This window comes from Acanthochromis polyacanthus, chromosome 4 (assembly GCF_021347895.1).
Source record: "Acanthochromis polyacanthus isolate Apoly-LR-REF ecotype Palm Island chromosome 4, KAUST_Apoly_ChrSc, whole genome shotgun sequence".
Classification (NCBI taxonomy): Eukaryota; Metazoa; Chordata; class Actinopteri; family Pomacentridae; genus Acanthochromis; species Acanthochromis polyacanthus.
The window spans coordinates 10,454,393-10,556,759 of NC_067116.1; the positions used below are offsets into that span (position 1 = coordinate 10,454,393).

The 102,367-nt window shown below is 40.2% G+C and overlaps 3 protein-coding genes and 1 long non-coding RNA gene across 4 annotated transcripts; 3 read left to right on the forward strand and 1 right to left on the reverse strand.

The window, feature by feature from the left end:
• The first annotated feature begins 16,714 nt into the window (after positions 1-16,714).
• On the forward strand, positions 16,715-19,904 carry rpl36 (ribosomal protein L36). The gene is given in 4 exon segments (XM_022220471.2): positions 16,715-16,768; positions 16,771-16,808; positions 17,396-17,530; positions 19,781-19,904. Coding segments are annotated over 4 exon segments (315 nt in total). The 5' UTR covers positions 16,715-16,716; the 3' UTR covers positions 19,871-19,904.
• Positions 19,905-33,262: 13,358 nt separating this feature from the next.
• On the forward strand, positions 33,263-59,212 carry pde6d (phosphodiesterase 6D, cGMP-specific, rod, delta). Its single transcript, XM_022220470.2, has 5 exons — positions 33,263-33,592; positions 53,711-53,799; positions 55,466-55,591; positions 56,788-56,893; positions 57,480-59,212. The coding sequence occupies exons 1-5, from the start codon at positions 33,543-33,545 to the stop codon at positions 57,559-57,561; spliced, it is 453 nt and encodes a 150-aa protein (XP_022076162.1). The 5' UTR covers positions 33,263-33,542; the 3' UTR covers positions 57,562-59,212.
• A 6,185-nt stretch (positions 59,213-65,397) lies between these two features.
• On the reverse strand, positions 65,398-72,203 carry LOC127533675 (uncharacterized). Its single transcript, XR_007941433.1, has 2 exons — positions 72,008-72,203; positions 65,398-65,915 (listed from the first exon to the last, which is right to left on the reverse strand). It is a non-coding gene; the product is annotated as an uncharacterized LOC127533675 (long non-coding RNA).
• A 2-nt stretch (positions 72,204-72,205) lies between these two features.
• LOC110972047 (prohibitin-2-like) lies at positions 72,206-99,015 on the forward strand. Its single transcript, XM_051947340.1, is given in 11 exon segments — positions 72,206-72,241; positions 79,325-79,433; positions 79,436-79,456; positions 79,718-79,802; positions 84,378-84,457; positions 90,215-90,399; positions 90,657-90,786; positions 91,355-91,458; positions 92,152-92,229; positions 92,424-92,503; positions 96,799-99,015. Coding segments are annotated over 11 exon segments (918 nt in total). The 5' UTR covers positions 72,206-72,220; the 3' UTR covers positions 96,824-99,015.
• The last annotated feature ends 3,352 nt before the right edge of the window (positions 99,016-102,367 follow it).

Here is a 102,367-nt window from a genome sequence, read left to right on the forward strand (position 1 = left end):
CCCATTTTACCTGAACTTTGCTTGTGTAAAAAAATTGGCAAAAATGGAGCACTGAGACCTCCCGTTTAGAGCCAGAAATACGTAGAGACACTCACCCACCGGCAGTTGGAGATCCGGGCTCGGTTCTGTGTGTGTTCGGAGGAGCTGCAGAACAGCGGCAGCAATATCAAAGGGGCTCCAGCCGACTGTGCCCACGTGGGGGGTGAGTTCTTGCTGTCGCAGACAGCCAATCATAGGGAGATTGTGGCGAGCACTGGTATCCGCCCACAAAGGGTCAAAAGTCTTCTCCCCGCGCGCGTAATTTAGAGCTCCACGGATAATTATGGCACCATACACGAATAGCAGAGGCTCCTCGCGCGCGGAGACATTGCCACGCGCATGTAGAGTGTTTTATGGGCCCGTGGAGACTTTTTTTCCGCTCACGCAGGGTACGTGTTTCGCACGCACGAAAGACGCGTGACTTTTGACCCAAATTTGACACCATAGACCACCGCCTCTCCCCCTGCTGAGCGGCCCACCTCGGCGCTTTGGTGGAGGGACACTCATCCAGCTTCAGCTCCGGCTCCGGCTCCTCTCCCTGCCCGTCGCCCGAAGATGCCAGTGAAGTTTCCCCAGCTCCAGATAGAGGCGTTGGTGCTTGCCCCACCTGTCACCTCGTCCTCTGTTCAGCCCCACAACCAGTGGCGGCTGGTGAATTTTTCTCTTGGGAGGGCGCACTTAATTTAACAAACCAAATAGAGTCCGCAACACCGGAATACAAGAATTGATGTTCAATTCAATTCAATTTTATTTATATAGTGTCAATTACAGTCAAATCGTCTCAAGACGCTTGATGTAAATTATGTTCACAGCCATTTGATGTGCTATTACTATGCACCACTAGGAGGGTACACCTAAGCACTACTGGTGAGTCAAATAGACAATTAAATGCACGTAAATGTTACCAGCTATTGAATTGGAATTTTGTCTCCCTCTGATCGCTCTCATCGCTCAGCGGGGCGCTGTCAGCCTGCGCCCCACAGTCTTCTATCTCTTGTATTGAAGAGGAACGAACTGCACATGTCAAAGTTATAACGAGAGTCAATGGGGAAAGATCAGTGCGCCCCAGGCCGGATATGACGCTTCTAATCTGACTTTTTATTACAAATTATACATCTTAGTAACTCTCTACAGGCTCTATTATCCATTTTGCTTGTTAAAAACATAGGATATACATGTAAATGTAATTTTTAAAACGTTTTATTAAAGGAAGGGCTGTGACTCTCTACATGATGTGAGACACAGGGGGCGGCCCCCTAGCGCCCTCTATTGACCAGCCGCCCCTGCCCACGACATTCATCATCAGCGACAGCATTGTCAGAAACGTCCGTTTCTTCAGCGCCACCACACGGTGTTTCCCCGGTGCCGTCATACTCAACAAACTCCCTAAGCTGCTACAGTCCATCCCAGCCTCCATGTGCCGTGTGATTATTCACGTTGGAACAAATGATACGACCCGACGGCATTCTGAGCTGACGAAAAGAGATTTTATGGACCTCTTCAGCCTTCTGAAAAGCTGTGGTAAGTCAGTGTTTATCAGCAGGCCTATACCAACTGTCTCGCGGTGCCGAGCACTTTTCTAGACTCCTCAGTTTGAGCGTCTGGCTCCAGCACACCTGCACAGCCCACAACCTGAATTTTATTGACAATTTTAATCTCTTCTGGAACCACCTTGCATTTTATCGTCCCAACGGACTGCATCCGAGCACAATGGGCAGCTCCGTTTTAACAGATAACATACACCATGTGGTCCAATCAACTCCAGCTGACTGACTGCCAATAAACAACGCCCACTTACCACACACCTCACTCACTCACCCTCTGCCCACAGAAACACCGGACTACATCACCCATAACATCCAAACTGTTGTTTTTAACAGATCCAACAGAACCCGGACTGTTTTTAGACCACGAACCCTGCTTCCAGTAAAACGCCAGGAGGAGCGCACGTTCAGTACGAGCATCAACATGGCCATGCTGAACGTGCGCTCTCTTTTAAACAAAATTTTTATCACAAGTGATTTGATTGTAGATAATAAATTGGACAGTCTTCTTCTGACAGAGACATGGCTTGGCACTGACACACCTGTCGTTTTCCCACCAAATTTAAATGTTTTATTCTCCATCAGACAGGGTAGAAGAGGAGGAACAGCCTGAATTACTAAAAATGCTCTCACCCCAACTGAAGTATTTTTTAACCGTTATGCATCATTCGAGCATCACGCTTTTGTTTTTAGCAGCACCCAGATCCTCTAACAGTCTACAGACCACCCCATCACTCCAGCCTTTTTATCAGTCAATTCTCAGAACTCTTGTCAATCATTCACACCAAATACAACAGAATTTTAATAACTGGTGATTTTAATCTACACATTGACAACATCTTGGACTCAATGTCCAGAGACTTTTTAAATCTTTTAAACTGTCTTGATTTTACACAGCATGTCACACAGCCAACTCACAACAGAGGACGCACCCTGGACCTGGTTATAACCCATGGCCTGTCCATTGTTGTGTCCTCTGTTGTTGACCTGGCTGTGTCCGACCATTACTGTGTGTTTTTTAATATCACCAGTTTTAACCAGCAGGAGGCCCCGGTGAGAACAGTGAGGAAACGCTACCTAACTTCTGAAGTGGCTTCAAATTTTATTGAGATTTTACAGAACACTCCTGCCGAAATTTTGCCTGCCCCATGTGATTTTATTGTTGATAATTTTAACAACAGACTGAAGTCAACCCTGGACTCAGTGGCTCCACTTTTAACAAAAACAATCAGAAAGAAACCTATACCGCTATGGAGAAAAAACGATAAAATCAATCAATTAAAAAGAGACTGCAGGAGTGCTGAAAGGAGATGAAGGAATCAAAACTAACAGTTCATTACGAAATCTTACGTCAACAACTCAAAACCTACAATAATGCAGTCAAACAGGAAAGAACTTCTCATTTCTCACAACTCATTACAGAGCATAAAAACAACCCCCGGTTCCTCTTCTCCACTTTTAATGTTTTAGCAGGCACTAATTTTAATAAAGTTTTTAAGACACCATCTGACACTCTTTGTGAGAACTTTGCAGACCACTTCAGAACCAAAATCAGATACATCAGATCCAGCCTTTTATCCCACCAAGTTTTACCTGTTAACACATCTGATCTGCTGTCCTTGCCTGAGGAAACCCTGGAGAGTTTTGCCCTGGTTGATGCAGGGACACTTGGTCGAGTTTTCTCCCAAGTAAACCCAACAACCTGCCTTTTAGATCCTATTCCCACACCACTCTTAAAATCATTTTATGGATTCTTTGAGGAACAGTTTTTAAGCATCATGAATTGCTCTCTTCAGACGGGTGTCTTTCCCACTGCCTTTAAAACGGCGGTGGTGAAGCCCCTTCTGAAGAAGAGCAATTTAGACCCCAATGTTTTTAATAACTACCGTCCTGTATCCAACTCACCGTTTTTAAGTAAAATTTTAGAAAAACTAGTTTTTAACCAAGTCATTGACTTTTTTGAACAGAATTAACATTTTAGAAAAACATCAGTCTGGTTTCAGGATGAACCACAGTACAGAGACAGCACTTTTAAAGATTTTAAATGATATCAGGTGGAATTTAGATAATAAAAAACGAACAGTGTTGGTTCTACTGGATCTAAGCGCCGCTTTTCATACAGTAGACCATCATATTTTATTAAACGGACTCAGACACCTGGTCGGCCTCTGGTACTGGCTTAACTAGTTCGACTCTTATCTTACAGACCGATGTTTTTATGCAAGTATGGATACGTGTTCCTCAGGAACCCATGAAATTAGGTGTGGGGTTCCCCAAGGGTCAATTTTAGGTCCCATTCTTTTTAATTTTTGTATGCTTCCTCTTGGGGGCTTCATCAGGAGACACGGCATCAGTTTCCATAGCTACGCTGATGATACACAGCTGTACATTGCCGCATCTCCTGATGACACAGGGCCAATAGCTACCCTTTTAAAGTGTATTTTAGACATCAAGTCATGGATGGCAGTGAGTTTCCTACAGCTCAACCAGGACAAAACTGAGGTTTTAGTTATAGGTCCTGAAGATCAGAGAGAGAAACTTTTATCTAAATTACAAGATTTTAAACTAGCACAATCTGTAAAAAATCTGGGTGTTATTTTTTGACTCTGAGCTGAATTTTATCCCACATATTAAAAACATAAAGATAGGTTTTTGTAATCTTATGAACATAGCCAGAGTCTGCCCGTTTCTCTCTCAGGCTAGCATGGAGGTGCTAATGCATGCTTTTATCTCCTCTCGTTTAGACTATTGTAATGCCCTACTCTCTGGTCTTCCCAAAAGAGTATTTTTAAATCTACAGTTACTGCTTACAAGGACCAGTGGGTGGGAACACATTACACCAGTTTTAAAGTTGCTGCATTGGCTCCCTGTCCGCTTCAGGATCGATTTTAAGGTTCTTTTATTAGTTTTTAAATGACTTAACGGGCTTGAGCCTTCCTATTTGTCTGATCTCCTTTTAACATACCAACCCTCCCGGACCCTGAGGTCCTCTGGCAGCGGCCTTTTAATTGTACCACAAGCCAGAACTAAAACGCACAGCGAGGCGGCATTTAGCCGCTATGGCCCCTGCCTCTGAAACAGCCCGGACCCTGAGGTCCTCTGGCAGCGGCCTTTTAATTGTACCACAAGCCAACTGTCATACAATCAGAGAAGAACCCAAGCGTCAGGCAAAGACAGGTGGGTGAAATTAATAATGTTTAATGAAACCAAGAATAAATCAACAGAAAACTCTTAATAGTAGTGACAGGAGGGACACAGGGGCAGGACAACATAAGCGAAACTAAACCAAGGGCGGACCAGGAGGCCGAAATAAACTAATAATCTAAACTGAACTAAAATACAGGGAGAGAAAACTCACAGGAGGTGCAGAGAATTGTCCATAGACTGAAGGGCAGCAAGATGGGCAGAACAGGCTGAGACGAGGGAGAGATGTGACGAGGGCAGGAAAACAGGTAACAGTCCAAGGGAAAAAGGAGTCCAGTAAACGGTATGCAGGAAACGGAGAAGGCTGTACATGGTTTGGCGGAGTGTGTCGAGGTCTGGCAGATGAGCATAGAGCAATAAGCCAGCAGTAAACACTGTAGAAAGGCTGGCTTATATACTGCAGTGATTGCTGATTATTGCCAGCTGTGCTCTCTGCACAGCCATTCCTCATTTGGCTGATTGAGCCAGGGCACCGGAGCAGGAGGATCATGATAAGAACTAAAACCCACAGTGAGGCGGCATTTAGCCGCTATGGTCCCTGCCACTGGAACAGCCTACCGGAGAACCTCAGGACTGCAGAGACTGTCGATGTTTTTAAAAGAAGGTTAAAAACTCACCCTTTTAATCAGGCTTTTAACTGACCTTTTAAGCCTTCTTGTGTTCCTTATTTATTATCTTATGTATTTTACTGTTTTCACTTTCCATGCTTTACTTATTTATATATTTACTTATTTATTTATTTGTTTATTTTATTTTATTTCTTTTAACTCCAGTGTTTTCTCAGGGGGGTCCTCCACACTGGGGGCTGTGTCTAGTCTGCTGCTGGGGGTGTTGTTCACGGGTCCCCTCGGCTCGGCTGGTTGGGGGGTTCCCCACCTTGGTGTGGGGTCCCCGTGTCTGTCGGGGTTGGGGGGGTCTGGGTGCCGGTGCCTCCGGCGGGCATGGCCTGGGGCTCCTCCTAGTGTGGACAGCCCAGTGGAGGCGTTTTCCACGGTGTGTGTGTGTGTGTGTGTGTGTGTGTGTGTGTGTGTGTGTGTGTGTGTGTGTGTGTGTGTGTGTGTGTGTGTGTGTGTGTGTGTGTGTGTGTGTGTGTGTGTGTGTGTGTGTGTGTGTGTGTGTGTGTAGCTGTGCGCCTATATGGAGGGAGTGTGGGATGGGTGTTTTTGTTTTTAAATGTTGTAAAGCACTTTGCATTACATTCTTTGTATGAAAGGTGCTCTATAAATAAAGTTTGATTGATTGATTGAAATGACTGAAGGACATCATTTGGCACGACTCCGACAGCATTTACTGTTTTATAAGAAATTTAGAATATATCGACGTTTAATCGGCAAAACTCCGACTGATGATGATTATTTTGAAAAAAGTTATAATTGACCGGCACATAAATCAGTTGGTCCCTAATTTACACTTCACTGTAAGCTGGGCAACACATTTATTTGATCCATTTAATACCTTTACACATCTTTTACATCTTTCACAGTACATTAAAAAATACTGTAGTTTTTAATGTGCATAAATTAATAAAGTTCTTGCTCTGAATATGTTGATGTTTTATGCTGTATACACTTCCCTCCAAAAGTATTGGAACAGTAAGGCCAGTACCTTTATTTTTGCTGTAGACTGAAAACATTTGGGCATGACATCAAATGATGAATATGAGACAAGAGATCAACATTTCAGCATTTATTTCCAGGTATACTTTACATCTGGATCTGATACACAACTTTAAAGATAATATTATTTTTAACAGAACATAAAATTTTAGGTGAGCAAAAGTATTGGAACAGATAGACTTAAAATAAATGAAAGTGAATAAGACTTAATATTTAGTTGCAAAATAGGAAGACATTTTCCTTCTTCTCCAGTGTGTACCATACATATGTATGTATAGATTAAAATGTTATTAGGAATACTCACCTCATGCACCTAAAACAGTATAATTGTGTCCGACCACGTGGCCATCTCCATTAAACTGCAACTGCCAAACTACCCTTGGCCCAACCAAAACTGAAGGCTCAATCCCCTTCTGTTGGCTGATGAGGAATTCACCAGGTTCATCTCCACAGAAATTATTTTTTTTCTTGAGACTAACACATCTCCAGATATTACCCACCCTCCAAGTCTATGTACGTCAGCAAATAATCGGCTGTTAACAGATTAAGAAATTCTAAGTTACACCACATCTCCTCCAACTTACTCACTGATGTAGACTCAAAACACTCAGTCTCACCATCACTGTCTCTCTTGAAAGAGAGGCTCTGACTTCAACCAGAATATGATCTTCTCTCGTCTGATAGAGCCTCATATGATTTTGAAATCCCTACAATCTACAATTGCTATGAATTTGGTGAAAAGGCTGGTGTACTACTAGACCAACAAACCCGCCAGGCCTCAGCCTCCCACTTGAAAACACAGATATATAACCAATTGTACCAATTGTTGACAGATCATAAAGGAATTAATGACACATCTAAGGAATTCTACACCAGACTCTACAAATCTGAATGTAACAACACCCCATCGGACATTAACTGCTTTTTCGAGGCCCTGATGCTCCTGTCCGTCCCAGTGAACAGCATCTCTGTTTTTGATGCAAGCATCTCCATTGCGGAAATTCAGGGTGCAATTAAATCACTGAGGGCAAGTAAGGCCACTGGGCCAGATGGCTACAGCTCTCAATTCTACAGAAAATATTCTTCCTAGCTATGCCCACTTCTCCAGGCAATGTATAACGAATCACTAGCAACAGGCTGCCTCCCCACTTCCTTATGTCAAGCAACAATAACTGTCTTGCCAATAAAAGGCAAAGATCCACTCCATATCCACTCATATCGACCAATATCCCTCTGAAATATAGACTGTAAAATTCTTGCCAAAAATTTTGCCACTAGATTAGAAAGGTTTTGCCACAATTTTTTTTCGCCAGATCAAACTGGTTTCATCAAATAGAGACACTCTAGTTCGAATATAAGACACTTATGTCGGAAAAACGGATTCTTTTGTTACTGCTACTGAGGAAAAACACGACGCAAGGAAGACTCAGAGTCAAAATATTCAGTTAAGAATATTTAGTAAAAAATGCAAAGGATGGACAGATATACGTGCACGCAGATTCTATTCTTGCTCAGACGCTGACAGGCAGAATTGCCAAGCTAAAACAATGGTTTTTCTGCATGCAGCTGTGATCACAAGAAAGAATGAATCTCTAAGCTAATACATGAGTTTTTAAACTAAGAATTTGCAGTCTTCTGATTGGCCCCACGCCGAGACAGCCTCTCCGGATGTCTTGGGTCTTGTCCAATCACCTCCGTCTTCCTCCTGCAAGAGGTGTCTCTGAATGTGTGTGTATGTGGCTCTCCTTTTGCCACTGCCAGTATTGCACAATTAAGGAAAGAGGCGATGTTTAAGCGAATCTTTACTCCCTAATAATTTTAATTAAAAACTCGTGGCTTGCCGGCACCTCCCCTGTGGGAGACAGCCTCCCCCAAGTTTTCTCCCGTGAACACCTGCACCCTTATCTCCAAACAATACTTTTGTTGATATTGGCAGTTATTCCAGAGGAAACAAACCACAGGCTATCTGTAAACCATTTCAGTCAGAGGGCAAAAAAGGCCTGCTGTCAGATACACACACAGACACAGATTCATTACAGCAGTGGATTAATTTTTCCACATCAGCATCTAGCTGCTGTTTGAACTTTTCACCCTTTCTCTGCCTTTCTGTGCGTATGTGACAACCTGCACATCCAGAACTAGAATTCAAACATGCACCCATAAGCACTTTAATACATTTGAGTATAGAGTTAATACAAGTTGCAAGCACATTAATATATGATTAACACATAATATGATCAAACGAAGGTTAATAATGATTATCAGTAATAGTAAAAGAGTAATTAAATGATAATTGCAAGTAATGAATAAAAGTAATAACATGATTACTAAGCAAAAGTAATTAAAATGATGATTATAAGTAAAAGTAATAAAATGATAATCATAAGTAATAAGTAAAAAGTAATTAAAATGATGATTATAATTGATAAGCAAAGAGTAATTAAAATGATTATAAGTAATATGCAAAAGCAATAAAAACATGATAGTTTAATACACATGCAAAAATGAATATTCCCCACACTTACTCAATATTATACACATTCCACCCAGTCCAATAGTTGAAGTAATACAATTACTTGACTCTGAAAAGTCCTTCAGCCGGGTGGACGGGGAATATCTTTTTGTAACACTTAGAAAATTCGGCTTTAGCAATGACTTTATCTCCTGAGTAAAGCTGCTTTGTTCCAATCCCATGGCAGCAGTCATAACAAACTCACACCAATCCCAATACTTTGACCTCAATAGAGTAATGCGGCAGGGATGCCCAACATCGCCTCTTATTTAAATATCGCCATTGAACCTTTAGCCATTGCCCTAAGGCACTGCAGGGACTTTGGGATATCGATCGCAGAGGGCGGTCCCACAATTCAATTCAATTAAATCTTTTTATATAGCGCCAATTACATTTCAAATTGTTTCAAGACGCTTTAGAGAATCCATATGCCTGAACCCCCAGAGCAAGCCCTAAAGCAGCAGTGGCAAGAAAGAACTTTAAACGGGAAGAAATCTTGAGCAGAACCCAGCTCTTTTATATGGAGGGAACCATCTGCCACTGACCGACGGGTTAACAGGGACTGAAGAGGTAGAGGGGGAGAGAGAGAGGGAGACAGAGAAAGAGGGTGGTGGGGAACAAGGAACATTTAACACACAATTGGATATGTGCATAATAAGATAAATGATTCATACAAAGTACAAGCTAACACTGAAATTGACTCATACGTTTATTGCTATGGTGTAAGGATCTGGATAAGGATTTAATATACTATTCCATGCCATACATCACCAAAGCGTCAGATGCAGTGGTGTAAAGCACGCCGCCACTGGACTCTAGAGCAGTGGAGACGCGTTCTCTGGAGTGACCAATCGCACTTCTCCATCTGGCAATCTGATGGACCAGTCTGGGTTTGGTGGTTGCCAGGAGAACGATTCTTGTCGGACTGCATTGTGCCAAGTGTAAAGTTTGGTGGAGGGGGGATTATGGTATGGACTTGTTTTTCAGTAGCTGGGCTTGGCCCCTTAGTTCCAGTGGAAGGAACTCTGAAGGCTTCAGCAAACCAAGACATTTTGGAAAATTTCATCCTCCCAACTTTGTGGGAACAGTTTGGAGCTGGCCCCTTCCTCTTCCAACATGACTGTGCACCAGTGCAGAAAGCAAGGTCCATAAAGACATGGATGACATAGTCTGGTGTGGATGAACTTGACTGGCCTGCACAGAGTCCTGACCTCAACACCTTTTGGATGAATTAGAGCACAGACTGAGAGCCAGGCCTTCTTGTCCAACATCAGTGTGTGACCTCACAAATCAAAAATTCCCATAAACACACTCCTAAACCTTGTGGATTGCTTTCCCAGAAGAGTTGAAGCTGTTATAGCTGCAAAGGGTGGACCGTCGTCATATTGAACCCTATGGATTAGAAATGGGATGTCACTTACAGTGGGTACGGAAAGTATTCAGACCACTTGAAATTTTTCACTCTCTGTGTCATTGCAGCCATAGGCGTGGGGGGGGGGGGGGGGGGGGGGGGGGGCGGTGGGGATGTGTCCCCCCCACTTTTTGTCAGGGGTCATTTTGTCTCCAACACATTCAAATTCTTCACATGTAAGCCATTGTGAACCCAGTTATTTTCAGCAGTATAGAAAATTCCGACGCTCCTGAACGCACCATCCGCACTCAGCCGAGAGTTGCACAGACATGTAGCACACCTTCGTGAGGTTAAAAAAAACGTGCAGATGCTAAATTTGCACCCGTGCCAAGTGGAAGCTCCGACAAAAGGCGTGCAAGGGGCAAAATTTTGGCCCGGGAGAATTAGCATTATAGCGGCCCACAGACCTCTCTACCTGCATGTACCGATAGCTCAACAGGTTGAGCCTCTGTCTTTGGTGTGGTGGTTGTGAGTTCGAGCCCACCTTGTGGCATTTTGCCACCATTTTTCAACATTTTCTCAAAGTGCTGTGGTCTCCATCCCCCCCACTTTTAAAAACAAACTGACGCCCTTGATTGCAGCCATTTGCCAAAATCAAAAAAGTTCATTTTATTTCTCATTAATGTACACTCAGCACCCCATCTTGACAGAAAAAAAAAACAAATGTAGAAATTTTTGCAAATTTATTAAAAAAGAAAAACTGAAATATCACATGGTCATAGGTATTCAGACCCTGTGCTCAGTATTGAGTAGAAGCACCCTTTTCAGCTAGTACAGCAATGAGTCTTCTTGGGAATGACACAAGAAGTTTTTCACACCTGGGTTTGGGGATCCTCTGCCATGCTTCCTTGCAGATCCTCTCCAGTTCTGTCAGGTTGGATGGTGAATGGTGGTGGACAGCCATTTTGAGGTCTCTCCAGAGATGCTCAATTGGGTTTAGGTCAGGGCTCTGGCGCTGGGCCAGTCAAGAACGGTCACAGAGTTGTTCTGAAGCCACTCCTTTGTTATTTTAGCTGTGTGCTTAGGGTCATTGTCCTGTTGAAAGGTGAACCTTCAGCCCAGTCTGAGGTCCTGAGCACTCTGGAAGAGGTTTTCCTCCAGGATATCTCTGTACTTGGCCGCATTCATCCTTCCTTCAATTGCAACCAGTCGTCCTGTCCCTGCAGCTGAAAAACACCCCCACAACATGATGCTCCCACCACCATGTTTCACTGTAGGGATTGTATTGGGCAGGTGATGAGCAGTGACTGGTTTTCTCCACACATACCGCTTAGAATTAACACCAAAAAGTTCAATCTTGGTCTCATCAGACCAGAGAATCTTATTTATCATAGTCTGGGAGTCCTTCATGTGTTTTTTGGCAAACTCTATGCGGGCTTTCATGTGTCTTGCTCTCAGGAGAGGCTTCCGTCGGGCCACTCTACCAGAAAGCCCCGACTGGTGGAGGGCTGCAGTGATAGTTGACTTTGTGGAACTTTCTCCTATCTCCCGACTGCATCTCTGGAGCTCAGTCACAGTGATCTTTGGGTTCTTCTTTACCTCTCTCACCAAGGCTCTTCTCCCACCATTGCCAAGTTTGGCTGGACGGCCAGGTCTAGGAAGAGTTGTGGTCGTCCCAAACTTCTTCCATTTGAGGATTATGGAGGCCACTGTGCTCTTAGGAACCTTGAGTGCTGCAGAAATTCTTTTGTAACCTTGGCCAGATCTGTGCCTTGCCACAATTCTGTCTCTGAGCTCCTTGAGCAGTTCCTCCGATCTCATGATTCTCATTTGCTCTGACATGCACTGTGAGCTTTAAGGTCTTATATAGACAGGTGTGTGCCTTTCCTAATCAAGTGCAATCAGTTTAATTAAACACAGCTGGGCTCCAATAAAGAAGCAGAACCATCTCGAGGAGGATCAGAAGAAATGGACAGCATGTGAGTTAAATATGAATGTCGCTGCAAAGGGTCTGAATACTTATGACCATGTGATATTTCAGTTTTTCTTTTTTAATAAATTTGCAAAAAATTCTACATTTCTGTTTTTTTCTGTCAAGATGTGGTGTTGAGTGTACATTAATGAGAAATAAAATGAACTTTTTTGATTTTGGCAAATGGCTGAAATGACACAGAGAGTGAAAAATTTCAAGGGGTCTGAATACTTTCCGTACCCACTGTACGTTCATATGCGAGTCAAGGCAGGTGAGTGAATACTTTTGGCAATGTAGTGTATATGGAGTACATCTCTTAGAGTAATTCAGAAATCCTCCCCATTTGCACATCATAGTTTATTTCAGCTCAAGATAATGCTGCATGCCCATCTAACCAGTGTGAGATTGGTGAACACATATCCCAACACAGACCCCACTTGTCCTTGCTGTACAGGGCAACCTGCAGACCATATTGACATGTTCTGGTCTTGCCTGCGACTCCACACATTTTGGTTCAACATTTTTGATGTATATACAAAGATTTATAGAATGGTAATTTCACCCAACCTAGGGCTGGGCGCTAAATCGAATTAATTCGATTAATTCGCATTTTTAAAACCTGACGATTTGAAAATTTGCCAAATTGTAAAATCGAGACGAGCTTAAATATATAACAATACATAACAATGCCTTTCACGACTTGTGCACTGGCGTTTGCTTCTGCCTCTCATCTCCTTCCGCCAAAACACTCACATCCCCGTCATGGCGGACACAACAGCAGACGAAGAGTTGGTCGTGAGAAAAGGGCCTCATGTTACATCAATTATATGGAAGTGGTTCGGCTTTGACAAGACTGACACAGAGCAAACTACAGTCACGTGCAAGGTTTGCAAAAGTACTGTGAAAACAAAGAGTAGCAGCACAACTAACCTCTTTCAGCACCTCCGACAGAGGCATCCTAAAGAATGGGAAAAGTGCTCGCAGCTATGGGAGTGCGGCATGGCTAGCACTAGCCATAGCAAACAGACCGCAAAGAAACAACAAAAATCGATTAAAATTGTAATCGTCCAAGATGACTAAAAAAAAATCGAGATTTTATTTTTTGGCCATATCGCCCAGCCCTAACCCTATCTGGGCCATATCTGGTGTGCTGCCACAAAACTGCTGTATTACCAGCGAGGCCCGTGAAGTCATTTCATATATTGATTGCAAGAAGGATTATTTTACTCTCCTGGAAAAAGTAAACTCCTCCCAGCTCTACAAGGTGAATAAGAGACACTATGTACTTTCTGAAACTAGAAATAATTAAATATACACCCAGGAAAACCAAACAACACAGATTCACAAAGACCTGGGCACATTTCTTGCGGTACTATGAAGACTTAAATATACCCCGTATGGACCAGAATGAAGAGGAAAATTATGATTTGAGAGTAGCACCCTAATCCCCCACCCCCACACAGAATTTACAATGTTTCTAAAATCATAAATAAACGATGCTATTAGCTCTTGTTAGTTCATATTTAGTCTTTGGTTTATTAATGCATTGAATTATATGTCACTTGGTGTTGTGTATGACAAATACACTTCATCACTGTGGTGGGTATTTCTGAATGAAGCAGTCAGTGAAAGTGACCGATATCAGAACACTGTCGTATACAGTAACGAGAGAGCAATGTCGTGTATTCTGTAGTTTTAATACATAATACTCCAGTCCGACAGGTGGCGCTGCCATGTCGACATCACAGATGCGTCTTCCGGGTCAAGTCTGTCATTACCCAGCTTCGCTCAACCAACTGTCCTTCCGGCTTGACCGCCATCGCAGACACCAGGTAGGATTTTGGCGTCAATAATTATCAGCTGAAACCCGCTTGTAATCTTCGCCATCCGCAGTTTTCTGTTCGATATACTGACATTACTGCCGTCCATTTCCTCCATTGTATTTGTCTGTCAAGTATTGTGACATATCACCGAATGTAAGTCGTAAAAATGAAGACAATACAGTGATTCATCAGCACGCCTGAGTATGTTCGTTCAACACACTCAACCAGACAGTTAGCTCCTAAAATGTGGATGAGCTGTTACTTGCAATCACTTTTTTATTACAAAGGGATAAAAGCAAATACAGTAATGTTTAATTTTTAGAGTATGGAAGTAGGGACAACAGAGAGAACCGAAGTTGCGACATTTGGTACCGAAACGTTTTTGCACGAACCTCGTCTGGAGCAGAACATACACTTACCTTCTACGTCTCTGGTTTTTAAATCCTTTTCAGCAGTCACTGTGCCACAATTATAAAGTATTATTTATCTTTTATTTATTCATTGGCAATAGCTTAATGCAACGTGCTAATCCGTGCACGTCGTGCGGTATTATAGTATACGGTATCAGACGTTCAGCTGTAACTATACTTACAACCCCTGTCAAAAGTTTTAGGACACTTTCTCATTCAAATAAATTAGAACCTGTCTCAAAACGTTTGACAGGGGGTGTACGTGGTGCTCGTAACCATCAGTTTTGTGTTGGAAAAATAACAATGTTGTCAGGAATATGTTGAACAGAGCCAGTCATCTTTTTAAAATGGAATGGTTGAGCAAAAATCACTGTTTTTACAAGGTAGATCTTTTACACAACAAACTTTTGAATTAGCAGGAAATACGGTGTAACATTATTATTGTTCCTTCAGTTACAGGTACATGACCCAGTAATGAACCTCAGATAGTGTTTCCAACATTGCAGTCCCATTTAGGTTCAGGCTAATGAACTTATAATCGAAGCAATTTATATCTAATGCCAAATGAGGAAGTAACAGGAGAGAAACCCTGAGAAGGAAGATTTAGTTGCAAATAGAAATGGCCCTTAAATAAAAATGTTTCAGGTTCAGAAAGGATGACGTTGACTAAAACTAGGTACTCTGTCAGCTGTGTTCTCCATTAGTTGCTACTACATGAGGCAACCTAGCTGATTTGATTGACTACAAATTAGCATCTCAAAGCCCTATGATTAGCCAAAGTCAAATCTGAATTAGGCCTCGGTATCAGTCTGCGCGAATGGGCACAATTTATTACTGGACCGTGGACCAGTAAACAGTAGTTTTTACTGGACCGAATATTTTATGCACAAATGTACCAAAAGTTGATGTATAATTTAATTTTAATAATTGTTATACAAATTTACTACTTTATTATGTCCCAGATACAACACGACGCCATGGGCGAAGAGAAATTACCGTTTTTATATAGAATAAACCATACAAAATTAACTATTGGATAAAGAAAAGCACTCATTTGAGATCAAAACATAAATCATGTACTCAACCATGCTAGAAGTACTATAAATCACAGAGCAATGTGGCTGGGTCAAGCAGAGCGACCTTGTAGAAGCAAAATGAGGTGTGATTTATTTATTTTCTGTTTATATCATGCGTTTTTATCGCGTGATATCGCTGTTCACACGAGAGCCTCTTTGAGGAGCAGCCCTCCCCATCCGGACGGCGTGCCGCTGCGCTGCGCTTGCTGTGTGCTTTGACTTTCGGAGCAAGACAGCGGCGCTTTGTTCTGTTGCGCGGCGCGGCGCGATCGCATTATGTGGAACTTCGGGGTTACAGGAAAAAAATTACACCGGACATGAGACCGGTAATGTAGTAAGTTTTTCCGGACTTTTGATACACAAATCGGATTTGACTGATGGTCCGACGTCATTGGCGCACACTGAGGAATGAAAGCGATATTGATATGTATGTATCGATAGACATTTACTGAGTGATATTCTGAAATGATCAATAGAATGTTTGCTCGTTTTCGCTTGCATACAATTTCAGATGCAAGTTCGGGTGCGTAGATGAACACCAAGTGTGCCTTGTCCCTGCCTCCTAAATAGCCAGTCATATCCCTGATAACAGAGCCCAGTATGACTGACACCCCATCCCATAAATGCATTACCTTGACTACTTTCACTGTTTGGAGTGACGCAACATGTCACCAGATATGACCCACATTTGAAGAACCCACTCAAACATCCATGGAGAGCGACTCGGCAACAATACTATTTGATGAAACACCCAAACAATGCAAAGACATAACCCAGACAGTAGAGTACTGCATCACTAAGGATATGCTACTACTACTACAATGAAACCCTGTTCTGATATAATTTTGTCATCCAGTCCTAACGTGTGTACCCTGAAAAATGGGCTAAAGAGGTTAAAAAAACAAACTTCTAGCCATAATCAAGAGTTGTTTATTTAAAAATTGTCTATATTTCTTAATTATATGGACCAATATTAAATGTTTTTTATTATGATGCCGTTTTTTTTTAGCTATATCACCCTAATCTGAATGCCATCCAAAAAAACAAAACTATTTGACATGGTTTTGTTAGTGTTTTACCATACAATCTTTTGATAAACTAGAAATTCCTGTTTTTTGATATCATTTAAAAACAAAAAGTAATGTAATTGTGTGTGTTCCTCCCCAGACATGGCTATTCGCTATCCCATGGCTGTTGGCCTTAACAAAGGTCATCCAGTCACCAAAATGTAACTGCTCCCAAACACAGCCGCCGGCGCGGGGTGAGTATCTGTTGAGTACTTTTAAAAAATTGGAGTTCAGGTCTGTTCATCTTGTGCCACAGATTTATTTTTCTGACCTATACATCGACTTGGTTTAGAGAAGTTATTGTCAAGTTTATTGCACACATGGCACAAAGTACTTTCACCAGTAACTTGCATTATTTAATTAAGTGAGTGAGTGTGTGTGAAAGATGAAAGCATAGATGTTGTAATTTTTTTCCTTTATGACCACTGACCTAATTTATCATTGCCTGCAGTGTTACACAGCTTACTTGAGGTCAGCACAGATTAGTGTGTTTTTACCTAATTTTACATCCACATTTAAGACTGCAGTTGGTGTTTTGAGACTGTAGTGATAGATTTTGCTTGAATTAACCATTTTTAAGTCCAAAATTTTGTGTGCATTAGAAGCATTTTGTCATTGTCAGCGTAAAATATGAAAGTATGTATATCACACTGTTAATAGGTCTGCTTTTCCTTCGGTGATGCTTCAAATGTTCTAGAATTTTTGCAGTGAACAGTTTTTATACATAAGGTGAATTGTATTTCAACAGTTTGTTTTACTGTGCCCTGTTTTTGTCATGCAGCGTCTGACCAAACATAGCAAATTTGTTCGGGACATGATTCGTGAAGTATGTGGTTTTGCTCCATATGAGAGGCGTGCAATGGAGCTGCTGAAGGTGTCCAAGGACAAGAGAGCCCTCAAGTTTATAAAGAAGAGGGTAAGTTTTTATTTACAGTCAAAAGCACTTAAAGGTGCACGCTACTGTAAACTTCACATGTGCAATTTCACAATGTCTGTGATTGGACTTGATATTGGGCCATATGTGTACAACTTTTCAAATTTAATGCAGTGTGTGCATATATTTCCATTTTTTTTGAATGTACAAAATTGTAGCTGTCAAATCTATGTATCACTTAGACCACTTAAACCAAAGTTTGAATTTGTCTTCTTGTTAACCCATGTTTAACATATTGCACTATGAATACTCCACCCAAACAGAAAAGCTTAGCATTTACACACTGCTCAAGTGAGTCAGTCTAATATTCAGGCATGTTATTTGGTCGCGGATCCGCGAAAATTCGCGTATCGAGGTATCAATTTTGAGACCCAACGTGAATCGCCCAAATTCGATGAGAAAAAAATATAGGGTGTAAGGGTATAGGGTTGGATCGCACGTAGTTGTCAACAGTGCGCTGGCAAAAGCACGAGTTGGAAACAACGATTGGAGAGCATTATCGAAAGTTAGATGTAGCTGGGAAAGCGAGGTGCATGGTGTGCGACGATGAGACAAAATACAGCGACAGAGGATGCCAAGCGCTGATAGACCACATGAAAACGAAAAATCATGCCAGGAAATTGTACAAAAAGCGCTCTAACCACCAAATGCCCAGCAATTTTTTCACCCGGCGGAGGGAAGAGACGCGTCAACAGGACCAAACATACGGGATCAGTAGTGTGTACTTGCAACCATAGACATAATAAAGAGTAGACGCCCACTCGGGCTGCTGCGCAGCGAGAAATACGGCCGCCCTCTTGGTCCGGTCACCCGCTCCATTCAGCGCCGTTTGACAGCGCATTTAATCCATCTTAACTCTGAATATTAAACTGATTTTCACGCGTTTTTATTTTTTGCTGCAAATGTCATACATGTAGCTATGATACAGGACAAATGGTTCTGCGTATTTTAATATTTATAGCGGGATTAACAGTAATAGAATATTAAGCTCGACTGTAGACAGATATTTTGCAAACACTGTAAACACACACACACACACACAAATATATGTTAGAGAAGCAGATAATGGCAGTGAAGTCAATTAGCCTATTTTAATAATTTGAAGAGACAATATATGATTACGCTATATATACATATATAAACAAAATACTGACTAATGAACACATATTTCTATATAAACAATAGATAGAAGTTATATATCAGAGAAAATGAATATATATAAATCATAGATGGAGTATTAATATAATCAATATATCAGAGAAAATTATTATATAAATCATATATAGACTATCAATATAATTCATACATATATATTAAAAAGATGTATCAGAAAATGATAATATAGATATATATATAGTTTTATATAGAAATGTGTTCATTAGTATTTTGTTTATATATGTATATATGGCGTAATCATATATTGTCTCTTCAAATTATTAAAATAATTGACTTTACTGCCATTATCTGCTTCTCTAACATATATTAGTGTGTGTGTGTTTACAGTGTTTGCAAAATACCTGTCTACAGTTGAGCTTAATATCAGAATATTCTATTACCTATTATTATTATCTATTTTTCCCACTATGAATATTAAAATACGCCGAACCATTTGTCCTGTATCATAGCTACGTGTATGATGTTTGCAGCAAAAAAATAAAAATAAAAACGCGTGAAAATCAGTTTAATATTCAGAGTTAAGATGGATTAAATGCGCTGTCAAACAGCGCTGAGTGGAGCGGCTGACCGGACCAAGATGGCGGCCCCACCGCTCGTCAGCCCCAATGGACAGTAGCGGTTGATGTGGTGTCTACTCTTTATTATGTCTATGCTTGCAACAACCCAGTGGCATTGCCCCACAAGTTCCTCAACAGAAGAGGCTCACTCCCATGGTCGATCGGAAAGCACACATAGTGATGACTTCATGTGGCTCATTCAAATTTGAATCCAGTATAAATATTTGGTTTCATCACATTAACATGACTTTGTGCTGTTTTTGGGGGGTGCCTAGAAGGTCCCATACAGACATTTTTCAAGCCTTCATGTTTAAAGAATTCTAGGTGTCAGAGTTCACCAGAATGCACCATTTCAGCCTTTAAATTTCAAAGGTTTCTTGCAAACCCTCCCCCCAGCTCGGTCGCTCCGCTCCCTCGCTTCCAAGGATTCACTTATTTAGTAATTTCCCAATGACATGCCTGAATATTGCTGTTCATGCTTTTTTATTTTTTCACCCAGATTGGCACTCACATTCGGGCCAAGAGAAAGAGAGAGGAGCTCAGCAACGTACTGGCTGCTATGAGAAAGGCTGCCGCCAAGAAGGACTAAACAGTCACTTAATAAACATTTGTTAAACTACAAATTTCTGATTTGTCTGCATATTTTCACCTTTGTATTTACATATTCTCAATAGTTAACAGAGGGCTGAGCACTGTACTATGAAGCAAGATTAGTGAGTTAGCAAGGAATGTTGAGTCAGAGTTTTCTGTATCACGAAGATGACTATTTTAAGTTGGCTAGACCACTATAGTAATTTACATGGCTTAAAGTATTCCGGCACCGTGCCGGAATTCCGGCATGCATCGCTGGTGTTTTGGCTCGAGGAAATAGAAAGATAGAACTTCATTAATTAGTCTACCAATGGAATAAGGGGAATGCAGCTTTTGCTAGTCACGAAGCTAATAACACTAGCCAATGGGAAGTAGAGTTGGGGCAGGTTTTAGAAAGAAGTTGAGATCCAGCTGCAGGTGAGTCCATTGTTGTCATGGTTACAGTGCATTCATGGTGCGATCTCGCAATGATACGGAAATCCAGGGTTGTGCAGAGACTTTTGGAGGGGCAGGTGTTCAAAGTTTAAAGGGGGCATCTGCAGTAAGATGCTGCAGATGTTTTATCAGTCTGTGGTAGCAGTGTCCTGTTTTATGCTGCAGTCTGCTGGGAGGCAGTATAAAGAACAAGGATGCAAGGCGTCTGAACAGACTGATTTAAAAAAAGCTGGCTCTGTGGTTGGAATCACATTGAACACATTGGAGGATGAGGTGGAGAGATGGGCACTTAGAAAGATGGAGGCCATTCTGACAAACATTAATCATCCAACATCTGCCTCAGTGAACAACAAACATTGGTGGACGGCTCCTATCCCTGCGCTGCAGGACTGAAAGATTCAGGAAGTCTTTCTTGCCATCAGCAATCCGACTGTTTTTCTTCAAAAGCAAAAGATGAGACAGACAATTGAATTTCCCTTTGGGGATCAATAAAGTCATTCTATTCTAAAAGAGAGCCACCTTTATGATATTAAATCAGCTGTGAGAAAGGTCTCCTTTTAACTAAATCATTTCCCCATGATTCTTTGAGTGATATACAGATTCTCAGCTGAGGAAAAATGTTAGATCTGAAAACAAGTTCACCTCCACGTCACTAAGTTACTCAATAAAACTGTCTAGTTACAGCATCACACACTATGCAGCATATTGTCATGAGGACATGCATAAATGTTCTTAGTTTTTAAATTTGATCCTGATTTACTGTGAAGTCAGTTTGCTCCACTGGTACTGCAACTGGTAGAACACAGAAACCAATAATTCTACTAGTGTTTATTATCAATCAGTCAGCGCGATTGATTGACTGGTTAAGTGTGTTTTTTTTTACAGAGAATATTCAGTCAGCAAGATTAATTTCATGTTGATTGGCCAAAAATTTAAGTGATAGCCTGCATGATGGAACTAAATGCAGTTCCATACAATATTGTGCTTAACTGTGTGATATTTAATGTTTAACAGCTCCATGTGCAGCTGTCTGTCAAAAATAAGCGCATGTTTTGATCGATAAAATAAATATATTGACAAACAAGTACCAGTTTTTGATCAACATTCCTGTCTTGCATCATTTCCACGATAGCGTTTTAAATGTCATAATCTCTCGTATTCCTCATTGTTCTCCATTAAAACAGCTGACTGAAGTAGGTGACATCACTTACAGGGTGACCCAAAAATTTGGAAACAAATGAAAAGTCTATAATCCAAATAATATAATGTTATTTCAAGATATATTCAGAAGAGTATCAGATTAGTGTAAACAAACATATTTCGACATGTTCATGTTTGTTTCTTATACAAAGACGTGAACGTTTCCACCAACTGGTTACACTGGTTACACTGGTATCTTCTGGAATGTACCTTCATTCATGGTTATGAAGGTTCCTCAAACTGGCCAGTAAATATTGCTTCATAGTACTTTTTGATGTTTAAAAAAAATAAAACTGTCAGATACTTTGCCATCAAGAGTTTTGAAATCTGACACTGATGGCCTGCATTTTGAAGTTATGCTCCAGCATACCTGGACCTTATAGTTCTATTAATTTTCTTCCGAGTTATTGCACTCGGCAAATACTGTGCTTTTAAGTTATTTTATTATGCTATAACAAAAATGGGTAAAATAAGAGTGAATTCATGCACCCCCAACTGAAATAGAAACTGCAGTTAAACTTTGTTTCCAAACTTTTGGGTCACCCTGTAGTTTTGTGCAGAAGAAGAGTCATATGACGCATTAAATATGAAACTTTCATGTGAATGTTCGCAGAGTTTGAAGCAGAAAATCTGAGCAAACAAAGAAATCTGATAACCATCTTTGTGATACCTGTTACCTCCGGCTGGGGCTTTAGCTTTTGTCGTGCCAATATAGACAGAGGGCAGGTAGGTAGTACTTTCGCCTCCCTGATTCTCTAACAAGTGTTGTGCCATAAAGTGATTGCCGCCTGTGGGAATAGAAACAATCATCCAGGCTTGAAATTACAAATGCATAAAGTAGTTGACAATTATCATTTTGAGCAACAATGTTACAAATGCGTATCTTGATGAAATATTCTAGTGCAATTGATTGCAAATGATAATTTTCATGAATACGTTACAATGGCCAACAACTCCCCACAGCCAAAAACTCATTACAGATTTCCTCAATGTATTACAGATAGACAGGCATGAAAGTATTGCTTTTCTTATTTTTTGCTCATACAGTGATGTCAAAGTGTTACTGTTTTTCTCCTATATGATAAAACAAAGATCAAAACTCTTGTTAATGGCAACTGACGCAAAGGCAGAGTGGGTCCATATACACTATCAGTCAAAAGTTCGGACTCACCTTCTTATTTAATGTTTTTCTTTATTTTCATGACTATTTACATTGTAGATTGTCACTGAAGGCATCAAAACTATGAATGAACACATAAAAAAAAAAGTGAGCCAGTTTCGTTGTAACACTTGATGCTTTTTGTGACTACACTTTGGGATACATTCAAAGTTTTTGCAGTCGCTTCCCTTACTTAGCTGACTGGTTCTTGCCATAGTATGGATTCTAAGAGTTATCAATAGGGCGGTCAACTGTGTACCAATCTGACTTCTGCACAACACAACTGATGATCCCAACCCCATGAACAAGGCAAGAAATTCCACAGATTAACCTTGACAAGGCACACCTCTGAAGTGAAACCATTTCAGGTGACTACCTCATGAAGCTCATGAAGAGAATGCCAAGGGTTCGAAAAGCTGTTATCAAAGCAAAGGTGGCCGTTATGAAGAATCTAAAATATAAAACATTTTTGACTTATTTCATATTTTTTTTGTTTACTACATAATTCCATATGTGTTCATTCATAGTTGTGATGCCTTCAGTCAAAATCTACAAAGTAAAAGTCATGAAAATAAAGAAAAAATGTTAAATGAGAAGGTACACCCCTGTCAAAAGTTTTGAGACACTTTCTCATTCAAATAAATTAGAACCCCGTCTCAAACTTTTGACAGGGGGTGTATGTCCAAACTTTTGGCTGGCAGTGTATGCCATAATGCACTTGATGAAGACACTGAACCAAAAGTTGATTTCCATGGTAGGCAGTTTTTTGGGAGGCAAATTTACACTCCATTGTTGTGTAAATGTGTAAGTAAATAGGTGAATGAGAAACATTAAATGCTTTTGAGTACTGCTAAGACAGAAAAATTGGTGCAAACCATTTGCAATGTCTAATTCCCTGTCTACATGACAATGTACAATATTTACTTTGTTGGGTTTACATGACAACGGAATGGATACAAATCTCCATTTACATTGGAACGCTGGAGGAACTGAAAACACTGTAGAATGCATGCTTGGCCGGTATCAGTGATGTAACTTTGCAGAAGCACACCCCATGTGACCACTACCTCCACAGACAAGAAAATGTACAGCTGTCGATGTGGATGTAGAGGTGGGCTGATTATCTGCCGTATACATTGAAACATGCTCTAGATTTTTATGGGCAGTCCAGACAATGAAGGGTTGTTCTGCACCTTCTAGCCAATGTCTCCATTCTTCCAGGGCCAGCTTCACTGCCAGCAGCTTGCAGTTCCCAACATCAGAATTTTTCTTGGCAGGAGAAAGACAACAAGAAAGGAGACATGTGGGTGCAGTTTCTGATATGCAGGGGAACGTTGAGACAAGACAGTTCCCACACCAATGTCCAAAGCATCCACTTCCACAAACTACTGTCTGGGGTCAGATTGGGTCAGGACGGGGGCTGAAATAACCAACAGTCTGTTTTTCAGGAGGCGCTCAGGACTGGGTGAACATGGAGAATGTGCTCTTCATGGTTTCTTGAGTAAATCAAGATGTAGTCTTGATAGATGAAAACAAACTGGTTGATCATGTCCCAGAAAATTGTTGATAAGGTTCTGGAAGACAGCGGGATCATTAGACCAAAGGGCACGACCAGATACTCAAAATGTCCCAAAGGTGTGTTGATGTCCATTTTCCACTCATCCCCTCCTGAATTCGGATGAGATGTAAGTGATGCAGAGGTCCAGTTTAGTGGAAATGGTGACTCTATACATCTGGGTGAACGCAGAGTTGATGAAGGGCAAGAGATATATATTCTTCACTGTGATGTCATTGAGTCCTCGAAAGTTGATGCAGAGACACAGTGACCATCCTTCTTGTCCCCAAAAAAGACGCCAGTGCCCCAGTGAGGAACACTAACGAATAATACTGGCAGCCAGGGAATCCCAGATGTTGATCTCCATGGCTGTTTATTCTGGTTTGGAGAGATCGTACAGCCGGCCAGTGGGAGAGTGGCTCCAGGAGTGAGATCAATTGCACAGCTGTATGGATGGTGTGTGGACAATGAGAGGCCTTTTCCTTGCTGAAAACCAAGTTGAGGTCATGATAATCCTGAGGAACTGAATCCAACTTTACTGGCTTGTGGGGTGTCGGTGTAATAGTGCAGTAGTAGTCAAGGTTGAGCAAAGACAGTTCTCATGACAGCAGGGGCTCCATGTGACCACCTCATCCCTTTGCCAATCGATGTGTGGGTTATGTTCTCGTAACCATGGATACCTCAGAACTAGAGAAGGGCTGGAGTGGTTGATTAGGCAGAAGGTGATCTCCTCCTGGTGGTTACCAGCTATGATCACGGATACAGGAACAGTCTTTTGGGATACTTGAGCCAGACACAGTCCATTCAAAGCTCACCACATACTCAGCTACACCGTGAGATCTCTGCTGCATCGACAGGAGCCAATGGGTGTGTCTTTAACCTTGACTGGATAATCAAAAATCTTCATTTTACAGATGAAAGCCACATATGAGTTGTAGATAGTGATGTTACGCTCGAGCCAGTTTGCTCGACACAGTACCGAGCTTTTGAAGCAGAAGTGTTTCGATCCCTGCTTCAACATGCCCACAATCACGTGACTATCGAGAACGAGGCCTCGTTACGTCACATCGCATGTCGCGGTGCTTCGCGCGAACTTTGAAGGGGTTGGACATTTCAATCTGTCCAGGTCTTAAAAGGCATAGGGGTCTGATTCACTCCTCAAATTGTGGGTTTTTGAGAGGAGATCATGCTAGTGCATTTGCCATTTGTCATTTTGAGAGAAGTTAGGGAGAGTATACATTTAGTTAGAATTTAGTTTAGATATATCTAGTTGCATTTCATACATTAAAACCACACAGATACATATGCATAGATTCACTCATACACAACACACATTCATTCATAGAAACACACTACACATATATGCACACAAACATACATATATAACGTTTTAAAACATTTATTGCAAGTACAAAGCAGTGTGAGACAAGCAGTCCTGAGGCTTTTTCATTTTTTTCCACTTGGATGCAGTTCTGACACAGGACCAGCAGATGTCACTCTTCTGGTTGTGTCAAATGCTTCGAAGCAATGTGTCAAAGTGGTTCATTGCTTCATGAAGCTTCGATTTCACCATCACTAGTTGTAGATACTTTATTGGTATTCCCAGACAGCCGCCTGCGACTCTTTTGCCGAGTTAGACAATAAATTAATCAGATGTGCTATCTTAGATCTATCAGTCGCATAAGAGAGGGGCCGCAAATCAAAAACCAGGGAAACCTGAGTCAGAAAGGTCTGACATGAAAGAAAATCTCCACTACAATGTTCATTGTCCAGAACATGCGATTCCCGAACCAGCAGAGATAAAACAGGACTAATGTCTGCAAAAATACTTGACCCAGAGGTTGGAGGTTGAGCTGAGCTTGTGGGCTGAGCCCCATGTGTGGCTAACTGAACCACCTTACCGGTGAGCTGCGACACCAGATTTAATAGAGTATGATTACTCTCAACAAGGCTACGTAATAACTCCTTGTGCTGGGTTAACAAAGTTCCTTGGCTAGCTATAGCCTGTTGTACAGAAACTCCGGTTGCCATAGACTCGGCGCTGGCCTCTTTGCCAACTGAGTTCATCATGGCCAGACTATACTGTTACAAGACTGATTCAGAGACTCAAGCGCAAGACAACAGAGGCACAGCAGACAGGCATTTGGAGTAAACAGCATTTATTTACAAACTTCCAGACAAGTTACAACAGGAAGTATTACAAGATAACTGTGCAACTGAAAGCAGTTGCCGCAACTGAAACAGAGACCCTTGTGTTGCAGTTGCCGCAACTGAAACAGAGACCCTGTGGAACAGACAGAGATAAATTGAACACCAGACTCCAGTCAGAAAATAAGCAAACAAAGAACTAACCAAGACTAGGTACTACTGAGCCAGGAAAGTTACAAAAAAAACACTAATGACTGGTATATCACTAAGCCGTCAAAATGGCAGAGAGAGGGAGGAGAAGGGAGGGGGAAGTGAGACATTATAGCATTATTAGGTAACATATGCAGTTTGCATCATGCTGCTAAAAAAACAAACAAAAAAACACAGAGCAACTGGTGCAGCATGGTATTAATTTAACTATAACTTTACAGTTCCTCCAGGATTTCGCGGGCATTTTTTGTGATTGTTGCGGCCGAAAATGCCTGAATTCGCGGTAGCTTTTCTCAAAAATTGCGATAAAAGTTGCAATGTTTTAAGCTTATTTTTTTTAGATAAAATTGCGGGAGATAAGTGACAATTGCTAAAAAGCTACATTTTTCCAGCTTGTAGAACATGTTTCAACACTGTAATTGGCAATATTTATTCCGAAATTAATTATTTAACGTTCCAACCCATTTCCACAAAAGCTGGCAAACCACGGTGGGACATGAGCTGCAGCCTGATACTGGTTTAATATGACGTGACCTAATTATGCAGGGGGAGACAGGAATGGGACTCAGAAACACCCCCACAATTTAATCAGTTGTTCTTTGTGTCACTTCCGATACGTCAACAGTGGTAGATTTGTTGGAGGATCACAATCGTGATGGTCAGCAGGCCGCTAAGGTAGCATTCACTTGTTGCCATGGTTACCGTTCTGCTATCAGACGGCGTGCCGCTACCTCAATGGGAAATCCTTAACAAATCCGTGGATCCAAACTTTAAGCCATATCACTGCCGAAGTCTAATCATTTGGTCCTTGTGGCATTTCTGACCGACCCTGAAAACTTCATTTAAATCCTCGAGTCTGTTTTTGAGTGATGTTGGTAACAGAGAAAGGATTCACACACGCTGATCGTCACATGACTCCGCCGTGTTCTTTGGTGGAATAATTAATCTAATTTACCTTCATTCTTTCAGTGCTCTAACAGATCAGGATGCAACAGTTTCCATCATGGGGATTTGTCTGGTCTGTTGTCCGCTCATTTCAGCCGTTCAAATATGTTTCGTGTTTAAAAAAAAGTGGGTATCAAGCGATGATTTTTTCTTTTTTGTATTCCACCACAATATTGCACGGTTGTAAAACAGTTTAGCTCCGCTTTGGTGAAGAACATCAGTGAATTAATTGTTTATCACGGTCTTCAGCAGTAATTTTTGTTGGTAAATGAGAGACATTACTATCGCACATGTCTGCGTCTTCAAACCATAAACAAGGAAGTAAATTCGGTGATGTACGTGCATTACGTATGCGCTGGGAGCTGCTATGATTGGTTGAACTCACAGGAGGCGGGCCAAAATTGCGGGAAGTTGCGGTGATTTGATAAAATTGCAAGGCCACAAAAATTTGCGGAGATTGGTTGATTTCGCATGAATTTGCGCGATCGCAACATCACAAATTCCTGGAGGGACTGACTTTAAAATGCATGTGATTGTATCAGGAGAGTAGAGAAGAATGTTTGGACTCACTGGGGGAAAGGAAAGTAAGTGCAGGACATTGCAGAAACATTTCAAGGTTATAAAGTATTTATTGCCATATTTATAACATTTTTGTCTCTGTACAAAAGGAAAACTATGGATAAGTCAATAACATCTGTGTTTTGAAGGAAGAGAAAATTTAGTAACACAGTATATCTGCAAATACTTATGTTCAGATAAAAGGATGTTAATCATATTGACGTATTGCAGAACCTATTAAATTAGAGTTTTCACAGTTGCAAATCTTTTCCAAAATACAAAAGAGACATGCTAAAATATTTTCTCTGAGAAAAGCCTGAGATGTAGAAATTGGATGCTCAAAGAAAGAGATTCACATTTTTCAGAATGGCTTGTTAGCAGCTTTATCTACACCCCCTGTCAAAAGTTTTGAGACGGGTTCTAATTTATTTGAATGAGAAAGTGTCTCAAAACCTTTGACAGGGGGTGTACATTTGATTTACCTAACTTTACATAACTTCCATCCATCCATCCATTCTCTATACACCGCTTTATCCTCACTAGGGTCGCAGGGGGGCTGGAGCCTATCTCAGCTGACTCGGGCGAAGGCAGGGGACACCCTGGACAGGTCGCCAGTCTGTCGCAGGGCTTCACATAACTTTAATCATGAAAATCTTACAGAGAATACTACACCCTCAGAATTCATAAGGACCCCATCACCTGCCCCTGCACCAGCAATTTAGCTAAGAAGTGCTTTCCCCAGTGATACTGTAGCCAACATTTGTATTCATATTGCAGTAATAAACTAGCCTAGCCATGCTAGGCTAGTATTCATATTGTATACTAGCCATTTGTATTCATATTGCAGTAATAAACTAGCCTAGCCACGCTAGACAACCCATGGCAACGAAATTAATTCTCTGCCAGGTCGGTCTAGTTACCCTCGATAAGCCTCGAGGTTGGATGCTCCTAAAACTGGCCGACGAATCACCATGAAGTGTAGAGTCAGAAGGCGGGTATAACTAAGTGACGACAGAGGCCCGACGATTCTGACAGAAACAACCGGAAACAACCATACAAACAAGGATAGACAAGAAGATGGCTGCGCACAATAAACAGTTATCTTTGACTCGGCTTTGGCCACAGCCCTTAAAGATTTGAAGCTAAAATTCAACTTGAAAGATAAACAAAGGACAGCACTGAAGTGTTTAATAAGGCTTCACCGAACTCCCGCATCCTCTGATTTCCGGCGCTCTAGGAACTACGTCAGCCTATTCGTTGTGCTGATTGGTTGTATACCTACCCAATTGCTGCAGAGTGATTTGAAAGACATCCTTTTAGCCCGCCTCCCTCCCTGTCGAGAGTTCCTAGACCCTTGCGTCTGCAGACCTGGGTCTAGCGCGGCTAGGCTAGTAATAAACATCAACTAGTTTCACTTCTATTGTTTCCCCACCACTGTAGCCTCAATGTATTCAGTATTTATTGTGAAGTATAAGGTACACCCTCTTTCTACTAAAGCCCGGTTGTCGTCTCATTTTTCATATTTTTTCATCTATTCAGTGTTCCACTGTTGTATGTACCAGTTGAAGCTTTTGCCTATTTTTATTTTAATTTAGAAGTCAAAATATCTAAGTATTTTGTGTGTACTATATCTATGGTACAAATTCAGGTATTCTCTCTGTACATATCTGTAAGGGAGCTGGGAAGCATCCCCTCACTAAGATGGAAAAACAGCACATATGCATATTGACAGCTGGATAACAGACTGATACAGCAAGTTTATTTTTTGTTTTGTTGTGAAAAGACCCTTGCTAACCGCTCTCTCTTTTGAGATCCACTTCAGGGGTCTGTTTTCATGGAGTACACACGTGAGGATGAGGTCACAGGATGCCAGCAGTTGTCACCTGATTAAGCTGAGTTGAGGGATCAGAGAGGGGATTTTTGCTGAGTTTGGTCTTTGTTTCATATTTCTTTACTTTATTTTGTGTTTTCTTTCATTTATATGAGATTGAAATTATTTGCATTGTGCATTTTAAGTATTGATGATGTTAAATTATTTAAAATGTGTGTTTTAAATAGAAGTGTGGGCAGGTCACAGCAGTGTCACCTTGGTGGGAGGAGATTGTATAAAGTCCAGGTGAGAGATCAGTGCAGTGTATGAGAAGGAGGCAGGCAGGATGAAGCTCTCGCTCTGCTCTGCTGTTAAAATCTGCCACCATCCATTGCACCTGGGTGACTCCTTTGTTCTGCTGTTTGTTTGGTGAGCTGTGTATGTTTGTATGTGAAAACCAGTCAAATCTGGAGCTCTGGAACAAATCTCCTTCCTGGTTGGCTGCTCTTTATTGTTTCAATGTGCTTTGCCCTTTGTTGTTGCTTGGTTCATCCAGTGTGTAGAGGTTTACCACCATCAAAACCATACAATATTTTTCAGACTGAAGGTAGGAGACGCATTCACTTTTTGGGAGGTGGAAACCTGACCTATATGAATTGTTATGGTCTTTTATAGCTATTTTACCAGGTAAAGATGAGTGAGTGGCCTAACATCTTTGCAATACTCCAGTGAATGAAGTCAAGTCATTTGGATTCTAATAAAATCTTTCAGACTGAAGGTAGGAGGCATAATAATTTTTTGGCAGGTGGAAAATTGGACTGTATGAGTTGTATTTGCAGTTAATCGTTTTTCAACAAGCATAAATGCCTGAGTGGGCTAATATCTTCAAAATAGGACACTCAATAATGAAATCAAGTCATTCCAATACATAAATAACTGCTGACAAATACTAAAAAAAAAGTCTAGGGCATAGAGACTTTTATAATGCAGAGGTAAGCATAAATGAAAAATAATTTCTTTATTTTACTTGTAATCCATCCATAAATCATGTTAATTAGAGAGTGGTTTTCAAATACAAACAAGGGAAATAGACACGAACACAAGCATTGTAAGCAATACTAACATTGCCACATAAAGGTCATGCGTGAAGTGCAGATCCATTTGAGTCACAACTGTCATTTTTTTGCATACACGAAACATAGTAGTGAGAGACAAACCTTTGCTATTACTGTGCACATACAGTTTTGTGTATTTGTACATTTTGGTTGTTAGACCTGATAAAAGCTGCTGGAACAGAATAGACATCTCCAGCTACTATTGGGCGGTACAGCTTTAAGAGGCAGTGCACGCTCCCAGAGATGACAATTACGTTTTGACAGAAGATCATTTTTTGGCACAAGACCGGTGTTCCAGTTTAACTGGCGATCGGGTCAACTAGTGATAATTGCCGTCTCCAGATGTTTTGTCCGCAGATTCGTCAAGACCAGACCTGGCTGTGCGTGAAATAAAGATACTAGAAAAAGAAGGCCTCATCGAAAAACGTCGGGTATCACTACTTGATATCCCAAGACCGAATATTCAGATATTCAGGTCCAGCCTGAGATGTATTGTTATTTTCTATCTACTGAGCCTGTGCTATTTGGAGGTAGGTGAAATACAGTATATCTTGTCACTGGAAGTAGTTTTCACTGTTCAAACATAAAAATGATACCTTACTACAGGTATTTGTTTAAAAGCCTTATGTTGTGAAACACAGATTTGGAAATTTGTGTTTCTTGTGCCTTAACTTGTGATTTTGTAAAGATGTGGGTCAGCCGCAGGTCTGTCTGTCAGAGCTGTACGCACAGCAGCTACAGCGGAAAGCGAGCTCCATTCTTCAGGACTGTACTCACCCTTTGCATGGAGAGTTTCTACTTCATCGTTCAGGTCGACGCTATGTGGTTCCAAAGGGGAGAACCAAGCGGTACAGAGACAGTTTTGTGCCTGCAGCTGTTGCACACTTGAACAAAAGGGGGATGGGGTCTTAATAGTAACCTCATCACCTTTTGAGGCCTTTGTAGGCCTCCATGGATCATGACTTTTTATAAAGACTGTAGATATAGTGCACCAGGTAGACGACGTTTGTGCTTTTAATGTTTATTCTTGTGGTTGTTGTGTTTTTATTGTTTTATTCTTGTGGTTGTTTGGGATTGCTGCTTTCCCTTTTGTAAACAAATTTACCCACGGGTACGAATAAAGAAACCTTGAACCTTGAACCTTTTTGGCTACTCAACCCGCCTCTGGTCTGAAGTGAAAGAAATGGTGTCCAAAGCAGATTAATTTCTAAAGTTCAGATGCAGCACAGATTTTTCATCGAAATACATGGTATAAATGCGAATAATATGCAGTTGTTAATGGTATTTGATTCATTATATTTGTAGCATCTTTACTTTGACCTTTCATAGCACTTGGGAATAGATGCAATTGAGGTAAGGCTAAATCTGCTGTGAAAACTTATCTTTCTTACCAGAGATGTTGGTGTAAAGAGAGGAGTATGGTACTGTGTGAAACTAGTTACCAATTGAATATAGAGTTCAGAGGCTGTATTTATAAAACCGGGTGGGGACAATACGACCTCCCAACTGATTGTATGCCAGGGTAACAATGAATTTTGAAAATCGTTCTTAAGAATCGCGTCTGCTCATTAGATAAAACAAAGCATTAACAGAGGTTTGTGTTAGCTAGACCATGGCAAAATGCCAGTTTGGGGATGGACTTAGAATAATGCATTCATGTATCAGATATACTCACCAAACCAAAAGTGTTCGTCTCAGACTACAAGTCTTTCTTTCTTTCTTTTTTTAAATTAACTTCAAAAGATAAGTAATTCAAATTTTATGTTCAGTAAAAATTCAAATCTACACTAAAAACGATTTGCTTGCTTACCTTCAATTCCTTATGGTTCTGCTATGAATGAATATGTCCATTACCATTTATTTGTCAGCAGGATAAGTTCAAAAACTACCAAACTCAGTTTCATGAGACCGGATGGACAGGCGGACACGGCCCACAGCCTAAATTCTGGTGTCAAAGCATATCACGGTAGACAACAGACCTTTGCAGAGGTTTGCGTTTCTCTGTATTGTACAGTGATGAACTTCTTCTTTTCAGATTGTGATCACAATGTCCCACCAGTTGTTTGTTTGTTTGTTTGTTTGTTTTTTAGATTTCACAGATTACGGAGATCTGTGCTTTTTGACAAATTAAATAAGTGGTAGACCCACTGACCGCAGCTTCTAAACGTTTTTTTTTTTAAATTGCGTTAGTGATATATCCATAGTGTGCCGGTTGCTACTGGTGACGCGTCTCTATCCGCTGTAATCCCGCCCCTGACTCGTATTATCCCCGTGGTTGGCTCGTGGAAGTTCTCGTTTCCTTTACTGGCTACAGTCGCTGTCTGTTCGTTAGCTGGGTATATTTAGCTGATTGCATTATCGGATCAGAATTAACCTGCAGTCTTAAAGTACAGAGGGAAGTACACATAGTGAACGCTGTTCCGGACGATTACTAACTGGCAGTGTAGTTAGCTTACTAGTTGGGCTACCGTGAACATCACCTTTGTTATTTCTGAAAATTCTGAGTTGTGCAGAACAAAGCAAACGGTTTTTGACATGTCTTCAGACGAAGACAGAGCCAAGGAAATTTTGAAGGGCTTCAAACTGTATCCTTTTTGCTGTGTGTTGGCGATGTTGTACAAAGATTAGACACATCATAGCAGGCTAGCTGTCGGTCCTGTCAGTTGCTAGCTTGTTAGATAACGTCATCTGGCATTAGCAAGGATGGTTGTAGCATCTTGTCTGCTACTAAAGGTTGGCTGCTGTGGCAAACCTGTTAGTCACCACCCTCAGCTACAGAGCTGTGTTTGTCGTTATTGGTCGAGACAAAATGAAAAAAATACTCCTGTGTGTACGAGCTGGGCAGTTTATATTTCTGTGAGGCCTACTAGCTTAAATGACTGTCCTTTCCTTATGACTTACTTGCTTGACTAAGTATTGAATGCGCTTGGTGGACGCTACTGTTAAAAATGCAATAAAACACAATATACAGTAATAGTGCGGACGAACGGGTTAACGTTATTGACTCAGGAGGTTGATAGACGACAGTGTTTCTGTCACACTAACTTACCATTAGTAATTGAAAGGTAAACGCATTTTTTGTGAGTTGTGAGCATAGTTTTAACGCTGTTCTATGGTTTCGAGTGTATTGGAAGTCGTCAAACTAAAGTGTGCTGTGACGAACGTTATTTCAAGAAGTGCATTTTGAATGCGTTGTCCAACACAATTTCCAATATTGTGATTTTGAAAGTGATGTGCACACGCACAGTTAGACGTAGTTTTTTTTCTTCATATTTAGTTTTGGCATTTGTGATATGAAATAGTTTACGCCAGATATAATCTAAAAATCTACGGGAACAGAGTGTCTTAGTTCCTGGCCGGGATCCGCCTTGCAGAGTTGCATTTCTTGTATTTGTTGTAAATCACCAGGTCAGCAGAATGCCATGGCACTATTAATTGTATGCTTAATTGATGATATACTATTCCTTACTCTCTATTACGCTTGTAGTACTTTTTTAAAACCTTGACACTGACTCTAATGTATACATTACTCAAGGCAAGCTCATTTAAAAGTCTCTTCATTTGTATATCCATTAGGCCTTGATGAACACATTCTTTCTCTGCTCAGACAAAATGTCAAAATAAAACACACAAAGGAATATGATGTTGTTTTATTTATAATAAATTGATACATTTGTATTTTAAACTGCTAAGTGTACTTAGATTTAGAGAACAAATTGACAGAACAGACTTTAAGTCAAAGGATTTTCAATGACCAGCTGCCTGCTTAACAGCAACTTTTGCACATACTTTTACTTTTTTAAAACTAAGATTTATAGTTCATGGAAAAATTGCCTACATTGACAATTGTAGGTTGAATGAGCAAGGGACAAACCTAATGGTGGGGTTTTAAATTTTGTTTGTATTCTTTCAGTATTTTAGCCTAGCCGCGCTAGACCCAGCTCTTAAGACACAAGGGTCTAGGAACACTCGACAGGGAGGGAGGCGGGCTAAAAGGTTGTCTTTCAAATCACTCTGCAGCAATTGTGTAGGTATACAACCAATCAGCGCAACGAATAGGCTGAAGTATTCCTAGAGCGCCGGATTGTGGCTAAGTCCCATTAGCTTCCCAACCAGCGGAGCCAACTGGTATATTAAGGATTTCCCATATCCCGTCGGCATAAGTCCAAATTCATCTTTCTTCTCAATGAAGCACTTCAGTGCCGTCCTTTGTTTATCTTTCAAGTTGAATTTTAGCTTCAAATCTTTAAGGGCTGTGGCCAAAGCCGAGTCGAAAGATAACTGTTTATTGTGCGCCGGTTGTTTCTGTCAGAATCATAGCGCCTCTGTCGTCACTTAGTTACGCCCGCCTTCTGACTCTACACTTCATGGTGATTCGTCCGGCCAGTTTTAGGAGCATCCAACCTCGAGCCTTATGGAGGGTAACTAGACCCACCCTGGCAGAGAATTAAATTCGTTGCCATGGGTTGTCTAGCACGGCTAGGCTATCAGTATTTTACATTTGCAACACTTATGTACAAGCTGTATGTGTTGGAGTAAATGGTAACCATGTAGACATCTTGATGATACAGACTTCTCTTAGCCTTTTACTTTTCCTGTCAAGCTGCCTGCTCAGTTTTTTTTTTAGTTTGTACAAACAAAGTTTCATTGCAGAAATGCAGTGAAAATAAATATCCTTGAATCCTTATATTTGCTGAAGGCAGGTCTTGAGTATTAAATGTGGTTGTTACCTGTGTGCGCAGTCAAATGGCACTCTCTTGATTTTGAAATACTTATCTTCTAATTATTGATCTGCATTTATCAGGTCAAATTTAAGCTAAGTTGATTATAATCCCATTGTAAGGCAATGCTTTAGTATCACCTTGGCTTTAATGTGCTTTTGGAAAGCTTAAAGCCTGTTTCAAAAGCTGAAACAGGCTTTCAGCTGCAAAAAAGAATTCTGTTCATGTCATGTAGACATCAAATAGTCAAGTGATGACAGTGCAGAATGGCTTTATGCTCATGGTACACCAGTACCTGGGTGTGTTGTTCCAAGGCAACTCCAATCTAGCCATGCACCACAGACAATACAGTTTTACAACTACTAAAAGTAGTTTTAGTTCCAAGAACTTAAAGTTGCCATAACAGCATTTTTTGTGTCACAGTGGTCTTTTAAGTTTATGAGATCATATTTGGACTGAATTAACCCCAGTATTATCTTCAAAAATAGGATTCATATCACTGCTGACTTAACCGAACCTATAGAGTCTCACCGTGTCTACACAGAAGAAACAGAATGATAGCAAGCAGCAGCAGGAGCTCTGGTGCTCTGTTTCTACAAAGGAGCTAGTCAGGCACACTATTGAATTGTATTTCATCCACATTTTGTAGGACTCAGGGCCCAGCTCAGATGTGTGAGTTAAAGCTGTTTTTTTAGCCTGTGTGTACTGCTGGAATAATTACAATAGAAGCATATCTGTTCTGTCAGACAATGTGAAACTGATACCTTACAAGGTTAGGGTTAGGTCAGGGTTATTTAACTATGTCTATATGTAACTTCTTCATCCCTGTCTAAACTAATGCTTAGGGGGTGAATGTTGCTGTGTGTGTGTGTGTTCTTGGGGAGGTCAGGCCTGTTGCTGGAGTGTGGTAGTGCCTAAATCCATGATTTAGTGTAACCAGGGTTTTCTGCCTTCTGTCCATACAGCCTTATTAAAGACAGCATAGAGGCTGTAATATTCTTATTTTGTTTCTTTTCTTTCTCTTCCATTAGGTAACATAGCTTCCAGCTGTTATCAAAAATCTTTAAGAAGAATATGAACAATAATATCAGACTACCTCTTTTTACTTTACAGCAGTACAGCAAAAATAAGAGATCATCTAGTGTTGTTTGTGAAGGTTTCACGCATTATTGATTAGTGTTTCTTAAGAAGACAGCACGGAGAGTTGCCCACACAAACAGTAGCACCTGCTGAAGGGTAATTTCATATATCCAAATCCAGAGTATGGCACAGTAACTGGAAGCAGTAAAATCGTCTGTTTTCATTCAGCCTGGCAGCTGAATTCATGTAATCTCTCTTGGTTTCTGCTCTAGGAATAATTTTTTTTAATTGATTTTTTAAATTTATTTTATTCATGCATTGTCGGTACACTGCTTAATCCTCTGCAGGGCCACAGGGGGCGACTGGCAGTCTGTTGCAGCTGCTCAGCACGTACAGACAGACAACCAAGCACAAACACACAGGCGCAGGGAGAACATGCAAACTCCAGGCAGAAAGATCCTAGCGATTGCGAATCAGATCTTCTAGCCATGAGGCGACAGTGCTAACCACCTATCCATCCATCCATTATCTATATTTATATTTACCTTATTAGGATCACCAATTAATGTCATCATGTTTTTGGACTATGTGAGGAAACCAGAGTACCGCAGTATCGAATGAAAAACCGAAAAGATTCTAGGCCCAGGCCTGGACGTGAGCCAGCTTATAGCCGTGAGGTGACAGTGCTATTTTATATTTTTTGAAAATGTGTCTTTGTGAACCATCAGAATAGACACAAAGAAACAGAGGGTTATGGTGTGACTTACTCAAGAAATAAAAGCCTAAATCTGAATCCCATTAAAATGTTGCAAGTGGATTTCAAATAAGTAATGTATATGCATGAAAACTCTTAAACTTCTTGCACCAAAAGGAATTTTGCAGGAAAAATGGTAAAAAATTTCTGTTAATAGTTGTGAGAGATTGACAAATAATTCTGTAAAAAGACTGCAAGATTTTTTTCTGCTAAATGAGGCCATACTGGCATCTGGGGCCCAGGGTGTAGTTTCTTTTCCTCCCAAAGAATATTACATTTGTTGATACTGTTCTTCAATTAATGATTGGGGGGGGGGGGATTCCTGGTGGAGTTGGTCCAGTATACCGGCTGTATCTGTAGGGACTATCAAATGCTTGCTTGTCTAAGTATATCACATAAGCCAACAACTTTTTTGAAATTACTGTGCATACAATATTTCATTTGTTATTGTATTTTAAAAAAGAGCACAAATATTGATCTTCTTTTCTATCATTTTCATTCTGATGGTTTATTAGCTGTAGATTCAGTGGAAAATATAAATTGACAAATGTTCATTATTCTGTAATGTTTTGTTTCTCTGTTCTCCATCTGCTATCCTGCTACCCCCACCCTAGCCCTTCATGCTATCCCCCACCCCTGTCACCCCAACCTGTTGAGGCAGATGACCGCCTTCCCTGTGCGTAGTTTTGTCAGGCTTTGGTTTTGGTCTATCCCGGTAAACGTTTTTGTTTTTGGTTCCTTTCTACTCTTGCCAAGTGCTTTTTCAGTGGCAATCCAAAATGAACTACAGATTTTGCATTCTTTGTTTTGAATTTGTAAGACCTTTACTTTAGAATTTAAAGTGCTATTAAATGACAGTGTTGTGAATTGGCAGTATATAAATAAAACTGAAAATTTACTTAATTGTAACTGATGTTAAAAAGATTAAGGGATACGGAATTAGTCTGACTACGCTGTAAAACCTGTCTAATATGACTTGATGTTAATGCAGACACATGTTGTCAAGAAATTGGTTAACAACAGACAGAAATAATAAATGGTAGTTATTTATGAATCCATCCATCCTCTATACACCGCTTAATCCTCACTAGGGTTGCAGGGGGTGCTGGAGCCTATCTCAGCTGACTCGGGCGAAGGCAGGGGACACCCTGCACAGGTCGCCAGTTTGTTGCAGGGCTACAGACAAACAATCACACTCGCATTCACACCTACGGGCAATTTAGAATAATCAAGTAAGCTCAGCATATTTTTGGACTGTGGGGGGAAGCCGGAGTACCCGGAGAAAACCCACGCATGCACAGGGAGAACATGCAAACTCCATGCAGAAAGATCCCAGGCCCAGGCAGGGATTTGAACCGGGGATCTTCGCTGCAAGGCGAACATGCTAACCAATATTCCACTGTGCAGCCCTGTTCTTTATGAATAATTTATAAAATGAAAATGCTAAACATGTCTAAGCATTGTTGAAACAATGAGTGTTGCTGAGCAGACAACATAATGATAATTTGCACTTGTTATAGTTTCTCATTTAAATGACTGCATAATTGAAAAACAGTCAACAAACTATTTCATCACTGATAATTTGTTTTTTTTTCAAATGAGATTTTAGAAACTCTGTTTTTAATTTATTGCCATTGCAGACCAACATGAAGTACAGTAATAATCTATCAAAGCCATCTAACGCTAGGTTCCGTTTTGTAGAAGTGATGCTGAGATGAGATGTGCTAACAGAAAGGGGGGATACTGTATGTGTTGGTCTTTACAATGTTTTGTGTTCTTGTTCCCCTTCTGCCTGTGATGTTGTAGTAGGGTTTGGCTTAGTTTGCTCTGCAGATGACATGCCACATCTTTACCTAATGCAAAATGTATTACAAAATTGTATATGATAGTAAATATAGCTATACATTACAAATTTGATTACATTATGATCATAGTTAAGCTTGAACACCACAATCTCTGTCTTAAATAAATCGATAGCCGGAATAAAAAAATCCCAACCTTTACATCTAAAGATTAGGATTTTTTATTCCTGCTGTCAATTTCTTTAATTAGTTATGAAGTCTTGCTTAGTTGAATATAAAATTGTTCAGTAGTGAGTGGGGCTGTTTGCGTATTATGGTTAGCGTCAGTAAGTTGCTTGTGCTTTAATCCATTAACATGTCTTTAAAAATGAATGCATACTAAATGATGACGGGAACTTTTCACTGGGGGCTCATTAGCTTATGTGTATGTTCTGACAAATGTGTGTGGACACCCTGGTGGTTTATACACATGCACACAACATGCAGTGCAGGCCCTGGGGAGCTGATGGTACAACCTTGTATGATGTTACTGAAGCTTAAGCCAATTGCTGTAGAGCATTTTTTATTTTTTATTTTTTTGGTTATAGGAAAGTAGTTTAATATGGGGGACTAAAGAAGAGGGACACACTTTATTATGTATAAGTAGTACAAGTAAGTGATGTTTTGTTTTTCTTTCTTAAGCCAAAGTAGTGAAAGAACATTGATAGAGACAGTGCAGTATCACCTAGCTTATTGTGGAAAGTAGGGGTGTAACGGTACACAGAAATCACGGTTCGGTACATATTTCGGTATGGAAGTCACGGTTCGGTTCAGTTCTCAGTTAAGGGAAACAATGAAAAAAAACTGCTGATATAAGAGCTGGTATGACTTTCTGGCCGAAGTGTGCTCGAGAAGGAACTTTATAACGGGGCTCTATCACCTAAAATAGGAAATATATTTTAATGTAATTGCTTTTTTTTTTAAAAAACACCATTTAGTTAGGCTCTTGTTTACCAGCATAAATATACTAGTGGGCTTAAATTTTTAAAATGCTTTAATTAAAAAAAAAAAATTAATAGTCATTTATCTATAGCAAAGAGCACAGCAATAATGTAAAATTAACGTAAGCTGACCTTCATCATAAGTTTAAAACCTCAGTTCTCAACAACGGAGTATGGTTGTAGATCTGTTGTTATGAAAACACCAATGGACTTGGTTATTGCTTTAGCCCGTTCTGAATTGCTAGGCAGGGGTAATGAAATGATTTTGGGGAGCATCGTTTGCACAGTTTGCTGTTTTTTCCTAGCAGCAGGGATAGTTACGCTTGGATGGTGCTTTTTCTAATGTGTGTTTAAGTTTGACGTGCTGCTGGATGCATAGTTGAGGACCGCTTCATAGTGTCGGCATATGGCTTTTGCCTTGTCCACTTGCTTTTCTCCTTTTTCGTACTTCACTGGGAAACCAAAGTGACCCCAAACAGGTGATTTTAATGACGCTGGAGCATCTTCCAGCTCTAGCTTCTTCTCCTTGTTGCTAGCATTAGCCATGAAGCGCTGGCAGGAGAATAACAATCCGTCACATTCTGTGGTTCCCTGGAAACTCCTATTTATTTTTTGTTCCGCAATACTGTGCAACTGTGTGAGCCGGAGAAGGTCCACCGCAACTGTGGGCACTACTAAGTTTTAAGTTTCGCAATTAAAACAGTTCTGTATATTCTTAATAGTCTTAAAATTTTGGTACCGCAGTACACCTCTGTACCGAACCAAATGGGCCTGTACCGAACGGTTCAGTACGAATACGTGTACCGTTACACCCCTAGTGGAAAGTGATTTTAGGAAAAATTCAACTGGGCACAGTTCAATTCAATTCAATTTTATTTATATAGTGTCAATTACAGTCAAATTGTCTCAAGACGCTTTACAGAACCCATATGCCTGACCCCCAGAGCAAGCCCAAAGGCGACAGTGGCAAGGAAAACACCCTTTTAACAGGGAAGAAACCTCGAGCAGAACCCGGCTCTATATAGGGGGGACCCATCTGCCTGCTGTCCGGGCGGGTTGAGAGGGACAGAGGAGGGCAAGGGGGAGGGATGGGAGAAGAGGGAGGGGTGGGAAAGCAAGGAAAACACAACCCACATTTGGATACATGTATAAAAGGATATGTGACACATACAAAGTATAAGCTAACATTGAAAACTGACTCATAGTTTACTCTTATGATGTATGGCTCTGACATTAAACATACTCCATATATAGCTAGCAGTAAAATTCAAACAGTATGTAAGTTAGCATAACAAGTATAGTGAAGGCGATGCAGAGTTGACTGGTGGAAAAGGGGAGTTGGAAGCGGAGGGCTGGAGGAAGGTCAGCAGCAGCATCCCACAGTGGACATGGTGGAGACTAGACCAGTTGGTGGAACATCGACCGCAGATCTGAAGCATCCAGCTCTGGGACCAGGGACACTCGGAGAAATAGCACAGGGGGAAACAGAGTGAATGTACTGCAATAACGGTATACATACACACGTGGACAAAATTGTTGGTACCCCTCAGTTAAAGAAGGAAAAACCCACAATTCTCACTGAAATCACTTGAAACTCACAAAAGTAACAATAAATAAAAATTTATTGAAAATTAAATAATCAAAATCAGCCATCACTTTTGAATTGTTGATTAACGTAATTATTTAAAAAAACAATCTAATGAAATAGGGCTGGACAAAAATGATGGTACCCATAACTTAATATTTTGTTGCACAACCTTTTGAGGCAATCACTGCAATTAAACGATTTCTGTATTTGTCAATGAGCGTTCTGCAGCTGTCAACAGGTATTTTGGCCCACTCCTCATGAGCAAACAGCTCCAGTTGTCTCAGGTTTGATGGGTGTCTTCTCCAAATGGCATGTTTCAGCTCCTTCCACATATGTTCAATGGGATTCAGATCTGGGCTCATAGAAGGCCACTTTAGAATAGTCCAACGCTTTTCTCTCAGCCATTCTTGGGTGTTTTTGGCTGTGTGTTTTGGATCGTTGTCCTGTTGGAAGACCCATGACCTGCGACTGAGACCAAGCTTTCTGACACTAGGCAGCACATTTCTCTCCAGAATGCCTTGATAGTCTTCAGATTTCATCGTACCTTGCACACTTTCAAGACACCCTGTGCCAGATGCAGCAAAGCAGCCCCAAAACATTACTGAGCCTCCTCCATGTTTCACCGTAGGGACAGTGTTCTTTTCTTCGTATGCTTGGTTTTTGAGTCTATGAACATAGAGTTGATGTGCCTTACCAAAAAGCTCCAGTTTGGTCTCATCTGTCCAAAGGACATTCTCCCAGAAGCTTTGTGGCTTGTCAACATGCATTTTTGCAAATTCCAGTCTGGCTTTTTTATGAGTTTTTTTCAGCAGTGGTGTCCTCCTTGGTCGTCTCCCATGAAGTCCACTTTGGCTCAAACAACGACGAATGGTGCGATCTGACACTGATGTACCTTGGCCTTGGAGTTCACCTTTAATTTCTTTGGAGGTTGCTCTGGGCTCTTTGGATACAATTCGAACGATCCGTCTCTTCAATTTGTCATCAATTTTCCTCTTGCGGCCACGTCCAGGGAGGTTGGCTACTGTCCCGTGGGTCTTGAACTTCTGAATAATATGAGCCACTGTTGTCACAGGAACTTCAAGCTGTTTAGAGATGGTCTTATAGCCTTTACCTTTAAGATGTTTGTCTATAATTTTTTTTCGGATGTCCTGGGACAATTCTCTCCTTCGCTTTCTGTTGTCCATGTTCAGTGTGGTACACACCTTTTCACCAAACAGCAGGGTGACTACTTGTCTCCCTTTAAATAGGCAGACTGACTGATTATGAGTTTGGAAACACCTGTGATGTCAATTAAATGACACACCTGAGTTAATCATGTCACTCTGGTCAAATAGTTTTCAATCTTTTATAGAGGTACCATCATTTTTGTCCAGGCCTGTTTCATTAGTTTGTTTTTTTAAATAATTATGTTAATCAACAATTCAAAAGTAATGGCTGTTTTTGATTATTTAATTTTCAATAAATTTTTATTTATTGTTACTTTTGTGAGTTTCAAGTGATTTCAGTGAGAATTGTGGGTTTTTCCTTCTTTAACTGAGGGGTACCAACAATTTTGTCCACGTGTGTATTAAATGTAAAGGTAGATAGAGAAGGGCTCAGTGCGTCAAGAGAAGTCCCCCAGCAGCCTCGGCCTATAGCAGCATGACTAGTGGCAGAATGAAGGGACGCCCAAGAGGGAGTCAGCTGTGCAAATGAAGACACAAGCCGAACCCCTGTGGGTCACCCAGTCAGCCCTAACTATAAGATTTGTCAAAAAGGAACGTTTTAAGCCTGGTCTTAAAAATAGAGAGGGTATCTGCCTCCCGAACCCAAACTGGGAGCAGGTTCCACAGGAGAGGCGCCTGATAACTGAAGGCTCTGCCTCCCATTCTACTTTTAGAAATTCTAGGAACAACAAGTAAGCCTGCAGTTTTTTGTTTTTTTTTTTTTCAATGTTTTTATTAATTTTAGAACAAAGATAAAACAGAATGGGCCCCACTTACATCTGCACATTCATACTACTTTCAAACCCGACCGCACACACCAGAGGAGCGAAATATACTTTACACATATAGCACAATTTGGACACTATTTTTTCCTTTCTTCATTGAGGTTTGACACAATCAAGATTTCAGAAGAAGTTTTGTATGTGTACCCTAAAGATTGCAATTGTGTACACATGGCTATTTTTATTTATCATGATCTAATTCTTTCTCTCTTAAATTTGTCATGATAACTGTCAACTTCTTTTTTAACAGGCGAGGGTAGGGAGCCTGTCAAACAGCGAAGAAACTTTGTGTCAAACCCCATTACATTTTTATCTATATACCCACAACAGTACACTGAATCTAGCTGTCTAACATTCACATTTACTCATTGAAATATTTCAATAACGGAGACCATATTTCTTCCCACTTCTTCAAATTTCCAGTTTTTATATAACGTACTTTTTCCAATGATATAACATCGACTAATTCAGACAACCACGTTCTAAAACCCGGTGCACAAGATGATTTCCACTCTTTAAGAAGTAGTCTTTTGGCCAAAACTGTCCCAAGAACTATAGCAACCCTTATATGTTGTGGTAGGTTTTGTGTTTCCTTTGAATATCCAAACAACGCCATATCTCTATCCGGAGCACAGTTCCTTTGGTATACTCCGGAAAAGAAAAAAAAAATACTAGACCAGAACGGTTGAATAATTGGACATTCCCAAAAAGAATGTAGCAGTGAGTCTTCAGTTGTTTTACATTTGTCACAGAATGGAGACACCTCAGGATAGAACCTATGAAGTGATGCTTTACAGTAATAAAAACGATGAATCACTTTAAACTGCGTTAGTCTGTGTCTACTGTTAATTGAACAGTTATGGATTTGGGAAAGGGAATGTTTCCATTGTTGTTCGGATATTGTAGTTTTTAATTCCCCTTCCCATGCCATTTTAACGTCATTTGTTGATTCCAGTGTCGAACTACAGCATTTTAGAAATTTACCAATAATTTTTTTACTAGACAGGCCCTGATTAAGTATTACCAAAACCGGGTGCTTTTCATAATTATTTAGATTACTTTTAATGAAGTGTCTTAACTGTAAATATCTGTATGAACCCGATTGAGGAAGTCTGTACTTTGTTTTTAATTCTTCGAATGTAAAAAGTCTGCCTTCCTGACAGACGTCTTTTATACTTTTGATACCTTTAGAGTACCAATCAAAGAATGTTTTATCCATAATAGCAGGCGTGAAAGCATGATTATAACATATAGGTGTATATAAAGAGACACCGGGAACATCAAAATTTTTTCTAATTTGACTTAACATTTTGATTGAATTCCTAACAATAACACTATGACTTATTGACTTTACGGAGGAAATTGTTCTAGTAAAAAGTAAAGCTGACAAAGAGGTGTAAGGTCTAATAAGTGACTGGAGTTCAATTTTCACCCATAATGGAGCAGAAGGAAGTGATTCATCGTTAGGAGCACCAATTTTCCAGTAGGTCAATGCTTGTATGTTAGCTGCCCAGTAGTAGTTTTGAGTACCGGAAGACCGAGACCGCCCTCCTTTGTGGATCTTAATATGTGTTTTTTAGATATTCTATGTTTTTTATATCCCCATACAAAGTCCAAAATCATTGATTCAACTTTTCTAAAGTAATCCGCGGGTATAATAATTGGCAAGTTTTGAAAGAGGTATATAAACTTGGGCAGAGATACCATTTTTATGGCATTCACTCTGCCCACCATGGAGAGAGGCAAGGTCTTCCAGTAGTCAATAGATCGTTTCAGTTTTTCAAGTCCTTCCTCAAAATTGAGTTTTAACAAGGATTCATAATTTTTAGATATTTTTATCCCAAGATATGTTATATGATCTTCCACCACTTTAATTGGGCAGCTATCTATGGTCCTATTAGCGCCAATGAACATAAGTTCGCTCTTTAACCAATTTATGTTGTAACCGGATATTTTACCAAAAGCATCCACATATTTTAGCAGGTTTGGGATTCCAGTTTCTGGTTTAGCAAAAGTCAAAAGAAGATCATCTGCGTAGAGTGACACCAAACTCTCTGATTGACCAACTGTAAAACCCTCTATATCAGGATGCATTCTTAAGCCAATAGCTAATGGCTCTAAGGCTATATTAAAAAGTAAAGGAGAAAGGCAGTCGCCTTGTCTTACGCCGCGATATAATTGGAAGCTCTTTGATAATGTATTATTACATATGATACTTGATTTTGGCATTAAATAAATCATTTTGACCCATTTTATGAAGGTTTCTCCAAAACCAAAGTGTTTAAGAGCAATGAATAAATATTCCCACTCAATTGAATCAAAGGCTTTATGGGCGTCTAAAGTCAAGATGGCTGCCTTATTATTTCCGTTGCAATCTGAATACAACAGATTCAGTAGTCTTCGCACATTACCGAAAGCAGGCCTGCCTGGTATAAATCCGGTCTGATCCGGATGAATAATATCTGTTATAAACTTGTTTAGTCGTATTGAAAGAATTTTTGTAAGAATTTTATGGTCCAAATTCAAAAGTGAGACAGGCCTGTAACTAGCTGGATCTAAAGGATCTTTTCCCTTTTTGGGTATAACACATATGTTGGCTTCATATAGTGATTCAGGGAGCCTATTTTTATGAAAAGAATGATTAAGCATTCTAAGTAAAAAAGGGGTCAATTTTTCCGAAAAAGCTTGATAAAACTCTGCTCCGAATCCATCCGGGCCCGGACTCTTATTTGGTGGAAATGAGAATAATGCTTTTGTCAATTCTTCCGTAGAGATAACATTGTCTAGTAAGTGTTGCTGTTCTTTTTTCAATTGAGGTAAAGATAATTTGGCAAAAAAATCATTCAAGTGGAAAAGTGAAGAATCTGATTTTGACTTATATAATTCTGCATAAAAATCCTTAAAAACATTATTAATATCTTCAGGATCTGTGTAAATCTCTCCTGTCTTTGATCGAATTTTATGAATTGCTGCTGTAGATTGTTCTCCTTTAAGTTGTCTTGAAAGAAGTTTTAACGGTTTATCACTTATTTCAAAATGTTTTTGTTTATTTTTTAGAAGAAAATTACATATCTCCTCCTGAATAATAATGTTATACTCATTTTTTAATCTTAGAATTTTATTATAGTCAGACTGCGCAAGTGAATTTACATGGATCCCTTCCATCCTTTTAATCTCTCTTTCTAGATCTATCTTCTTTTTTGTTTGTTCCCTTCTTTTTGAGCTTTCATATGATATAATATATCCTCTCATAGTAGCCTTAAAGGCCTCCCAAAGAGTAGAGTCGGAGACCACTCCGTTGTCATTCAAATCAAAAAAAACTTCTATAGTTTGATTCATATAGTTTTTAAAATCTAAAGATAACAATAATTGTGTATTAAATCTCCATTGGTATTTTATTTTAGATAAATTTGTTTTTAATTGCAAACTAATAGGACTATGATCAGATATAACGCGAGGGTGGTATTCAGATTTCTGAACAGTGGAAAGGTCTCCTGCCTCTAATAAAAAATAATCAATTCTTGTATATGAATTATGTACCGGAGAATAAAATGAAAACTCTTTTTTATCTGGATTCTTTAATCTCCAAATATCTATAATATTTCTTGATTTCATTAAATTTTTAAGTGTTTTTGATGAATTTTTAATCACTGGTGGCTTAACTGAAGTTCTATCTAGGAAAGGATCCAAATAACAGTTGAAGTCACCACCAATATAAATGTGAGAGGATTTATCATCTGGAAGTAAATCAAAAATCCTATAAAAAAAATTAGAATCATCTATATTAGGCCCATATATATTTAATAAAGTAATTGGAAACGAAGCTATGTGCCCAGATACTAGAACAAATCTTCCATTGGGATCAATTGTTTTAGATTTGAGAATAAAGGGAACATTTTTATGAATTAAAATCGCTACACCCCTGGCCTGTGAAGTAAAGGACGCATGATAAAGTTGAGAAATCCAGTTAGTCTTCAGGATATGTTCTTTATCTTTACAGAGATGGGTTTCCTGCAAAAATATGATGTTTGCTTTTAAGGAATTCAAGTGTGAAAAGACCTTTTCCTTTTTAATATTGTTCCCCAGTCCCCTAATATTCCATGACACTAAATTAAGTGTCTTCTTATGAGTAGCCATTGAAGTATTTCCGAAGTAAGTGGATGGGTAACCATTCTGCAGTCATGTACCATTAGATCGCAATAAACATCTCGCTCCTCCACATCCAACCACTCAAAACGACATTCAGACACACACATACGACCATTCACCCACACCCCGGCCCATTGTAACACCCTCCCACCTGGACAGAAAAATAGACATTGTTTGCCAGAAAATCTCAGTTCTAAATGTGTCCAATTATCATTATGGGAAAGTTCTCTGACAGACAGGTCCATATCCCTGAACCGTCTCCTGCCCCTAGCGTTCAACAAAGGCGCAGGGCACATGGAAGTAGGCTGTAGTTGCTGGAATACACCCAGCAACGATGTGCTTTTCCGCTCCTCGTTCCCCCGGTGAAAGTAGTAGTTGTTGATGTTTTCTCACACTGCCTTTAACTCAACCCTAGTCACAAGCCGTAGAGTATTTTGCATAAAAGTATCATGGCTATGTGACTAGTTCATTCTTTATAAAAGTTTCAGTATCCGTAAAAGAGGTAAATATCTTTACCTGATCGTTATACTGCACATGCAGTTTGGCTGGATAACGCAACGTGTACTTCATCCCCTTGTCACGTAGCGTTTTCATTACCTCTCGGAAAGCTCGTCTTTGCGCCATCACCTCTGCTGTGTAGTCCGGAAACATAAACACACGCAGGCCGTTGTATGTCAGCTCCTGGTTTCGGCTTAGTCGCAGGAGCAGCTCTTTCTCCTGGTAGAAGTGGATCCTGGCTATGATGGTCCTGGGGCGCCCAGAATCTACATTGCGGCGTGGCAGAGGGACTCTGTGGGCACGATCCACTGTCACAGTGTTTGGGAAATTGTTTTCCCCAAATAGCTTCGGTATGAGACGTGTAACAAACTCAGTGGGTCTTCCTCCTTCTACTCCCTCTGGTATTCCCACAATTTTCACGTTGTTGCGCCTTGAGTTCCCTTCCAGGTCCACTATCTTAGCGGAAAGCTTTTCATTTATCCTGCGCGTTGACACCAGTTCCTGCTCCAGCCTGTGTATGCGGCGTTCATGGTCCAAGCCCTGCTTCTCCACTTCCTCCACTCTCTTTGTGAGTGCGGCCTGACCCTGGGAAATTGATTCCAACTTTTGCTCGATTAGATCAAAACGTTTATTCATCGTTTCGAGTAACTTGTCCATAATTTTTTCCATCATGGCCGATGAGCCGCCCTCAGCAGCAGCTTCACAATCAGAAGCACCCGCCTCCATAGGCGACTGCTTCGATTTAGTTCTGGTTGGCGGTGGCATTGTTGTTTACAGGTTGTAATTGATATATTTCTCTCGCCAGAAGCAGGGAAATACTTTCAGACGTGCACACTACTGAAAACTTTGTGTTGTAAAAGGCAGAAATGAGTAGTAATTTGCAAAATTTTCACCGGAGTTGACGGAGCTGCAGACTACTCCATCCGCGTCTTGACCACACCTCCTCGTAAGCCTGCAGTTTGAGAGCGAAGAGTTCTACTAGGATAATATGGTACTAACAGATCTTTAAGATATGATGGAGATTGGTTGTTAAGAGCTTTATATGTCAGAAGAAGGATTTTAAATTCAATTCTGGATTTAACAGGAAGCCAGTGAAGAGAAGCACGTATCGGGGAAATATGATCTCTTTTGCTAACTCCTGTCAGTACTCTTGTAGCAGCGTTTTGGATCAACTGTAGATGTTTAAGAGAGCTATTTGGACAACCCGATAATAAGGAATTGCAATAGTCAAGCCTGGAAGTAACAAAAGCATGAACTAATTTTTCTGCATCAGTCTGAGACAGGATGTTCCTGATTTTTACAATATTTCACAGGTGAAAAAAGGAAGTCCTACAGACTTTGAGTTAAAGGACATGTCCTGGTCAAAAATAACTCCAAGATTCAAGTTCAAGAGAAAGCCAGAGGAAGAAGTAGGTGATGACATGCTGTCAATGGAATCTGGCTCATAAGGCTTTCTATTTTTTCTATTTATTTATTTTTTTTCACATTTTTGCCTTTATTGAAGAGTGACAGTGGGGAAAGGGTTTGTAGAAATATCCTACAGCGAAGGTGTGAGATGGCTGGAAGTGGAAGCAGGAATTCACTGCTTCAAGACATCGGGCCCATGTGGCATTTGCTGTTACCTCTTGGCTATCAGGTCGCCCCATAAGGCTTGATGGAGGCCATTGAAGCACATGAATTAGAGTTCCCAATGGATGATTGCAGATGAAAGTTCAATATTTATACAATATGATTATATAGATGCCCCTCAGAACTTCACTACTTCAAGTATTTTCTCTCATAATTTTAAAGATAATTGAGACTCCATCTGTAAAGATTTTTTTGTTCATAACTGTCCCTCTCTCTGGATGCTCTCTTTATATGTAGTAATTGTGGGATGAAATTAAAGCATGCATGCAAGACATTTTTAGAGACCAGCTGATATAAGATTTAATTTTCCATTAAATTTGCAAATGTACTAAATCTTGCAGAAAAGATAACTAGCACATCTATAACCCAGTTATTGCACATTATATAACTTGCATAGCAAGCTGGTCATTATTATCATGGAACTTACAAAAACATTTTTTTAACATATTTTTTGTCGTCTCTTAACTTGTTTTAAATATTTCCTACAGAATCCTGACTTGCCCAATTATGAGTACTACGAGTTTAGGAAGAGTTCCTGAATACAACAGGAAACTGCAATGCTGTAGTGCAAAAGAAGTTGTGTCAGTGTATATATGATAAAGTGTCTAGTCAGAGACCTGGAGCTTAAAAAGCTGTCTTTTAAGACTGTTGATGTTAGTGGTGAGGTGGGATGAAGGACTTCACAGATGGCGTGAAGTTGAGTGTGTGTGACACTAAGTAGTATCTGAGTGTGACAGGATGCTCAATGAACAGTCGTCTAGAACTCAGGACTGTGAGATAATAGATTTTTACTGGTGTCTGTCAGTCTGATTTCCATTGATATAATTTGCAACTCTCTCAGCTTGAGGTGGTGTCATTGTGCATTGCAGTCTGTCAAACAGTTCTCGTATATACATGATTGCTTGGTTACCGACATTTTTGTAGAACTACACTTCTTTGCATGAAAGAAATCAGCAAAAAACTAATTGAAAGATTTAAACTGAGCTGTCAGAAGTACAGTGCTACACAGGCCTGACACTCTATCCCTTGTCAGGCCTAAAGTCCATGTTTGAAATGGGTTCATTCTCAAAACAACATATAATACTGTGTTAACAGTATAGAAGCCATAATGATAACTAGTTTTATTCGATTTGGATTCACATAATATGACATCATTATTCCACTCCTGCAGCTGCAGTTTCTTCTTTAGGGTAAATTCTACAGTTCTACAATTTCATTTAGCTGATGTTTTTATCCAAAGCGATGTACATCTGAGGGTAGATATAACACAATTAATTCAAATTCATTCTGCTCTGTTTTTTGTATTAACAGAGTTACATTCGGTCTTTTTATTTTTTCAGAAGTTTAGTTCGCCAAACTGTATGTTGAATTTTTTCACTGCTTTTTTTTTAAAGGGTGATGCATTATTGCCCCTTCAGACTGTTGTATATGACCTGGTGTATTTTTGAAGTATGAGAGACTGTAGCGTACAGTGGAATTACAAACTAGGTCCTTACAGGCTCTGTGATTGGCATTTTATTGTGTTAATAGTGATTGTGAAGGTCAAGAACAGCTGACCAACTGACAGATTGATGAGACAGCTTGCATTTGCTACCAGTATCACCTACACAAAGGCTTCTCCAACTTCCTCTTTCTTGCTTTTAGACTGGTATATTTAGGTTACTCAAAAGCTGATGACCTCTTTGGCTGGATTTTGAGCAGTATGACTTCATAAAGCATTATAGCTTTCATTTAATTTTTGGGCCAATGGTTTGCTTCCATTCATCAAAGTGAAATACTAGTGTCTGGCCTTGTTTGTTCAGAACAGGTTGTTAGTTCTTTTTAAAACAGCTGCTGTTCAAATAAAACAGACACTTGATGCATATCTCCTCTAATAAAGCATATAATTACATAAATTACCTTCTGCGTTCATCAGGCTCTTCTGCAAGTCTTAGGTACTAATAAAAAATTTTTCTTGGTGATTGCTTTCAATAGTCAGATTTTCCTTGGAAGAGTTTTCTTTCCCATTCTCTTCCAGGAAAGTTTTCTACCATTAGCTTTTAACTTGTGTACTTAAAGTGTCTTGGAAATCATAGTTTGAACCACTGTTTTTTTAATCTCATAAAATAATTTCTCTTTAAGGTTCTACTCTGCTTGAATTCCTGCTTCTGTATTACAGATGAAGTGCTGTGCTTTGGCAACTTCAACATGAGTACAATGATTATTAACTACTGACTTAAGATGGTTCTGATAATTCCGTGTGTGGAACATAAAGCCAGACTACAAGTGGTAGCACTTCAGAGATAGGCAGAAAGAAGTGCAGTTAAAACTTAGTTTAATCAGCAATCACATGATGAAAAATAATTTCCATAAATGGAAAATTCAGAATAATGGACCTAATAATTAGCCATGCCAATTATCTAACCCTAAAATTGAAAAAATGTCAGAAAACAAATGAATATGTATTCATTAGTTATTTGGCAGGGTTCAATAAATTGCATTGCTACTTTAAATTTTCAGATGTTTTAAAGCCAGTGTGACAACCAAATGATTCTGCAAATTGTACCCTGATGTTTGTTAGACTGTGAAATCAGTTCTGTAGAAACACTAATATCCATAGTATGTATTTTAATGGGGCTGCACAGTGCCTCAGTAACTAGCATTTTCACCTTGCAGCTAGAAGATTCCTGGTTCATGTCCCCACTTTCCCAGGATCTTTGTGCATGGAGTTTGCATTTGCAGGGAGGTGAGAACTGTTATTAAAATGGATAATTCACCAAAAAAAAAAAAAAAAAACACGAAAAGAGAAAAGAAACTTGAAATTTCTAGCCTGGAAGTTGTGGCTTCCTGGAGTGCAGGGGTTTGGAAAACGAAAGCATATAAATGGGTGAAGGGGAAGAAAAAGGCACATTAAATGAGTGGCAGAAATAGCAGGCTTATACCTACTGACTACATCCAGTGAGTAAAATCAGACCCTATTTTAGCCATATTCCAGTATTGCTCTATCATGTTACCTTTAAAGGTAACCAGGTGCAGGACTTTATTCGCGTCATTTTGAAAACAGTCACAAAAATTCTTAGGACACTTAGGCTGATATTCAACACAGCTGACTTACTGAGTATAGTTTTAGACCACTAAATTATTACAGCTGGTATTCTAATGTTGTTGCACTAAAAATGGAAGAGGAGTAGTAAAACTGTGAGCATTATTCAAACTCTGTTAGCCTAACTGAAGAACCGTTGATAATTCCCTTTTATGAAAACTATCAACATAAAGTATTTATGTCCAGTGCTGTAATTGGGTTTTGATATGAGGTAAACAACAATTGATCCATTATAGACTTTCTGGTATTCATGCACATGAAGAGCACTTGTTCCTGCCTGGAGCTCACCCCTTCATTGCACTTCGAAGCATCTGGTAACTCCCCAGTCTCAGGACTTTGTGACAAGCAGAGGACTTTGATTGCATATATAGGAACTTTCATCTGTGTTTGTTTTTTTAAGTTTGGTTGTTGTGACTTAACCTTCTCCTGATAGAAACTGGATGAATCTTCGGGATGCAGAAACAGGCAAAGTGCTGTGGCAAGGAACGGAGGACCTCTCTGTACCGGGAGTAGAACATGAAGGTACATTTACACACGAACCAAAAATAAGATAAGATAAACTTTTTTGATCCCTCACCAGGGAAATTCACTATTTGGACAAACAAATTGAACACACATACGTCGATCAGCTACAACATTAAACCCCCTGACAGGTGAAGCTGATAGCATAATTTATGTTTTTAAAATTCTATGTTATGCTGGGAAACCTTGGATTCTGGCATTCATATGGATGGCTTATACCACCCACCTAATACGTTTTGCAGACTGTGCACATAACCAGCAGCAGCCACCCCCAGCAGGATATGTGTCCTGCCACACTTCAAAAAACTGCTCAGGAATGACTTGGGGAACATGACAAAGAGCCCAAGAGGTTGATTCAGCTTTTGAACTCCCCAGATCCCAATCCAAACAAGCATCCATGTGATGCACCAGAAACTATTAACCTCCTGGTGCCAGACACCGCAGGACATTTTCAGAGGACATGTATTCATGTCACAATGCTATGGAATTGTTTTTGTTGCATTAGGGTGAGGCAGGTGGTTGTGTTGTTTTAACTGATGAATGTATAGTATACAGTATAAAACAGAAGTGAGTACACACATGTGTAATGTCACGTACATGGAAAATTAAAAAAAATATATCACTACTCCGTTATGGCATTATTTGTCAGTTAATTAGTAGAATATTTCCACTTCTGAACATTTAGAAATTCTTTGAAGAGTTTATTGAAAACACAGATCCAAACATGAAAATTGTGATCACTGGCAGACCAGTAAAAAGCATTTGATCAGTAAAGAAAAATCAAGTACACATGGTTGCTAATTAGTGTAATTCTATGAACATCATCAGATTTTTGGCTGTTTTATATTTTCTGTTTTTTTTTTTTAAACTAACATTAACAGACTGTTGATATGGCCTGTAAACCACTGGTTTTTCTTGCCTTACACTAATGCAAAAATAATATGCAGTCGTATCCATTAATTGTCTTCAGTCCATATCACTGTTGTAATGAAATGAATTCACATTTCAAGTCAAGCACTTCAATAAAAATACAGATGAATAATTTAATCCTATTAAATTTGTAATCCAGTATGTTTCTGATCAGGCATCTGACAAATAGACTTTATTATTGTTATTAACATCTCTGGGTTGAGTGTGTGGCTGAGGGATGTAAGGTTAGCAAAAGGGGTTGGGCTATAAGGACAGCAGATGAACAATAAACAACACAAGAACAAATGATAAAAACAAAACAAGAAACATTTTGGACGTTGGTGAGGTCCGTGGGTGGAACAGTTAGGAGTCATTACGATGTAATGTTGACTATCTAGTGGCTTTTTAAATATCTGTGCACGTCTAGAAGTTTGTAATCAAATGTCTCAAAGAAAAACTATTGCGGTTTAAGCAGGCCTAACATAGATGTTAAGTATCTGTGCTAGACCTAGTCACAGGTCTCCATTAGCAGGTTGCAGTCAGTCGGTGCCACACACTTTGCCGATTTTAAAAGAAAACCTAACCTAAAATACTGTGGTTAGCTTTCATAACTCTGGCCACTATTTGTCATATTTTAAAACTGATCAAGTAACAAGTCTTAAACCCAAGATCTGCCAATGTTCCCTTATTATAAGGTGTGAAAACTAAATTGGTCTTGTTGCTACAAGTTAAATATAGTTTCCTACTGTCGTTTCAGCTCGTGTCCCAAAGAAGATCCTGAAGTGCAAAGCTGTGTCCAGAGAACTGAATTTTTCTTCCTCTGAGAAACTGGAAAAGTTCCGGTTGGAACAGAAAGTTTTCTTCAAAGGACAGTGTCTAGAAGGTAAGCAGCAAAAACACTGACAAATCTGGCAAAACTACTTACTTGGACAAGAGCTTGAATGGGATATTTGTTCTCACGTACGTGGCCAATACTATTCCACTTAACTACTGGCAGCAATATAACAATGCACCAACATCTGAATAGAACAGACGCAAACAAATTAGCAAGGATGTGGTTTCAACTCAGCTGTCTAGGGTAACCGAATGGCAACAAAATAAAGCAAAACCAATGCTGAGTTACAGAGTGATGGGCTTGAATTTATTTTAAAAGGAGTGTGTTCACAATAAAATACAAAAAATGAGATAAATGCAAATGGATGCTACTGAAATAAAAGAATAGAACATAACTGAAAGTGAACTTTACTCAGAAGTTGATATTGACATACTGGAAGAAAATGAAAGATAATTAATACAAAAATAAACTCTTGACCAAAATACGTTGCAGTAGCACCCCTGACTGAACTAACAATGCATTTTCAATCAGTATTTCTAAACACGCCAAAGAATCTCTGGCTAGCATTTATTCTCACTCACACACACACACACACACACACACACACACACACACACACACACACACACACACACACACACACACACACACACACACACACACACACACAAAACACACACACACACACTAAGCACAAACACCAATGTTCACAAATTGCTAACCAAGGAGGAGTGCCGCAGCCCAGGGCTGTAACAGATGTATCCCCTGTATATCTCAGAACTGTAAAAAAAATGGTTTTACTTCATGGAAAAGAATTCAGTATGAATTAAACATTGTTTGTTTTGGTTACAAACATTGAATGTAATTAGAACTTTTGTGTAATGGAAAACTCCGTAGGGAACTTCAAATAGAGCAGACAGTTTCTTAGACTGTAAAGTGGGCTAGTGGTTAGCACTTTCGCCTTGCAGCAAGAAGATCACTTGCAGCACTGTCCCTGGGGCTCTGCTGTACAGAGTTGAGGTTACAGGAAGCCCCAGGGGAGAACACGCAATTCGCACAACATGTTTGTATGTGGGTGGTTTCCACCATAGAAGAGATGGGAAAATTTCTGAGAAAAATATCAGAAACGCTATTTACATCATTAGGGTACTCTGATGCACTGAATAAACTTTGGACTCATTATTATGATGCTGTGAGTTATTAAAGCAGTGCTTGGACCTTTGTCTCTCTCTCTCTCTATCCAGAATGGTTCTTCGAATTTGGTTTTGTTATCCCCAACTCCACAAACACATGGCAGTCTCTGATAGAAGCAGCTCCCGAGTCCCAGATGATGCCAGCCAATGTTTTAACGTGAGTGTCCACTCGGATGATATTTATCTCCGTTTTTTGTTTCTGTATTATTGTCACATTAAGAATGTTATATTTGCCATCTTCACAATTTAGTCTTGTACAACTGTGATTTACTTTTCATTAAACCTAGTACACCAAAACAAAACAACTTTATGCAATAGGCAAATCAGATTTTTTACAACTTTGTTTTTTTCCAGTTTTGTCCATTTTTTCTTTAAGTCCAAGTAGCATAGTTTTAGCTGTTCAGTAGCTGAGATCTGACAGCACGGTAGCGTTGCCACAGTGAATTCAGACATGTTGGAAATTAACCAACAGTTTAAATTAACTTCTTTGGAATCTCTGATGTTGTAAACATCAAAGTTTACAGACCACCTCCTGCTCCAGCTTTTGGCTGCTCTATTTCCAAGAATCAAACACAAGTTGCAATCAGCTGAAGTTTTCCTTTAACTTTACTTTCGTTCTTGCAATCACAGCTTTACGCATTCATGGATTTCTGTTTATGTTACGTAGTGAACATGTTTTTTATTGATACATAAATTGTCAGAGATTTAATTTTTTCAAGCTAACATGTGTCTTTGTATTCCAGTGGTAATGTGATCATAGAAACCAAGTTCTACGATGATGACCTCCATGTCAGTACTTCCAGAGTACGACTTTTCTACGTCTGACCTCTGCCCCCTCAGTCCTTCCTCCTAAATGCTGACATCCTGCCAAGGTCTGTAAATTACCAAGGTTAGCTACAATTTTCAGCAGTACGCAGCTTATTGCCGACTTGGGATCAGCACCCTTGGGTAAAATCCAGCTGTGGTGCCACAGTCAGTCAAGTGAGCTTTGTTTTTTGTTATACTGTTGTTTTGTGTTGACTTGAATACATCTTCTAGACCTTGGGAGAAAGGGGAAGAAGAGGAGAAAAAAACTGTCATTTCCACTTTTCCAGGATCATCTCTCTTCCACTTTTTCTCCTCCAGACTGTTCCACTGTACATATATGGCCACTGATCTCAAGTCAACCAGGGAACCTCTCTGCAAAGACATGATTGTGATTGTGACATGATGATTGCTTTTTTGTTATCTGCCCTCTCCTACTCCAAGGTTGCATTTACTCAGGAACAGGACATCAGACTTGTAACCTTTTGCAGTTAGATCTCCTTTCTGTCTGAAACACTGCTCTCTATGTGTCACCTGTTTACACACAGGCTGTTAGTGTGGAGGGAAGATGATACAAGCAAGAGTTCTTCATCATAATATAAGATTAGATAAAATAAGAGCTTCTGTCATTGTAGATGGTACAACAAAATTTAGTTGGTTGACACAGTGCACATTTAAACAGAAAATAGAAAAAAAAACTAGATTATTCCATGATAATGTCCTTTCACTGTGTCCCTTTCCATAGGTTACCCTTCTTTGAAGTTCCAGTTTCCTGACAGTATGTTATCATTGGGAAATAAATCTTTCATGTTCCAAAGGCCCAGTAACAATGCAACCTATTTTTTCTCTTTACATTTGGGTAACAGAATCTGTACAACTTGTGTCATCTTTCTAGTCCACAATATCCCAAATTGCTTTGCACTGGCCGGTTTTTGTCTACTTGTAAGGAAATAGTTGTGACTGCTGCAGTAATTACAATTGTACAAATACATGTTGATATATTTACTTTTGCACACATCAGCTTACTCTTAAAGTTCCCGAATGCGTTGTTAGTGGACTCTCAGACGCTAAGTATTGGAACTGTTGATGTAACCTTAGTTCTCGGAAAACCACCACTTTGCAAGCAGCCTCTGAAGTAGGACACACTTTCTACCAAGCAAACCTTTCTTGTTTTCTGATAAATAAACTAGTGCAGAACACTGGTTTCAGTGCAATACAGTAGAAGGCAAAGTGCCACTACAAGAGCCACTAGTGTAACCGGATTGGTTTTTGTTATCATGATGACATGGTTGAATTGCACTGTGTTTGAGAGACGTGAATCAGTAATCAAAATGGGGTTTTATTGCATTAATTTATGTGCTTGTACTTGACCTTCAAAGCTAAACTTCGTATATTCAACTCATCTGGTGTAGACCAAAACATGCATCCTTTATTATCAATGGTATACCTGTTTACAATTTTATCCCAGCTAGACCCAAATGTCAACAGCTTCATAAGGACTTTACCGCGGCTTTCCTCTGTACATTTTGGATAGATTTCTAACTTTGACTTCCCATCCAGCTCGCTGTGTTTATGTCATTGTTTTTTTTAGTTGGAAACTGAACTGCGTAAAGTAGACTTGTGTTTTAATTCGACAAGAGTTGTGGATTAAAGTTATACAATGTTGTTATAACATGATGTGTGTGCCGTTTTTATTGTGCTACTTTTAAATAAGGCAATATGCATCTTTGTGTTGGATGTTATAATCCCACAAAATTGTTTAGAGTGAAAAATATAATCGTCATCTAGCAAAAACACAACTACAGGTGCAATCAGAAATATTCAACCCCCCAAATAGTTTAAGGATTTATCGGGTGAAGTTTTTTTTTTTTTCCAAAAAGCAAAATTCTGCTTCGGATGACTTTATAAGTTGAGTGATGCATAAAATCAACACAGAAAGTGCATGATATAGTATTTGTGTATAATAGTATAGTTTGTTAAGGTACTCATTTCACATCAATTCAACCCCTATATAATATTGTTGTTTTTAAAGCTTTCGTTTTTTTTCTATCCTAAAGTTGATTTGAAACATAATTGAGCCTTTGGTAACTCTATACTGATCCTTCATTTGCTTCAGCGGTGATGCATATATAAATCCCATCCATGAAGGTATTCCAAATTTGCAATCATGGGAAAGACAAAGGAGCTTTCACAAAAGCTGAGGAAGGAAATTATATCATCACAACTGAAGGGCCTGGGGTATAAGAACATTTTCAAAGAATTTAACATTCCAAGAGACACCATTGGGAGGATTATGAAGAAATTTAAAACTTATGGAACAGCTGCAAACCTGCCTGGCTGTGGAAGAAAGCCCAAAAGTTCATCAAGGGCCCTGAGCAACTTAATCAGGACAAATAAGAAAAAATCCCAGTGTGACTGACTGCAAGACACCTACAGGATTACCTGATGATGTGATTGAGACTTAGACTGACTTTATTAATCCCTTGAAGGAAATTAGGTTGTTACAGCAGCATGGATATTCAATAAAGGGGTAAACAATAAGACAACAGAATGTTAGGGTATAAAGTCAATGTAAAATAAGATAAAAAATACAGAAAAAAATCAATAGAATATACAAGAGTGACACAAATGTGCAGATGGACATACAAATACAATATGAGCAATAATTATTAATAATCATTTTGTTTAGACACCTTTCTTGACACCCAACGTCACTTTATAAGAGACATAATGCGCTTTGTTGTGTAGATAACATAACAATGTGCGGATATAATGAATGATGTTTAGAATGTAAAATGTCCAGTATGTAAAGTGGTGTCATCAGCAGGTAAAGTGATAGAAGTCCTTTTGTGATCTGTCAGATGCAGATGCATTGAAAAGTCTTTTGGCAGTGGGGAGGAATGACCTCCTGTACCGTTCCTTGGAGCAGTGTCAGTCTGTTGCTGAAACTGGTCCTCAAATTGTCCACAGTTTTATGGAGGGGGTAGGATGTGCTGTCCATTATGGCCAACAGTTTAATCAGCATCCTCTGTTCCACCAGCTCCTTCAAGGTCTTTTCGGATCAGTTTATTCAGTCTGTTGGCATCCTTAGCATTGATTCCTGCACCCCAGCACACCGCGGCAAAGAAGATGGCGTACGCCAACACAGACTATCAATATATCAGGAGCATGTGGTTGCATACATTGAAGGACCTGAGCCTCCTTAGGAAGTAAACCCAGCTCAGGCCCTTCTTGTAGACAGCCTCTGTGTTTGTGGACCCCTCCAGCTTGTTTTTCAGACTCACTCCCAGATACTTGTCAGTCTGGACAATCTCTACATCGGTCCCATTGATGCAGACAGGAGAGGATGGAGACTTGTTTCTTCCCTCCACCACCATCTCAATGGTCTTCATCACATTCAGCTGCAAGTGGTTCCCGCATGCACCATCGTACAAACTGGCCCACCAGGTTTCTGTATTCATCGTCGCTTCTGTTCTCCACACAGCCTACTATGTCATGTCATCTAAGAATTTCTGCAAGTGGCACGACTCAGTGCTGTATCGGAGGTCCGAACTGTAGGTGGTGAAAAGTAAGGGGGACAGTACAGTTTCCTGGGGGACAACAGCATTGCAAGTAAGACGTTCAGACACAGCTTTATAACCTTACAAACTGAGGTCTGCCCGTCAGATAGTCCATAATCCATGCGACAAGGGGAGCGTCCACCTCCAACTTGAAGAAGTCAAAGAATGTGCTGTGGACACATGATGATGTGGAATGTGGGTCTGTCCAGTGTAAAGTATGCCTTCTGTGGCAGTCTTCTGTAGCCATTATCCACATCGACATGGGCCTGATATGCAAACTGCAGCGAATCCTGTGATGGGCACACTAGTGGTCTGAGATGTGCCAGCACCAGTCTCTCCATGACCTTCATGATGTGAGAGGTCGGTGCTATATGCCTGTAGTCATTCAGTACAGTGGGACAGCACGTCTTGGGTATGGGGATCAGGTAGCAGGGGCGGCTGGTCAATAGAGGGCGCTAGGGCGCCGCCCCCTCTGTCTCACATCATGTAGAGTCACAGCCATTCCTTTAATAAAACGTTTTAAAAATAACATTTACATGTATATCATATGTTTTTAACTAGCAAAATGGATAATAGAGCCTGTAGAGAGTTACTAAAATGTATAATTTGTAATAAAAAGTCAGATTAGCAACGTCATATCTGGCCGGGGCACACTCATCTTTCCTCATTGACTCTCGTTATAACTTTGACATGCGCAGTTCGTTCCTCTTCAATACAAGAGACAGGAGACCGCGGGGCGCAAGCTGACAGCGCCCCGCTGAGCGATCAGAGCGATCAGAGGGAGACAGCTGGTCTCCCTGCAACACGTTCCAAAAAAAAGCTGGGACAGGGTCATGTTTACCACTGTGTTACGTCGCCTTTCCTTTTAACAACATTTAATAAACGTTTGGAAACTGAGGACACTAATTGTTGAACCTTTGTAGATGGAATTCTTTCCTATTCTTGCTTGATGTGCAGCTTCAGCTGTTCAACAGTCCGGGGTCTCCGTTGTCGTATTTTACGCTTCATAATGCACCACACATTTTAAACGGGAGACAGGTCTGGACTGCAGGCAGGCCAGTCTAGTACCTGCACTCTTTTACTACGAAGCCAAGCTGTTGTAAAGTGCAGAATGTGGTTTGGAATTGTCTTGCTGAAATAAGCAGGGGCGTCCATGAAAAAGACGTTGCTTGGATAGCAACATACAGTATGTTTCTCCAAAACCTGTATGTACCTTTCAGCATTAATGGTGCCTTCACAGATGTGTAAGTTACCCATGCCATTGGCACTAAGACAGCCCCATAGCATCACAGATGCTGGCTTTTGTACTTTGCGTCCATAACAGTCCAGATGGTTCTTTTCCTCTTTGCCTGGAGGACACGATGTCCACAATTTCCAAAAACAATTTGAAACGTGGACTCGTCAGACCACAGAACACTTTTCCACTTTGCATCAGTCCATCTTAGATGAACTCGGGCCCAGAGAAGCCAGCAGCGTTTCTGGGTGTTGTTGATAAATGGCTTTTGCTTTGCATAGTAGAGTTTTAAGTTGCACTTACGGATGTAGCACCGAACTGTATTTACTGCCAGTGGTTTTCTGAAGTGTTCCTGAGCCCTTGCGGTGATGTCCTTTACACATTTGTGTCGGTTTTTGATTCAGTGCCGCCTGAGGGATCGAAGGTCACGGGCATTCAGTGTTGGTTTTTGCCCTGCTTACATGCAGTGATTTCTCCAGATTCTCTGAACCTTTTGATGATATTATGGACTGCAGATGATGAAATCCCTAAATTCCTTGCAATTGTGCATTGAGAAACATTGTCCTTAAACTGTTTGACTTTTTTCTCACGCACTTGTTCACAAAGAGGTGAACCTCGCCCCATCTTTGCTTGTTAATGGCTGAGCAATTCAGGGAAGCTCCTTTTATATCCAATCATGGCACACACTTGTTTCCAATTAGCCTGTTCACCTGTGGGATGTCCCAAACAGGTGTTTGATCAGCACTCCTCAACTTTTTCCAGTCTTTTTTGCAACCTGTCCCAGCTTTTTTGGAACATGTTGCAGCCTTAAAATTCTACATAAATGATTATTTGCTAAAAACAATAAAGTTTATCAGTTTGAACATTAAATATCTTGACTTTGCAGTGTATTCAATTAAATATAGGTTGAACATGATTTGCAAATCATTGTATTCTGTTTTTATTTATGTTTAACACAACGTTCCAACTTCATTGGAACTGGGTTTGTAGAATATGCCAGAAGAAATTTGGATAAGACTACAGGGTTTTAAGAAACAGTTCTATGGACTGAATGGACTGACCAAACTGGATCTATTTGGACCTATGGACTAACGGTATGTCTGGTGTATGAAAGGCCAGGCTTATGACCAGAAGAATACCACCCCCATGGTCAAGCATGGTAATGGGTCATTGATGAAGTAGGACTGTGTTTCTGCGGCAGGAACTGCCGATTTTGATCATGCACCTGTCATCACAGTTTCAAAAGGACTGCGATGGCTTTTGTTAACAAGTGACGCCTTGGTGATCATTGGACTTTCCAGCAAGACAGTGATCCCAAGCACACCTCCAAGTCAACAAAGCTTGGTTGAGACAAAAGATCCTGAAACATCCTGGAGTGGCTTTCTCAGTCACCAGAAACTCTGGCGGGATTCAGAGAGGGCAGTTGCAGCACAGAAGCCATCAAACATCACTGAGTGGGAGGTTTTTGCATGACAAAATGGGTCAAATATTCCAATTGAGAAGTGTAAGAAGCTTGTCAGCACTTACCAAACACATTTGTTAGAAATAAAAGCTGAAAGATGCTCCACAAAATACTGAAGCTGGGAGTTGAATAATACTGAACATACACAAGTGTTAAAAGTTACATTTTTCATTTAAATTTGAAAATTAAGTAAACTTTTGTTGTCAAAATAACTCAAATTTGCATCACTAAATATTTTTCGTTGTTTAATAATTTTTTTGTTATTTATAGGTGGCTTGCAAACACGTGACTTTAGCGGTGGCATTAACTTCCGGTTAATGAAGTGGTGGTCAGGCCAACCAAAATGACTGCTGCAGAGCAAGGAAAACACGACTCTTTCTCGGAGTATTTTCGTGCTTTAGATTCTAATTCTCAAACTCGATACATCGAAAAACTCAAATTTTGAGATGGCATAGATCCGTATGCGTTATCCACGAAGGATTTGACCTACGAGTTGGAAAAATATCCGCCAGTTCAGTTCCCTGATATCTCAAATTATCTGGTGCTACAAACAAGCTTTTGCACTGCTAAGCAAACGAAGGCTTGGAAAAGCATGGATTCATACAATTTCTTTGTCTGTGGATAGGTTAAAGAAGTCGGAGTTAAGATCCTGAAAGACAAATCCTGCATCATAAAAAGCCGTGTAAGTAACGATTTATGTAAACTTGTACTTGCTAGGTGTGTTAGCTCGGTGGATGCTAAAACGTGTTTCTGCTGTTCTTTTCAGGTGAAACATTCGCAATGTTTATCAAAAACACCAACTCATACCTGGTTGTTGATAAAAGAAGATGGAGAAATAATAACCGCACACTGCGACTGCATGGCAGGGTAAATAATCCTTCAATGTGACAGTAAACAAGCTAAAAACAGCGAACGTTAGCCTGTTAAGTGGGTAGTTAGTGTTACCAATCTTTAAAGAATGGGTCTTAAAACCAACACAGAAAGGCTCTAAGCATGTATATCATAATAATTCACTAACCTTTAACGAAGTGATCGCCACAGACTCTCGCATTCTTTGACTCCGCTCCCTTTGAACTTAAGGAAATGTTAGCGAGCCATTTTTCTCTGCGTCTTTTCGTAAAATCCTTAGTGCGAGGCCCCTTTTTTAATGTCTTCAAGAGAAACCCTGAAGTATCCTTTATCAATTTCGCAATTTGATCGATTGGAACAACCTAAAACACACGCAAAAGGCATTTTTGACCAATGAGTGAACGTTAGCCATGCTCGCTGCAGTCAACAATCAGCTCTGCTGACCACCACTTCATGATATGCATAGGTAATGAGGCAGATGTGACACCATTTGCAAGCCACCTATTTATTGTCATTATCTTTCATCCACATCACAATAATGTCTTTTGAGGTTAGGGGTTGAATATGTCTGCAGATCTGAAGGCTGCACCCAGAGGGCTGGAGACTTCTTCTACAGTTGCACATTTAGAGTAGTTTTTAAAAGGACAGCTTTCACAACAGATGATAGCTTAAGTGCGCAATTTAAATACATAACTTACTGTCACGAATTCAGAGGGCTGACCCGAGCAGAGAGCCACACTACCAAGGCCGGAGGAGTTTGAGAAGGATCTTTATTGTGAGGGGGTGAATAATGGCTGGGATCAAGAAGATCAGAGTGCAGGAATGTGGGGGGCTGACGGAGTGAGGGTTTTAACCGGATGGGTCTGGGGGCCGGGGATCGGCGGTCATCTGTAGTCCAGGGAGGACCAGAATGTTGCGGATGGAGGTGGGGCATCCCTGGCGGCCAGACGTTGGTGGGGCAAAGTGTCCAGCAGATGACGAGGTGTATGGAGGAGGCGGGACGTCGGACTCTGACGATCCGGGAGGGGGCCGAGGTGTTGGGTTGGCCAGGCAGAGAAGGACGTCTCGCCGATGGTGTTCCAGGAGGCTCCGGGAGGCAATGAGCCGCTGGTTTGCTGCTGTGGGTTCCGGTGATCGGGAGGGAAGCAGGTCGGGGTTCCAGGGAGGGGTCCGGGCGGAATGGGGAATCCAGATGAGGGGGCACCGGTGCCAAATGGGTTGGGGAAGGCAGGCAAGGGTTCCAGGCAGAGGAGATCCCAGACAGCTGGGTCTAGACGAAGCAGGAGAGAAACAACGTTAAAACTAGTGATGTTACGCTCGAGCCAGTTTGCTCGACACAGTGCCGAGCTTTTGAAGCCAAAGTGTTCCGAGACGGTGTTTTGATCCCTGCTTCAGCACGCCCACAATAACGTGACTATCGAGAACGAGGCCTCGTTACGTCACATCGCGTGTCACGGTGCTTCGAGCGAACTTTGAAGGGGTCGGACATTTCAATCTGTCCAGGTCTTAAAAGGCATAGGGGTCTGATTCAGTCCTCAAATTGTGGGTTTTTGAGAGGAAGAGATCACGCTGGTGCATTTGCCATTTGTCATTTTGAGAGAAGTTAGGGAGAGTATACATTTAGTTAGAATTTAGTTTAGATATATCTAGTTGCATTTCATACATTAAATAACACACAGATACATATGCATAGATTCACTCATACACAACACACATTCATTCATAGAAACACACTACACATATATGCACACAAACATACATATATAACGTTTTAAAATATTTATTGCAAGTACAAAGCGGTGTGAGACAAGCAGTCCTGAGGCTTTTTCATTTTTTCCACTTAGGTGCAGTTCTGACACAGGACCAGCAGATGTCACTCTTCTGATTGTGTCAAATGCTTCGAAGCAATGTGTCATTCTTGAAGCAGATGTGTCAAAGTGGTTCATTGCTTCATGAAGCTTCGATTTCACCATCACTAGTTAAAACACGCCAAAAACTTAACCGACTTCAGGAGGCTAGAGAGCGAACTGACTTTGGAGTCTTATTCAACAATCTGGCAGGGAGTGGAAGAATGAGCCGGTTCTTATTGCAGTGGAGTGTAATCAGGGCGATGTCTCTCAGCTGTCCGGGACCCGTGGATGTGGTTGATTACCTGAGTGGAGTCAGCTGAGAAGCCAAACTCCACTCAGGTGCCATGCTGCAGGGGGAGATCAAGGTAGAGGAGCGGATGGGAGACGGAGGACGAGACAGAGGGCGAGACAGGGGTAGATGAGCGGATGGGAGACCGAGAGGGAGACTGAGACAGAGAGAGGCAGAGGAACGGATGGGAGACCGGGAGGGAGACACAGAGACAGAGGAACAGAGAGGCAGAGAGGCAGAGAGACAGAGGAACAGAGGGAGAGAGAGGAGCATGATAGGGAGAGGAGCAGGAGAGGGAGAGGAAGAGAGGAAACAGATAGGAAACGGGGTATTTGGGATGCCAGGTGGGAAGGACGGGGGTGAGGAGGGAGCCCTGACACTTACAGTTTTAAAGGATAATTTCAATCAAAATATAATTTGAATTTAAAAGGTTTATTCAAGGAGTATTCCACTTTCAAATAAGTCTGTCTATACAGTCCCTGACAAAAGTCTTGTCGCATAAGGATATAGTAACCTTAAATGGCAACTTTATTTCTAATCAATCAGTTCTCACAAAAAATGATTCTTTCACATTAATAACTGGGTGCAAATTGAACCCGTCATAAAGTGTCCTGATGTTCACTTCTTGGAAAAGCCCATGACATCTGTTTTTGCAAGGACAAAAGTCTTGTCATGTCTTTAAATGATTCAACCAATCACAGATTAGAAGTTCACCTGTGACAAATACTGCAACTGACACATTTCCAGGTGTGTATAAAAAGAAACCCAAGACACAAGACCTTCATATGAAGCCCAACCTGATCCCGACAGCATGCCAAAGATCCAACCACAGACCAAAGTGCTGATCATCAAGAGCCTGAAGACCAAGTCTGCTGCTGAGGTGGCAGACAGCTTTAATGTATCCAAATGTCAAGTAGAGAGGATAAGAAAAAGATCTGAAGAAACTGGTGACGTTTATGACAAGCCCAGGTCAGGCAGACACCTGTTAGAGAAGAGCATTTGTTGCTTCGACAGTCCAGGGCCAGCCCTTTTTCAACTGCAACAGAGTTACATGTGAACTGGTCGCCAGAAATCCCTGTATCTCCAACAACAGTTTGTCAAATTCTCTCACGCGGTGTTCTCCATAGTCAAATTAGTGCATAGAAACTAGCATTAAACAGAAGACAACAAAAAATTGTGTTGCATTTGTCAAGGTCCACAGCTTGCAGGAAGGATGGACAATGAAAAGTGGCAGAAGTTTGATTTTTCTGATGAATCATCCATTGAACTGCATCCCAATCAACGCAAATCCTGCAGAAGCCGCACTGACCCAAGATTCACCAAGAAAACAGTCAAGTTTGGTGAAAAAAAAATCATGGTTTGGGGTTACATCCGGTATGGGGTGTATGAGAGCTCTGCAGAGTGGATGGAAACATCAACAGTCTGAAATATCAAGAAATTCTTGCTGCCCATTACATCCCAAAGTATAAGAGAGGGCAAATTCTGCAGCAGAATGGTGTTCCTTCTCATACTTCAGCCTCCACATCAAAGTTGTGAAGGTCCAGGAGCTCCAGGATTGGCCAGCTCAGTCACCAGACATTAACATTATTGTGCATGTCTGGGGTAAAATGAAGGAGAAGGCTTGGAAGATGAAACCGAAGAATCTTGATGCACTCGGGGAGCCCTGCAAGACTGTTTTCTTTCCCATTTAAGATGACCTTATCAATAAGTTATTTGAGTCATTGATGAGACGTATGGATCAGAGAGGGCGCTAGGGCGCCGCCCCCTCTGTCTCACATCATGTAGAGAGTCACAGCCCTTCCTTTAATAAAACGTTTTTAAAATTACATTTACATATATATATCCTATGTTTTTAACAAGCAAAATGGATAATAGAGCCTGTAGAGAGTTACTAAGATGTATAATTTATAATAAAAAGTCAGATTAGAAACGTCATATCTGGCCTGGGGCACACTGATCTTTCCCCATGAAGGCTGAATCCAAATCTCTGGACTTCACCGCACTTGCGAACTCGTGGACTTTGTGGGCGCGTTCATGGGAAGTCCGGGAGTGCTGAGGGCTGTCCAAATCCACAATTCATCCAGTCCACAAGGGGCCTCAAGCGGACTTTCTGCAGACTTCCAGAGAGTCTGCTTGGGGTACAGACTTCTGCAGACTTCACCAGTTTGATTACCCACAATTCATTGCAATACGGACGTGACGTTTAAATTTTTCGATTTTTTTATTGCGTCTGGCCTATAAAAGCTGTGCAGTCTGAAGCCGAAATCATGAGCTGAGAAAACTAATGGCGGAAAAAGGACGGAAGCAAGTCCTTCAATGTAAGTAATACCCAAATTAATTAATATTATAGCGTATACATGATAGTTCTTCAAACAGTGTCACTGAAACGACTGAAACGGACTCCAAGTCTATCTATTAGCTCCATTCATAATACTGTAGACTCCCGCTCTTGCAGACTTTACGTGATGACGGTAAAGACATCACATTACATATGACTGAAGTCCGCGAGGGCTCAGTCTGCAAGTCCAGAGGGTGGAGATATGGATGCAGCCTGACTCTCGTTATAACTTTGACATGCGCAGTTCGTTCCTCTTCAATACAAGAGACAGGAGACCGCAGGGCGCAAGCTGATAGCGCCCCGCTGAGCGATCAGAGCGATCAGAGGGAGACAGCCTGTCTCCCTCTGATCGCTTTACACACCACCGGCCATGGGGTGGCAGCAGAGAGCGAGCAGAGAACACAGATGTAGAGGTGCTGGCTTTAATCTCTAAAATGTGAGGATTTACTTTTTTGTCATTTAATAATGTAAATAGAAAAGTTAGTTGACACAAGTGGCACTTTAGACTGAAAGCCTGTTGATTTTCATATGTTCTGAAATCTGAGGAATTACTGTTTTTCTTCACTCTCATTGTAAATATTTAATGTTAGTTGACACAAGCACTTTGGGCTCAAAGCCTAAGATAAGATAGGTTTTATTTGTCACATACATAGTATAATGCCTAATATATATATTGCCTTCAGGCAAAGTGAAAAATTTTTATTGCTTTGATCTTAAATATGTAGATTTGCTGTTTTCTCATTGTCGTGTAAGGTTGTTAATGTAAAAGTTAGCTCACAGAAGCACTGTCTGCTTTAAGCCTTATAGTTAGGTTTTTTTTAAACAAAATGTCCTATGTTTGTTGGTTTCACAGGTATGGATTTGTTTTTGTTTATTTGAGTATGTAAATATAAATATGTTGTTCCAAAGATTTTGCTGGACAGAAGAAGCACTTGGCACTCTTTGAAGCTGAAAAAATGAATTGTTTCTTTCTTTTTTTACTTTTGAAGTAAAAAATAGATTTGCATATTTATACATTCTTAATTTGTTTAATTATAGAAAAGGAGATTTTAAGGGTTTGTGTGTACCAATTACACCTTATCTGGAGCAAATCATATCAAACACTGGGGAGATAAATTCAAATTCACTAGCTGGTAACATTTACGTGCATTTAATTGTCTATTTGACTCAGCAGTAGTGCTTAGGTGTACCCTCGTAGCACATCAAATGGCTGTGAATATAATTTACATCAATTCTTGTATTCCGGTGTTGCGGACTCTGCTATTTGGTTTGGTAAATTAAGTGCGCCCCCCCAAGAGAAAAATTCACAGCCCTCTTTATTTACCTACAGTAAATGGGTCTATGAATGATACAAAGCTTTATTTTGGCATAATAAATATAATCTAGAGGGCTTTGTCATTCATATGAGCCATTTCTGATTCCAATTGATCAACTACAAGTCCAGTTGTTATTTGTTGTTCCTACAACTTAAGAGAAGCGACAACACTTTTGTCAGGGACTGTAGAGTTGGAGGCTGCACTTTCAGGACCACATCAAGTGTTCCACAAAAAGTACAACTTCATATCCTACCTAAGCTTTTAAAGGTTTAATTCACCCAAATAGTACTTATTACAGTATCATAACTTGGTTGCTAAGACTTACATTTGGATAAATTGTGTAATTATCAGGAAAAATAACAATTACAGATAATTATCTGTAATAGCCTTGTGGTGCCTAGATCTCAAGAAGTTTCTCCTTTATGTAAACATTTTCTAAAGCTAACCTCCTGGAAATCAAACCCCTGGTTTGTGACAGTGCACAGCGTATACTGTAACAGATCTCAACATAGCAAAAATTGTGATTATGAGCTTTATTGTCATTTTGCTATACAGCGGTACAGGAAAATTGAGAGAGCGTTTCTACAGGATCCAATAACTTAAAGCAATTAAGTTAAGACAACAACACTTATGCAATCACACACCCACCCACTCTGAATTGTTATTGAGTGTCTATAGCAGCAGCCTGTGATGTAAAGTGAACAACAGTTAAAATGACCTTGCAACATGATAAATAATGTAAATACTCACTCTCTCTGAAAGCTCATGGAATAAAGCTGCTGATCAGTCAAGCGGTTCTGCCCTTAATGCTCTGGAAACGTTTGCCTGATGACAGCAGTTCAAAGAGTTTATGGACAGAGTGTGAGAAGTCCTCGACAATGTTCACTGCCCTGCTCTTGCAGCGGCTCTGGAAAAATTCTTGGGCAGAGGGGAACCCTCTCAGCCCCCCTAACTAGCCCCCCTGACTATCCTAAAATGTGCTTTCACTGTTTAACTTTTTTCACAGCACACATTTGGAATAACTGGTAGAATAACTGATAAATGAGGTCCATAAAGGTTCTCTGTCATAGCTTACTAAGTACCTTTATGGACCTCATAAACAACAGCAGCAGCTCTGAGAGGAATCCAGCACTAATACACCTCTGATTTAAACTATGACCAGTTCAGATACCTGCAATTGTATTAACATCGTTAAACTTGTAAAACTATTAGTATTAAACATTCACACTGTAGATTGTTGCGGCTTAATGTAGTTGACAGAGATCATTTCTTGCTTCTATCATCTGATGAAGGATGAATTAATACGCAGGCTGTAGTTATTACCTGGATAAATCTGGCTATTAACAAATCAGCAAAGACGCTAAGATTTGGTTTACAGCAGCTGTCACTACATGGAAGCGGTCGTTTTCACTGCTTAATGACGAGTTCATAGGTCGTCTCTCAGCTCAGCAGGTTAACAACAGTTTTGCTGCGCAAATGAAAACAGCAGAAATGGTGATAACCTTAAGCAAATAAAACGCTTTATAGCGTTACTAACTAACTAGTATAACTAATGAAAAGAGTACACACGTCATGGCCGTCTTTTACCATGGTGATGCCTGCTGCTACTTCGTTTGCCATCAACTCAGTAGATAACACAAGCACCGGAGAGGAAACAGGTAGCCATCTCCGTGAGGCCCAAGTGAGAGATGACATGAAACTACATGTCCCATTAGGCTTTGCGGTCTAGGAGGAGGTGGACCATGTGGACTGTGTCGACCTTGGATTTTGACGTGCTGCAACATGGCGAGCAAGGAGCCTAGTGTAAGTGTTGTAAACGTTAATCGTTTGTACTAACGAGACTGCTTGATAGCTGACTATGGCTGGTGTGTGATAATTTTTTTCACTAATAATGTAAGGAGTCTCTGGTAGCGGGTTGACTATTAACTAGTTAGCGTGTTTTTTCCAGATTAATTTAGGACAGCAGACATGTTACATTAGTACACTCAGCAGCTTTACCAGCACATATATCCATAAACCGGCAGCAAGGAGCCTATGGAGACTAACAGGGTTTTGATGGTTATCAGCAAAGTTAAAGCATTCGCGGAACCGGCCTCGGCTTGTTTGTTCAGCTGGCTCAATTTGACTTAAAGTAGTAAGGCAAGTCCAAATCAGCTTGACTTGCACAGCGCCACTTTACAACATCGAGCAGTGCATCATGGGGAAGTCAGCTTTAGCCTGCAGGATCATTTGCAGAAACTTTATGAAGGAGGAATGCTTTTAGCTCAGTTTTAATATTAGAGAGCGTGTTTGGCACCTGAACCCAAACTGGGAGCTGATTCCACAACATTGGAGCTGATAAATGAAGGCTCTGTCTCCCATTCTACTTTAGAACCACGTCAGTCTGTCGTCTCAAAGAGCAACGGCCTGTTTTAATAATATGGTATTATCTTTAGGATACGATCTAGCGTCTTCATTAAGAGGTTTGTATGTGAAGTGAGCTATTTATAAATAGGATTTTAAAATTCTATTTTTGATTTTACAGGGACCCAGTGAGAGAAACTGTAAGGGGAGAAATGTGATCTCTCACTAGTTTCTGTCAGAACTCTGACTGCAGTATTATGGATCAGTTGGGGACGTTTCAAAGAATTATTATATTATCCTTATAGTCAGAAAACAGTCCAGACCATAGACTGTATAATAAAGATGGACATAGCTACCGTGACATCATCCGTTGGTTTCTGCCAGACTGTATAATAAAGATAGACATAGCGCCTGGCTCCAAAACTGAAGCCACCTGTAAGGGTCAAAAGCTTGCAATGCCACACTGTCCACTAGGGGCTGACTTCAGGGGGCACCCCACCCCCTGACTTCACAAAACTTTAAAAGCGCTATATAAAATTCACAATTGCTTTATTTTAAAATTGGTCACCTGATCTCACCTGATCTCTACTTGATTGACAATCTGGCCTGGAATGATTAACAGATACTATGGAAGTGGTAGCCTAGGCACTCATTGACCGCAAACTCTGTTCTCGTTTGGATTAATTCTGATAGAATAACTGTTAGCTTATCGGTGGAGCAGCAGACGTGTTTTCTGCTCATTGGCTTGTTTTAACCAGTTTTCAACCTTCGGCTAATCCTACCAGCCGACACTGAAAGGACTCTGATAGTTTGGTAAGTAAATGTTTAATTTTGATGCACTCTACATGCAACTTTAGTGTAAGATATAATGTGTGCCATGCACTCCAGATGTTGGTGGAGCTTATTTCTGTGTGTGTTGACCAGAGAAGAGACTTGGCATCCAGTAAATATTAACTTCAGTGGAGACGCAGGTTCACACTAATGTAACGTTTAGAAAACCTAAATGTGGACAAAAAGTTAACTATTTTATGATGTTGACAAACCTGATTTAGCATCAGTGTGTCATTTTTCCAATCTACACTAAGTAAGAAGTACTTCATCATGTGAACCAGTCATTAAACATCTGAGTGTACAACAGCACGTTGATGATTAAAGAGATGATTTACTGTTTTCTCCAGTTTCACTTAAGAGACTCAGCACATATTCAGGACTACTGACAGCATAGAACCTTAACGTTATTGGTTTACCCACATTTAGGTTTTCTAAACATTACAGTAATGTTAACCAGCATCTCCACTGACAATTTTATTGACTAGATGTACATATTACAGTAACACAACACACATCATCTGTTTACATGAAATACAACACAAACATTGTTAACTCAATGCTACTACATTAATTTTAAAGAGGCTACGACTGAGCAGCTAGCTCGATTAGCTTTGCCAGTTCACATTAAAGCTAAGATTTGTTATGCCCCTGAAATAGGGGAAAATAATTACAACAGAGATTTAGTGTGAAGTTTTCTCAATATGCACTTTACCATGAAGAAATTATACACACAAATTCAAACATTCTTACACATTCTCAAATGTGTTACATTTACACCATAAAACTTTTGTAACTCAAGCAACATGACAGTCGTAGTGGGTCCAAGATAAAATTCACTGCAACAGAAGAAAAACTGAAATATCACATGGTCATAAGTATTCAGACCCTGTGCTCAGTATTGAGTAGAAGCACCCTTTTCAGCTAGTACAGCCATGAGTCTTCTTGGGAATGACGCAACAAGTTTTTCACACCTGGATTTGGGGATCCTCTGCCATTCTTCCTTGCAGATCCTCTCCAGTTCTGTCAGGTTGGATGGTGAACGTTGGTGGACAGCCATTTTGAGGTCTCTCCAGAGATGCTCAATTGGGTTTAGGTCAGGGCTCTGGCTGGGCCAGTCAAGAACGGTCACAGAGTTGTTCTGAAGCCACTTCTTTGTTATTTTAGCTGTGTGCTTAGGGTCATTGTCCTGATGAAAGGTGAACCTTCGGCCCAGTCTGAGGTCCTGAGCACTCTGGAAGAGGTTTTCTTCCAGGATATCTCTGTACTTGGCCGCATAAGTATTTCACATACTTATTGCACAAGTTCACATTCAGATTTGCACATATTCAAATTCTCACCTCAACTTCACTTCGTACAATACAGGTGCACAAGTATGTTTTGCACTTAGTGTCCTGCAACAATAGGTGCAAAATGTGAGCGTGTCAGTGTTGAAATATGTGACTTGTAGAGAAGGATTTGTACACCTGTAAATATGATTTGTACACCTGTAAATATGATTTGTGCACCTGTAAATGTGATTTGTGCACCTGTAATTACGATTTGTGAATGTGTATTTTTGTGTTGTATTTGTGGGAAGAAAAAAAATCGACACATACAAAAAATTATTTTACAAGTACACAACTCATAGAGTGTGGGAAATCAGATTTGCTGATACACATACAAATTCAATGTACACAACTACAAATTTGATGTTACAGGTGCTCAAACATTTTGCCCCTGAAATACCTCCATACAGATATCTCAACTCTTTTGACTTCCATCTTGATACAACTTAACCTGAGAAAAAAAATTGTATTAAGGACACCTGCCTATAAGGTAGAACTTTCAGTTTATTTAATGGAATTATTCACTCCGACATGTAAACGTCTCTAAAGATCATGAAACCGAGTGTAACAGAACTTTTGCAAAGCCCGGTGTGTATATATATACACACGTGGACAAAATTGTTGGTACCCCTCAGTTAAAGAAGGAAAAACCCACAATTCTCACTGAAATCACTTGAAACTCACAAAAGTAACAATAAATAAAAATTTATTGAAAATTAAATAATCAAAATCAGCCATCACTTTTGAATTGTTGATTAACATAATTATTGAAAAAAACAAACTAATGAAATAGGGCTGGACAAAAATGATGGTACCCATAACTTAATATTTTGTTGCACAACCTTTTGAGGCAATCACTGCAATTAAACGATTTCTGTATTTGTCAATGAGCGTTCTGCAGCTGTCAACAGGTATTTTGGCCCACTCCTCATGAGCAAACAGCTCCAGTTGTCTCAGGTTTGATGGGTGTCTTCTCCAAATGGCATGTTTCAGCTCCTTCCACATATGTTCAATGGGATTCAGATCTGGGCTCATAGAAGGCCACTTTAGAATAGTCCAACGCTTTTCTCTCAGCCATTCTTGGGTGTTTTTGGCTGTGTGTTTTGGATGGTTGTCCTGTTGGAAGACCCATGACCTGCGACTGAGACCAAGCTTTCTGACACTAGGCAGCACATTTCTCTCCAGAATGCCTTGATAGTCTTCAGATTTCATCGTACCTTGCACACTTTCAAGACACCCTGTGCCAGATGCAGCAAAGCAGCCCCAAAACATTACTGAGCCTCCTCCATGTTTCACCGTAGGGACAGTGTTCTTTTCTTCGTATGCTTGGTTTTTGAGTCTATGAACATAGAGTTGATGTGCCTTACCAAAAAGCTCCAGTTTGGTCTCATCTGTCCAAAGGACATTCTCCCAGAAGCTTTGTGGCTTGTCAACATGCATTTTTGCAAATTCCAGTCTGGCTTTTTTATGAGTTTTTTTCAGCAGTGGTGTCCTCCTTGGTCGTCTCCCATGAAGTCCACTTTGGCTCAAACAACGACGAATGGTGCGATCTGACACTGATGTACCTTGGCCTTGGAGTTCACCTTTAATTTCTTTGGAGGTTGCTCTGGGCTCTTTGGATACAATTCCAACGATCCGTCTCTTCAATTTGTCATCAATTTTCCTCTTGCGGCCACGTCCAGGGAGGTTGGCTACTGTCCCGTGGGTCTTGAACTTCTGAATAATATGAGCCACTGTTGTCACAGGAACTTCAAGCTGTTTAGAGATGGTCTTATAGCCTTTACCTTTAAGATGTTTGTCTATAATTTTTTTTCGGATGTCCTGGGACAATTCTCTCCTTCGCTTTCTGTTGTCCATGTTCAGTGTGGTACACACATAGGCAGACTGACTGATTATGAGTTTGGAAACACCTGTGATGTCAATTAAATGACACACCTGAGTTAATCATGTCACTATATATATATATATATATATATATATATATATATATATATATATATATATATATATATATATATATATATAGGATGCATCATGAGAGTAACGGGCATGATCTGAGAGCGCAATGTCACATTGTTTTGTTAAGTGACCAAGACATTTTGATATTAATATATAATCAATATGTGACGCTGATGAGGTAGAGATGGGGTACAGAATGAAATGTGTAGCTCTTAGAGAAAAGGTTTACATATCTTCAGGCATCCAGCAGGTCCAGCTCCTTGATGATATTATGAATTGCCCTTGTATTTTTAAACTGAGCATTGGTGGTGAGGTGAAGACCTGTCCAATATTGGGCATAAACTACAGTTGAGATCTCCTCCGAAAATTATGTTGGGGGAATCCATTTCAGCAAGCTGACTAACGTACACAGGGCAAAGAGTGACTCCTACCAAACATTAGAGGCATAAATGTTTCCCAACAGAACAGTCTCACCATATAAAATTCCTATAACCAAAACAATTCTTCCTTCTGTATCCTTGTATGAATCAGTAGCAGTTAATAGTAGGTTTTTTAAATTAATATGACTACATCTCTCATTTCTTGAATATGATGAAAAATATACCTGACCAACCCATTCTCGAAGGTACTTCTTATGTTCTGCATCGTTTAAATGTGTTTCCTGCAAATATACAATTTGGATCTTGTCTTTTCTGAGACAATTCAGGACAGCTTTTCTTCTGATGACATTATCAGACCCCTTTATGACCACCTGTGAGGTGTGCAAATTTTTATACTTACGTGGAATTGCTTAAGATATTAAGGCGCATTCGATGCCCCCCTCCTCCATTTTAACCCTTTCAACACACTTTGTTTAACCACAGTCTGAAACTTTTAATTCCATGTTTTTAACCCTAATGTCATGACATGTATTTACCACATTTCAACTTGTAACAAATCACAATAGTGTTTCTATTGAATCTGTAATGTACACAGTGTTCTAAAAAATATAACTGTTTATTACAGATTCTCCTAATACATATTCTAACCTGTCACGTTTACAGGATGCTAACTCTCTTCTCTGGTCAACACACACAGAAATAAACTCAATCAACATCTGGAATGCATGGCACACATTATGCCTGACGATAAAGTTGCATATAAAGTGCATCAAAACTGGTACCAATATGAAAATAAACATTTACTTACCAAACTATCAGAGTCCTTTTCGTGTCTGCTGGTAAAATTAGCTGAAGGTAGAAAGCTGGTTAACACAACACAACGGACAGGAAAACTGTCTATGGAAAATGTTCTGCTGCTCCGCCTCCACCGATAAATAAAACCAACTGTTACTACATCAGAATTAATCCAAATGAAGAGAATAGAGTTTATGGAGAATGAGCACCAAGGCTGCCTGACCTGTCAATCATTCCAGACCAGAATGTCAATCAAGTAACCTCGCTCCCCGACTTTGCAAAACTTTAACGCTCTATGTAAAATTCAGTATTGATTTATTTTAAGATCGGCCACCTGACCTCTCATTTAGACCGTGAAGACTAATGAAAAAATTCTGAGCTGTAGAAAAGCAGCCTATTGAATTTTTATTTTTCCCATGTAGAATTGGAGTATGGAGTCAGAGCTTTCTGGAGCCAGCCCCTGGCAGACGGTGTGATATTGCAAGCTTTTGACACTTCCGGGTAGGCCTCATTTTTGGAGCCAGCCACTGTGTCCATCTTTATTATACAATCTATGGTGCAGACAACATGTGATTACAAGTTGTGAGACTCAAAACTGTGAAACCATGTTACCTCGTTAGTAGGGCTGCTTTATACTAAAAAAATAATAATAAAAGCCTTATAAGCAAATTACAAATGAAGTTGCTGAAATAAAATGTGTATAATGAGAATTTTTTTTTATTCTCCACTACTGATAGCAGAACCAAAACTGTCCTAGCTTATTGATCCTTTGGTAATAATTAGTTTCGCTTGTTTCATACCAAATGTCAGTATGTATCCCTGCTCATGTCTACTCAAGACATCCCCCTTGCTTCTAATTATGTTCATTATCAAGCTGATGGGTACCTTTTTCCTGAATCAGTTAGTAGAGATTATAAAATCAAATGATACAAATTTGTAAAAAAAAAAAAAAAAAAAGCCCATTGTAACTTTAGTCTCAGGGGGCGTGTCATCAAATGTTTCATTTTTATGTAATACAGTCCAAAACCTAAATGCATTCGATTTCCGATAACGTACATTAAAAGAACGAAAAGCAGCACCACTGAAGAAAATATTTTGTCTGTATTTTGCCCTATAAATTACTTAAAGTGTGAAATTTATTAATTGACTGACATTTTAGCACTACTGTGAAGTCACGTGTTCCTCCATGGGTGTGATGAGATGGTTATCTTTTCATTGTCACACCTTCATGTCCACACACACAAACCCTGCAGCGCTTTCTCCAGCACCTGAGAGATCTGGCTGGTCGGATGTCTTCTTCTGGTGGAAAAGGGGTAGGATTAGGTCTGAAGCTGCTAATCGGAGCTGGTGCATTGGTTTATGGTGTAAAGAAGCCACCTACACAGGTAAACACGATCATTTTCAATACTTTCACACCATCTTTTCAAATTGTGATAGATATAGGCAGACGGTGTATGTCCCCTAATGGATAATCCAAAAAAGTTGTCAACGATTAGGATTATTAGAAGTTGCCTTCTAAATAACTGCAAGAATTTAACTGGCAAAGAAGTCACAACATTTGGCTTTCAGTCCTTGAGTCTGCCTTCAAACATGTTAAAATTCATTAGGGATAAATATACATGTGTCTGTGTGTGTGTGTGGAGCAGTGGAGGGTGGTCACAGAGCCATCATCTTCAGTAGGATTGGAGGGATGCAGATGGACACTGTCCTTGCTGAGGGACTACATTTCAGGTACGATCATCAAATGAATTTTACTGACTTGTTGCACTATGTACACATGAGAGCTTGTTCTGCTTAATATGAGACAGTCTAAGTGCACATGTCAGGGGACAGGGGAATCATTCCTGATCTGCGAGGAAACTCCCTCTGGCCATGTTTTAACAGTTCTTCTAGTGGATTGAGTTGGAGTTCCTGAACATCTCACTGTACTCATGAGAAATCTATACAGTGACCAAGAGGCAGTGTGAGAACAGAGTTTGGTGAGACAGACACAATAATTTCGTCTAAGCAAAGGAGTTAGGCAGGAATGCATTTTAGTTAACAGTTAACAGTTTAGTCTGCATGCCAAACATATTATGAAAATGGCAGTACTTGAACAAGGAAAATTGGAATAAAAATAGGTAGTAGATACACACGTGGACAAAATTGTTGGTACCCCTCAGTTAAAGAAGGAAAAACCCACAATTCTCACTGAAATCACTTGAAACTCACAAAAGTAACAATAAATAAAAATTTATTGAAAATTAAATAATCAAAAACAGCCATTACTTTGAATTGTTGATTAACATAATTATTTAAAAAACAAACTAATGAAACAGGCCTGACAAAAATGATGGTACCTCTATAAAAGATTGAAAACTATTTGACCAGAGTGACATGATTAACTCAGGTGTGTCATTAATTGACATCACAGGTGTTTCCAAAACTCATAATCAGTCAGTCTGCCTATTTAAAGGGAGACAAGTAGTCACCCTGCTGTTTGGTGAAAAGGTGTGTACCACACCTGAACATGGACAACAGAAAGCGAAGGAGAGAATTGTCCCAGGACATCCGAAAAAATTATAGACAAACATCTTAAAGGTAAAGGCTATAAGACCATCTCTAAACAGCTTGAAGTCCTGTGACAACAGTGGCTCATATTATTCAGAAGTTCAAGACCCACGGGACAGTAGCAACCTCCCTGGACGTGGCCGCAAGAGGAAAATTGATGACAAATTGAAGAGACGGATCGTTGGAATTGTATCCAAAGAGCCAGAGCAACCTCCAAAGAAATTAAAGGTGAACTCCAAGGCCAAGGTACATCAGTGTCAGATCGCACCATTCGTCGTTGTTGAGCCAAAGTGGACTTCATGGGAGACGACCAAGGAGGACACCACTGCTGAAAAAAACTCATAAAAAGCCAGACTGGAATTTGCAAAAATGCATGTTGACAAGCCACAAAGCTTCTGGGAGAATGTCCTTTGGACAGATGAGACCAAACTGGAGCTTTTTGGTAAGGCACATCAACTCTATGTTCATAGACTCAAAAACCAAGCATACGAAGAAAAGAACACTGTCCCTACGGTGAAACATGGAGGAGGCTCAGTAATGTTTGGGGCTGCTTTGCTGCATTCTGGCACAGGGTGTCTTGAAAGTGTGCAAGGTACGATGAAATCTGAAGACTATCAAGGCATTCTGGAGAGAAATGTGCTGCCTAGTGTCAGAAAGCTTGGTCTCAGTCGCAGGTCAATGGGTCTTCCAACAGGACAACGATCCAAAACACACAGCCAAAAACACCCAAGAATGGCTGAGAGAAAAGCGTTGGACTATTCTAAAGTGGCCTTCTATGAGCCCAGATCTGAATCCCATTGAACATATGTGGAAGGAGCTGAAACATGCCATTTGGAGAAGACACCCATCAAACCTGAGACAACTGGAGCTGTTTGCTCATGAGGAGTGGGCCAAAATACCTGTTGACAGCTGCAGAACGCTCATTGACAAATTACAGAAATCGTTTAATTGCAGTTGATTGCCTCCAAAAGGTTGTGCAACAAATATTAAGTTATGGGTACCATCATTTTGTCCAGCCCTATTTCATTAGTTTGTTTTTTCAATAATTATGTTAATCAACAATTCAAAAGTGATGGCTGATTTTGATTATTTAATTTTCAATAAATTTTTATTTATTGTTACTTTTGTGAGTTTCAAGTGATTTCAGTGAGAAATGTGGGTTTTCCTTCTTTAACTGAGGGTACCAACAATTTTGTCCACGTGTGTATGTCAACAACCTAATTGCCACCACCAGGGCTTAGTAGGTTTGTTGTTGTAGTTGCCACAGGCGCTCCAACAGAGGGCTTTATTTGTGTGATTCAAACAGAGCTTTTACTCTGAAAGTAAATGATCACACAGCTCCTCCAATCTCCTGGACCACCCACATGCAGAACAGAAACAAAACCACAGTGCAACTGTTGTTTTCTGTTCCATCACTGATTTTTGTCTCACCCGGCTCTCTCTCACTCATTGACTCCAGCCAGCAAAGATACACTGAACTCTTTCACTCTGGCAATGACACAAGAGCCTGCTTGGAGATTCATCGTTAGCAGATACATGCAATTTCCTCAATGTAAATGAGTTTAGTTAGCCTGACAGCCACAAAGTCTGCCTGTTAACTGCACGAGCAACAGGCACAACAGAACACATTAGCACCAATTACTCTGCAGAGAACAAAGGAGCAGCCTGCTTTCTCCAGCCTGTGGCATCAGAAACCTTCACAGCAAAGACTGCCATTCATCTTAGAAACCTGCACACCAGTGATTGGATCGATGGAACACTCAGCCAAAGAATTTATACCTGAGCGCATGGTACACAGAGAGACACAAACATTGTCTTTAGTGGGCCTCTGACATGCACACATACACACACTTTTTTTGTACGTAAATGTAGGCAAATTAGTTTTTAAATACTGTGTATTTTGCTTCTATTTTCTGTAATAAGTTTGTTGTTTATATCTATTGGTCTAATTAATGCTGCATTAGTTTAAATACTGCCAACCTTCAACCTAGATTTTGATAACTCAGAGGAGTCAGCAGCTGCAGTCAATTGTAGTACCACAGATGAGCACAACTTTCTACATCACCAAAACTGATAATTCAAGTTAGTGTATGCATATTTTTGGCTCAACAGATTATATCATATTTTTTGAACGATTTATGATAAATCTATGAAGAAACTAAAATGCACAATTGTTTTTTTGTTTAGTTGTTTTTTTTTTTTACAAAGATACCATCATAAAAAATTAATACTTACAGGAGTCATTGGAAACTCAAGGCTGTCATGATGTACACCGATCAGGCATAACATTTTGACCACCTGCCTAATATTGTGTCTGCCACCCTTTAGCTGCCAAAACAGCCCTGACCCATCGACTCATGGACTGCGCGAGACCCCTGAAGGTGTGCTGTGATATGTGACACCAAGATGTGGTAGCAGATCTTTTAACCCTTTGCGCTTCAGTGCGCTTCAGTGTACCGCCGGCGGTACACCTACTAATTTGCATAGGAATTTCAAGAATGTCCGACGGCTGCAAACGCGATTATACAAACACTATACGTTGATGGAAAGCTTAGATTCTCATGAATCCGCCGGTATAAACCACTTTCAGATGCGATTACCACAGCGGGTGAGAAAAACACATTTGTCCGACAAAAACGAATATTCATCCATCCGTTCTCTATACCGGCTTCAACGCACACAGCGCGACTCACATTTCCAGGTTCATTATTACAACACAGAAAAAAAGATTCCACAAAAACGGCCATAATCCAACCTTTTACATCCAGACAACACAAGCCAGTAAACTATTTTGTCCAGAACATGTTCCTGAAGTCGGTATAAAATCCACGAATCGGTCGTTTTCAAGGAAATGCACCTCGCGATGTGCGTCCAATATTCCCCGTATTTTTCGTAATTTTTTTATTTAAAAATAGAATATAGCGATTTTTTTTGTACTGAAAACGGCTGGAATTGACTGCAGCTTAAAGGGTTAAGCATGGAAGCTGCGAGTTGGGGCCTCCATGGATTGCGCTTGTTTGTCCAGCACATCCCATAGATGCTGGATTGGATTGAGATCTGGGGAATTTGGAGGCCACGTCAACACCTGAAACTGGTTTGTCGTGCTCCTCAAACCATTCCTGAATTTTTGCAAAAAGAGTTCGGAAATGTTTTCACGGTTTTGTGGAATCCATGCCTCGATGGGTCAGGGCTACTTTGGCAGCAAAAGGGGAGCCAACACAATATTAGGCAGTTAGTCATAGTGTTATGCCTGATTGGTGTACATGGTCTTTACAAGTGTATGTAGACCTACATTTTAGGACTGTATGAGGTGCCCAAGTAGTTCCCTAAAGTTGGATTACAGGCACGATCCAGCTAAATTGGTTGGTCTGGGACTTGTTTTTTTTTTTAAAGCGATTTTTTTATATATAGCTTTGTATATGTAAAGCTATATATAAAAACCATAGTGCACAGTGGAGAGAGAGACAGGAAAGGTGGAGGAAAGACATGCAGTAAATGGTCATGGGTCAGACTCAAAACCAATGACCACTGCTTCAGGGACTATAGACCCTGTTTGTGGGTCGCTCGCTCACCCTGTTGAGCTCCAGGGGCACTGTGGACTGAGACTTTTAATTATTATCATCAGATACAGGCATATTCTTGAAAGGATACTGGTGGAAAAATAAATTTCATCATTGCTGCAGGGGAAACATTTGATCTTTCTTTTTGTACATAAATTTGGCTCCCTGTCCCCTGACATTAGAATCTGTGTTGCAGGATCCCATGGTTTCAATACCCTATCATCTATGACATTAGAGCTCAACCCAGGAAAATCTCCTCTCTGACTGGTAGTAAAGGTAACGAACACTAGACACACACAGACACATATCTGACTTCAGCTTTGGTGTTTGTTTCTTAGGACTACTGTAGCTAAATGTAGCTATTTTTGTAGTATGAACATGCTGCTGCCATGTGCCAGTATAACTATATTGTGAACTGTAGGAGCAGAAACTGCTTGCATTACACATTCCTTTTGATTGTCCCTTTTAATTAGCGTTATAATACATGCTATTAAGACTAGATATAGTCTGTTTTACAGTACAACAAGAAGAATAGGTATACAATACATTTTTTGGAGAAGGGTGAGTAGTAGTGTGGCAGAAGCAAGGCTGAGTTCTCATTACAACTGGGAGGGATTCACTTTCATAGCCCAGTCAACCCTAAGAGCAGACAGAATTGGCTAATGCAAAAGTAAACGTAGAAAAGAGATCTGAGAAATCTATTTATTGACATAAATGTTTCGGAGTTCAGTTCTGTGATACAAGCCAACACAAAGGAAGCTGTGTGCAAGATTACCACAAGAAAGTTGTCAAAAACAGGTAACACATCAAACCTTATTATTTTGGGTGACAAGCAAATCCTAGTGCAGCAGAAGAATGAATATTCAGCAATGTAAAGGACACAGTACCCTTGTTCTTGATTGGGGAAAAAAAAGGATTATTTGGTTCGCTAGCAGATTGATTGTTCATTTTGTCATTTTCTTATATTGATTACCAATTCTTTTTATTTGACAAAGTTGGTAAGGGTGATTATTTTACCTTGCTGACATGTTCGACTACGTCTGCAGTCTTCCTCAGACTGTCATCCAACGTGTGATGATGTTTCCTTTTGATCAGGTGATCGGTCTCACAGATCTGTCAGAACCTGTCCAGACTGGACATGCCCCCCGCCATCCAGTGGTCTCTGGAGAATGGAGTCCAGGTTTGCGAAAGGGTGTCAGTCCCCAAACAGGAAGAGCTTTTAGTGGCAATTAAAAAGGAACACCAGATAGAATGTGAAAAAGAGGCTGCAGGACGGCTCACAAGAACACAAAAGAAATAGTTGATCAAGAAACAAAAAATCAAACAAACAAAACAAAACAAAAAATCAGCCATCATGAACTACTGCAAATGAAATAACCATATTATGGACTGGAACAAGGGGAGGATTTTAACATCGGAGACCAACAAGGACAAGAGGAGGACAAAAGAGGCTGTAGAGATCAGGAAGCAGACCAACAATTACATGAACCGGGACGAGGGGGCTCACGCCCTCTAACACCTGGACTCCATCCTCCAGAGACCATTGGACGACGGGGGACGTGGCTCGTCTGACAGATCTGTCAGAATCTGCCAGACCGGTCAACTGATAAAAAGGACACACCTGTTCATCACCTGTTGGATCACCTGTTGGGTGATTGCACTGAGGAAGACTGCAGAAAAAAAGAATTGCTAATCAATTTGGTCCAGCTAGATCTTAATGCCTTAAACAAGAAATGAGCTACTTTTTTGATTGATTTGTACTTGTAGACTAAGAATAAGTTGTTCAGTGTTTGTTTTCAGCCCTTTTCACACAGACCTCCTACAAAACTAATAATATATTAACACATGAAAACAGCACAGTGGACAGTGTTGACTGCAGTGATTATAATGAAATGCCTTTTTTTAACAGCACAGGATGATTTGTAGTGTTCGGATGGAAATCAAACTTCTAATTGGAATATAGATCACACAATTGTACAGTAGATGTTCACTAAGGTTTGGTAAGCAGAGAAGAGCACAGTAACAAGCTACATTGTCAGATATGGAGAGACATCCATTCTGCATTGTGGGCCATATTCTTTTGAGGATAATATTCTGTACACCAGTGCTTTGACATAATCATGCAAATGTGGATTGTGTGGAAAACCATATTGCAAATATAGGAAAATATATTAAGATTTTTTTTTTTGATTTACCCTGTTCACTGAACCAGTCTTCATCTAAATAGTGCTTTAGTAGATATGTGTGAGCTATACTGCACATTGTTTCGGTGGTTAGCACCATTGCTTTGCAGCTAGATGTGTGGGTTTTCTCCGGGTACTCCGGCTTCCTCCCACAGTCCAAATCACCTGAGGTTAGTTGGTAAATTCATCTTTATCTGTAGGTGTGAATGGGGAGCGTGCTTGTTTGTCTCTGTTGTGACCTGTCTCGGTATCCTCAGCCTAACCCTAATACAGCTGGGCTCAACTTCTATATGATGATTAAGTGGTGTGTTGATGATGGATAGTGAGCTATTTTATTGTTTTGTTTTGGGTTGCTGTTTTGCATTGTAAAACTTAGTTTCTGTAGTAGGTTTTCTTGTCTTGCTTATATCAGCTGGAAAGAAAGCTCCCCATAAAATATTTTACCAACATCCAAGTAAGAATTTTGTCAACAGAACAAAGAATATGTTAATTTTACACTTTATTTCTGAATCAGAACAGCAACACACCCTTGTCTGTTATAATGACTTCTAGATACTTGGTTTATTTCAATTTTTGATGCCAAAATGTGCATGTGCCCGTGTGCGCGCTTGCATCCGTGCCCACTCCTATGTATGAGGGGCCGTACAAGACTTAATTCATTCTCGTCCTCTCACACACACATATTTTCTCTCATACTCACATACATTCTCCTGTGACATACATACATTCTCCTTTCACATACATACATTCTCCTTTCACACACATATATTTTCACTCTCTTACACGCATACATTCTCCTCTCACACACATACATTCTCCTCTCACACACATACATTCTCCTTTCACACACATATATTTTCCTTGCACACACATACATTCTTCTTTCACATACATATATTTTAATATTCACGCACACACACATTCTGCTTTCACATACATACATTTTCACTCATGCACACACATACATTCTCCTCTCACATGCATATATTGTCACACTTGCACGTACATACATTCTCCTTTCACATTCATACATTCTCCTAAATAAATAGACATATATGTATATGTACAAAGAAAATATATACATGAAAGAGAAGAATGTATGTATGTAAGAGGAGAATGTAGGTGTGTGAGAGGAGAATGTATGTATGTGCGAGAGAGAATAGTGGAAAAGGAAGTAAGTATAGTGGAAAAGGAAGTCCATCGTTTTTTGCGCTGTGATTGGCTGAAAAGCTCAAGTGGGCGGTGATGTTCAGGTAACGGTCACCATGGCAGGTGGAGAGGAGTCCCGAGCGCTTCAGCAAGCCATTGGGGTTTTAAGAAACATTTTGTCATGGTTGATGCTACAGGTACGGACCCGTACCTGTAGCATCTGTACTAGAGGTACGGACCCGTTAAGGTCACTGAAGAGCTGGCGCCGGTTAACTACTATTTGCTGCACATTACAGGCAGTTTATATGAATGACTTTGACGGCGAACATTGTATAATTTAACCAAAAATACACCGTCTCCTCTCACACTTTAGACATTGCAGTTTTTAACGCTTTTAGACGCCGTGTATAAATTGTTTGAAGTCCAGTTCCTATTAATTAGTTTACCGCGTTCAGTGGTGGAAGCGGCTGACGAACTCCATTGCAAATGTTCCCATTTAATTTCGGACGCTAATTTACAAGATAAAGTTAAGGATGTCGAATATGAAACAAACACTCGTGAATGGTGAGGAGCAGCTCTTTAATTCGGCATGAATTAAAAAAACACACAAACTCGATTTACTGTGATATTGTGAGATTTGTTTGTGGTGATGTAACTTAGCCATTCAACAGAGTCCACTAACATTAAAGTGACTGTGACAGTGTCTGTGTTGACAGAAGTAGAAAATACATCAGGGTTTTGTTTAGGTTGTTAATATGCAATAGTCTGTCGCTACTTTTGAAGGTAAAAAAATACTTTTCGTTTGCTGGCTGTTAGTTCTGCCATTTGTTTTGTTTGCTGTTTGTGCTTTATTAGAACAGGGTCACGTGAATAAAAAGTTTTGCTATTTTTAATAGTAGTGCTGATTTCAACCCCCAAATCGCTGTCCGTGAAAAAGTCAGATAATGATATTTATAAGACATTATGCATGATAGAAAAGAGAACAGCAGATGACTGACATGATAGGCTCGGCACGCAGATTCACCTCGAATCATCACTCGGATTACCAAGCCGGCTCATTAATATTTATGTACGTCGGATTACCAGCCAATCACAAAGCGCGTTCATCAGCCGAGTCATTAATATTCATGTCCGTCTCATTAATATTTATGTTAAGGTAAAGTGCCGTATCCGTAGGCCACAGGCTACGGGTCCGTATCTGTAGACACTACGTTTGGGATCCCCAGAAACGGTCACATATTATCGTCATCGCTTGAGCAGCAGGCGACAGGTTAATCTGCACCAAACTTTACTCACAGCACTGTGGAAAGTGAGATGAGACAACTTTTCAGACCTGCAAACTTCCAAGTCGCTGCAGCGGGACAAGCAGCTAACGCTAACGCTACACGTAATCCTCCAGTTCGGCCTTGTGTAGCGTTAGCGTTAGCTGCTTGTCCCGCTGCAGCGACTTGGAAGTTTGCAGGTCTGAAAAGTTGTCTCATCTCACTTTCCACAGTGCTGTGAGTAAAGTTTGGTGCAGATAAACCTGTCGCCTGCTGCTCAAGCGATGACGATAATATGTGACCGTTTCTGGGGATGACAAAATGTTTCTTAAAACCCCAATGGCTTGCTGAAGCGCTCGGGACTCCTCTCCACCTGCCATGGTAACCGTTACCTGAACATCACCGCCCACTTGAGCTTTTCAGCCAATCACAGCGCAAGAAACGATGGACTTCCTTTTCCACTATACTTACTTCCTTTTCCACTATTCTCTCTCGCACATACATACATTCTCCTCTCACACACCTACATTCTCCTCTTACATACATACATTCTTCTCTTTCATGCATATATTTTCTTGTACATATACATATATGTCTATTTATTTAGGAGAATGTATGAATGTGAAAGGAGAATGTATGTACGTGCAAGTGTGACAATATATGCATGTGAGAGGAGAATGTATGTGTGTGCATGAGTGAAAATGTATGTATGTGAAAGCAGAATGTGTGTGTGCGTGAATATTAAAATATATGTATGTGAAAGAAGAATGTATGTGTGTGCAAGGAAATATATGTGTGTGAAAGGAGAATGTATGTGTGTGATGTATGTGTGTGAGAGGAGAATGTATGCGTGTAAGAGAGTGAAAATATGTGTGTGAAAGGAGAATGTATGTGTGTGAGAGGAGAATGTATGCGTGTAAGAGAGTGAAAATATATGTGTGTGAAAGGAGAATGTATGTATGTCACAGGAGAATGTATGTGAGTATGAGAGAAAATATATGTGTGTGAGAGGACGAGAATGAATTAAGTCTTATACGGCCCCTCATACCTATGTGTCCGCACACGCGTATATTTGTTTTTCTGAAGATATTTTTCTTGTGCTCTCCTGTTATTTGAACTATGCAAATTACACCATATGGGATAGGTGATATGGTTTAAAACAATATTGCAACATTTCACACACAGTTTTTCCATTACCTGTATGCAGTATGTCACAAACATAACAATCTCTTAGGTGTACATCAGTAATTGGCAGCATGTGAAGCAATGCAGTTAGTTAAATCACAGGTGGCATGCACATGAAGCAATAAAGAAAGGACATGGTAATTAGAAAATCAGACAGTATTGTGTTTTAGTCAGCTAACTAATGTGTAAAATATGTAATAAAATCAAAACAATTTGAAATCCGTATCTGTTTGGGTGCTTGTGTGTGCATGCAGATCTGCAGATGGTGAATATTGCAGTGCGGGTGTTGTCCAGACCCATGGCATCTAACTTGCCAGTCATGTACCAACAGCTGGGGAAGGACTACGATGAGAGAGTACTGCCTTCCATTGTCAATGAGGTCCTCAAGTCTGTGGTGGCAAAGTTTAATGCCTCACAGCTCATTACACAAAGAGCACAGGTACTGCTTTTGAGTAACATCTTTGGACACAGTGCTGATGATATTTACTGCTTGTGGTGTGTTTTATCCCATTTATATAAAGTGCTTCTCTTGCTCAATTATTGTAACCATTACTGATCGATTATTCCAGATCAGTTCCTGTTATTACTAATAGTTTAAGCACTACACACCATAACTTCAAGATTTGGCATAGTGTAGTCCATACCTTTGTGATATTGCGAGTGTATTGTTGAAAATTGTTGGTCTTCATTGTCTAGGTGTCACTGCTGGTGCGCAGGGAGTTGTTTGAGAGAGCCAAAGACTTTAACATCATTCTTGATGATGTGGCCATCACTGAGCTGAGCTTCAGTAGCCAGTACACTGCTGCTGTGGAGGCCAAGCAAGTTGGTAAGCATACCAAGGCCCCAATGACTCACCACATGTAGTCTGAATATTTACTGCCAAGCTAATTTAAATTATTTACAACTGAAAGCTGTTGATTATCAAGGTGAGTTATACATTATCAATTGTTAGTTATACAAAGATACACATTTTTCCCATTGATTAATAGATTATTACAATGTTTTTTTAATTCATTGACATAGCTGTAAAAATGAGAGAACATTAGGAATTCATAGAATGCAGTAAATCACCAAATATGACCATGTATTCTCATAAGTAGGGAATGTTGCTGAATTTTGTCTTGATTTATTGGAAGCATGTAGAGTTAGTCCTGCTTGTCTGAAAACTAATGACAGCATTACTGCAGCAATCTCTGACAGTGAGTTGCTAGCCTGTGTTAATTCAGCAGCTGTTACAGTTGTCATGAATAACATCTGCTAACTAAACATGGCTGCATTGATTTCTGTGAACGTTTGCCATCTTTAAATGTAAGTTTTTTCAGAACTTCATTGGCCTCGCTCTCTGTCTCTCTCTCTCGCTCTGTTGTGTGGTGTCTGTGTGTGTGTACTTTTAGCCCAGCAGGAAGCTCAGAGAGCACAGTTCTACGTGGAGAAAGCCAAACAGGACCAGCGACAGAAGATCATCCAGGCTGAAGGAGAGGCGGAAGCTGCTAGAATGGTAACTAACTGGTTCTTGCCGTTATAGTGGAGCTCCACCCTAACCTTTGAACTATTGTGAAATAACTGCTCTTCCTATTACGGCTTTGATGTAAACTTGGGCCTGACTGCAGTACAAACCTGGAAAGTTTTATTGACTATAAGAAATTTAAGGTCAAAGGTTCTATATTGTCATAGTCAACATTTGCACATGCAACAATACGAAATTGGACCCTGGTCCCAGTTTCAGCCATAAGAAAATATAAAACACTTCCAAAAAAGACAATATAAGTATAAAAAGACACTACTAATATATACAAACCTACAACATAAATAGTTGTGCAATGAGACCATCAGTTAGTGCAATACAGACAGAAGCTTTTACTCCGAAGTAGTGGTTGACCGTAGATAAATAAAGAGCCTAGTGCAGTGTGTGCATGAATATGTGTGTCTGTGTGTGCGTGTGTATGCTTGTGTGTGTATGTGGGGATGTGTGCATGCATGTGTGTTTGCGGGGAGAGGTGGTGATGATACGAAAACAGTCTACAGAGACCTGCTACAGTTCAACAGGCTGACAGCTTCGGGGATGAAGCTGTTTCTTAGTCTTATATGTCTTTAAATGACAATTAGAAGAACTCATTACCTACCTTGTATTACTATTTGGTCATGTTCTCTAAAGGGTGAAATGTTGATTCCAAAAATCTGTTTGTATCAGCTGGGTCAAGCTGTGACTAAGAATCCTGGCTACCTGAAGCTGAGGAGAATCAGAGCAGCACAGAACATTGCAAAGACGGTCAGTACTATCGTTTATCTGTGACTGCTTTTGTCTGTTTTAATCTGATTTTCAGTATTATACAGATTTCTGTGTGAATAGAATCACACAGCAAGATTCCAGAAGGAGCAGCTAAAAACAGAATTTGTTCCAACAATGTTATCCTAACTGTAATGTTGATGATAATGACAGATGTTGTCTGTGTCTGCTTCCAGGTGGCGTCATCTCAAAATAAGGTGTACCTTAATGCTGACAGTTTGGTCCTGAACCTACAAGACCAGACATTTTTTAACAAGTAGGTTTGCAGATACAATTGCTCTTACACACATACATACACTACTAGGCAAAAGTTTGGACTCACCCCTAATTTTTCTGTGATTAGTTCATATTACCTAGATTATGAGCGCAATTATCACCGTAGAACTATAGATAAGAACACTGAAAACAAAATTGAAGCATTTAGCATATAATACTGTTAATAAACTGTCTAAATCTGTGACTCATCAAAATAGCCTCCTTTAGCTTTGATAACTGCTTGACAAATTTGAGGCATTCTTGCAATCAGTGACATGAGATAATCACTTGAAAGTTCCTCCCATGCTTCTGCCAATATCTCATAAAGGTTTGCAGCACTTGTGGGTTGCTTGTTCTTGACGTTTCTGTCAGTTCATCCCATACAAGTTTGATGGGGTTAAGGTCAGGGGATTGAGCTGGCCAAGTCATAATCTTTAGCTTCCCCTCCTCTTATACCTCTGACACAGTTTGGAGGTGTGCTTTTGATCATTGTCTTGTTGTAGTGTGAATGGCTGTCCCACTAAACGCAGCCCAGAGGAAATGGCATGCCTCTGTAAGATACTGTGGTGTTCATGCTGATTTAGAATTCCTGTGACTTTGTGCAGATTTTGACTTTGTGCAAAGCAGCCACAGACCATCACGCTACCTCCACCATGCTTTACTGTGGGAACAACACATGCAGAAGTCAAGCGTTCTCCAACCCTACGTCGAACGTACTTGCGCCATTTTGATCCAAACATTTCAAACTTTGACTCATCTGTAAACAGAACTGTTCTCCATTCCTCTACGGTCTAGTTTCTATGTTCTTTAGTCCACTGAAGTCTCTTCTTTATGTTCTGCTTTCTTAGCAGTGGTTTCCTGGCAGCTACCCTGCCTTTCAGACCAGATTCCAGCAGTCTACGCTGCAGAGTAGCCACTGACACATTATTGCTCCTGGTTGAGTTTAGCTGAGCTCTTATTTCTGGGGCTGGCTTTTGTCTACTTCGAAGACTGGTGACCCTGATGAACTTATCTTCAGCTTTAGACGCGACTCTGCTTCTACCAGAACGAAATCTGTCTTCATGTGAACCTGTCTCTTCATATCTCTGTAATGTTTTTGCAACTCCACTTTGTGAGACTTTAACTTTCTGAGCAATTTGTCTTGTAGAATAGCCTTCTTTTTTCAGAACCTGAGGTTTTCTGGCCATTTTTGTGCTACTTCAGATTTCTAAATCTTCTAATTAGCTAAAGACATTCTTCTTTCCAGAAATTATCAGTCTTTTATATCAACTCAAAAAGGTAACACAAAATATTTGTGAACAGAGTAAAGAACTGTGAATCAAGGTGTGAAAAACATTCTATTGGGACGGCATAGTTATTACAGGGGACATGCAGCCCTTTGTAAAGATATTTTAAGTGTTTTAACCAAACAAAAGATAGGGTAATGTTGCTACCTAAACCTTCTGGTAATGCTTTCATTAATAAATGCTTAGAAATATCCCTACTTGAGTGCCATACTCGATTAAATTTTGCTCATAGCATACTGATGAATGTTCTTGCAATAATTAGAAATAACAAATTGCTAAAGTTAGCTCTTAATTGGGCTGTTTTGACAAAAATACGGGAAATTTAGGGGCGAGTCCAAACTTTTGCCCGGTAGTGTACATACACAGGCACACACACAGAAATATCTTCTTCACTTGAAAGGACACTAGATTGTCTTCACCTTCTTGTAGACATGCACTCCTTTCCACTCCTCTGACGACTACTGAATGTGTCTGCTTCATATCTGAATGAGACCCCTGCCTACTTTTTCTTACTAGTTCGGACCCAGTAATCACTTTTAACAAGACACAAGTCTGAACTGCATGCACATAAAACCACACAATTTGAGTTGTGTCAACTGATTTGTGCAAGACTTTTTCCAAATTTCACCGCCAATATTGGTCTAAAAGCATCATAAAGCACAGTTCTGTGCTAACATCACAAAGCACCTTTCTCGTTCATTTTGCTCTTTAATTTCACATGCATTACGAACTGAAATGTCTAAAGTAATATGATTTTGCTGCGATGACAACAAAGTGTAACAGGTCAGATCAGTAAGACTCACTAATAATGAATGTAGCTAAAGTTTAGGTGTAGTTTGTTGCTTCCAGCTGTTGGTAAAGGACCTTTCTCCAATTTTATTAAGTGCCTTCCATAATCTTTACGCAAGAACATTTATGTTTTTTTTAATGATAAAGTTGTCCAACTTTATAGACCCTTTAATGACCCACGTCACGAATGACGTCACAGCTTTAGCTGGAGGCAAAAGAGGAAGCCCGCGGCCGGACAGAAAGGCGAAAGACTGAGGGACTAGGCTCTATCAACTTTCTAAAATGTCGTCCTGCTGTGTTTTTGGATGCCAGAATAGGAGGAATGACATTGGCGAACGCAAATTAAAGTTTTATAGGATTCCACCGAACACTCGTGCTCAGAGGGAACGAAGACAGTTGTGGTTAAATGCACTGAGGCGAAAAGACTGGACAGGGACGATCAGCTGCAGTCAATTCCAGCCATTTTCAGTACAAAAAATTGCTAATATTCTATTTGTAAATAAAAAATATTCAATTCAATTCAATTCAGCTTTATTCCAGACACTGGGTCCAAATACACACACCATAAGAACAAGGACACAACAAGACACAGAAAAAAATACAATCAAAAACAATAGCCCGTTAAATATGACAAGAAATACAGGGAATATTGGACGTGCATCGCGAGGTGCATTTCCTTGAAAACGACCGATTAGTGGATTATATACCGACTTCAAGACATGTTTTGGACAAAATAGTTTACTGGCTTGTGTTGTCTGGATGACCAAGGTTGGATTATGGCCGTTTTTGTGGAATATTTTCATCTGTGTGTAATAATGAACCCGGAAATGTGAGTCGCGCTGTGTACGTTGAAGCCGTGTACAGAGAAAGGATGGATGGATATTCGTTGTTTGTCGGACAAATGTGTTTATATTACCCGCTGTGGTAATCCAACACGGTCTCACGGGGATTCGTGAAACTGTTACGTAAATTTTTTGTTTCTTTTTCGTGCGCACCAACACGATTTCGTCATGTTTTTCGTGCCGCTCACCACGAAATGTTTTCGTGTTGCTCACAACGAAACCCGCTGTGGTAATCACAGCTGAAAGTGGTTTATACCAGCGGATTCATGACGATCTAAGCTGTCCATCGGCGTATACTGCTTGTGTGATCGCGTTTGCGGCCGCCGGCCGCCGGACATTCTTGAAATTCCTATGCAAATTGGGGAAAAAAAAAAAAAAAAAAAAAAAAAAAAAAAAAAGGTAAGTGTACCACCGGGTTATGGTTATGGTTAGGGTTATGGTTAGGGACGATGTCATGCAAAATATAGCGTTGGATTCGCCATGGTTTTACATTAAAAATATAATACACACATTCGTTTGAAATACGTTCTGGGTGGCACGAAAAGTCCGCCGTTTAAAATACATTGGTGCGCATTTCGTGGTGAGCGGCACGAAAAACATGACGAAATCGTGTTGGTGCGCACGAAACCGAAACTAAAACTTACGTGACAGTTTCACGAATCCTCGTGAGATCGGGCTGGGTAATCACATCTGAAAGTGGTTTATACCGGCGGATTCATGAGAATCTAAGCTTTCCATCGGTGTATAGTGTTTGTATAATCGTGTTTGCAGCCTTCGGACATTCTTTAAATTCCTATGCAAATTAGTAAGTGTACCGCCGGCGGTACACTTAAGTTTAACGGGTTAAAAATGCTCGAGTTTGCAGCGCAAACTCCCAGCGCAAACTAAATACTCCCAGTCCTGCTTTACTTCTCGCTCCGCTTTTGCCTCCAGCATAAGCCCCGCCCACAAAAAACGTCACAATGTTTGTAAACAAATAAAGGGTCTATTGAGACTTTTCTTCTATAAGACTATAAGTCTTCCAAGTCAGAGTTACTAAAATGGTGCTTATATGTTAGCTCATGCCAACCTGATGAATAGATGATATTCATCAGATCATAGATGACAGACTGTTGTTCCCTAAAAGAGAATCACATTTGGTTACCCTTGCAATTACAATTTAATTAAATACGCCAAAATGGATGATCTTTAATATGAAGTGTGGTCTGAGCGCTCTGTCTAACTCCACATCTGTCTCTATTATACCAGATCGGTTATAGTAGCTTTTTTTTCAGAATTTATGCATTTATTTTTACTACGGTGATGGGACTTAATCACCACTTAACTTATGAGCAGTGCAAGGACTGCTGACTAATGAAATGTGCTGTTGTCTTTTTTAGCTTGTCACTGGGCCAAAAGAAGTAATGAAGAGGACATCAATTGAGGCAGTACAGCTTTCGGTCTCATCAACTTCATGAATAGTGTAGGTTTTTGCTTGGCATTGAAAATCAACTTACATGACTCTGAACAAGTGTGACTCTGGACAAAGAAGCGAAATGTATTTTTGTTTGAACTGTGTTTTCTACTTCTTGCACACACATTTGGGAGTGATGTGTATTATTTTTGTCAATCAGTTACTTCAGATCAAACAAAATTGCCATTTCTACACCATGGTGAATAAATAAGTAGCAGATTTGTCACAGATTGTGACAGGTGTGTCACAGGTGTTTGCATGGGCCCTAGCTGGTGAAACAATGAATGCAACAGTATTTTTGAATGCATTTGGAAGACCACTGCCCCCATCAGAAGGAGCTGATAGTGTCAAAGCATGAGACTTCACTGCAGCACCACACGGAGTCATGCTCAATGGCAGATTTCACTCCTGTATACAGCTCCTATAGTTATCTCAGTTTGGCTGCCAGTCTTTTCTCTGGGTTCAACCAATTATCAGATCCGATAATCAGCATTTTTCCAATTCTCGATATAGTTGTTTTTCAACTTATGCTGAAATAAGTGAATAAGTTTGAAAATTAACCATGCTGGCTGTGGTGCAGCCACTTCTCTATCTGTGCTCACTCAAGCAATTTCCCAGCCACAACATTATCTGACTGATTAAACATCACAAGTGACAGCCAATAAACACTCAAGATTAAATTGTGTAATCTCTTTTAAACATGTAAAACATAAAAAATATTAAAAGAAAGTTTTGTGTTCGACTATGTGTTATTCTGAATTTTGACACCAAGATTTTAAATTTGATCAAAGTGTACATTTGTTCCAAACATCATTTATAGGTCTCTTTATCAGCACCTGAAAAAGCTGTATCATTTGACCCCTACTCTTCATACATTTCATCAAAAAAATATTCTAGTCTCCCTCCGAATAGTGCTCACAGTTATAAATGGATGTTTGTCAGGGCTTCATCTGTCCACCCAGGTGAAGCTGATGAAAGAGATGTTTGGTGACATTCACTATATTGCCAAAAGTATTCGCACGCCTGCCTCGACTCGCATATGAACGTAAGTGACATCCCATTCCTAATCCTTAGGGTTCAATATGATGACGGCCCACCCTTTGCAGCTATAACAGCTTAACTCTTCTGGGAAGGCTGTCCACAAGGTTTAGGAGTGTGCTTGTGGGAAATTTTGACCATTCCTTCAGAAGCTCATTTGTGAGGTCACACACTGATGTTGGACCAGAAGGCCTGGCTCTCAGTCTCCGCTCTAATTCATCCCAAAGATGTTCTATTGGGCTGAGGTCAGGATTCTGTGCAGGCCAGTCAAATTCATCCACACCAGACTCTGTCATCCATGTCTTTATGGACCTTGCTTTCTGCACTGGTGCATAGTCAGGTTTGAAGAGGAAGGGGCCAGCTCCAAACTGTTCCCACTACGTTGGGAGCATGGAATTGTCCAAAATGTCTTGGTATGCTGAAGCATTCAGAGTTCCTTTCACTGGAACTAAGGGGCCAAGCCCACACCATATAACCTCCCCCCTTCATCAAACTTTACACTTGGCACAATGCAGTCCGACAAATATCATTCTCATGGCAACCGCCAAACCCAGACTGGTCCATTAGATTGCCAGATGGAGAAGCACGAAGTAACTCCATTCCATGAAGCTCTCTGCGCACTGTTCTTGAGCTAATCTGAAGGTCACATGAAGTTTGAAGGTCAGTAGCAATTGACTCTGCAGAAAGTTGGCGACCTCTTGGCACTAAGCGCCTCAGCATCTGCTGACCCGCTCTGTCAGTTTATGTGGCCGACCACTTGGTGGTTGAGTTGCTGTCGTTCCCACACACTTCCACCTTCTTAAAATACAGCTGACAGTTGACTGTGGAGTATTTAGGAGCGAGGAAATGTCACGACTGGATTTGTTGCAAAGGTGGCAACCTATCACAGTTCCACTCTGGAATTCACTGAGCTCCTGATAGCGACTCCTTCTTTCACAAGTGTTTGTAAAAGCAGTCTGCATGCCTAGTTGCTTGATTTATTTATTTTTTTACACCTGTGGCCATGGAAGTGATTGGAACACCTGATTCTGATTTTTTTTTTGGATGGATGAGCAAATATTTTTGGCAATATAGTATATCTTTTAATAAACTTCTATTATATATACACTTTCTTGGGTCATTCCTTTATCTTCGTAGGTGAGCGTATTGAATAAACCTCTGCAATACTATGTTAAATTGTGTCAAGTTTTACATGAAAAAATCAGTTTCCGCAGATTTTACACTAGTTCCATGTAAGGCATCAACAGTCCAAAACTGTATGCCAGTGTCTATTGTACTACTGTTCCCTTATCCATATTCAATTTCAAATCAGTTCAATTAAATTTTATTCATATAGCACCAGCTACAATTCAGACCGTCTCAAGATGCTTTACAGAATCCATATACCTTAATCCCCAGAGCAAGGACCCAGGGTCGACACAGTCGACATGATGGAAACTAAGCCATTGGGTGGGACAGCAACCATGGATCTGAAGCATACAGCTCTGGGACAACGGGAACTCGGAGAAAAGACACGGAGACAGAGTGAATGCAATGCAATAATGGTATATACTATAGTAAATATGTAGGTAAATAGAGAAGGGCTCAGTGCATCGAGAGGTCCCCTAGCAGCCTAGACCTATGGGACAGCAGGGGACATTGAAGAAGTCAGTTGTCCCCTGTACATGCGGACTCCATCTGACCCTGACAGGGTCAAAAAAGGGAATCTTTTAAGCCTGGTCTTAAAAACACAGAGGGTGTCTGCCTCCTGAATTTAAACTAGGAGCTGGTTCCACAGGAGAGGCATCTGATAACTGAAGGCTCTGCTTCCCATTCTACTTTTAGAAATTCTGGGAACCACCAGTAAACCTGCAATCTGACAGTGAAGAGTTCTGCTAGGATAATATGGTACTATACGGTCTGGATACGATGGAGATTGGTCGTTAAGAGCTTTGTATGTCATGAGAAGGATTTTAAATTCTATTTTAGATTTAACAAGAAGGCAATGACGAGAAGCCAGTGTAAGAGAAATATGATCTCTCTTGCTAACTCCTGCCAGTACTCTCACTTCAGTGTTTTGGATCAACTGTAGGTTTTTCAAAGAGCTATTGGGACATCCTGACAATAAGGAATTGCAATGGTCAAGTCTGCATCAAGCATTAGACATCACTCTGAGACAGGATGTTCCTGATTTCAAAGTCCTTCTGACATGAGCTTCTTTTCGACCAAAGAGAACCAGGTGCTAGTTTGGTTCTAATTAAGTGCCAGTGCTTTTTTGGTTCAAAAGCACCATTGGTAAGGAGCCAAGTTGGAGCTGCGTCATTGCATCACTGTAAAATGTCAATGCGTCACTGCATGCACAGCCGTTCCGCAATGTTGGCGTGCTGTAAACATGCAAGTGCCGTTCCTGACTTTGCAAGCTTCCACTACGATCCAGAAACAAATAATCTAACTTTTAGTAGCTACCTGTCTTCATCGTAGTCACAGGCAATGGCGACTACGTTTGAGAAGACAGGTAGTTGTCAGAGATGTTTTGATTCTTAACAGTGGTGTGTTAGCGTTAGCTTCGCTGCTCAGCCTCGACTATGTTTGCATCTATTAAATAGCAGTTAAACAAACGCAGTAAGTTGATGATAGTATCTCTGTTTATCTTTATAGAGGTTTTAAGGCTAATTGCGTGGCAGAGGTCACCTGTTGTCTGGGCATCTCCGCGCCACTGGGGGGGGGGGGGGCACAATTGTACCAGATTTCAGCTGAAGGCTGCTGTTCTATCCAAACTGTCGTGAGATATTGACATTTTTATTGTGATATACCCTCCACTGTTGTTAGCTTTTGTTTCAATAAATTGTTTGAGATGAGGATATCAATCTTGCTTGCTTCTACTTAAATGCCCTACTTTCAGGATATAATATTATAAACTTTTTACATTTTCTATAGATTTCACCTCAAAGATGAATAACTTTTTGTGAGTAGGGTATGTAAACACGTCATGTAAGCACACTTCAATAATACATCTGCTGCGATAGTGCAGTTTATCTATCTAGCTTGGTGTGACAGTAAAAAAACGTGTTACTGATATGTTTCAGACTGAAATCTGCTTGAAAAGCACACCAAATGTAATCAGTTGTGCTTTCCAAGCAGATTTCAGTCTGAAACATATCAGTAACACGTTTTTTTACTGTCACACCAAGCTAGATAGATAAACTGCACTACTGCAGCAGATACTGCAGCATTGTCCACTATTTCTGCCTTTTTCTAGAAAAGGCAGAAGTAGTGGACAATGCAGTTTATTTCTGGGATAGTTGCTCCAGCACTGACACCATGCGTCCTATCAGTCCAACCAAAGTGTCTGAATTTCATCCGTCCTCTGGATGTTCTGGAGCATGGCAGTGGCCAGGTCTTGGTGTCTTCTGATCTGTTCCAAGAACTGTTCCTCTGACCTCTCCAGATACTGCAGCAGATCCACAGTAGCATCCCACTTCTTTTTTCCTGCATAGAAGCACCATCTCTTTAGAATCAGCATCACAACTGTGTGCAGGAGTTTTGTGCTGAGGCAGAAATGTTGCTGGTGCCAGAACAAATCGGGAGAAGTTCAGTTCAAGAGAAGTTCGGAGAAATGTCTGTTCATATGGTGATCACACCCACTGTGTGGGTACTATAGTGTTCTGCCTTCTAATGAACTGCCAGACGAAACATCCTTTTGGAGCATTTATTACCGGAGCTTGGAACACCATCAGCATTAGCAACCATAGCCACATAGCAACTAGGCATAACCCCTGGCTTCCGGGGTCCACCCCTTAATATCATCCGGCTCACCTCGTAACGTTATTTTAACACCGAGACATTTCTAATAAACAACTTAGATTTTGGACATTACATTTCTCCCCATTTTAGAGAATAACAACAAAAAAAATATTTTTTTTCAATGTAGCATTCACTCAATATGAATATTATGCTCCTAAACAGCTCTATACAACAGTGCCTATATGAATCGTACAAAACCCTTTTTATTTTTTTATTTTTTTTTACTTCTAACTTATCTTGTAACAATTTATCCATCAAAACCTGAACATGTGAATGTTAACGTCCCCAATAAACCTTGTCTAACACCTAAACTGAGACGCTGCTAGACAGCACTTAGGTAACATAGTCATTAAGGTGTGCTGGTTGTTTCACTTCTCTGCCTGAGCGAGTGACAGCACGTTTGGGAAGAGCGACAGTCTCTGTGCCCACATTGTCTGTGATTTCTTGCCGTGTGTTTGCTTGTGCAGTTGCTGCTGCTTCCTCAACAGCATCATCCTCGAAGGGGTCTGGATCATCCTCACCGTCCTCCAGCACTCGTGGTGGGTTGTCTAGCGCCAGCCTTTTAAATGCTGAGCTATTTCTGGTCACGGAATGACTCCCTTTTCTCGCAGTGACCATTGTGCCGTGGACATTCTCCACACAGTATGGAGCTGGGTTGTAGGGCATGTCCAGTT

What these genes read in the sequence shown, in the direction of transcription:
- pde6d (XM_022220470.2), top strand. Translation starts at nt 33,543, where the DNA reads ATGTCTTCAGACGAAGACAGAGCCAAGGAAATTTTGAAGGGCTTCAAA. An exon ending in ATTTTGAAGGGCTTCAAACT is followed by an intron (nt 33,593 to 53,710) that starts GTATCCTTTTTG and finishes TTCTCCTGATAG; the next exon opens with AAACTGGATGAATCTTCGGG. An exon ending in ATGCCAGCCAATGTTTTAAC is followed by an intron (nt 56,894 to 57,479) that starts GTGAGTGTCCAC and finishes TTTGTATTCCAG; the next exon opens with TGGTAATGTGATCATAGAAA.